Source organism: Mya arenaria, chromosome 11 (genome assembly GCF_026914265.1).
Source record: "Mya arenaria isolate MELC-2E11 chromosome 11, ASM2691426v1".
In the NCBI taxonomy this organism is placed as follows: Eukaryota; Metazoa; Mollusca; class Bivalvia; order Myida; family Myidae; genus Mya; species Mya arenaria.
The window spans coordinates 34,996,039-35,127,542 of NC_069132.1; the positions used below are offsets into that span (position 1 = coordinate 34,996,039).

At 35.2% G+C, this 131,504-nt stretch overlaps 9 protein-coding genes across 11 annotated transcripts in view; 4 read left to right on the forward strand and 5 right to left on the reverse strand.

Annotated features, from left to right (window-relative positions):
• Positions 1-770: 770 nt before the first annotated feature.
• Positions 771-22,556, reverse strand: LOC128207148 (tetratricopeptide repeat protein 27-like). Its single transcript, XM_052909922.1, has 23 exons — positions 22,419-22,556; positions 19,340-19,514; positions 18,651-18,768; positions 18,130-18,276; positions 16,486-16,588; positions 15,359-15,398; positions 14,633-14,757; positions 12,349-12,485; positions 11,566-11,678; positions 10,863-10,932; positions 9,861-9,974; positions 9,142-9,237; positions 8,488-8,610; positions 7,763-7,936; positions 7,149-7,202; positions 6,539-6,637; positions 5,940-5,992; positions 5,523-5,601; positions 4,689-4,889; positions 3,904-3,966; positions 2,664-2,775; positions 1,988-2,088; positions 771-1,379 (listed from the first exon to the last, which is right to left on the reverse strand). Exons 1-23 carry the CDS (start codon positions 22,492-22,494, stop codon positions 1,254-1,256), a joined length of 2,499 nt encoding a protein of 832 aa, XP_052765882.1. The 5' UTR covers positions 22,495-22,556; the 3' UTR covers positions 771-1,253.
• Positions 22,557-22,581: 25 nt separating this feature from the next.
• On the forward strand, positions 22,582-36,840 carry LOC128207149 (thiosulfate sulfurtransferase-like). Of its 2 annotated transcripts, none has more exons than XM_052909923.1 (8): positions 22,582-22,601; positions 27,428-27,580; positions 28,310-28,505; positions 29,454-29,549; positions 30,346-30,475; positions 32,694-32,792; positions 35,107-35,231; positions 36,065-36,840. In XM_052909923.1, exons 2-8 carry the CDS (start codon positions 27,429-27,431, stop codon positions 36,128-36,130), a joined length of 864 nt encoding a protein of 287 aa, XP_052765883.1. In that variant the 5' UTR covers positions 22,582-22,601; position 27,428; the 3' UTR covers positions 36,131-36,840. The 2 variants fall into 2 exon arrangements, with proteins under 2 accessions (XP_052765883.1, XP_052765884.1); XM_052909924.1 differs by lacking the exon at positions 22,582-22,601 and adding an exon at positions 22,638-22,647.
• A 933-nt stretch (positions 36,841-37,773) lies between these two features.
• On the reverse strand, positions 37,774-47,840 carry LOC128207609 (monocarboxylate transporter 4-like). 2 transcript variants are annotated; one of them, XM_052910648.1, is made up of 7 exons: positions 47,722-47,840; positions 45,574-45,829; positions 44,431-44,547; positions 43,594-43,806; positions 42,625-42,820; positions 41,245-41,972; positions 37,774-40,864 (listed from the first exon to the last, which is right to left on the reverse strand). In XM_052910648.1, exons 2-7 carry the CDS (start codon positions 45,806-45,808, stop codon positions 40,707-40,709), a joined length of 1,647 nt encoding a protein of 548 aa, XP_052766608.1. In that variant the 5' UTR covers positions 45,809-45,829; positions 47,722-47,840; the 3' UTR covers positions 37,774-40,706. The 2 variants fall into 2 exon arrangements, with proteins under 2 accessions (XP_052766608.1, XP_052766607.1); XM_052910647.1 differs by having other exon boundaries at positions 47,678-47,816.
• A 58-nt stretch (positions 47,841-47,898) lies between these two features.
• Positions 47,899-54,049, forward strand: LOC128209010 (uncharacterized). Its single transcript, XM_052912807.1, has 5 exons — positions 47,899-47,973; positions 48,106-48,174; positions 49,492-49,589; positions 50,212-50,342; positions 50,980-54,049. Exons 2-5 carry the CDS (start codon positions 48,138-48,140, stop codon positions 51,125-51,127), a joined length of 414 nt encoding a protein of 137 aa, XP_052768767.1. The 5' UTR covers positions 47,899-47,973; positions 48,106-48,137; the 3' UTR covers positions 51,128-54,049.
• A 9,811-nt stretch (positions 54,050-63,860) lies between these two features.
• LOC128209854 (dehydrogenase/reductase SDR family member 1-like) lies at positions 63,861-65,077 on the forward strand. Its single transcript, XM_052914103.1, has one exon. The coding sequence runs from the start codon at positions 63,861-63,863 to the stop codon at positions 64,848-64,850; it is 990 nt and encodes a 329-aa protein (XP_052770063.1). The 3' UTR covers positions 64,851-65,077.
• Positions 65,078-65,707: 630 nt separating this feature from the next.
• LOC128209299 (dehydrogenase/reductase SDR family member 1-like) lies at positions 65,708-67,064 on the forward strand. The gene has a single exon (XM_052913279.1). The coding sequence runs from the start codon at positions 65,872-65,874 to the stop codon at positions 66,844-66,846; it is 975 nt and encodes a 324-aa protein (XP_052769239.1). The 5' UTR covers positions 65,708-65,871; the 3' UTR covers positions 66,847-67,064.
• Positions 67,065-70,063: 2,999 nt separating this feature from the next.
• Positions 70,064-75,152, reverse strand: LOC128208492 (monocarboxylate transporter 12-like). Its single transcript, XM_052912054.1, has 8 exons — positions 74,918-75,152; positions 74,392-74,508; positions 73,259-73,471; positions 72,564-72,759; positions 72,211-72,239; positions 71,467-71,958; positions 70,384-70,504; positions 70,064-70,070 (listed from the first exon to the last, which is right to left on the reverse strand). The coding sequence occupies exons 1-8, from the start codon at positions 75,150-75,152 to the stop codon at positions 70,064-70,066; spliced, it is 1,410 nt and encodes a 469-aa protein (XP_052768014.1).
• Positions 75,153-82,004: 6,852 nt separating this feature from the next.
• Positions 82,005-83,041, reverse strand: LOC128207150 (dehydrogenase/reductase SDR family member 1-like). Its single transcript, XM_052909926.1, has one exon. The coding sequence runs from the start codon at positions 83,039-83,041 to the stop codon at positions 82,052-82,054; it is 990 nt and encodes a 329-aa protein (XP_052765886.1). The 3' UTR covers positions 82,005-82,051.
• Positions 83,042-129,387: 46,346 nt separating this feature from the next.
• Positions 129,388-131,504, reverse strand: part of LOC128209605 (dehydrogenase/reductase SDR family member 1-like) — a 2,223-nt gene continuing 106 nt past the window's right edge. The window contains exon 1 of the mRNA XM_052913703.1: positions 129,388-131,504. This exon is cut by the window's right edge and continues 106 nt beyond it. Within this exon, the coding sequence (XP_052769663.1) occupies positions 130,503-131,492 (990 nt within the window). The 5' untranslated portion in view covers positions 131,493-131,504 and the 3' untranslated portion in view covers positions 129,388-130,502.

Below are 131,504 nucleotides of genomic sequence, written 5' to 3' on the forward strand. Positions count from 1 at the left end.
ACTGTCAAAAGGCGACATTCAACTGTCAGTCGGAAGATTGCAATAACAGGACTGTTACAAGACGACACTCAACTGTCAGTCGGAAGATAGCAATAACAGGACTGTTACAAGACGACACTCAACTGTCAGTCGGAGGATGGCAACAACAGGACTGTTACAAGACGACATTCAACTGTCAGTCGGGGAATCGCAAACACTGGATTGTCACAAGATGACATTCAACAGTCAGTCGGGGAATCGCAAACACTGGATTGTCACAAGACGACATTCAACTGTCAGTCGGAGAATCGCAAACACAGGACTGTCACAAGACGACATTCAACTGTCAGTCGAGAGATGGCAATAACAGGACTGTAACAAGACGAGAATCAACTGTCAGTCGGGGAATCGCAAACACAGGACTGTCACAAGACGACAATCAACTGTCAGTCGGAGGATGGCAACAACAGGACTGTCACAAGACGACATTCAACTGTCAGTCGGAGGATGGCAACAACAGGACTGTCACAAGACGACATTCAACTGTCAGGTAGGAATATCATGACCCATCTACATGAAAGTCTTGCGCTGACCGATTCAGTGAATCCGTAACAACTAGTTTGCTTAACCCTTTCAAGAAGGTGATCTTCTTTTTTTAAATATACAACTCTTCATTTGACCTTGATTTTAAACATTCTGGTATCACGTAGTAATGGTAACGTCTTAAATGTTGACAGTGGTAACAATAGAAATGTTAATGATGGGTGAGGGAAAACGACAAAACACTTTGGGCTCCAAATGAATGTCCATGAATTTCATTTTCAGTCCATTTTTGCATGACAAAGGCATTTTAAAGCCAACTGTTCTACCGTATGTTAGTAATGAATTTTAAAGAACCTGTGAGTAGGATTTCCCAGGTGGAACACAATCATTGACACCATACCGTTGGTTCGTCATCATTGCCAGGAATTTTGTTTTAGTTTTTGTCTCAGAATCAGTTGATTTTGACATCAATGCCTTCAATTAAGTAATGTAAGATAACATACAAAAGAAAAGATCTCAGGTGTTTGGAAAACTGCAATAAAATTCATTTTTTGAAAGCATTAGTAATGCTTTAACCCATAAACTATCAGTTTTGAAACGTAAATATGAAAAATTGCAATCAGATCTTTTGTCAGCAACCTTGTAAAACTGGTTTCCAGACATTTACGCAAAAATTGGATCATTTTAAGAAAAAAGTTTATTTCATTTCCAATGCATTTGAACATTATAATTCAGGAGCCCTGTTTGAGGGTGTCTAGCCTCTCTACAACGACCGCCATCTTGTCCTCGAGCTGTGAGCAGACGACACGTATGTCTTCTGATGGGATCTCTTTAGTTACAGGGTCAGTATGATGTTGCTGTAAAATATATATAGGAAAATGGATTATTTAGAAGCAATGATGTTTTCTATGGTTGTTGTTTGCTTATAAAAATTTGAAAATGCAAAAATAAATAAATAAGAAAGCCACAGAGCAAAATCCAACTTTCGCCAGTTGTTTTTCAGCCAAAAAAGGGCTTTCGAACCAATTATTTAAGCCAGAGTTATGGGCCTTGCAGTTACATGTGTTTTGTCTCTGGCAACATGTGTACCAAGCTCCATTTCAATATACTGAATGGTTTTGGCCAAGGTTAAAGTTTCGCCCATTGACAACGACGCAAAGGCAATAACAATACCTTTATTTATTTTTCGATAAACAGATGAGCTAAAAACACGTTTATCGCTATTGACATCAATGATTAACTTAATTTAAGTTATTGCAATCTAATTTTTTAACATCAAGCATGAGCAGAGATAAATCAAGAAGCTTAATAGGCCCCAACAAAAGATTTTTTTTTGTGTATAGAATTTCAAAGCAGTCTAAAATATAAATGACCTTGATCAGCATTGGTATGTTTACAAAATATCATATTTGTTGCTTTTTATGTAAACATCCTATGTAGAAAATAAATGAGAAAAAAAGTTTACCTTGATCTTTGTGAAAACTCCTCGTAACATGAGTTTAGCAGACGACAACATTTGAATAGCTTGTGTAGAATTCTGGGTACTCTGGCTTACTTCATAGTAGGCTGTAAAATTTATTGTTATAATTTCATTATTTACTTGCAAAGATTATACGTTCATATTTCAAGCATAAAAAGGATTTTTCAAACAGCCACTTTTAAAGCTGCATTCTCACAGATTGACTGTTTCGACAACTTATTGATTTTTTGTCTTGGAATGAACCAACTTTTGTGCAGATAATTTTTATAAGATGTCTGGAAACCAGTGATATAAGACTGCTGAAAAAGGATCAGATTGCAGGTTTTTATATTCATGTTTGAAAATTTATGTTGTATGACTGAAAGCATTGCTAACCCTTTAAGAAAAATGAAATATTCGGCAGTATTCAAAATAAATTGACATCTGTTATATTGTGATTAATTGTGGTCTATATAACTGAATTGAAGGCATTGATGCCAAAATCAGAGGATTTAAAAAATGTCAAAATGGTTAATCTGTAAGAGTGCAGCTTTAATAGTGTTTAATAATGTTATTGAATATTGAACATCAATAAATATATAAATGTCTCACTAAAATGTTGCTTTCAGTTACTCAATTTCAATTCAGGTTCCGAACAATCAAGTCCTCAGCATAAACTCACCGTCTGCTAGCTGGAGAGACTGCTTTGCAGTTTCTTTACATTTGTCCTCTACCTTCTCCCAACCAGACGTCTGCAGCACACACCGGTGACTCTTCTGGAGAAACTGCAACATCTGTCGCAGCAACCATTTAAATCGTTTATGATCTAAGTCACAACTAAACTCACAGACATCGCATGAGGATGCAAATGCTTGTCTGTTTTTCTTTCATGTATCAAGGGATATAACTTATTATATAGCAGTGAGCTACTGGTCATGGCCAATGTGCTTAAAAAATGAGCAGATTCTACAAGTCATTATCAGTTATTAATAAGGAAAAGATTACAACACCCTTGACCTTTGAATTAATGCCACCAAAATCAATACGGGATATCTACTCGGCATGATGCATGGAAAGTTTGACGACTCCTCAATTATTATATGTAATTCACAAATTGTAAATCAGAAACCCATTCTCTAATAAAGGTCACCACAACCTAGACCTATGACATACTGACCCCAAAATCAAAAGGATCTACTTCTGACCACGACCAATGTACATACAAAGTTTAAGCACTCTAAAGCAAGACTTTCAAAACAATGATCAACAAGAGGCCCATGAGGGCCTATGCTCTACTGACATGGCTCTTGTGGTCATTTTCAATCCAGAACATGTACGTTTGAGTAATAGGCAACATATATATAGTTCACTTTTAGTGTTTGGGTTTGCAGTAATGACCCCAGGGACATAATTTGAACAAACCTTCACAAGCAATTGTGACTTTACATGTAAACTTGGCTAAAAATAGACTTTGCTCATGTAGACTTGGCTAAAAATAGGCTTAGCTAAAAATAGCATTTTTTTTATACTTTCAAGGCCCATAATCTAGGCATGCATGGGCGGATCTGGCTGGTATTCAAAAGAAACCGAGCTCTGATGGATATCTAAATACTGTACAAGTTTCATCGAGATACAATCAAAACTGAAGACTGTATCGTGTTCACAAGCAATTTGTTCACAGTCAGACGCACAGACACACATACGACGTACACATTACCATCGCATAAGCTCTTCTGGCCAAAGGCCAATAGAGCTAAAAACGAAAATATGACTTGAACAAAGTTATCGATATGTCTACCATGCTTGGCAGGCGACACAAAAGGGAGAGAAAGAATTAGCACACAGTAACTTCTACAACATAGAACAAATAAGCATCAATAAAACCCAAACGAAGAGAAAGATATCAATGATAGCCTACAAACCTTTTCTGTGTCATTTATACACAACTCTGCGTACAATCTCCAAATTTCTGCATTATCGGTCACCTGCAAATCAAAACATGACTCTCCAGATGTAGTCCACTAATAGAAATTTCTACATATATGCTAATGAATTATATACAAGTTGTTAGAGGAAGTCATTCATTCATACTCCCTTATTAAATAAGTACCATAAAACATGTATCATGTATCATTTCAATCTTATAAACCTAACACTACTGAAATGAAGTTCTTGTTAAGATAAGACAAATTTAACACTAGTTCAAACTACAGTTTGAAACGGAACAAAGCAGTTCAAGTTTTGAAGCATTCAATTTGGCCTTATGTCTACCCTTATCTATCAAGAGATGTTCGAAAAAAGTGTAACACCTAAAGCCTTACCATCGACTTCCCACATCAAAGAAACTGACTACAGTTATTAACTGGCATATACTTTCATGTAACACATTGAACTTAATACTTATGAGGCAGGCTCACCCCACCACAAATCATGGAAACATGTACATTATGCATTACTTCACTTAAACGTACCAATTCAATATCATAGCTTTAAGTTTATGATTCGGTGACAAACAAAACTCTTTGAACTCTCTGTTCAAACAGTACAAACTGACCATCTTTTTGGTGCAAAATGAATCATGCCATTTTCAAATAATTGCGGAGTATATTCTGCCAAATTAGTTTGAAGGCAGCAGTTACATGTAAAATTATCTGGGCTCCATGGATCTTTTAAGAGAAGTAGAACAATAGACTGTTTTCAGTCTCACCTTTGAGGTGATTCTTCCGAACAGCTCTCTGAGACTTTGTTCCACCTGGCTCAGTCGAACTCCGCTGGCATCGGCAATATTTTCACGCACGCCACGCACGAGAACCCCAAGCACCTGCTCGTCCACCCAGCGATCTCGCAGGTCCATAAGGCGGTGGTATGCCCGGATAACAGCACTAAACTCACCACAGTCTGTGCCAACCTAGCAAATGTAGGTACACAATTTTTTTTATTTTTTATTTTATGTTGGAATTATTTTGAAAAAAGGTATCAGTTTATGAAGTAAGCTATGTGGTAAACTTAACAACAATACTTGTCATACAGCCGAATTATGACATCATTCAAGCTTGAATGAAAAAGGCATTTAATATATATTAAAGCATGTCCTTCTTGTAGTGTAACAATCTTATAAAGATAGGATTTCTTAACAAACTTAAAGAACATCGCAAATGTTTGATTATTCTTTTAAGCAATCATTATACAATACAATTTGTTTCTTGTTTTTCATCGGTTTTACTAAAATTACTCCGTCTCTCATTTAAGCCTGTTTCACTGTAAAAAAAACACATTGTAAATGCACACATTGCTGGTAAGAAAAAAATGACATTATTTGGCTAAATTTTTTCAATGAAATAAAGATAAAAACTATGTGTTTCAATGTAAAATTGCAATATATTTCACCTTGAATTAACACCAGAATAAAATATTTCACAGGTGTTAAGGCCATTTGTTAAAAATAACTAATAGTGCTTTCTCGATGAAATATATTGCTATCTTACACTGAAACAGAAAAATATTCTCAATGTAAGAAAGATTCAAAAGTCAGGTTACATACCACCAAGTAGTTTTCCCAGATTCTCCAGTTTTCGTAGTTGCATTTCAGGGCATCATTCAGCGTCTTAAAGGCTTTCTTTCTGTGAGTAAGAAACAAAATAATGGTGTACAACAGGCTAATTCATTTGTTCAGAAGTATTAATTACAAAGAAAGTATAAAAAAGGCACCATGGAGCGAGTATTTTTCTTCTTACAGTTGAAAAATGGGCATCACTCAACTTTATTCAAGCCAGAGTTCTGGGCCTTGATACCACTGGGTGTTGCCACTGTTAACATGTGCTTCGAATTTCAGGTTTATATATTTGTACAGTTTAGGCTTATGTTCAAGTTTTAGTACGCCTCTAACGCCATCAAGACCCAACTTTCTGGTTTGAAAGAAACAAAACTGACAAGCAAAAAATACACAAAAATAACTTACTTTTCTTTTAACTTGACATAGGCTGTTGCTAGATTGCTCCAAGCTTCAAAGTTCTGTAAAGTGACAAGTGCATGTTCAGCAATCATGCACGTATACAAACATTCTGTGGTTTTATTTAAGGTAAAACATGTTTGTTACATCTAAATACCAGTAATGTGCTACAATATGCCTTCATTTTAACATAATACTTGCAGTCTGTTGTACAATCAAAAATTTAGAAATCCTGACGTTCAGAGATATTAATCAGTATGGCATGCATGGTCTACCAGTATTAAACCAGAAAAATCAATACTGACTTGTCATTAATAGTCCTAGGCTATAAGATTACCAAACTGCATCTAGGAATAGTCCTAGGCTATAAGATTACCAAACTGCATCTAGGAATCAATTTAATAGGAGTGCATAAGGGCATTAAATTTGGGTTTAACATAACTATTCTGTGAAACCATTACTCATTGATGCTGTCTGATTTTTGCCAGTTACTGTTTACGCTTAATTATGTGGACAAAGGTGATGCCCTCTAACAAAATGTATATTCATGTGAAAATGGAGAAAGTTTTTGAGAGCAATTAAAAGAATAGTGTAACTATTACGCTTACATCATAGTCGATGGTGACACATCTCTTGAAGGCCCTCGTAGCCAGTTGGAAATCCTTGGCAGCCATTGCAGCACAGCCGTAGGTGAACCACACAGGCACCTGACAAATGTAGGGAATTATGTCAGTTATGTTATACTTATTTTTTTTAGCTCCATCGTGACGAAAGCTGAATTACACATGAGTCTGTTTTCTGGGTATAAACCAGTACTGGTGTCCAATATAAGAGGCTATGATGGGGATCAAATTAAAACCTCTTGGATGACCACTCTACCCCCTTTAGTATATACTAATTTATTTTAGCTCGATTTTGACTATAGCTGATAGCTGATAGAATCACTATCAAGTCTGTTTCCTGGGCACAAACCAGTACTACGTCCTTTTTGAGAGGTAATGAGAATGTATCCCTAGTGTGGATCGAACCCACAACCTCTTGGGTGAGAGGTGGACACCTATACCACTAGACTACTCTCACCCCTTTCTCATAGCAAATCAACAGTTAAAACAACGGGTAAAAATGTTCAAACTTAAAGCTAAAAGGTATGTATAATTGTTCTATTGACTTAATAAAGCAGTCTTAAAAGAGCTTTTTCTAAAAAAAATTACACAATACCTGTAAAGCGTTCACTCCAAGAGACTTCTCAAAACACTCCACGCATTTGTCATACTGAAATAGTAAATGAATCTAGGCTATAGCTTATGTATCTCAAATTAAACAAATTTATTCGCTGTAATAAGTGAACTTTAACGGGCTTACAATTTATCGAATGATGATAACTGAAACTCTGGAAAGTTGAATCATTAAATATAACGTTACCGCACAATAAACATATCAACTCTGTCACATATGACAATAGCTAAAATAAAGGGCAAGAAATACTTAGCTGTGATTGGTTTATTTGAAACTGATTAACTATAACGTATAATAGATGGTTATTTAGACTAACATTGCTGAGGCTGCCTCTTTCAAACTTTCATTTGTTTGATAATTAGCAAAACTATATTAAGTGAGGTACATAAATTTATTACCAGCAAATAAAATATTGTTATATTCTGTACAATCAATTTAGGCATTCTTAATAAACATCTTCAAGTTAAAACATGAAATTGTATCTATACAAGGTTTCTTCCTGTATAGTCCACACAGTAAGGAAATACGGTATTTAAATCCTGTTTTATGTGTTCCATGTCATCCTAAAACCCTGACATTCCTTAGCCTCTCCCTACCTCTTCCTTAGCAAAGTAGAGGTACCCCATACACCTCTGGGCGCGGGCTGAGCGGTGCTTGGAGAGGACCCATGCCTTTTCATAGTGTTCTATATTGCGCGTGATGTCGCCAAGGAAACACCAAAGGTTCGGGGTCTCGTGCACAGCAAGCTGCTCCCGTATCACAGTCTCTGCCTGGTACAAAATGCATAACTCTTTATATAATGGGGTAAATTTTTAATTAATGATATGTAACACAAAACGTAAATAGCTCCAGGAGATATTTTTCCATACTGGTTAGGGACCTCTTTTTGCCCAGAAAAGATGGTATATGTTGAAGAAGTAATGAATATTTTCGAATCAAATTTCACAGTGAAAAAGTTCAGATCTAAATATCAGTGTAATAAGATTTATAATATATGCTGAATTTAAAAACGAATTCATGTGCCAAACAAACTAACTAAAATCCACTGATAGACAGTGTAATGTACCAATAATTTGAACCGAGTATTTTGGAATGAATTATTTTCCATTTTGTTCAGCATTAAAAAATCGCTGGAAGTTATATGATGAAATCAGGTGCAATTTCGATATTGATGATAAATTGCTTATTTTAGAGAAAAACATGTTGAAAACATTACTCAAGGGTACTCCATGTTTGAATGTATTTTGAACATACATGTAGATATGAGTACAAAATTCTTTCAAACCATAAAATAAAAGCCTGTAATACAGACACTACCAACCTTCTCTGTCTTGCCGAGGCGCTGGTAGCAGGCAATGGCATCCTCCCACAACTCCAGCTGCTCATAAATCTCAAGTGCTGACCCCACAGCTCCCAGGGACAGTAACAGCTCTGCCAGTTGCCTCTGCATCCAAAGGGAAAAGTAAAGTTCATTGCACTTAATTCACCAATCAAATACATAAACACAGAACTCATCAAAAAGAATTGCTAACCTAACAACTTTACTGCAGAACTGGTAATAAATAAATCCGTAAATATATAGCATAGACTTTGCTTCTGAAGTTGATCACATATTTTAACAGTAAAGCAAATTCAATATTCACAATGCTTGAAATTGTTCTCCATTCACTTATTTAGTTTGATTTACAGTTAAATGATGTATGCATTTGAACAAAGAAGCTGCCAGGTTATAATTATCCCCAAACTGGGGCCTACCCAGAAGTCAGTCAATAGTAATTGTCTTTCAAGTCATGTACACCATATACATGTATTAATGGCGTAAGGCTTGCCAACTTGTATGTTTGCTGTTTAGAACAGCCAAAAAATACATGTACTGGTGTAGAATATCTTCCAATTTGTATTTCCCAGGGTGAGGTGGATATTTGCTGCATAGAACAGATGTGACATAATATACACATTCTGGTATTTTGCCAACCTGTATTTCCCATACAGGGGGGATTTTTGCTGCATAGAACAGCCGTGACCTCTGACCTGCAGATGGTTCCTCCCTCATTGTTTGGTTAAACAGCTCCTGCACAAGAAAAATACATTTAAATACTTCATAATTCATTTACACAACAAGTGGGGGGGAGTGATGATGTAAGAGGTTTGTCTTGAAAGTGACACAGTGTCTTTATGTACCGAACATATGGCTGTGTTCTTCTGTTCTTAAGTATTTTTAAAATCCCTCTATACACAACAAAGTTACAACCTGGACACAGTAAACTTAAAGGACAGGTGGAATCAATGACGGATGTATTGTGGGTGTGATTTTAATTAAACACCTTTAGGGGACATACAAAATCTGCAATATCAAAGGCCTTTAGGCACAAAGTTGATTTTTTGGCAATATTTCATTATAATACTGATTTCTTTTGAATGGATCAGCTATTATTTTTTTTCAATATCAATGCTTCTGGCCATAGGACCATAACATGTGATGTAACATGTTCTTGCGCCTTTTCCCTCAATAAAAACCTATCATCAATATCCGCGCAATTTGCCAGGCCATGACTGAATGGAATCCCTACAGGGGAATAAAACTAAGGCTGCCTATAACATTTTGTATTTATCTGAACATCTATAATAATCTAAAGAAAACAAAAACCTTAATTCAAAGTAAAATACTGAAAAACTCTGTCTTTATTCACAAACCTCAAGTTGCCTCATGGATCTCTCGACACGTCGTCTGCTGCCCTTCTCAAGCTTCGAACGTAACAACAAGGCTGCTATGGCAACTGACCAGTTCTCCATCTTGTTCAATACAAACTGGAGAAAAAAGATTACATTGATACTGTTCACGTATCCAATGAAGGACATGTGTGTCTCGTACTGTTGAACATTGTCATATCGTTAAATGTCTGGATTATTTCATGATTTTAACAATTTTCAAAACAAATAATAGTTGATCTTTAGGAAGTTTAGTTTTGAGGCATACAATGTATTTTAATGAGTATTCCAAAGGACAAAAATCTATAACTCCTGAGCTATGATTTTGTTGCAGATGTTTTTTGATTTTGTTGCAGATGTTTTTCATCAAAAGAGACAATCTAAAAATAAAGGAAAAATAACTTTTGGCACTAAATGACAAGACACTAGAATCAGATTGAATCTGACTCCGTAATTATTGAAATAGTTTAGCAAAGGAATCTAATGAAGCCAAGTCCACATGTCATTTTGTTTGTCCCGGTATGACACCGTTTACACTCTGTTCATTGGTACAAAAAAACATTAATATTAAGACTACGACCAATCCCTGTCATGTCAATTGACCGCAAGTCATCCATATGTTTAAAATCCCTAGAATACTAAGTCTAAATTCTTCAAACAAAATAAATTCTTCAACATTAACATTGTGTTTTTATGTTTTCATGGGTTCTTCAGGTCATGGATTTTGCATTTTTATATAAAAAGGTTTAAATTTGGCAGAACTTTAGTGAGGGCTATTCCAGTAAAACATATATCCCACGGGGGGAAGGCAATTATTTGAATAGAATATGGGTGGGTGTCTTTTTTCGCTAATTTGGACCCCAAAAGGGTGAATTTGCTTCTGTAGGGGGGTTGCATAATTTAAAAGTGCCTTCCCCCTGGAGGTTATATGTTTAAATGGAATAGCCCTGAGTACTATAGGAAGCAAAACTCAGCCTTTACACGTACAGTTATGTAAGTGAGAATCTCCTCCTCTGTGAGCGTATCTCCGCTAGCCCGGCTTCGTCTGTAGTCCTCCCTGAAACACACACACACACACACACACATGATATTATTGGCAAGGGGGAATGCAAAGAAGAACCCATTATTCCTGAATATATCCATCATGGGAATGCACTGTTTTGTGTAATATGTGCATAGAGTAATGCTTTGGACTTTCAGAGTTTTGCTCAAGACCCAGGGCTGTGAAATAGGAGAGTCCTGAAAGCATTCAAACAGGTTTAAAAAGGAATCATTATATTATTATTACTGAAATTATTACTGAAAACACTGATTTGGGGTAACTTAAAATTTTAGGGAATAAATGTTTTAATACTTGTGTTTCTAAATTAAATTTAATCTAAAGCCAATTTTAAGGCTATTTGATAGCAGTTTTATGTTACTGCTGCTCAAACGTTTCTTTTACAATTTCAGATATTGATTGCATAGGAGGAGGTTTTGACAAGAGACGGTGAGACGGTGATTTTTTTAGTTTTCACATATGCATAAATTATAAGTTACGGGTAAGTAGCCGATATGGGATATATGGGGCAAAAGAATCCATATGGTTTCCTAAGCCTGTATATCCCATATCAGGTCACCTACTTACATGTACCCTTAAAGATATATATATAAATTTCTTAAAAAAGGAAAAGTTTAGCATTTGCCTTACATTAGCCCAAGAATAAGAGCCTGTTCATAATCAGCCAACCGCACCACCTCCTGGCCGTCTGGATCTGTGAAGTTTATGGCTTCCAGAACAGTGTCATCATCCAGATTCAAAGCCTGTCAAAGTCATGGAAATTAAATGATTAAAGATTAGCCATTAAAATTGCTTAAGAGTACTGACAACTGAATCTAAGAAATGCTCAAATAAACATAACCTAAGTTTATAGTCTGCTTCTCAGCTTTTAGTTCAAGAAAAGATATAAATTTTATTTCATATCACATTGATGATCATTTTTAATAAATAGAGAATAATTGTTTGTTTCAGTGTAAGATCGCAAAATATTTCAACAAGTGAGCACCAAAAGCTACACCACTTGTGAAATATTTACTTTTGGTGTTCACTGGTGTTTTCTGTTTATTATAAGCCTAATGAAGAATATAAAATGACAGTTAATAAAAGCATGTCAATTTGTATGCAGATATTACGTCAGTTAAAAAATTATGTTGAAATTGTGTTTCAGCTCTATGCTAGATAAGGTATGATTTACGAGTGATATCAGGCTTAAATTTCATAACAGTGACAAATATCAAATTGTGATTCACTTGGAACAGTGCAATATCATTTTTATTTCACCAATAAATCTCTTTAAATCAAAGGAAAAAATAATTATAATAAAATTTGTTCTGTTTTAAATACTCTCGGTATCTTTGTGTTAAACTAAACAAAGGTCTAAGCCAATAGCTCCTTAGCATTAAATAGACTATAAAAGTAAACAAAAACACCAACCTTTGGCATGAGATTGTTACCCGAAGCAACAAGTTGTTTGTCCTGGCAACCATCTCCCTCTACCGGTAATCTTGTAACCTGAAGAAGCAGCTGAGCATTGTCTGTCTGCTGGAAGCGTGTTCGCTTACCCAATGCACCTGGAATAAAGATAAATATTGCTGTAAGTTATTTGAACCTAAAAGGACATCTTTGAGATTTAACACTAAAGATACCACCTTAATTTATACATGTATGTGTAAAGTTGATGCTAATCTCAAAAATTTACCTGTGCTAAATTTACCTGTTTTCAAAAGAAAGTAGACAATTCTTTTCAAATGATTCTATTTTTTAAAGCTTTGTTTGTCAGACTGTAAGCATAGGACTACATGATTTAACAGAATTGTTGAAACCTAAATGAACATTTTATTTCGGAAAACAGCAATCAGAAAATCAGAAAGTCCAAAATCTGTAAATTAACTTACATTTAATTCAAAATTACATTAAAACAAGCAAATTCATTGAATTGATATCCCCCGCCTGATTGGGCTAAGTCAAGGAATGGAAATCAATTGTTGATGAAATATATATATATATATGAGTTTGAGCTTGATTGCAACTATTTGAAATAAAAAACAAGAGCTGTCACAGTATGTGATGAATGCCCCCGAATGTGACATTGACCTACGAACAAGGTCAGTACATGAAAAGTTGATCTTGCCTTTACGTGTCAAATACATACGGCAAGTTATTTTAAATTGCCTCTGAACATAAAAAAATACCACCCATACTTGACAACCTACACTGTTATGTCCTTATATTCAGAATTCCCTTGTGAATAAACACTTAGTGTATCTTTCACCTTAGAGGTAGGGACATGGGTCTTGCACACGACACGTCGTCTTCGTATGTGGAACGTAGGTGGCAAGTCATTTTAAAATCTGTCCATACAAGAGAAAGTTACAGCCCGGACACGACAACCTATACTCAATGTCCTTATATGCAGCACTCCATTGTGAATAAACACTAAGTGTGACCTTGACCTTTGAGGTAGGGACACTGGTTTTGCAGGCGACACGTCGTCTTGGTATGTGGAACATTCTGACCAAGTTTGAACATTTCTGATCAATGCCTACCAAAATATGGTACCGGACGGATGGACGGAATGAAGGACGGACAACGCCAAAACAATATCCCCCTCCCGAAATCTTCGATTTGGCGGGGGATAATAAGGCAATGTTTAAAACACCTAAAAACACCTTCTACTTATGTTATTGTCTTGTATACCATTTCATAACATATCAAGCATAGACAGACATTGAACTTTGTTTAGATTTGAATCTGCACAAACCCCTATTTTCTGTGTATCTCAGTGGGGGGAAAAAAAAATAGGAAACAGAATTTTGCCTCAAATTTTATAAATATTAAATTGATAAAGTGTAAATGAAAAAAAAATGCCAACCATATGAATGTTTTGGTGTAATTTTGTAAGATAAACATACTTTAATTTGATTTCATAATAACATGGACTTGAGGGGTGATTTCAATGTCACTGATAGTACTACATAGTACAAACTGGAGCAAGACACTCTTTTAAAGTGGCTAAGCTAAATTGCAACGAAATCCATAAAATTAATTATAACCTAAAGCACATAAACTATGGCACATCATCCTTGTTTATATGAAAATCATGAAGCCATATTAATTCAGCATGAAACTGTGAGTTGTATATCCAGCTCAGACAATTTCATCAATAATAATTTTCATCGAACTACATTGTTTTAACTTAAAAAACATCATATTTCCATGTAAAGTTTCATTTTTTTTAATAAAAAATTCTGAATATAATTATTATATTTATTTTGGCCGAAATAGCAGGTAATCACGTGCTGCTAGGGACTCCGTGATCGCTAAGCAGTTCTCTATGCTTTGGTTGTTTCAAGTCACGCGCCAATCTCATGCATGCGCACCACGATCTCGTGATGTCTCCCGAAAGCAATAGGCCACAAGTTTTTGAAAATATCTCAATAAATGCTATGAATGTACAATTGTTCTTATTTAATTGTGTCATTCAATATGTCAGGCCAATCTTAAAAAATATACATGACAATGACATATGATAAAAGTTGTTAAAACAAACATGCATTTATTGTTATAGCAAGTAGTTATTCAATTTGTTCTGATTTAATGATCGATTAAAGTTGTCTTTTTTGATTCCATAATCACTTTTAAACTTTGTACAATTATACAACACTAGTAGTTACAGGTTCGCAAGAGATTCATGAAGCCATATTTAGTAGGTACACACCTGTGAGCTGTATATCGAGCCCGGACAGTTTCAGAGCTGTGTTAATCAACTCATGTGCTTCTTTGTAGCAGTAAAATGAGTGGGATAGCAGGCCAGCCTCTATATAAAACTCCAGCTGTACACTCCTGAAGTGGATGACAACATTTGATTACAGGTACTTTGTATACACTCGATTTTGCAGCGATTGAATCAGAGGTCAAATTTATCATTATCAAAACTCAGTTGAAAGTACACATGTAAATGTCTTTTTGCTGTACACCAATTAACGATCAGTGTCATTTAACGCTGATTGGCTGAAAAGAAAACCTGACAAGGGAGAAGCACTGCCCACTCCTGTGTATACATCGCTAATCACCTGGCGAATTAAGACACACTTTGGGGCAAATTATGATTACTGGAACATGTGACATGTGCCTATTGTGTTAATTTACTAATCATCACAGGCAGCTCTATCAAAGAAAATGGCACAGTGGGGTGTACTAAAAGGCAGCAGGGCGCCGTAAAAGGGCAGGAAGGCGCCCTGCCATGCTACATGTATTTATGCTTAGCTGGAGCACTGACATGCTATAGCTTACATACAAGTAGATTATTCAAACACATTTCAGTTCATATTCATCAAAGTCATAGCTTAATCATAAAAGTTATTTGCTAAGTAGATCTTCACAAAACAGTAAATTCTTAACTCTAAATCAAATAATTTATTGAAGCACTGATTGAAATGTGTACCTGTATTTGTCATCTGTCATCAATGGCTCAATTTTTGAAACTGAAATGAAAATAAAACCTCAACTTTTAACTTTAAAGCATTTTGCTGTAACACATGATATAACACTTAAGTTTACAATAACTTGCCATGAATTGCTCATAAAAACCTATTAACCTATTAAAAGAAGTGCCTATCCTCATACCCTTGTATGAAATACACTCATCTATTTGAAAAAATTGTATCCACTGTACAATGATGTCAATTTCGGATGCCCATTTATTATTTTCATATCATTTGAAAGGGTTTTATGTTTTGAACGAATATGTGTACATTAAACCAAGAAGTTAAGAGTCACACACATGCTTTTTTAACCTTGAAATATTGCTAAATAAGTCATTTCCCAACACATTTCAGATCAATTACAAACAAACATAATATACAGATTGCAATAACTTAATCTATACTGATACCTTATTTCAGGCATTTATTTCACATATTACAGGGCTCTCGCGAGAGGGCGACTTTGGCGAAGTGGTCCCCTAAAATTCCCTGATTTCGCTCATTTTTATCATCAAAGCGAAATTTACTTTGCAGACAATTTTAGCACATTGAAATCTGTCAATGAACAAATATTTGGCCACTGTCCCATCAGTTAAAACATCGCAATAATTATTTATCATTCATAATTGGTAATCTCCTAATCCGATAATTGGGTTGTATATCATCAAATTACCGAAACATCACCAGTAGGTGGAGCTATTGAAAGTCAACCAATCAGAATGTGCATTGAGAAGACCCTGATCAAATGATATAAGTTCATTAAAATTCGATAGAAAAATTAGTACTGGTACAGTAAGCAAAACCCTTTCTATTGATACCCAAGTTTTATTGGGTCATCAGGCATCAAAAGTTAACATAGGCCCCAATGTCAAGACACAACTCCTATTTCTATAGTTTGTACTCGAAATGGTGACCTAGGGCTGTATTCGATATCATTCTTATTCTTGGACACCTCTCAGTCATTCCATTCAGTCCATTAGCCAGTTTATTTTACAGTCCAATCAAAACATTTGGATTCTTATCTTAAAATGAAGTGAAATGGAAAGTGGTTATTTAGAACAACGGTGGTTGATTTTCCCATCCTTACCATTGTCAATGAGTGTTGTGACAAGTTCTCTGAGTGTGTTACACTTGTCATCCAGGACCTGTTGGAGTATACTGGTGCACCGTAGCAGCCACCAGTCAACTGTCTGTGGAATAATAGGCATATTTACAATGTCTTTCTCTCAACAGAACATTTCAAACTTAAATGTAATTTATTTCTGTTTTTCATTGAAAATCAAATAAACATTCTTTAACTTTGTTTTCATAATTTAGTAACTTGATGAATTCTCCCCCAGAGTCAGACCTTCCTGATATATAAAACATTTGTTTGATTATGTTAAAAATCTTTGAACTAAATAAGAACAAGAGCCGTTGTAAGACAGCACGCTCGACTTCGCCGCTTTGACTTAGAAGTGAATACAATAACAATGTAATATTACCAAGTTTGGTCTATTTATGTCAAACCTAACTAAAATTATTCAATACATAAGGTGACTTTGATGCTGCCCTCCCACCACCCGAAAAATGACGCAAGTCATTCAAATAACTTGATTTCCCATTATAAAAATGTGGTAAAGAATAAACAAATATGCCTTTCAAAAGAAAAATCAAAAAAAAAAAATCAAAAAAAAAATCAATGACCATATAGTATAGCCCATCTTGTTTTCCCTTGGTAAAAAACTGGTTAAGAATGTAAAAATGTGCCTGTCAAAAGAAATAAAAAAAATAAAAATAAAAAATTTCAAGGGACATAATTTGTATTTAGGGTTAAAATGGAGTTTATTGTTGTAAGATGGTCGTAAATAATTTTGTTTTTTATTAAGTGCATTGAGGTATAGAAGTTTTTTTTATTAAAATCCCAACTTGCCCTTAACTTTTACTTGCCTTAACCTAAGTCAATCAGGGGCCATAACTTGTATTAAGGATATGGAGTTATGTAACCTCATTGGGTGATGGTCCTGAACAACTGTGTGAAGTATTAAGTCAATTGAATGAAGGGTATAGAAGTTATTTATAAATATCCCAACCTGCCCTAAAACTTTAACCTAAGTCCAATAGTCAATCATGGGCCATAATTTGTATAAAAGATAATATGGAGTTATCTAACCTCATTATGTGATGGCTCTGAACAAATGTGTGAAGTATTAAGTCAATTGAATGAATGGTATTAGAGTTTTAAGTGAAAATCCCAACTTGCCCTAAAACTTTAACCTGCCCTAAAACTTTAACCTAAGACAATCAGGGGTCATAACTTGTATTAAGGATAATACGGAGTTATGTAACCTCATTGTGTGATGGTCCTAAACAACTGTGTGAAGTATTAAGTCAATTGAACAAAGGGTATAGAAGTTACTTATAAATATCCCAACCTGCCTTAAAACTTTAACCCGAGTTTCAAAGTCTATCAGGGGCCATAATCTGTGTAAAGAATAATATGGAGTTATCTAACCTCATCATGTGATGGCCCTGAACAACTGTGTGAAGTATTAACTCAATTGAATGAAAGGTATTGGACTAGTGAAAATCCCAACTTGCCCTAAAACTTTAACCGAATAGTCGAGCTAAAATGCCTCAATATTCATGTTATCTAGAACATGTATCATATAATGTATATGAATGTGTTTATTAAATAAGGTTTATAAACATGTAGTTTTTATGCCTAAACAGAGAATAATAAAGTATATACCCTGAGATGGGAGCATTTCTGCTGACAGTGTGTGAGAATTGCGCGTGCAAGGTAAAGAAACTGTGGAAAGGTGGCGAGTCCATACACTGGTTCCCCGTCTACGCTCAGCTGGTTCTCAAGCCACATTCGCAGGTCATCCTCCTCCACCTAGTTGGTGGATAAGCATTGAGAATAAAAATATCACAAATGGGCAAACAAATTATTACCTAAAGGTACTAAGATATCATTGTACTTCTGATTTAGCCTACATCTGATGATTTATCCTTTTATTCTTGAATATAAAAAAAGAACAGTGTGGGGAGATGCCAGTCCTTCGACCATTTTCACCTCGATTGGCAAAGGAACATAACTCAATAATGATTCTAATAAGAGTGATGGGCCTTACTAAACACAGCATATTGCCATTGCTAACATGAGCTAAATTTCTTTTCAACTGAAACTATTTTGGAGTCATGGAAAATATTTTTTCATGATAATACTGCATGAGAAGCTGCAATTCACTTTTTTTTATCACACAATACCTGTATGTTTTCTGGGAGGAGATGTTTTGGTGTGAACTGAGAGGGTCTTGGTCCTAGCCAGTTGTTCTGAACAAACAGCTGCAGGCATGACACACCCACTAACAATAACTCCAACTCCCTAAAATAAACCAATGCCAATGCATGTTATGTTGAATGAGTTGCAAGATATATAACTTGAGTGATAAGTATGACGCTGACGTAACTTCCTGTTGATATTGTTTATCATATGTACTGATGAAGGCATTATGCAAAAATGTTTACAAGAAATAAACTTTAAATGTTAGAGCAATTTCATTATTTTTATTAAGATATATAACTGGCATTTATTAGATCAAATGCCTAAACTTAAATTCAACAACTACATGTACCCTAAAGTGGTTTAAACCACCTTTTCTCGCTAGAAAACAAACTTGGCATCAATATAAGATTGTGGATGGAAATTTCAGATTTCAGGTGAAGTGATAGTGTTTAAAGTACTGGAAAGCTACAGTATACAATTTAAAGTAATTATTTACTAGCAACAGTATACAATTTAAAGTAATTATTTACTAGCAACAGTATACAATTTAAAGTAATTATTTACTAGCAACAGTATACAATTTAAAGTAATTATTTACTAGCAACAGTATACAATTTAAAGTAATTATTTACTAGCAACAGTATACAATTTAAAGTAATTATTTACTAACCTCTGGGGAAGCTCTTCCTGGTTTTTATCGTTTAAGTAGTCACTGACAGAAGACTGTACCATGGTTTCAAGATCCACTTGGCTGTCTTTAGTGAACAAACTGCAGACAAAAGGCTCCTGTAGAACAGCTCCATAGTTCCCGGCACAGAAACTTTCAACTGCAGATTTGACACCACCTGCAAAAATACAAATACTACTGGATATTCAAGGCTAGCAGAGTACAAACCAATTGTACAAGGGCTAAAATCCCAGCTTGGCCTTAATCAGAAACAATGAATTAAACATGGTCCAGATTCCCAAACATGAAACTATAAATTTTCTTTCTGTGACGCCCTTGTATATTTAGGGTTGATTGTATTGAGAGGGTGGGGGGTGGGGGTGGGGGTGGGGGTGGGAATAATGAGTTTGGCTGATTACTTCAATAAGTTTGCAATGTGTTGATACTAACCAATAAATAGAAAAATGGTATTTTTTTAGTCATTTGAAATCTGACCATCTTTCTGTGGCGATATTTGAGTGAAAAATTAACAGTAAATAAGTTTATTTAACTTTAAGTTATTTAACTACAAAAATCAAAATGAATGCATTTCAGTGTTCGACACTAACAGGGTCCCGTGATCCCGAGGAGACCAATTTTTCGGGAGGGATACCTGAACCTTTAAGTCCGGTATTCCGTCGGGACACTTACATTTCTAACTAATTAAAGCTAAGTATCAGTAAATAAATAGCGTTTCATTAATCTATTATCTAAATTTGGGTCGCCCTAAGTTTCTTGACAGTGCATGTAAAAATGATATTATTATTAATACTTCTCACACACCAGTCACCAAAGCGAAAGTATGGCTGGCTTTTTTACTATTGTTACGTCATGAATCTATGAATAAACAGGTCATTTCACAGTGCACATGCAGGTTAATACTTCTGTTTTGTTGTTTACATTTTCAATAAGGCCAGAGACATAAGACAAGACCCTAAGTCTAAGAATAGTAACAACATCGAGTTTTTTCTTACATTGTATCCATCTTTGTTTTTGACTGAAAACAAGAGACTTAGACATTCTACCGCTTTTGAACTAAATCAACCAACTTGGAGACCCAAATCTTCCTCTCTGCCATTGCCAGAGGTTCACATGTCTGACATTGTGCTACTTACTTCTCATTACGTGCTGTTGCCAAAAACATGTATAATATGGTGTATACTTGAATTACAAATTAAAAAGTAAAAGACACAGTATTTATGAAAGGTGCTCTTCACATTGCCTGGATACAGTATGACATTTTTTTTTTTTTTTTTTTTTTTTTTATATTTGAATTATTATTCATTTTTGTCAAAATAGTGAATGTATGTCATGTAAAAAATTATTCAACAATTTTTCATGAAAGAAAATTAGTATAATATATAAATAAATATAAGGTGAACATAAAAAAAACTAATTTTCTTTCATGAAAAATTGTGGAATAATTTATTAAATGACATGTATTCACTATCTTGACCGAAATAAATAAATAATAAAAATAAAAAAAAATATTAAAAATAAAACAATATGAAAAAAAAATGTATCATTGTATCCAGTCAATGTGACGAGCACCTGTGGTATTTATATGTTGAATCAAATATTAAACAGGCTCAAAAATGTAAAAAGTGGAAGGGACACCTAATTTCATGAAGGGACACCTGATTTCAAATGTTGGTGTCCTTCTAGCCACAATAATGCGCGTTAAGGGAACTTTTTTGACATTTGGATATTCATTTTGTTCCCTAAACACCACAAGTCAACTAAGCAGTACCATATTTATATTCTTCAACTATTACCCCACAACACTTCACTGTTAAATTAAAACACAAAAGTTACACTTTTTTTATTTTAGCCCATACCTTTTACTTATTACACTTAAGTGTTTTATGAAACACAAGTCAATAAATCATCGCCATTTTGAAACCATCTAGCAGGTGCCCGATATCTTTCCGCTCAATATATACTTAGCGCTGGGATCTGTCATTCTTGACTAGGAAAACAACAAGTGGGTTATGGACGCGTAGAGTCGCCAAATAAAAAATTGGCGAAGACTCTGAAGCGGCTGTTTATATGGACTAGTGTCCTTCGGGATCCCTTGGAAAAATGGTTAGTGTCTACACTAGTCCAAATACTTGTACGTTGACGGATTTTTTTTAGATTTTTGATATGGCAAATCCTTCACGTACAAATTGTTTAGTATCAAAAGTGGGTAGTTGTTCCAATCAGGATTCCGGGTTAAAGCATATAGCGTCTATAAAATATCATAAAAACAAGAAATATTACCAGATAATGTTATTTGATATTAGTTCCGTACACAATTTTTTTTTATCCAACTTATAATTATGAATTTGACGGCTTTTCTTCATTTCATTCTGTCAAAACATAACGATATATACATGAAGGGCACCGCCAAGGCTTCAGGGCACAGTTTTAACATCGCTCGGAACATTTCGGCCATGGCCTGAGTTGTTACGACTGTATAACGAGGTCTATCTCGAAGTTTTGTCGGAAGAGGCCGAGTTATTACAATTGTATCGAGTTGTTCCCCTTCGCATAATTGTTATCTGTGTCAGTCAACTTTTGTTTTATTGGAAAGGTAAACAACTTGTTTTAATGCATTAAATGCTTGTTTAGTGCAAAATAACATTTCACTTACATTGCAAAATATGAATATAACTCTTTATGATCAATTTCAACCATAATATACAAAACAATTTCAATATTTTTAAAACACCCCCGTTTTTTGCACATTCCCGTTTAGACGTTAGGGATTGGAAGAATCCCGTATAACACGTCTATTATTTTAGACTAGTGTCTACACCTGCATTTTCTTACGAGAGACGTGACATACCTTTTTAAGTTGAAATTGATTGGTTTTGAACTGAATTAATAAGGCAGTGCATGATTGTCATATACGTTAAACGCTAGAAATGACATTTTTTCCAATTTGAAGTTTTGCCTGTTTACATAGAAATGTATAAATTAGTGGTGTGTAATCTTCATAGTATTGACAATCAATTAATGTATTTGTAACGAAATTTTAAGTACAAATCTATGTCCTTACATTCAATATCATGAGAAAATGATATTTTCTGAGTCACCAATGCTATTTCCAGAGGGAAAATATCTCTCTGATCCATTATGAGGAATGATTTCTATTTCTCATGTGTCAACATATGGGCGCAGCCATCTTAGATCGGCGTATCAAAATATTATTACATGTAAAATTTAGAATTCGGAATTTAAGGTAAGAAAAAATGTAAATAAACCAAGAATTGGCAAACTGATTCAAAGTAAAGGTTTTCAACGCTATGCCAGCGTTTTGCAAGCTAGATACAGTTAAATCAACGATGATTGCTTTTTTGTGGATACAAATACACTGTTGTCATTTATGCATTCAGTCGTTGATTGAGTTTTTATTCTTAAACTAAGAAAGGCATAAGGGTACATTCCACTATTATATTAATGACATGTTTAACGAATTTCTTATCAGAACTGACTACAATGTATTTTACTGTTTAACCTATTTATAAGAGTCAATTATAGAACAAAGATACAATCTGTATCATAACCAGACCTTGGTCCTTACTGTATATCATGCTAAATCTTCTGTTCTGGTGTCTTTTCACTTTAGCAAAAAATCGTATAAATTAACAATCCATAGATCATTGTTTACATTATTAATGCTTATTTCTTCTTTTTACTTGTTAGAGCCAGTGTTCCAATATCAGTAGCTGTATAAAGTTAATATTAATATATTCACATTACCCTAGTCCTTGTAAAGGTAAAACTTGATATTCATATGGTATGAAATGCAAGGAGTTATGATGTCATTGTTTATTTCCATATTGTGCTCCTATTGGATAAGGGCAATGTCAGTTAACCTATGTTATACCAAGTTACAAAAATCAGCTTTTTTTTATACAAACATGTTGACGGTTACATTTCTATAAGAATAAATACTTAATACATAAAAAATGTAAATACAGTTGAACCTAGTTGGCTCGAACTAGCTTGGCTCGAATTCCTCGTTGGCTCAATCTGGATTTAAAGGACCGCATTTCTTTATACTGAAGGTAAGCAATTTCTCTTGGCTCAAATTTTTCGAGGCTCAAAGTATTTACGCCGGTCCCTTGGAGTTTGAGCCAACAAGTTTCGACTGTATAACAATTACTCACATTTTCTACCATTTATGCTGTATTAACGCAAGCGAGCAAATGACCAGTTAGTGCTTGCACCCTTCATGGAAATCACTTTAAAATGTAAAATTGAAACACTTTAGGCAACAAAACGTTTAAAATATAATATCTTAGCACTTTCTAAAATGTTGATTTATATTTTACGGGACCTGCTGACACAATACAAACAATAACAAGATCAATAGTTTTCATGTATATTGTTATGCGATGAATTGCGACCCGAACATATCCGAAGATGTATGCGTTAATCGATTGATGAACGCAATTGCCGAAAGGCAGTTCATTTAAGGAATGGAAGTTGAGGTGTAAATATTCCTGATATGAAACGCTTGATTGACCTTTTGTCTAAATGCCTCAGCCACAAAACCATCAAAAAATTAGAATATAATATTACTATTAGACAAGAAAACAGGTGGACTAGTGCTTGTAAACCCATGTTAAGATTAACTGATAAAATGTTATCAATATAGACATGTTTTAAAATCCAAAAGTTCATGTGTCTTTTTAATTAAAACTGTAATAAAGAATGGGTTAATGAATCATTATCAATATTAAAAAATGATTTATCACTGTGAGGGAGCAAAAAAATCATGTGACCACAAATGTGAATGACCATAGAGAAATTGAGACAACAAAACATATGTTTTTGATGTTTTCTTTATTATCTTGAATCAAATTAAAACAAGACCTAGCCGACAGTATGCCACATAATTTCTGATTTCATGTGGTATACTGTCAGATATTCTTGGTGTGGTAGTTTTTTGAAAACATTCAATAAATTTTTTTGAATCAGCGATGCAGACAACCACACATTTTGCATATATCGCAAAAACAATTATAAAACAGCTAGTTTCACCTGGTTCTTTACAAAAACACATATCAGAGTACCATTGCAAGGCTTATTGATGTTTTTGAAGGCATTATTCAAATTATGCGAACGACGACACTCAAGAATTTAAGGCGAATGACCACACTTTTAAAATTAAATTTGAACCGTGATGTCAATGTTTTTTTTCTATTGATAATTTTAACATCAAATGGAACCTTATGAACGATGGCACCTAAAATTAACTAACTAAATTTGTTTAGTTACATCCAAAATGGGAATCCTAAACATTCAATGTTGACTTTCGATATGATCATATGGAACTTCTAATGCTACTGGGTAGTTCATTTATAGCCGGCGAATGACATGTGTAGTCATTACTCAATTACAAATTTGTTTCTGATTAAATATGTGTTGTGCCATTATTCTGTATCATCACTTATATGGCAATAATTGTTATTATATGGCAATATATTAATGCAATAAAGCTGATAGTTAAAAACTTTCATTGTGTTTATTTTAAAAATACATAAATAAATGTATAAATCACATCAATATAAAACAAAAAATGTCAGCATTTGTTTGTGAAACAAACGCATTTTATAAGATTGATATAGCATGTAATACTGATCAGGCTGTTTACATGCAAAACTTAAACATAAAAATGTTATCACAGAGCAAATCACAAAAAGTGAAATTAATCACCTTACAATAATCTTTTATGCAAACCCATCGACTCAAACTAAACTAAGAATTTACTAATAAAGTTCTAAAAAACAATCACAAAAATGAAATTAATCACAGTACAATGATCTTTTATAACAAGAGCTGTCACAGAGACAGCACGCTCAACTATTTGGTCGCTTTAAAGTTTAGATTGCAAAGTTTTGGTAATACATGCAAATCTACCACAAATGAATTAAGTCTCCAAACAACACATCAAGTAGTTGCGGAGATCGTAACCTATCTGTGCTTCTCTGCAAAACCTAACCAGAATTTTTATGTCCAATGATAAAAGGGCAATAATTTGCATTATATGCAAGATAGAGTTATCTCGCTTGATTAATTAAGTAGGTTGTATAGTTTATAACATATATATAAAGTTTCAATGCAAAACATGTATTTGCTGTGATAATGACTTGCATGCAAAACCTTAACCAAGGTTTGACATCGACGCTAGGATGAGTAGGATAGTTCTCCTTAGTCTTCGAATAGTCAAGTTCAAAACCCATTGCCTCTAACAAAAGCAATAATTTACTAAAACAGTTCTGAAAATGCTTTCCCGGTTATGTACCTAAGGCGTTTACTTTTCAAAAACAAAATATTGTTAGAAAATACAATATGATATTCTAATGACCATGTTACCACAGGAAAAATAGTTTTAAGATTAATTGAACAAAAATCAAACGTAAAATAGAGCATTATTGTAATAATTCATGTTGTTTTTGTGAATTTTCTTATGCCTGGAAAGGCTGCTCCGGTGCCGAAACACTTTTTCACACTCTGGACATTTAAGGCTTGACTCCCCCTTGTGCATATCCAAATGTGCCTTCCGGCTTGACTTTTCTGAGAAAGACAACCCACATTCGTGTGACAGTTACACCCCAGCTTGTTCATGTCAAATATGCTTTTGAAGATCAGCATTGGTTGGAAACGACTTCTCACAATTTATGCAAACAAAGGGCTTCACCTTGCCATGCAAATGACATCTGAAAAGTAAATGCATATCATTTTATAAAAAAAATTATTCGATCATAATTATAATATACTAAATTTAGTCTTTGTCTAGAATATGTCGACAAGAATGGAACATTTGAATTATTAGACCTTTTTACTTTAAACGAAGCAACATTGACCCAATATTGCTTATTAAAGAACAGCAACACAAGAAGATAAGACACCGCTAGATTTTTTTTTCTTTCTAGGAACAAAAACAGCCACGCTATACTTTGGCTTATTTTCACTGGTAACACATATACAATGTTTCGTGTTAAATATGATCAAGTAAAAGACACATTATGACGTTACTACGACGACAAAGCTGACGACGAAAACTTGGTTTCGGCCTTACGTATTTGATAAGATAGACGAGCTAACAGTTTTGTCATACTACTAAACAAAATAAAGGTTTTGCAGATCTGACTTATACCAAACAATTCTTCTTTTAGGTTTCTAATATAAACTATTCTGTATAAACTAACCGGTGTCTATTCAAGCTTGCCCTGCTGTGGAAAATCTTTTCACAGCACATATAACCCTTTCCCATTCTGATATGTGTTGTTTAATGCTAACGCAGTGTGGAAATGTTCGCAAGGACCTTGCCACAATATCTGTAGACCTGAGGTTGTTGACTCTCCATCTAAAAGATATACCATACATATTCACAAATAAAGTATTTAAAGCTTTATTCGCGCTCCTATCAAAATTAGATAAAAAAGTGTAAACTTCTCGAGAGTGGTCGTTCGCATAATTTAATATTGTACGATTTCTTTTAAAACATCATTTTGCCTTGAAAAGGTATGGTAAATGGTATATATTTACTGTTTATATATCTTTTTGTAAAGAACCAGTTGAAGCTAGCGGATTTATCATTGTTTTTGCAAGATTAACAAAATGTGTGGTCGTCTGCATGGTCGATTCCAAATTTGTTTTTGAATGTTCTCAAAAACTACAACATGAAGAATGACAGACAGTATACCACATGAAAGCGGAAATCATGTAGCATACCATAGATTAGGTCTTGTTTTAATTTGATTAAATTTAATAACAAAAATATAAAAAAAAAACATACCTTTTGTTGTGTCAGGATTGCTGTGGTCTTACATACCGTATTTGTGGTGACATAACAATTCTTGCTTCCTCACAGTGATTTATTACTTTTTGTCAATTTAATGTGGGATTAAAGCCTATATTACACTCATTATATTTTATGAGCTACATTTGTAGGTATGTTATTACAGGGAAACATATAAATGTCTAAAGTGATAAAAAAGTTTCCTTAAAGACCTGTTATTAATGCCAGTGGATTATATCCTGTTTTTTTTTCAGTATGGTCTTGTCACGCATTTGGACGGTCGTTTCAACCAACTGGTTACGTGAGCAAATTGGCTCACAGTTAAAGGCTTCAAAAAAATTACGGATCTTGGATACAACTTTTGCATATGATAGAGATGTTGACACGTACAAGGAAGGATACCAGTTGTATGATCTTATTATATGTACTTTCACTGTACAAAGCTTGTTTATCTAAGATGAACGTACCAAATACCACTTTAAAATAGTTTATGAAATGATTTAAAATGATCAAATGTCAGTTATTGTTTATAATCTTGTGTAGAAATATGAAGATTTCCAAAAAATATTTTAAACAATTTTTTAATTTCATTTATTTGAAATCAAGATTTTCCATATAAATTAATTACATTTGAAACCTCAATAAAAATATTTATTACATAATATTGGCCAATTGTACAGACCTTTGTTAAAGTTAACATCGTTGTTAACATAATGGTTGTTAACTTTTATAATTTATTATGTACTCACATATTTAGATAAAACAAGCATAGCTGAATTAGTTATCTCAATATTTGTGCCAATGTCAGCAGATCACATGTGTGTCCATGAAACTTTGAGTGTATTACAGGTTTGAAAGTTAACAATGATCCAGTTAACAATGTTGTTAACTTTAACAATGTTCTGAACAACTCTCCTAATGTCACATATCATTTATAAAATGGTATGTCAATTAACATTATGCGAATGGGAGTTAGTTAATTATTTGAGGTTGTTTATATAAGAGGTGATCAAAGAAATCTGTAGGATTACAGGTATACATCAATAGCCATGTGCTACCAGGTAAAATATATTTTTGAAATGTAATCTATTTACTGTCAAATTGATGGTTGAATGACACCATTGTGTTAATTTCAGAGGACATATTCCACAGTCAGTACATTTCAACATCTTCAAGTGCACACAGAGCACACCAGAGATTCCAGTAAACCTTCCGGAAATCAACTGTTTTACAGATTACGTACAGGGTTTAGGAATCTGGCCAGATACACATGTCATTGCGTATGATCGCAGTCTACCACAGGCTGCATATAGAACATGGTGGATGTTAAGGGTATGTTTGAACACAGAATATTCATGTTTAAGGGAGTTAGGAAAAGAGTTGCATTATATGTGTCCAGGCCTTCCAGCATTCCTACTTTTTCCTACTTTTCCTACTTTTTCCTACTTTTTTTAACAGCTTCCTACTTTTTCCTACTTTTTTCTAAAAAAATCCTACTATTCCTACTTTTTTTAAAATAAAGTGCACAAAAATATTAAAGTTTGATCATTGTGCTTGTTTTATTTGCAGAAAATGAACAAAAGATGTCAAACTGGCTGGTTTCTGTTGTTGAAAGGTGTGGCAACATGTTCCACTTTGACGTGCATCATCTTTTCACCCACACAGTTCAGCAACAGAAACCGACCAAGCATCATTCACTAAAATATTCAATGTAGCATATAGAATGGTATGATTTTGCATTTAAAACATCTCCTCTAGGTAAGTTAATAGCTATTAATAATTACATATTTAAACAAAAATATTCCTACTTTTCCTTATTTTTTGTAAAAAATATTCCTACTATTTCCTTCTTTTCTGTTAGAAAACCTCCTACTTTTTTTGTTAGTGGCTGCTGGAAGGACTGTGTGTCGATTTTTTGCCTTATGATATATGAATGATAATCAGTATTACAATAGGGCGTTTTTTTTCCAGGCTTTAAAAACTATTGAATCATCAAAAATTGTCACAAATATAAACAAAAATATATATAAATGAATATATGCATAATATACAAGTATACTATGTAGTAGACACTCTGACAAAGATGAAATGTTTAAAACATTAAAAATTCAAATGGAGACAAATTGTTTCACATTACCGGTAATGCTGGTCGTCAACAAATTATCAATGTACAGGTATATGGGATCAATAATTTCAAACTCTTGAGTTAAATATAAAATTTGAGTAAGTGCTGGGATTTCTGGCTATTAAATGTCAATTTTCACAATGTTTTGTTATCAGTTATATGGTCACCGTAATGTGTCAGTCCTCGACGGGGGTCTACGCAAGTGGCTGGAGGATGGATATGATGTCACCACAGATGAACCGGAGATAGAGGTAGGACATTTTAGATAAATATCAGGAAACATTTTAATATGGATTCATAAGAAATTTCAATCATAATTCAAACTTTTTTCAGCTTTATATCATGTTTCGAAAGCATTATAATATGTCTTTAAGAGTAACAAAGAATGCTGAAAGTATTCTTTCAAACTGATATTCACAGTACTTTTTGTGCTGTTACTTGTGCTGTTACTTGTGCTACTGTTACTTCTGGTGCTCATTATGTCTTACTTATTTACATGAAATAAACAAAGAAACACAATGGCATATGATTTTGCTTTTTAATATTGCATGGTTTATATTAAGCTTTGCCATTTTTATGATTTAAAAATAAATCATCAAAACAAATACGGTAGCTGCCGATTTTTCAGCTCCGATTTTGACATTCTTCCACTGCATCCTATCTATGGTAGGGTTTTTACCCGTTCTTTTGCTTGCTTCCTATCTATGCTAGCGTCCTATACACAGTATAATACGGTATAAGTTTGTTTTGAAATTTCTTAGCTAACTTTTGTTTTTATTGTTAACTTGAATACCTCAATGTGACTTATTTTCGTTGACGACGTCACATATTTGTACATCTTACACAATTAACTATTAGGGAAATAACATTTTCAGGGGTACCAGAAGCTATAATTAGGAAATGTGATGTATACCCCGTAATATTCTAATTCAGGTAAATGTTGTTTTAGTACATACTATATACATATATGTTTCCATAGCATCTTAAAATAGACAACATAAAAGAATGACAAATGATTATGTTTAGAATTATATTTAACTTTCTCAGAGGTCAGACTTTGTGGCGAAGTTGGACAAGAATTTGCTGCGCTCATACGATGATGTGATAAGAAACTTTGAGACGAGACGGGAACAGATTGTTGATGCCCGGGGAGAACAAAGCAAAAATGTAACGGATGGTAGGTAGTGGATTTGACACTGCATAGACGACCCCTGTCATTGCTAAGCTTGTTCAAAATTATAATTTCACAAACATACATGGCTTGTAACAATTATTAAGCAAAAAACTATACAAAAAAATACAAGCATTTTCATTCAAAAGCCTTACTTTGAGGACCCTCAGTGTTTACATATTCTGAAGATGAACATGTTAATGTTTATCATATTTATTATTCCTCTGCTTCACCAAGTGAAGTTGGAGCTTTATTGGAACCACATGGTCATGTCTGTCCCTTTTTGTGGTCAGATTTTAAATTTATTTGGCAGAAGTGACCACCATAGCATGAAGAAATGTCATGTTTAAGACCTGTTTCCCTACCTTCAAGGTCAAGGTCACAGAAACCTTTTGAACTTGGTATGGACTTTCAGTCCGTCCCATTTTTGTCCAGTCCATATTTTTCTCATTCATGATCAGACCTTAAAATTGGTTGGCAGAAGTGACCACCATAGCATGAGAGGTGTGGTGCTAAAGACCTGTGTCCCTACCTTCAAGGTCAAGGTCACAGCAACCTTTTGAATTTCATATGTTTTCCTATATAAGCCTTACTGATAGATTGTGTCCAGTCCATGTCTTTTTCAAATATGGTCAGATTTTGAAATTATTTTGCAAAAGTGATCACCATAGCATGAGAATGTGTTGCCCTTAAGACCAGTGTCTCTACCTTCAAGGTCAAGGTTGCGTCAACCACCTGAACTAGCTCTAGTTTAAGCTTAATCATGGAAAAAATTATAAGCTTACAGGAATCAAGCACTTGTGTAAGTCTTTTACTTGGTCAAAGAGCAGTTCTAGGCCCAATTTCTTAAAAAGTTTTAGCGTAACAAGCTTATTATCTGATTTCTTGAAGCCAAAATATTTACTTAAAATGCCGCTAACAAGTTAATCCTGTTGACCATAAAAATGATTTCCTTTGAAGTCTTTAAACCTTTCAAAATAAGGATATTTCAAACATTCTTTGAAGAAATAATAATGAGCTTAACTAAATCCTGTTGTAAGGCATGGAACTTGTTTGTGAAATTTGGGCCTGGTGTCCACTTTGAGGTGTCCACTTTGAGGTGTCCACTTTGAGGTGTCCACTTTGAGGTGTCCACTTTGAGATGTCCACTTTGAGGTGTCCACTTTGAGGTGTCCACTTTGAGGTGTCCACTTTGAGGTGTCCACTTTGAGGTGTCCACTTTGAGATGTCCACTTTGAGGTGTCCACTTTGAGATGTCCACTTTGAGGTGTCCTCTTTGAGGTGTCCACTTTGAGGTGTCCACTTTGAGATGTCCACTTTGAGATGTCCACTTTGAGATGTCCACTTTGAGGTGTCCACTTTGAGGTGTCCACTTTGAGGTGTCCACTTTGAGGTGTCCACTTTGAGGTGTCCACTTTGAGGTGTCCACTTTGAGGTGTCCACTTTGAGGTGTCCACTTTGAGGTGTCCACTTTGAGATGTCCACTTTGAGGTGTCCACTTTGAGGTGTCCACTTTGAGGTGTCCACTTTGAGATGTCCACTTTGAGGTGTCCACTTTGAGGTGTCCACTTTGAGGTGTCCACTTTGAGGTGTCCACTTTGAGGTGTCCACTTTGAGATGTCCACTTTGAGGTGTCCACTTTGAGGTGTCCACTTTGAGGTGTCCACTTTGAGGTGTCCACTTTGAGGCAAAATATGAATGATCCCATTTAGCTGTATTCAAATAACACTTATCATTATCAACAGGTCTCAATAATTCTCCTTAGAGTGTTTGTAAATTGATTTTGTAGGCATATAAAAACTGGTTTGTTTCTACGAACGTAAGATCAATCTATTCAATAAATAGGACCCTAGTGTGGCTTGAAAACTGAACTTCTTCAACGAGAGGTAGACTTAGCATCTATCTCATTCTTTTTATTTTTACGCCCACTCGTGATGAGCTTGGCCTAGTTGCCACAATTGCGGTTCGGTGTATGTGCATACGTGCTTGCATGGAATCATGCATCTCTCTTGGCCATGCTTTAAGTGATTTGCATGGGCTAGATATTGTTGGCATTTAGCCGACATGAATCTAGTCAGTAAATCATGACGGTAAAAAAATGTGCTTGAAAATTTTTATATTATTGAATAAATGAAATAGAGATACACTGGTGCTTTGCATGCATATATATTTGAATTTGAAGAAATCCTATTTAAAATGTTTTAAAACTAGCATATTTTTGTAGCTGAAGGTGGTGGAACCTTAAAGGGTGCAAAACATGTGGACTTTCAACAGATGTTTGCTGAGGATGGGACTTTGAAACCAGATGCTGAACTTAAAGCTTGTAAGTTGTATCAGAGTCGTCTTATGCCCCAGAAGGGCAGCGTATAGTAACAGACCTTCTGTCTATCTGTCCATCTGTCTTCCTTCCCCACAGTCTCTGATCAAAAACTATTAAAAGAACACTGGGACCCATGTACCTCAAACTTGATAGGCAGGTTGGCTATGACCAATAGATGAAGCCGATTGATTTTGAGGTCAGTTGTTGAAAGCTAAAGGTTGTTGTGACGTTGAGCTGAAATTTCCAATCAATAACTGAAAAACTCTGGGGCCCAAGGACCTCAAACTTGGTAAGCAGGTTGATCATTACCAGCAAATGAAAGCTAACGATTTTGAGGTCAGTTGGTCAAAGATACAAGTCAATAACTGATTTCAATATGGTAAACAAGAGCTGTCACAGTATGTGACGAATGCCCCCCGAATGTGACAATGACTTATGAACATGGTAGTACATGAAAAGTTGATCTCGCCTTTACGTGTCAAATTCATATGGCAAGTTATTTTAAATTGCCTCTGAACATAAAAAAATACCACCCATACTTGACAACCTACAACCTGTTATGTCCTTATATTCAGCATTCCATTGTGATTAAACACTAAGTGTATCTTTCACCTTAAAGGTAGGGACCTGGGTCTTGTACTCGACACATCGTCTTGGTATGTCTAACACATGTGGCAAGTTATTTTAAAATCTGTCCATACAAGAGAAAGTTACAGCCTGGACACAACAAACTATACTCTGTGTCCTTATATGCAGCATTCCATTGTGAATAAACACTAAGTGTGACCTTGAACTTAGAGGTAGGGACATGGGTCTTGCACGTGACACTTCAGCTTGGTATGTCGAACACATGTGGCAAGTCATTTAAAAATCTGTCCATACAAAAGAAAGTTACAGCCCGGACACGACAACCTATACTCTATGTCCTTATATATGCTGCATTCCATTGTGAAAAAACACCTAAGTGTGACCTTGACCTTAGAGGTAGGGACACGGGTCTTGCAAGTGACACATCGTCTTAGTATGTGGAACACATGTGGCAAGTTATTTTAAAATCTATGCATACAAGGGAAAGTTACAGCCCGGACACGACAACCTATACTCTATGTCCTTATATGCAGCACTCCATTGTGAATAAACACCAAGTGTGACCTTGACCTTAGAGGTAGGGACACGGGTCCTGCACGCGACACGTCGTCTTGGTATGTGGAACACATGTGGCAAGTTATTTTAAAATCTTTCCATATAAGGGAAAGTTACAGCCCGGACACGACAACCTATACTCTATGTCCTTATATGCAGCACTCCATTGTGAATAAACACTAAGTGTGACCTTGACCTTAGAGGTAGGGACACGGGTCTTGCACGCGACACGTCGTCTTGGTATGTGAAACACATGTGGCAAGTCATTTTAAAATCTGTCCATACAAGGGAAAGTTACAGCCCGGACACGACAACCTATACTCTATGTCCTTATATGCAGCACTCCATTGTGAATAAACACTAAGTGTGACCTTGACCTTAGAGGTAGGGACACGGGTCTTGCACGCGACACGTCGTCTTGGTATGTGGAACACATGTGGCAAGTCATTTTAAAATCTGTCCATACAAGGGAAAGTTACAGCCCAGACACGAGTTATTGAGCCGGATACATGGACGGACGGTGCGATTTTAATATGCCCACCTTTGGGGGCATAATAATTATGATAAAGATGAAAATTGCTGGATTTTCTGCTCATAGTCATGATATGATAATACATGTGTATTTCTAAACAGAAAATGAAGAGTATTTGAAAGGTATTATAAGTTAATTTCAAACTGTGATGCCACTATTTTATTGAATTAAGATGTCCAATATTAAAGCTTTTCATCTCATCTGCCCATTGGTTATTATGTGAAATTTTGATGACCTTATATAATTTTGGTTTCATTTTAATGAGTTGCTGATAGCTAATATGTAAAATAAATGACTGCTCTTAAGGGTGAGAGTGGTCTAGTGAAACAGGTGTCCCCCTCTTACCCAAGATGTAGCGGTTTACATCCACTACCAGGGGTACTTTCTCATGGCCTCCCAAAAATGACACCGGTCCGGTACTGATTCCTACCCAGGAAATTAATGCGAGAGTGATTATATGATCTATAAGCTAACAGCTATTTTATAATCCTTTTTCTACTCATTAAACCCATTCAAAAGATACTAAAATAATATCAGGTCACAAGGCATCCTAAATTCATATTATTGTATATTAGATGCCTTAATTAGTCTTACAATACTATATTATTTATAAGATGACCCTAGAAGTGTCCCCTATTGCAGTGTTTGACCGAGGGGGCGTGGACCTGGGTCGACCAATAGTTGCCTCCTGTCAACGGGGGATGACTGCCTGTGCAATTGCAGCCGCTGCTCAGATTCTGGGCAAGGAAAATGTACCTGTCTATTTGGTATGAACTTTTTTTTATGGACACAAGTTTCTTTTAAGTGAACACCAATGCTCGCCTGTTATTTTTAGTCAAACAAGGGGCATAACTCAATAATTATTACAGTCAGAGATTTTGGCCATGTTGTACATGTGGACTGATTTCATTGAAATATCTCAAATGGTTATAGAGTTATTTGCTGAATCACAAGGTGGGCAAGCTTGTTTTATGAGATAATGCTTTAACAGAACAGGTGGGCAAGCTTGCACTCACAAACTCATGCAAAAAAATAGCCAATCCTAAAGTTAAAACAAGAGCCACTCGAAACGTATGCCAGTGTTTATTTTTTCATTTAATAAAGGGGCACAACTCAACATTTTTAAAGTCAGTGTTTTTAGCCTTGCTGTATATGTGCATATTGTCTCTGGCAACATGTATACTAAGTTCCATTCAAATACATTGAAACGGCTTTATTGCCAATGTTTAAGTGTTTGCACAATGGCAAGACCTCAACTTTTTAATAAAACGAAAACGAACAAGGAGCTAAAGCCCCTGTTCAAACAGATAAATGTTTGCATTTGTTTGTGATGAACTTGTTATCAGACTCCAGTACATGTGGTACATTTTATGATTGTCGGTAAATCAGTTTCTAGTTAAACTTACAGAACTTGAGAATTAAACTTTATATTTAATCCAGTAATACATTGAATTGATTAATATGGAAAAAAAGAAAGGTTAGCAGCCTTGAAATTGTAGCAGTACTTTGTTAAGGCAGCTTAAAATGCATTCTACAAATTATATGGCTTTTGAGATTGTATTAATTATTAATATTATTAATTAATTGATCCTATTTACAGGGATCCTGGTCTGAGTTCAGCTTGAGAGCACCTGAAGAGTTCAAGCACACACCAAAGACAGTGTGAAGTACCGTATATTGTACAGGAAACTGAGATTATTATCAAAAAGTGTGTTGGGGATTGGTGTTTTTACCCATTACGTCATGTATGTGCTATGCTATTGGTTGTGGCTTTTATGGTGCCAATTTTTATTGTAATTGTAAAAATGCCAGTGGCAAAGGTAGTGGTGCATGATAATAAACCTGTTTAATATGGAATATTTTTTTATTTCGGGGTGAGATTCCAATATATTTTACTGCGTGCCGACGAAAAGCTATATATTTATGAAAATCATGACTAGTTTTTTTTTTCTTCTTAGTACAAATCTGAACTCAAGAGTGAGACAGGAGAATGTATGTAAACATGGGCCCTGGATTTCTTCAGAGAACGGATAGGTCTTTCCATGAACAATTACTTTTTCCACTGGTATATATTAACTTACCCAAGGCAACAGATTATAAGATACCTAAATGTACCCGTCTTCTTTTTGCATAATCTTTATGTCTGACTACTCCAGTGTTTATGTATATTCAGAATATATGTTAAATTGTTACCCGTATGCTCAACCGATAAGTACATGTATTTGACTAAAATGTGCATGTTAGTGCATTCAAATAACATTTTAAAAAAGTGTTTTTTATACAAAAAGAACCTCTATTTTCTTGTGTTAAACATATATTCTGTGGTGCAACATGTATCTATGCAAATTTTATTTATGAATTAAAATTTATAACAATTATGATGTTCTGTGTCTGAATACTCATTCACTATTAATGATATTTGACTGGTTTGTTCATCTCTCTCAATAACTCATGTATTTGAATATGGTTCATTTTTAGTCTACTCCGGTCAGTCGCTACATCTAATGAAAACAATCAAATGTCCTACCTAATCTTGAAAAGATTTTGTTTCATTTTAAACCTGTCTAATGCCAAGGTCACTGTCTAATATCGGTCATTTCTTCTTACATGTCTAGGTTTACCTTTATAATGTCAAGGTCAAGTCAGTATATGGGTTATGGCATATTAAAAGCCATGTCACTGGGTTAAATATAACCTTAACCAGGTAAGCATCTTTTGGGGCTTCTTTCCCATTCAAAGAAAGTTATATAATTATGTATTAAGGGATTTCAATAAATATCCCAAGCTTCCCATTAACTTCCATTGCATTCAAGCTAGTAGTTGCATAGAAATAGTCTGAACACTAATAGTAGGACAAACTGGTCCTCTATTCCATTAAAAAGAGACAAAAGGGCCATAACTTTGTAAGAAAATCATTGAACCAGAGTGTGCTAATAATATGTGCAACTTCTCTCGTAAGAAAAGCTGCATATAAAATTTCATTGAATTCAGGTGTAGTTGCTGAGAAATAGCCCTATGACGAATAGTGGGATGAACGAAGCAGAGACTGTGCTCTCCCCAAAAAATTCCGGAGCATAATAATGGGTCTACCATCATGTATTAAGCAAGCCCAATTGATCATGTGTTTTTTTTATTATTGTACCATGATGCCTAATGGTCATATACAGAAATATTTTCTGCTTAAATTTTGTGGTCACATTAGCAATACTTGGATGTATTGGTGGACCTTACAACTAGAAATAAAATATGAGATGGTAAATATAAACTCTCAAAACCAAGCATTAATTTGACTGTCGGAGTAATCTAAAGATTTTCCTTTCCATACATTTTGACATAATAATCTTTAATACAAAATTAACTTATACAAATTTTTTTTAAAAAAATGCAGTGAATATTATCAATCTGTTTATTGAAATATATATATAAAATAATTTAATAATGATTAACAAACACCATAATAACATTGAACTTAATGTCAATGACAATGTTCTTCAAATACAATGTTCGACTTTATAAGAGACAGATGTTTGTGGTGGGACTCGGGCAACACGCCTGCTAGACACATCTGCAGCACCACCGATGCTCAAGAAATTCTTGATTTTAGGACATGTATAATGTTAAATACATGATAATAAGATAGCTTCTAAGTTGATATGTAAAACACATGTATATCAATTTGAAACATTTCTAAAACCAGCATCAATTTATACAGAATATTGAAAAAATGGCTACCAAAGGGTATCAACATAAAACAGTGATGTTTTATATCATTAAAAAATATAATATCATAACTGTTTCACAGAACTAATAAGTAATCTTTTTACATTATCTTTTGCAATTAAAAAAATACGTAATGAGGTGAAAATGGAATGTGCGATAATTGGATAATTGTTATACGGTACATTTAACATATGTAAACGGGTATTGAATATATTATAGGGCGCCAAATGTGATAATATATGCAAATTTGCTTTGTACATCTGGTGGGGATTAAACCAATGACCCCTCGCTCTGCAGGCAGACACTCAACAGCATAAACCCACTATATATTCAATACCCGGTTACCATTATAAGTTCTTGCTCTTCTGCATGATTTAAGTTCAACACAAGATTACACCCTGCACAACATCGTGCCAACGAGATAAACTTAGTATAAGTTATCATAACTTTCTTCACAATTGTTGTAAAATATATAATGTTTAAACTAACACTGGTTTTGTAAAACTTTCAATACACAAATGGCCTAATATCCTTTAAGGACAAATTCAATATATCAAAAGAATAGTCTTGTATGATATAAATACATACAAAAAGAGAGTCATGAAAAATTGAGACAGTCAGTAAATAAATTCAGGTGGATGATACTAAATACTAATTTGCAGTATGTTAATGCATGGTAATTTACAATTTTTGATCATGAATTATCAAACCATACCCTAAATCCAGGTAATTTACATCACTTTGTTTCAATAAAACTGTTATGGGGGCAAGACTTCTGGACCTTACTGGTCGAGGATTCAAACTGCTATTCCAACCAACATCGCGATGAACATCCACCCGCCCGATTTGCTCCGAAGTGGACATGGGATGATATAAACTGTCATAACTTTTTATAGATTTGAAATATATGCATAATTCTTTCTGCATTTTAAAGACAGATTAATTTAGAAACTTTCATACATTGGATTATGTGACATTTGAAAAAAATTATGTGTGCTTTTTTTGCTTTCAATTTATGCATATTTATTTTTTGGTGTTTTTTTTTCATCATCACCTGGTTAACTTGCAAAAAATAATTTATTTAAAATCATTTGCTAATAAAACTTACATAAACATGTGCATATTTTTATTTCCTTTCCAAATATGTAATCTTTATTGGGTCTTGTACCAATAATAAAGAAGTTATTAGTGTTTATACAACACAATGGTCATAAAAAGGCAGATGGCTTATCAGTTATTGGAAAATGCCCAGATATTCAAGGTATCATATCTAACTGGGTCTCAGAATGAAATGGGTTAAACATGTACAATGTAACATGTTTAAAATACATTTCTCAATCAAGCATTTAATGTTTTTTTTCCGTATACCAAACAAAAACCATTACAACTATAAAGGAAGGTCAGTAGATCTAACAAAAAAATATTGAAAAGGAGATAATCAGCTTCTTTGATCAAGAATGTAAAATATTATAAATTGATCAGTTAATAATGATGTTTGTAGACAAGACTGAACACAATACAACACCTGTAAAACACCTGTAAAACACCAGTGCAACACCTGTGCAACACCAGTTCAACAACTGTGCAACACCAGTGCAACACCAGTACAACACCTATACAACACTTTTACAACACCAGTACAACACATTTTGCTGGCTTAGTGCAAAGCGGTAACACAATAAAGAGATATAAGGTGTTACAAGTCAACAGTCATGGACTAAAGATCTTGACTATTAAAGTAGGTTCCAAAGAAACATTTTGCACACAGTCCGTTCATAATATACATTAAAAGTATCACATTAATCCCAACATCACAGTTTCTTTTCTCTAGGTTTTTTCCAAATCTCTCTCTCACCTCTGCACATCTTCTCCCAAGTAAACAACAAATTATTTACTGTCTGATGGACCTTATGCTTAATCTTTCTACAGAATATTTGTCTAATTAACCGTAGGTAATAAAACAAGTTTATTTAACAAAAGTATTCAAATCCATGCACATTAATTAAAAAGTTTTTTTTTTCTAATTTATTTAGGGCTATTCCATTTAAACATATAACCCCGGGGGAAGGCACTTTTAAAATATCCCACCCCCCTACAGAAGCAAATTAACCCTTTCGGGGTCCAAATAGGGCGAAAAAAGACCCAACCATATACTATTTAAATAATTGCCACCCCCCCTGGCGTTATATGTTTTACTGGAATCGCCCTTAGCTCCATTGTGAAAACAGCTGTCAGCTGATATGAATTTCTCTCAAGTCTGTTTCCAGGGTAAATTTAAACCAGTACATGTGTCCTTTCTGAGAAGAAAACAGAACTTTTCACTGGGGGGGAGGGGGGCCTCGAAGACCAACCTCTAGGGCGAGTTGAACAACATTACCACTAGACCATTCTTTTATCAATTCCATGCTCATTTGTACATGTATGCCCACATAATTTACTTTAAATATATTTTCACTAAGTTAACTGTCATGTATCATATGTATAATCACTATATCTATCATGGGTTCTAGTTGTCATGTCTTTCATCTGTCTGTTGTCTGTGTATCGGCTTCTCGTTGCCTGCGTTTCTGGCGATATATCCATACATTTCCCACCCCCATCACTAGGCCTCCAAGAATGATTCCAATTGAGCCAAAATAAAACGCCATGTCATAGCTTCCTAGCATGTCTTTAAATAAACCTGAAATGTACAAGTTTTAAATGTCCATGCAATATATCAGAATAATTTTATTTTAATTTAATATTACAATTATCATAATCAATATATTATATCTCAATTAGAAAAATAAAATAAATCGATCAAAACAAAAAAAGATTAAAGCGCCAGTGTCACTAGAGTGCCAAAAGCCATGAAATGCCTGATTTTAACCTAGTTCAAAACCGGTTATTGTTAGCCTATTAGAAATGATGAAACGTTTACACAGATTTTATGACACACATGAATAATATATGGAAACAACTTTTGATTTGAAAACAACAAACAAATGTGTATTAGGAGAGATGAAAAGCCTGGCTTTTCACACTACAGTTACAAATGTATACCCTGAAAGCAGTATGTACCTCCGACAGTTGGCCCAATAAGAGCACTGAGTCCCTGAAAGAGGAGCAGTAGTCCGAAGGAGCTTGAAAGAGACTCAACCCCCAGGACGTCCACCACCACAACCGATTTCTGTGAAATGTATGTCCCTGACAGAAGGCCAAACAATCCACTCATAACGGCAAAGTGCCAGAATTTGGTCATTGATGGCAGCATTATGGAGACTATGGCATTTCCAAACATGACCCCATTGTAGATAATAAGCCGGTAAGGTTTAACTCTCTTTAGATCAAGCACTGTTGACATTGCTACTCTAGCAATGCCGTCAAAAATGCCCAAGACTGACAATAACCACGCACCATCTAGTTGAGATATGCCCTTTTCTTTGGCTAACGCTGGTAAGAAAACAAACGTCAAATTGAAAGCTAAAGTGTACAAAAATAACTGTAAACACAAAGCGGTAAAACCAAAATTTTTGAAAAGTGAGAGTTCCAAGAGAGGTTTCTTTTCTTTTTCTGTTTTTGGTTTATCCTTCCCTTTTATAGCTGTTTTCACATGTGATAATTTTCTCCTAAATATAGAAGTCTTGGATGCTTCAATTTTGTAGTTTGCAGTTATTTCGATTGAGGATGACATTTTGGCGGCTGACTGCGATGAGAGGAGGTTCTGTTGTCTGGTTACCATGGAAACTGGTAACAAATTTTCAACTGGTTCGCCTTTTGTAGAACATTCTTTCCGCATCTTTTTAATTCTTGCAAAAAAAATAAAATATTTGTGTGTTAATAGGATGAATCAGATTTTATTCAGCTTGCTTTGCTTACACTTAAAATTGCGTTTTTTTTCCCAAAATTAAATATCAGAAAACAGGAGAACAGCAGGCTCCAGGGTCCTGTTTCAACAAAGATCGTTAGACGTAATATCGTATATTTCCAGGATTACCCTCGTTTTTAGTGCATTGATTCTAACAGTAACTTTACAAATGAACCTGAGCACTCAGTGGGGAAGGGGTTTACGGTTTATGACTATCTGATATCTAATTGATACGGAGCTCTGAAGTAAAATACAGTATTAACAGTAAAAATTGAGTTTAAAATAGCTTAACTTCAAAATCAAGAACGAATTAGTACATATTCAAGGAAAAATGTTTTGGAAGTCTGCGTAATTTTAACATAAAAAGAACAAAAACCGTCAAAAGTTTGAAATTTTTTAAATCTATATAATTAGATAGCGTTTGAAAAAATACACCTTGTTTCTACCATCAATGTAAATTGTACTTTATTTCATTTGTAACATTTTTGACAAATTTTGTTCTTTCTAAATGTGAAATTTCTTGAACTGACCGCAAAACCCTTGTATTACTGACTAGCCCCAACCATTCTTAAACAAAAGTTACCTCCCCTCACCTGTCTTGTTTCATAATTTTCTTGTGCAGCTCAAGTGACCTAAACAAGACGCCACAAATAAAGAAGTTGCTGATCACTCCGGTTAAGATGAGGAACGTTCCTTCAAACCCATAGTGGTTGAACATGATCTCTACCACAGGAGGGAACACGAAACATCCGATGCCAACTCCGGAAGTGGCCAAACCAACCGCCAAACCTGTAATTGAACATAATAAATATTGGATTGTTTTCATAAGGTGTTTGTTGCAATAAATGCAGCAAGTCAGAAAAAAAATGTTCAGTTTCTAAAATCTAATTGGCGTGAACTGAACACATTTAACATTCTGTGAATCTGATACATGTATGCCTAAATTCTTCTTGTTAATGTCACCTTATCCTTTGACCTATTGAGCAAATAACTATAAGAGGATATATACTTATAAGTCACAATGGTCATAACAAGTTTGAAAACTCTACACCAAGTTTACCATCAGCATTGATCATAAATGAAAGTTGGACAAAGACACATGAGATTATCAAATTCCACTTGACAATAAGTCCTTTTTCAGCTAAAAACTGTAACTGAATGGTGCATAATAAAACTACATGGATGAGCCCAGTAACCTAAAATTTAATGAAGACCCAGGTCTAACAGACATTGAACTAGAGACACACAATGTACAAAAAACAAAGACAAACCAAAACTTTCTTGTTGATAATAAATTTGATAAATCCGGGAATATGTCTGATCAGCCAGCAAAGGCTTTAAGTTAAGTCAATATTTGTTTATTGTCGGATTTCAGGTAACATTTAAAACATAATAATATTTTACCGTGGCTAATATGCGCATATAAAGGTTTTGTTATTCTACAAATTCACATAACCACTTCTTTTATTTTAGTAAAACCCAACGATGATAAGAATGGGTGGACAGTTAGGACAGATCTGTGTAGGCCCATATCATCAAATACAGCATACTACAAATCTTACCTCTTTTTTTATTAAAGTAGTAGCCCACAATGATGAGACTGGGTGTATATGTGAAGGACCTCCCCACTCCCCCTAGTACCCCGTATGTCAGGTATAAATAGGGCAAGTCGGGCATGAAGGCTGAGATCAGCACACCCAGGGTGCAGATCGCCGAGCCCAGGATCACCACAAACCGGCAGGAAAACTTGTTACATAGGGCACTGGCTACAGGACCTGGAATAATTTCAATACACATGTTTAAGAAAAATATTATACAGGTGTTTCAAAACACAAAACCTGACTATTAGTGTCACCTCATTGCTTCAAAACCTGATGAGGGGAGGGGGGTCACGCAAAATCCCTGCATTTCAGCAATGTTCCAGCAATTTTCGAACAAAATTAAACCGCTGTACTTTTCGCAGTTTATTTTTTTGAGACTAAGCATAGGTCTCTGAATAGAGCTCCAACCTTTAACCTCTCAGTTGAGCTTCAACCTTTAACCTCTCAGGTGATACATCTCTTGATTTCAGGTGAAGATAAGTATAGCTTTACAAATATATACAATACAAAGTATAGACATAGAAAGAAACAAAAACATTATGGACACATATAAAGAAATAAAGCATGAGGTTCTTTACAATATACACAAACAATTAATTGAATCTGACATTTCAACAGGAACAGACGCCTATCGTCTGTTTGTATTATAGTTAGTTTATCATTGTGTTCTGGTTACAATGGCATATATTGTCTATTTATGTTTCCTGCAAAATTTGACACAACAATAAAACACAGTGCACATAAAGTTGTCATTGTTACAATAACCAAACATGTACAAGATGTACGTATTAAACTCACCCATTGCAAGCCTAAGTGTTGAGAATATGGATAGAAGCCAGGCAGTCTCGGTGGCCGAGCGGTTGAACTTCTCCTTAAACTGCAGGTAAAACACGCCATTGGACCTCTCAAACCCTCCTGCATAGAAAAATAAACCAGAATCTGACAACATTAAAGCTGCACTCTCACAGATATACCATTTTAACATTTTTTTTATTTTTTGTCTTGGAAAGAGCAAATTATGCGTTAATGATAACCAATGATAAAGGATTGCTAACAAAAGATCAGATCTCAGATTTTCATAATTCCGTTCGAAAATTAATGTTATATGGCTTAATCTGTTACTAACGATTTAAGAAAAATGCATAAAACATTAGTTTTTGAACAGAAATATAAAAATCTACGATCTATTTTTTGTCAGCAGTTTTATATAACTGGTTTCCATGAATTTTCACAAAAATTGGTTACATGTAGTTCCAAGACACAAAATAAAAAAGTTGTCAGAACGTTTAATCTGTGAGAGTGCAGCTTTAATAATGAATTTATTTGGCCTAACCTAACCGATTCTACAAAATTTAATATACCCGTGACCCAAAAAATGTTGCAAACTTATCCAATATTAAATTTCTTCAATTACGGTATTAAGGGGAAAAGAAAAAAAACAGTCCCCGGACAAATCAATGGTTTGCAATGGTTAAAAAGTTATTTTTAATTGTGGCTTTGTGGTCACAGTATACAAATAAATACACCTCTACAATTTGTTCACATTGAAATATGGGCATTATGCGAGAATATGGTTACTATGGACACAGCAAAGCTTAAACAATTTAAAAAGCTGCACTGAACACTCTCAAATGTTTGCATTACGGTAATTTGAAACTGGTCAAGTACCTCAATCTTATCACTTTTTGAAGTTCTTTATCAATTTTAAAACTATTTCATGACAAGTGTACATGTAATGTGTACCAAGTATCAGATTGATAACTCTAAATCTCCGGAAAAGTTCACTCCATAATTTTTTGCCAATAGACAGATTAGACTGAACGACTAACTAACTGACCAACATAATGGTGACTCCAATAATATAGCCCTCTACAAACTTTGTCTGTGAGGAATTAATGTTGTCAGACACAATGCTATTAGATGGGTGTAAGAAAGACTCACCCATGAGTGCATGAACCAGAAAAGCTCCGAAGACAATCATCCATCCCCATCCTCCATCTGGTACTTTATCTTCGCTCAAATCTATCAATATATTGGTCACCTCCACCTCTTCGCCCGGCCTTTCATCTTCAGAACCTTTCCCTCCATTGGTGGAACATTCGCCACGGGATTCCTTACTTTGCAGTGGTATGTCTTCATCACAAGGATGGTCTATTTTTTCCTCTATTTCCACCATCTCTCTGCCTTACTTCCTTACCTGAAACAATATTAAAATAAAAATTGATTAGACAGTATGTTGTTTATAATAAGATATATATCATATATTCATTTTTGAATTAATTTGTTACATAACTATATCAATATGCATATATATGTGTTCAAAATGGATTGCAAAAGTCATACAAACACCTTACAATACAGATATGTAGATCATTCACGTTATCTAGATTGTTACACCTTGCGAGAAAAAAACAGAACAAAAATGATGGCATGTTTTATAACAGCAGTCACATGTTTTTTCATCATTTTGGAAATGGGGTCAGGGCCTGTATGAATGGGGAAAAAAGTGAAATTTTTCATTTTGCCTACAAAATGAATGAGAATGTTATAAAAAAATAAATAAAAAAAGATAAAAGAAATAGATAAAGTTTGTTTCTTTAAAAATACACCAATTCATACCTGTTTCTTTTGACAATATGAAAGTAAGTAAAATATTTGCACCCTCCTACATTCAATTTCAATTATTTCTACCTGGTCAATTAAAAAATTGCATTCAGGACAGTAACACATTTAAGTTTTGACCTGAAACTATCATTTGAAATAAATATTCATCCAAGATTTTGAAACATTTTAAAACCTGTGGTCTGTGAAGGCTTTGATTAATTACAAAATAAGTCAGATGAATAATTTGACCATAGGAACTAGATAACTGGATTTAACCTTACACTCTGGCAGCCACATTTTTGGGTTGGCTACTAAAAGGTAATCATGCGGTCGTCCATGTAAATAGCCATCATATAGAGTCTTTTAACAAATAAACGTCCAAATGTTAAAAAAAATCCTTAAACATGTATTATTCATGTGGACAACCATCAACTAAAAAAATCAATAACTCTGTACCTTTCACCTTAACAATGCAATTTAAATGGTTACATCATACATATCACAGATAAGACTTCATTTTAAAAATGATTTTATGTATACATGTATTTTTATAAACAGTGTTCTAAATAAGAACTTGCTGCCCGCCAAAATGGACGGTTTAAATGGCAATTAGGCCAGTTCAAATTTGGAAAAGCAGTGAATATTAAGTAGAATAAGTAGGAGCTGGTTGGTAACATTACTAATTGAGAAGGTTCAACTGAAACTTGTTGAGAGCCCGATATATAATTATATTTATATAAATGTGCTACTCATTTAAATTAGAACAGCTGTTACGTCATGAAAAGGTCATTAATCTAGTGATTAAGGTTTTTATACAGAGCCATACAGAGTGGGAGGTTGAGAGTTTGATCCCTTACCATGTCATACGTTAAACATTGGTGCAAATAGCTCCCTTGCCTAGCGCTGGGCAATTAAAGGGTAAGTGCTTGGAAAGTTAGTCGGGTACTCAGTACTGGTTTAACCCAGGAAAGTTGTATACCGTGTATCATTGCTTTACACCGAGCACATACAAGAACCTAGTGGTCTCTTTGAAAAAAGAGCAAGGGCATCGCATCTGGACTTCCTTGCATCCCACCACTGTCTCTTCCACATTCTGTCCCTTCAGCATAAAAACAAAAGGACCCCATTGGAAATAAGTGCTTGCACTTTCACCAGTTATCCTAGACCACAAGGTTTAAAGAAATACATACATAAGGTCAAGGCATGTACTGTATTGATATAAATCTCAGGCTCATGTGCTGTATCAGCATTGTAGACTCAAATGATCATTCTGTCATTCACTAAATGTACTCAAGTTCGTCAGTTCATAATCATCATAATTTATAATGATTATCTGTATAATGATATAGTACAAGAACTTTAATATTATAATATAATAGAATGCTATAATCTATTCAACTAATCAATTTATTATATTTTGTAAATAGGAAATAATGCAAACCTCAGTAATGTATAACAGTTGAACATGAGTGTAAGCAAACTTGCCTTTCTAAATAAAGCCGCCTGTTTTCCATTTATATGTATTAAGTCTCAGATCTTTTATAAATTAGAACATTGACATTGAATTGGTGTTCTGCACGACCGCTGCACGCACTAGTATTGAGAGTTCCTTCCCTTGACAATAAACATAACCTTCCATGTCAGAAGACGCTTGCGTAGAACATGAAGAGTTGCTTCCCTTGTTTACATTTAAGCCATGAATATAAAAAGACTGATCAGTGATGATTTAGAATAAGTGTAAGTTTGATAACATTTTCAATAAGAATGATTAAACGAACATGGTGGTTTGGACAAATTTTCATGTTTTTTTCATGCGGTGAATTTTTTAATATTTTGAAGGAAATCATAACTGTGTTATTTTTCTTCCAGGCAAATGCGCTTGACTGTTATTCAATGACAATATGCAGGCATCAACTGGATTCGAGAAGTTCATTACAGGTAGACAGGTTTTTTGCTAGGTCCAATCTTAGTCCATACTGGTAGTCAATCTAAAATGCCGTCCAGGCTTCTTTTTTTAATGATGTTTAGCTTGGACGTTAGTCCAAATGATTGTACGTTGACGGATTTTTTTTATGATTTTTGATATGGCAAATCCTTCATGTACAAATTGTTTTGTATGAAAAGTGGGTAGTTATTCCGATCAGGATTCCGGGTTAAAGCATATATATAAAATATCATAAAAACAAGAAATATTACCAGATAATGTTATGTTATATTAATTCCGTACACAAAAAATAAATATCCAACAAATAATTATGAGTTTGACGGGTTTTCTTCATTTCATTCTGTCAAAACATAACAATATATACATGAAGGGCATCTGCAAGGCTTCAGGGCACAATTTTAAAACAATCGGAACATTTCGGCCATGGTTGAGTTGTTACGATTGTATTTACGAGGTCTGGCCATGGGCAAGTTGTTATGATTGTATTTACGAGGTCTGTCTCGAAGCTTGTTGGAGGTGGCCGAGTTATAACGAGTGGGTCGAGTTGTTCTGCTTGGCATAATTGTTGTCTGTGTCAGTCAACTTTCGTTTTATTGGAAAGGTAAATAATGTGTTTTAATGCATTAAATGATTGTTTTGTACAAAATAACTTTTCGCTTACATGGTAAAATATGAATATAAACCTTTATGATCAATTTCAACCATAAAATACTTCACTTAATACAATTTTAATATTTTTCAAACACCCTCGGGTTTTGCACAAACTTGCATAAACGTTAGGGATTGGAAGAATTCCATATAACACGTCTATTATTTTAGACTAGCCTGGACGTATGACATACTGGATACTTTGTCCACCTGACTGGCCTTCAACGAGTCCTTGGAAGATTTTATGACTTTAAGAAATGTCAAAATAATAAAAAGAACCTCTGAACACTCAATATTGTAGTTAATTTAAAAACAGACGCCAAAAGTTTTTATAACAGTCGATGGTATCGGCAGATTCATGGGAAACATTAATTACAGTAAATATCCCAGTGATAAATAAATTTCCCTGAAGGCTGAAAGCCAATTCTATAATGTGGCTCCATATAACTTCATATAATTAAGATTTTTTGTGTTTGACTCTTGGCACTTAATTATTAATGTAATTGAACAGATGAATCGTAATATTTAAATTTCACTTGAATATTTTAATAAATTTATATATACCAAGAAGTCTTGAATGTCTATTGGCAATGTACAAGTAAAGTGTCATTACTCCATTTTCTATTATTTTTTTGGTAAACATATAGTTTCTTTAATCACAGGTGGACTTATCAATACTGGCCATGTTAGTGGGGTGTTGTTACTGACCAGACAGGGACAGACCATGTACAGTTTTGGAGATCTACAACATCTTCCACAGGTTAGTGAAATGGTCATAAAAGTTTATAAGACTTATTGAAGTACAATGTATTTTTTTTTAAACACAAGCAAGATGTGGGCTGACAGATTGACCTTAAATCATCATTAAGTACAGTTTCACTGTACATGTACGTTCCTCCTTCTTTTTTAGAAAAGTGTGTATGATCATGCCTAAAAAATACATGTAGCCCTGTTTTTGTTATCTCTTTAAAAAAGTTCCCATTTAAACACTGCAATCAATTGTATAAAACTGGTCAATTGTTTAGTTTGGTCAAAATTAGCCAAAACATTTATTTATTGGCCAATATTTATCTAATTTTACTTTTGTTGATCAAAGGTTAGTTCTGTGGAAAGGGTAATCTTTGTATAAATAATTACTAACTTTTAACCAGAGAATGACAGTAGTCTTTGTGTCCGCCTCTCACCCAAGAGGTTGTGGGTTCACTTAGCACCTGGGAATATGCTCTTGGCATCCCAAAAAGAACACCAGGCTGGTTTCTGCCCAGGAAACGACTCAAAGGTGTTTCATAACTATTGTCTTCGAAATTGAGCTAAAACAAATAGGTATAAATCAATTAAGAAATAACATGTTTTGTTTGAAATGCAACACTGTCTTTCTGCAGGAAGAAGTGAAGCAGTTCCTTAGCTTGTTTGAAAGATATTCATCCGAGGGTCTAGCAAACAAAGACTTCCACATTTCTCCACCCAAGAGAAGGGGATGGATCTTTAAAACATATCAGAGAACATTTTCAAGGTTTGTATTATTTTGTTTTTTGTTGTTGTTGTTTTTATTTCTATTTTCTGGTAAAACAATTTGGGCTAATGTGATAACCTTGGGGTCATCATCAAGAGTGTCATCTGTCAAAAAAGTATGAATAAAACTGGGTACACATTTTGTCTGAGGCAATACACACAGGTAGAGCAAGTTGCACTACTCTGGCTAATATCATTAATAATGATGAGTTATGCACCTTTTTCAACTATCAAAACAAGAACAGACCAATGTTGGGTTTGCTCCATCGGGCGTTTTATTACTATAGTTCTGTCTTCAGTATTAAAACATAACTTAATGTATGTAACATTTTCGCCATGATAAATAAATCAGATTTTTTTCCCCAGATCACTTACATTCTGAATTGTACTACAAACGTTTTTTTATCTATCAATAATCAGTTATTGAATGAAAGGTTTTCTGATTATTTTCAATGATTGATTGTGACTTATTATGAACAACGAACTGTTAATGAAACAATCAGTTAAGGTCTGAGTATAAAAAATATAAATGTTTTCACAAGTTTACTCTTTTTTGTCTTTATGCAAGCTATATTCTTACTAATGTATTATTTATAACTCAAATGTCCCAAATAACTGGTAAGATTTACAATTTTCAGTGTATATGCAACGTGTAGCCGGGATTCAGGAGGACTTACTGTGTGTAATCTCCCGTATGGTATTCTCATATGTGTGTATGGACCTACGACTTTGCCCGGAGAAGCAATAAAAGCCATCGAGAATTTCTGTGATGTCATGAGAAGATAGCAAGAGTTTCTGCCATTTTTCCAGATTCTAATTTTAAAGGCTTTGTTAACACAATAAAACAGTGAAAGATTCTGTGACATGGAAGCATTTCTATAGCTAGCTTATTTTTATTTTCGTAAGCAAGCTCTGGAAACACAGTAAAAGCCTTTGAGAAAAGTTTGGTAAAACAGGCAACTGCTGCTTTAATGGACAAATCAATGACAATTTTGGACATCTAACTTCAGGAAGGGACACTTGATTTCAACTGTTGGTGTTCATTCAGGATGCCTTGGATATAAAGTCATTATTTATGTGATCTAGATTTAGTTTAAACATTATTTTTATGATAATACACATAAAATACATATATATCATTGTAAGGATTGGGGAAATAGCTGAATGGATTTACCTCTCTCCTTACTCCTATCTGAATGTGACCTTACATATAATATACAGCTAGAGTGGAAATGACATTTAAGAAATATTGACATTCAACATGTAAACTCACTTCATAACATGATGTTTAGAAATGTCATACAAATGCACTACAATGATAAACAAAGTATGTTTTATTTCAAAACTGGAAAGCAAATATGAAAAATAGAATGCTTATAGTTTTTTATATTGTTTTGTAATCATTTAACTTAGCTGAATCTCATTTGAAACTGTGGCATTTAGACTTACATGTATGGCATTTAATCATTGATTTTCACCTTGAATAATATTTGTGGAATTTATAGTGGTGCTTCATCTGTTAGTATTGGAAATATAATTTTGTTTTTACATGATTGTTGCAATTCATTTAATACTAGTAATTATGCCCCCCCCCCCCTTCGAAGAAGAGGGGTATATTGCTTTGCACAGGCATGTCGGTATGTCGGTCGGTCGGTCGGTCCGTCGGTCGGTCCGTCGGTAGACCAAAGCTTGTCCGAGTGATAACTCAACAATTCCTGGATGTATGGTCATCAAACTTCACATGAAGGTTGGGCCTGAACAGTAGATGACCCCTATAGATTTTGGGGGTCATCGGGTCAAAGGTCAAGGTCACAGTGACCTTTAATGGTAAAATAATTTTAAAGCTTGTCCGAGTGATAACTCAACAATGCCTGCACCCATGGCCCTCAAACTTGACATAGAGGTTGGGCCTGACCAGTAGATGACCCCTAATGTTTTGGGGGTCATCAGGCCAAAGGTCAAGGTCACAGTGACCTTGAATGGTAAAAGGTTGTCCGAGTGATAATGTGACAATGCCTGCACCCATGGCCATGAAACTTGACTTGGAGGTTGGGCCTGACCAGTAGCTGACCCCTATTGTTTTTTGGGCTCAATGCGTCAAAGGTCAAGGTCACAGTGACCTTGAATGGTAAAAGGTAGTTTGAGTGATAACTCAACAATGCCTGCACCCATGGCTGTCAAACTTGACTTGGAGGTTGGGCCTGACCAGAAGATGACCCCTATTGTTTTTGGGGTCATCAGGCCAAAGGTCAAGGTCACAGTGACCTTGAATGGTAAAAGGTTGTCCGAGTGATAATGTGACAATGCCTGCACCCATGGCCCTCTGACTTGGAGAATTGGCCTGACCAGGAGATGACCCCTATGGTTTTGGGGGGTCATCTGGCCAAAGGTCAAGGTCACAGTGACCTGGAATGGTAAAAGGTTGTCCGAGTGATAAGTTGACAATGCCTGCACCCATGGCCCTCAAACTTGACTTGGAGGTTGGGCCTGGCCAGAAGATGGTCCCTATTGATTTAAGGGGTCATTGGGCCAAAGGTCAAGGTCACAGTGACCTGGAATGGTAAAAGGTTATCCGAGTGATAACTTGACAATGGCTGCACCCATGGCCCTCAAACTTGATTTGAAAGTTGAGCCTGGCCAGAAGATTGTCCCTATTAATTTTAGGGGTCATTGGGCCAAAGGTCAAGGTCACAGTGACCTTGAATGATAAAAGGTTGTCCAAGTGATAACTCAACAATGCCTGCACCCATGGCCCTCAAACTTGACATGGAGGTTGGGCCTGACCAGTAGATGACCCATATTGATTTTAGGGGTCAAATGTCAAGGTCACAGTGACCTTGAAAGCAAACTCGACAATTCTTGGACCTATGGTCATCAAACTTGACATGAAGGTTGGGCCTGCCCAGTAGATGACCCCTATTGACTTTGGGGGTCATCAGGCCAAGGTCAATGTTACAGTAACCTTTAACGCAAAAAAGTTAACAAATCTTCCCCCACTGATATCTCAACAATGCCTGAACCTATGATCATTAAACTTGACATGGATGTTAAGCGTGACCAGTAGATCACCCTTATTGATTTTAGGATTTTAGCCAAAGGTCAAGGTCACAGTGATCTTGAATGGTAAAAGGTTGTCCGAGTGATAACTCAACAATGCCTGAACCCATGGCCTTCAAACTTGACTTGGAGTTGCATCTGACTTGTAGATGACCCCTTATGATTTAAGGGGTCATCGGGTCAAAGGTCAAGGTCACAGTGACCTTGAACGAAAAAAACTTGTCTTGTGATAACTTGACAATGCCTGCACCCATGGCCCTCAAACTTGACATTTAGGTTTCTGGTGACCAGCTGATGACTCTGGATTTTGAGTTCATAGAGTCAAAGGTCATGACGGTCATAACACACTTTATCCTCACACTTTAATGGTCATAATCTTAAAACAGCAACAAATCAGCTGTCATTTCGGTCCATGCATATTTCATTCAATTGTCCATATAATCCTGACAACATGGCGCTCAGGGGGGGCATAATGTTTGACAAACATCTCTTGTTACAAATTGTATTTATATTTAACTGTATAAATCTCAAGTGGTTTTCATCAATTGTTTTTTTTTTAAGGCATTTCTATTGAATCATTGTATCATTATGAAACTGAAAGCATGTAATAAATCCATGTGAAAAGACTGCCGTTATATCATCGTGTTCAACTTCTGTCATTGTCAAGTGTGTATTTTAATGAAATACAGAATGAATTCAATTTTCATGTTTAACATCATATGTTCATGTGTCTTTGTATTAGCATTGCTTTTTTTCAAAAATAGGAGCATATGAATAAAACCTACATTTTTAGCTTGACTATTTGAAGAATAAGGAGGCTAAACTACTCACCCCAGCATCTGTATCTGGTTAAAGTTTTAGGGCAAGTTGGGACTTTTACAAATAACTTCTATATCCTTTATCTAACTGACTTAATACTTAATAATTATTGACGATCAGCTTACAATTGATGTTACATAACTCCGTATTATCCTAAAAAACAAATTATGGCCCCTGATTGTCTTAGGAACTTAAGTTTATGTTTTAGGGCACATTGCGTAGGTTAAACTTTTGGGTCAAGTTGGGATTTTCACTAATAAATAACGTTCTATACCGTTTATTCAATTGAAATATGTCACACAATTTTTTACGGCCATAACAAAATTAGGTCACAAAACTCCATATCCTTAATACAAATTATTGCCCTTGATCAACTTAAAATGTTTGGCAACTTTGAGTTTAACTCAGATCTCAAATACTGTTCATTCAATGGCCTTCATTCTTTAAACAGTAGCCATCACACAATAAGGTAACATAAATTCATATTGACCCTTAATTGGTACGGAGGAGCTGAATTATTTTAGTTAGGTTTGACATATAGTGTCCAAACTTGGTGTATATGAAGAGTTTATGGAGACCTTTTATGGGAATGCGTATGGGCCCTAGGGTAAAGGTCAATGTAACTAAAATAAAAAAATGGTTGGTACTGAATAACTTTGATAAGGATTGACTTATTCTGACCAACCTTGATAATTATATATTTTAAGGATGAATTTATGGAGACCTTTCATGGGATTGTGGTTGGGGTTCTAAGAGTCATGGCCAAGGTCAAGGTCACTGTTACTAAAAACAGAAATATGGTTAGTATTGAATAACTTAGGATTCACATATTGTGACCAAACTTGGTATATAGGAAGAGTTTATGTAGACCTTTAATTAATGGGATTGCATGTTTGAATGAAGAACATATGGGGGCCCTAGGGTCAAGGTCATTGTTAGTAAATATAGATAAGTGTTAAGTACTAAATAATTTAAGTTAGGTTTGACCTAAGTTGGTAGGTAAGAAAGGTATATGCAGGACTTCCATGGGATTGCAATTAGGGCCCAAAGGGTCAAGGTCACTGTTACTAAAAAATTAAAAACAGTTGAATCTCACAACTAAGGCTGAATCAAATTATTTTAGCTTGGTTTGACATATAGTATCCAAACTTGATATATATGAAGAGTTTATGGAGACCTTTCATGGGAATGCGTTTGGGCCCCTAGGGTCAATGATACTAAAATAGAAAAATGGGTGGCTGGGTTGGAGTGTAAAGTGCCTTGCTGGGTTGGAGTGTAAAATGGCTGGCTGGGTAAGGGTGTAAAGTATGTTGCTTGGTTGGAGTGTAAAGTGTCTTGCTGGGTTGGAATGTAAAGTGCCTTGCTGGGTTGGAGTGTCAAGTGCAATGCTTGGGTGGAGTCTTAAGTGCCTTGCTGGGTTGTAGTGTAAAGTGCCTGGCTGGATTGGAGTGTCAAGTGCAATGCTTGGGTGGAGTGTTAAGTGCCTTGCTGGGTTGGGGTGTTAAGTGCCTTGCTGGGTTGGAGTGTAAAGTGTCCTGTTGGGTTGGGGTGTAAAATTGCTGGTTAGGGTAGGTCATAAAGTATGTTGCTGGGTTGGGGTGTAAAGTGCCTTGCTGGGTTGGGGTGTAAAGTGCCTTGCTGGGTTGGAGTGTAAAGTGCCTTGCTAGGGTGGGGTGTAAAATGGATGGCTGGGGTGGGGTGTAAAGTGCCTTGCTGGGTTGGGGTATAAAGTGCCTTGCTGGGTTGGGGTGTAAAGTATATTGCTGGGTTGGGGTGTAAAGTATGTTGCTGGGTTGGGGTGTAAAGTATGTTGCTGTGTTGGGGTGTAAAGTATGTTGCTGGGTTGGGGTGTAAAGTGCCTTGCTTTGGTGGGGTGTAAAATGGCTGGCTGGAGTGGGTTGTAACGTACATTGCTTGGTTGGAGTGTCAAGTGTCTTGCTGGGTTGGAGTGTAAAGTGCCTTGCTGGGTTGGGTTGTTAAGTGCCTTGCTGGTTTGGAGTGTCAAGAGTCTTGCTGGGTTGGGGTGTAAAGTGTCTTGCTGGGTTGGAGTGTAAAGTATGTTGCTGTGTTGGGGTGTAAAGTGCCTTGCTGGGATGGAGTGTCAAGTGCCTTGCTTGGGTGGGGTGTAAAATGGCTGGCTGGAGTGGGTTGTAACGTACGTTGCTTGGTTGGAGTGTCAAGTGTCTTGCTGGGTTGGAGTGTAAAGTGCCTTGCTGGGTTGGGGTGTAAAGTGTCTTGCTGGGTTGGAGTGTAAAGTGCCTTGCTGGGTTGGGGTGTAAAGTGTCTTGCTGGGTTGGAGTGTAAAGTGCCTTGCTGGGTTGGGGTGTAAAGTGTCTTGCTGGGTTGGGGTGAAAAGTGTCTTGCTGGGTTTGAGTGTAAAGTGCCTTGCTTGGTTGGAGTGTAAAGTGCCTTGCTGGGTTGGAGTGTTAAGTGCCTTCCTGGGTTAGAGTGTAAAATGGCTGGCTGGGGTAGGATGTAAAGTACGTTGCTGGGTTGGAGTGTAATGTGCCTTGCTTGGTTGGAGTGTAAAGTGCCTTGCTGGGGTGGGTTGTAAAATGGATGGATGGGGTTGGGTGTAAAGTGCCTTGCTGGGTTGGGGTGCAAAGTATGTTGCTGGGTTGGGGTGTAAAGTGTCATGCTGGGTTGGAGTGTAGAGTGCCTTGCTGGGTTGGAGTGTAATGTGACTTGCTTGGTTGGAGTGTAAAGTGCCTTGCTGGGTTGGAGTGTTAAGTGCCTTGCTGGGTTGCAGTGTAAAGTGCCTTGCTGGGGTGGGGTGTAAAGTACGTTGCTGGAGTGGGGTGTAAAGTATGTTGCTTGGTTGGAGTGCAAAGTGTCTTGCTGGGTTGGAATGTAATGTGCCTTGCTGGGTTGGAGTGTATATGCCTTGCTTGGGTGGGGTGTAAAATGGATGGCTGGGGTGGGGTGTAAAATGCCTTGCTGGGTTAGAGTGTAGAGTGCCTTGCTGGGTTGGAGTGTAATGTGCCTTGCTTGGTTGGAGTGTAAAGTGCCTTGCTGGGTTGGAGTGTTAAATGCCTTGCTGGGTTGCAGTGTAAAGTGCCTTGCTGGGGTGGGGTGTAAAGTACGTTGCTGGGGTGGGGTGTACAGTACGTTGCTTGGTTGGAGTGTAAAGTGTCTTGCTGGGGTGGAATGTAATGTGCCTTACTGGGTTGGAGTGTATATATGCCTTGCTGGGGTGGGGTGTAAAATTGATAGCTGGGGTGGGGTGTAAAGTGCCTTGCTGGGTTGGGGTGTATAGTATGTTGCTGGGTTGGGGTGTAAAGTGTCTTGCTGAGTTGGAGTGTAATGTGCCTTGCTGGGTTGGAGTGTAAATTGCCTTGCTGGGTTGGAGTGTAAAGTGCCTTGCTGGGTTGGGGTGTGAAGTGCCTTACTGGGTTGGAGTGTTAAGTGCCTTGCTTGGGTGGGGTGTAAAATGGCTGGCTGGCTGAGTGTGGTGTAACCTACGTTGCTTGGTTGGAGTGTCAAGTGCCTTGCTTGGCTTGGGGTGTAAAGTGCCTTGCTGGATTGGGGTGTATAAAGTGCCTTGCTGGCTTGGGGTGTAAAGTGCCTTGCTGGGCCGGTTTAGTGGGGTATTAAGTGCTTTGCTTGGGTGGGGTGTAAAGTGCCTTGCTCACAGTGCTTTTTGAATAAATATATAGAGCCTTCACGGCCCTCGCCAGCGAGTGTTTTAGCCCACATTTTCTTATAAATTTAAACATAGAATGTTTTTATTTAAATTAAAATTAACTCTTTTTTTTATTATCATGCTGCAAATTTCTGTTCACTTGGATTAAAACTTAAAGTTCTTTTAAAATTGTATTTCCATTATATTGTTAAAGTATTTTCTTTTTTTAGACTGAATTAATTAATATCATATAAAATGATGACTATGTTTTCAAATAGCATTGCTATCTTGATTAAGGTTTGAAACTATTTAATAGTTTTTCAAAAGCCTGATATGATGTTCTACAGAAGGTGACCTTTTCACCATGTAGACTGACACACGCAGGGTTTTGTTGGAATGCAATTACATTGTAGATCTGCATACATAAATTCAGCTCGAAATATTAATATGGACATACTGACTTTATTTCTAGACTACAAACAAATAAGGTGTACATGATCATGTTCCTCGACTTTAACTGACTTGGAGAATTCAAAATTTCATTCAACTTGTATTTAAAGCTGCACTCTCACAGATTCACCGTTTTGATAACATTGTTTATATTTATTTTTTTGTCATGGAATGATCCAATTTCTGTGTAAATGTTTTGTTTTCCTTGTTGTAGTGTGCGCGTTCAATGTTCACTAATGTGATTTAATAGATAAAAAACACAAGTGTGCTCTAACTATTTATTATGAACTACACTACGCAATGTACACCAACCGACTGACCAGGAATACTCAGCATGCAAAGAGATAAAGATATAAAGTATTGTCTGTTTCAAGAATCTGCAACATCTCTCTTGTTTTGTTAAAAAGAAAAAGTAAATATTATAGTTAATAATATTCCAAACATGTAAATAAAAGAGATCATTGTTACACATTAATTATTAAATGAATCGATGTAATAGTCATATTGAATCTTGCATAATCTATGTAATATCATAGAAAATATTATTCACAGTATATTCATGCATTAATTAATTTATAATTACAACAGCTCATTTAACCCAATCATCGTGATTGTATCTTTGACTTGGTTGCACTATTCTACCAGATCGTGTCTGATAAGGGGCAGGGGAGTTTTGGGGAATCTTTGCAGGGTAATTAGACTGCTGAGAGTTTGCACAGCTGGGTACCTGTGGGTTGATTTCATTATCAGTACTTGACTGATCTCTGGCCAATACATTGGGTGTGAAATCATTTATCTCTGTTAATCGCTCATTACTCTTCAACAGGAATCGGCGATTTCTCCTGTAACTACTCCCATCAGGGGTTAGGATTACATAAGAGTGGTCATTGTGTATCCTGATTACTTTAGCGGGTTTCCAAATCTTTCCAACTTGAAATCGTACTAAGTCATTAACTTGCAACCTTGAAAGTGGTTTTGCGTTTTTGTCGTATAATATGTTTTGCTTTCTTTTGGATGTTTGGATGGCTGACCTTACCATGTTAGAGTTTACAGTTTTAGGTAGCAGTTGAGATATTGTTGTAGGTAAAACAGATCTTGTTCTTCTGCTCATAAGCAATTGCACAGGTGATTGCTTACAATCTGACATGGGTGTATTCCTGTATTCTAGCAATGCTAGATACGGGTCATGACCACTGTCTTTGGCCTTTACTAGCAGTCGTTTTACAGTCTGTACCGTACGTTCTGCAAGTCCGTTAGAACTTGGATGTCGTGGACTTGATGTGACATGTTCAATGTGCCACGAATCGACAAATGTCTTGAATGTCTCAGATGTGTACTGAGGTCCATTGTCACTGAAAATATGTATTGGTATTCCGTGTGTACTGAAACGTGATTTGAGTTTTCTGACAATAGTCGATGATTTTGTGCCAGGCAGCTTGTCTATTTCAAAATATCTGCTATAATAATCAACGACAATTAAATACTCATTTCCATCAAAATGGAACAAATCAGTGGCAACTTCTTGCCATGGCCCTTTTAGGATGTCGTGGGTTGTCATGGGCTCTTTTTGATTTGAGTTCCTGCGTGACAAACAAATTTTACAGTTCAGAACGAAGTCATTTATTTGTTTGCTCATGCCTGGCCAAAACATCACGTCCTTGGCTCTCTGTAGGCTTTTGTCAGTGCCCATATGACCTAAATGTACTTGCTCAATCATGTGCTGTCTGAGTGACTTGGGAATGATCAAGGGTTGACCTCTGAAAATTAGGTCATCGGCAACTGATAATTCGTCCCTGTGATTGAAAAATTCATGCACCAGTTCTGGGCAATCAGATCTAGAATCTGACCATCCTTGAACTATAGTCCGTTTCAATGCCTGCATTTGTAGGTCGGTCTTTGTTTTCTTTCTCACATTTTCAATACTGCGGTCAGTATATGTCATGCTTGAAAGCACGGTATGAACATGAAGGTCAAGACCTTCTATTTCGGAACTATCTGACATAGGTTTCCGTGACAAGAGATCACTGATGGGAACGTTTTTCCCGCTCACATGTCTTACGTCAAGGTCATAATTTTGCAAACTAAGCATCATCCTCTGCAAACACGGTGGTGCTGCATGCAAAGGCATTTTCATGATTGCAGACAAGGGCTTATGGTCAGAGTGTACAATTAGATGTCTACCATATATGTATTGGTGAAAACGCTGACATGGAAACACAACGGCTAGCATTTCACGTTCAATGTTTGCATAATTGCGTTCCGTTTGCGTCAATGTCTTAGATGCATAAGCTATGGGTCGACCATCTTGCATAATGGCTGCACCACCCCATTGATAGAAGCGTCGCATTCAAGATAAACTGGCTTCTTTGGATCAAAATAAGCTACAACTGGGCTTTTTGTGATAACCTGCTTGACCTTTGTGAATGCATCAATTTGAGGTTGGTCCCAGACGAACTCTATGTCCTTCTTAAGTAAATCTCTCATTGGGCTTGTAATTTCGGAGAGATTTGGGGCAAATCTCTGTAGATATGTCACCATACCAAGAAATGTCTCTAGCTCTGCACGATTTTTGGGTGTTTCGATTTTCCCAATTGCCTCTATTTTGGCTGTGTCTGCTTTCAGCCCTGATGATGTAACCATATGACCAAAATAAGGTATCTCTGACAGTCCTACGCGGCATTTGTCTACGTTAAATCGTATGCCTTTGTCGCGGGCACGGTCTAGTACTGCTTTCAGATTTTTGTCGTGCTCTGCTTTTGTCCGACCATATATCAATATGTCGTCAACAATAGCCTTGACACCTGTCATGTCTCCAAAGATTTCGTCTACTTTTTGACAAAATACATCTTGACTACAACGGAGACCATTAGGAAGACGGGTGAATCTGTATCTACCAAACGGGGTGCTAAACGTTGTCAAATATGACGACTCTTCGTCCAGTCTAATGCTCCAGTAAGCATGAGTTATGTCTAAAAGACTAAAGTATTAACAACCAGCTAATTGTACTGTAACATCGTCAAGTGTCGGCATAGGGTAGTGCGGTCTACGTATTGCGTCATTCAATGCTTTTGGATCTAGACATATTCTCAATTGTCCAGTTTTTGGTTTTTCTACTACAACAAGGGAGTTAACCCAATCAGTCGGGGTGTTAACCTTGGAGATTATGCCATCGCTCTCCATTCGATTCAGTTCTTCCTGAAGTCGGTTACGTAATGCTTCAGGTACCCTCCTTGCAGGATTCACAACGGGGATAGCATCCTGCTTCAAATGAAGCTTGCAAGACCCTGGAATTACACCAATTCCCGTGAAAATGTCTTTATAATCAGATAACACCTGTTGTTTGTTTAACACTTGACCAGTACTTTCACAGGACTGCTTATCAATGGTACATGTCAGTTCGATTAAACCTAGATCTATGGAAGATTTCAGGCTCAATAGAGGCACAGCAGGGGTATCTACTACATGAAACCATGTGTTGATTGACCTTTCTTTGTATCTACAATACAACTGAACTTTTCCTAGAACTGGAATACGATTACCTGTATAGGATGTCAATCGTTCAGAGGGGGGCTCTAACGGGGAATTTAAACCTAGCGCTTGAAAATCTTTGCGGGGAAGAATATTTGCTGCGCTTCCTGTGTCAATTTTGAAATTTACAGGACATTGTTTTGGGCCAAGGGACAGACAGACTAGTGCACGATCGGTAGAACAAATTGTGCTTACCGTGTCAATGTTGTATTCTTGAATACCACAGATTATCTCCTCATAATTATCGTCAACACTATTCACATTGTTTTTTCCATGCCGGCAACACTTCGCGAAATGATTGTATTTGTGACAGTTATGACACTGTTTCCCTTTTGCCGGGCACGCTCCGAATGTATGTGAAGTTGCACAGTTCATGCACGAGCGTCCTTGTCTCGGTGGTCCTGGTCCCGGTCTTGAAGATGATGTCACTGGTCTGCGTTGTTGCTGACGGCGCTGTATAATCGGCTTGTGTCCAAACGATTTTGATCGACAGACGTCCACGTCCTTATTCATTGAGCGTAGCTGTTCCTGCGAATACTCGAGGTTTTGGGCAGTTTGTATTGCTCTGTCCAGTGTTAAATCAGATCCGATGTTGATGAGTTTTTCACGCAACTTTGCTGAATTGGTTCCAAACACTATTCTGTCTCTAATCATCTCGTCTGTATTTGTAAAATTACAATCCCTTGCGCACATCCTCAAGCGAGTGATGAATGCGTCAATTGTGTCATTCTCTTGCGTTTGATTAAATAACTTATAACGTGCAAAAATAGGATTTAGTTTTGGTTGTACATACGCTCTGAATCTTTCATAGAATGTACTGAGCTTTTTCGCATCTGTCTCCGAAATGTCTTTCCACGTACAGTGAATATCTCTTCCCCTGTCGCCTATCCACAACAGGAAATACGACACTTGCTCTTCTTCTGTTTTCGCCTTCAATGGTCCAGAGAACATCAGCTTCGCGTGACGCTCAAACTTTTCGAATGCTTCTGGCAGATTTGTCGAGTCCCATTCCATGCGTGGTGCTTGAATTCCACTAAATTCCATATTTACTAATGTAAAACTGCTCAAATCAAAATTTAGTTAATCCACAAATAACTTCTGACACCATGTTTTGTTTTCCTTGTTGTAGTGTGTGTGTTCAATGTTCACTAATGTGATTTAATAAATAAGAAACACAAGTGTGCTCTAACTATTTATTATGAACTACACTACGCAATGTACACCAACGAACTGACCAGGAATACTCAGCATGCAAAGAGATCAAGATATAAAGTATAGTCTGTTTCTAGAATCTGCAACATGTAAATATCTGCAAACCAGTGATATAAGATTGCTGACAAATGATCAGGTCGCAGATTGTCATATTTCCGTTCGCAAATTAATGTTTAATGGCTAAAAGCGTTACTAACGGTTTAAGAAAAATGCATAAAACATCAATTTTTGAGCTTAAACATGCCGAAAATCTGCGATCTGATTGTTTGTCAGCTGTCATATATAACTGGTTTCCATGCATTTTCGCATAAATTGGTTGGTTCCAAGACAAAAAATTAAAAAGTTGTCAAAACGTTCAATCTGTGAGAGTGCAGCTTTAATACATTATAACATTAACCTTGTTTTACATAAACTTGTGTTATAAGGCTTTAAATAACTGGACTTATTTGAATACACGTTGAATTGTGAAAGGTGGAAAACTCTTAAAACCGTTAACAAAATATCCATCGTAAATAGCATCACCATTTCACTCTGGACAACGCTTACGGCATAAAGCTTTGGCAACTTACACAGCAGGTAATCCTTTATCGAATGCTGACCACCTCTAATATACAGGTAGCTTGATCGACCATTGATTATGTGAGGGAAAGGTCAAGATTGCCATTCACTGAACATTTGTTTGCATTTGCGGCGTTCCAGATTATACCTGTTCATTCATTCTTAATTCTGAACTCTGGAGATAACGATTGTGAATTAAAATACAGGACGTACTCATTTCTTTATTTATTATTTAGATAGATCGGGTGTAGTGTCAAGTTTTTCGTTTAAAAAATGGCTCCATTAAATGGAAAAGTTTGCATTGTAACTGGTGCCACGCGAGGAATCGGTAAAGGGATCGCCCTTCAACTTGCGGAAAAGGGGGCAAAGGTCTACATAACCGGAAGGACGCTGGATCCCCCCAAAGATTCGAGTATCGGCGGCTCGTTACGTGACACTGCACGTGAGATTGAGGCTCGTGGCGGCACGTGTATTCCGGTACAGTGTGATCACTCCAACGACAAGGATATCGAGCAGTTGTTTGAGACTGTTAAACGTGAAAACGATGGACGGTTGGACATTCTCGTGAATAACGCGTATTCTGCTGTTAACGCTATATTTTCATCCATGGGGAAACCTTTTTACGAACAGCCAACGTCAATGTGGGATACTGTTAACAACGTCGGCCTGCGGAATCATTATATTTGTTCTGTGCTCGCTTCCCGGCTAATGGTTCCAAGAAAGCAAGGACTGATAGTGAATATCTCTTCCGCTGGCGGTCTACGCTACCTTTTCAACGCCGCTTATGGAATAGGCAAGGAGGCGTGCGATCGTATGGCCGCGGATTGTGGCTTTGAATTACGTAAACAAAACGTCGCGTTTGTTAGTCTATGGCCGGGTGCTGTCGGCACGGAGACCGTTCTTGATAAGTTCGGAGGCGGCGCGGCCGACACCATAGACCCGGAAAACGTTCCACAAAGGTATCAAGATAAAAAGAAAATGTTGGAACTTTTCCAAAAGGGCGAGACTCCGGAGTTTGCTGGACAGTGTATTGCGGCCCTCGCCAGCGACCCCGACGTTATGCCAATGAGCGGAAAAATATTGACGACGTTTGACCTTGGACAGAAGTACGGGCTGCAGGACGCCCCTGGTCATGCCCCGATGGACATGCGTTCAATAAAACTTGGACTACTCCAAGGTGGATACACATGGATTGCGGCGCTGACTCCAGGATTTGTGCGTGTCCCTAAATGGCTGCTCTCTCTTGGTGGGAATAAATTCTGAAGTATTGGACATATGACTGACCTTCTCAAATTTACGCATGAGATGAGTTTGTTTATGTATATATTTGCATATAATTGTGATAAAACGAAGTGCAATCCATATTATGGAACGACTCCGTAGCTTCATTGTGTAAGGCCTGGATGGCTTTGACGAAACTTCTGAAGTGATGTCAGATGGAAATTGACGCGCAACTTTTTTTTCTTTTTTTCTTGAACCACTGTCATTGATCATCTCATACTCTATTTGTAAATAATTTGTATTACAAATGATTATTGAAAAACTAGGTCTTTCTTTTTATTTGCCTGCGGTGGTGGAACTATATTAATTGTCCAAAGAAGACTTTGGTTTGATGTAAATGAAACGGCAGTATAATAACACATTCTATTTAATACTATGGTATATAAGACGCCATTATTCATATAAAAGTTTATTTATGGTGAAAAAGAAGTTTAAAACATCGTGAACAATCTAAATGACAGTGTTGTTGGTGACATCGCAACAGTGCCAACGACGCATTATTTCAACTATTGCCAGGGCGCTTATCGGCTCAATCGAACTCCCCCTCGTCAAATAAAGTTGAGTATTTTTACGAGTAAACACACCTTTCAGCACAATGCTGGTCTCTTATTTTGAATAGGTTGTTCCTAACAACTTACTCAGTGACCTAACAACTAAAAAAATTAGGCCCGAAGACTATTGTCTGAAAAAACTTAACATATCCTAAAAGCTAAGTAACGCGCTCGAAAAGCTATCGATAGTAGTCAGTACATGATTACCTTTATGACATGTGCACGCTTATCTCCCTTGTGACCGTAATTGTTACTTATTTTTTCTTTGTAAGGGTTCTGTCCCTTTGATGCACATCACCAAACAAGAAATAACGAAAATAAAACATAAGATACAGTTTGTTCAATTTAAACGCTCACGTACATACATTATACGTGTTGTATAGTGCTATTTTATGTGAAATAGTTAAAAAGGTGGTAACTCTAACTTCAAAACAACAAATTGACTGTTATTTATGATGTCCAGATTGGCTGGCAAAGTTTGTATCGTCACTGGTGCGACCAGGGGCATTGGAAAGGGGATCGCGCTCCAGCTTGCTGAGAAAGGGGCCAAGGTCTACATAACAGGAAGAACATTAGATCCCGTTAAGGGCTCAAAATTTGGCGGGTCCTTGAAGGACACAGCAAGAGAGATTGAGGCTCGTGGAGGAACGTGTATCCCCATACAGTGCGACCATTCTGAAGACGCCGAGATAGAACGTTTGTTTGACATTGTTAAGAGAGAAAACGACAACAGACTGGACGTGTTGGTGAATAATGCATATTCTGCTGCCAATACTATCTTTAATAGCATGGGTGTGAAATTCTGGGACCTTCCCCCATCGATGTGGGATGAAGTGAACAACGTTGGTCTACGAAACCATTATGTATGTTCTGTCTACGCAGCGAAAATTATGGTTCAGCAAAAGAGTGGACTAATTGTGAATATATCTTCAGGAGGTGGCCTGAAATACGTCTTCAACTGTGCATATGGCATTGGAAAGGAAGCTTGTGATCGTATGGCAGCGGACTGCGGATTCGAGTTGAGAAAATTCAACGTTGCCTTCATAAGTCTTTGGCCAGGTTTTGTTGGCACAGAGACGGTCCTAACAAACCTTAGTGAAGCCCTTGAGAAGGAACCAGATGATAAGAGAGCGTCAACGGCTTTGGAAAACTTCAGCGAGGGCGAAACTCCAGAGTTCGTTGGTCAGTGTGTGTCTGGTCTTGCTGTTGACCCAGATATTATGAAAATGAGCGGCAAGATTGTGTTTACTTGCGACCTTGCGAGAAAGTACGGTCTTCATGACATAGAAGGCCATGTGCCTTCTGACTTTACACAGTTCAAGTTCCTGTTGAATATGTCGGGTTACAAAAGACTGGCGGCTTTCGTTCCCGGGTTTCTGCGCTTTCCCAAGTGGATTCTGTGCATTGTAGGAAACAAATTTTACTAAATATTTGCCCACACATTTCATTGTTTACGAACTCGCGGGTTGTGGATTACTTACTGTATAGTTGAGTTGAAGTATTTAGCCTCTTAAATGTTATCATTATTGTGTTGTTCGCAAGTTCAGAAGCAAAATGTATGAATAAATAAATATACATATATGGGGCGTGTTTACACATGTACTTTACGTTCATAAAATGAATAATTACATTTCGACACGTTAGAGAGCAAGTCATTTGCATGGTTAGTTTCACTGATTTATTGTACATGTATTACATTATTATCTTATAATTTATGAACGTTAAATGATTGCATCAAGAATCACCCGCAATTTAATTTAATGGTTAGATTAAATTGCGGGTGATTCTTGATGGTATTAGCCATGTAATACAACTCGGGAAACATCGGGTAACATCGACATATATCGCCACTCGCCGTGACAGATCGCGACGAACATCGGGCGTATTCGGCCTGTACCGGATGTTGCTATTTTTAGAAACAGAAGGTATTTCCCGGCTATTCATAGGTCAATAATGGAATTTCTACATCGTAGGATTTGGAAACATTGTGATGTTTTTCTCATGAATATACGTTAAAAATAAATAAACACTAAAAGTACACGCTGGCAGTTGATTACGATACATCTAACAATTTGAGTCATTACAGTTAAACATGGATTATAAGTGAAATATACGCGTAAGAGAAGATTTTCTCTCGGAAAAACGAACTGTCAACAATCGGCATGGAACTGGGATACTGTATTCTTATCAAAGGGCTCTGAATGTAAGTATCCTTGAGCAGTTTTGTACGTAGATGTGTTCAAAAACGTTTGTTTTTTAATTTATCTTTGGAATTCTTAAATCATTTTTATTAGCTAAATGTTTAGACAGCATGTTCATATTTTACATGTACTTATGTACATGTTACATATTTTTATATGTACTTATGTACACAACTTATGTTTAAGATATGATATGAGTATGTAATCTTTAAATTGATTGTTTTATCTTAGAAAAATATTAGACTTAAATTTTTGTTTAAAAATGATGTGTTTTGGTACGTGACCTATTTCTAACATACCACAATACATGTACATACCCGTTATTTGTTTACAAAATGCATATTTTCAAAATTAACCTGTGAAAAAAAGTTGTATGTGGTTTGGGGCTTGAAGCCGCATCTGCTAGGACACTATCGACATTCATTGGCTTGGTGTAGTTCTCGTTAAAACCCCATACTGTTGTGAATCATTATCAACCATATGCACAACAACTACACATTTTTGCCTACCAACCCTTACTCTTGGCTAAAACAGATATTAGTGCAGAATGTATAATACTTGTGCATTTGTATTTTACGGTGGTAGTTTCTGCTGGTTGATAATCAGAAGTCTAATTTCTTCCAGGCAGGAAAATGACTGAATATTACTTAGTCAACAACACTGGGTTATGAAGAATTCCAGCCTGCATTAAATACTATGTTGGATCCTTGAGAGCGGATTTGACAGCCATGTCCATCCACAAGGCAGTCGCATCTGATCGAGATGATGAGAGTATTTCATATAAAACATATTTGACTTGGTTTTTATAAACCTACTGTATTCAATAATCAAGTGGTGGTGATGGTGGTGATGGTGGTCAAGTGGTGGTGGTGGTGGTGGTGGTGGTGGTGATGATGATGATGATGATGATGATGATGATGATGATGAATTTTATTGATAAATTTAATAATTTTCTTTATATATATATATATATATATACATATATGTATCAGCCTGTTGTTGTTTTTTTCAAAATAATGTCGAGAAATATTAAACTGTTTATATCTATTTTGTATATGTATGGCAGTATAATTATCTATACTAATTAGTTAGAAAGGCTTTAAAGTACAACTTTTTTTCCTTTACAGCACTAAACATTCTTGATGGGTAAAGTGCCTGAAGGTGCATGAAAACCAAATCAGCATTGACTCAGCATTGAGTAGTTATCATCTGTGCACACACTACAAGTACAAACGCATGGGAACAGACCAAACTTCAAATGTTGAAGAGTGAAGAATTATTGTGAAAAAAAATAATTGTTAGAATACCAATGACAAAATAAAACAGATATACATCAAATTACCCACAGAGATTGTTTACATGTTATGATATTAAAAAAAACATTAGTTGAGAACTTTCACTCTGATATTTTTGGAGGGGCGAGCCCACTTAGTGTTCTTGTTTCTTCACATATTTTAGTTTAAAAGTACACTCATTTGTTTTAAACTCTGTATTCTGAGTTAGTATCATAAGTAAAATTCATTTATTTGAAAGAGTACATTTTATGAATAAGTCCAATTAAGCTTTATACTTTTTTTACAAGAAAAAGGTTGATTTTTAAGCATTTTATTAGCTATAAAAATGTATGGTAACATGACATTATGTATATTTTCTTCAAAACTGGACGGTAAAATATCATAAATTGTCTTTTAAATTGTTCAATAGACATCATAGATAATATCTAAAATGATTTCAGCAGCTTGCCTTATAGTTAACTATTTTTTATGAATTTTATAAAACTGCTATATATTTTCAAACAGCGAAAAACTGATCTTTTCCGAAGAATCATAAGATCAATCAAAATGATTTTTTTCCATGTTTATCAATAATGTGTTCGTTTGAACTTTAGTTTTCTGTTAACTGAAGTTTATTTTACCAGAAACTGTTGTGTTTATTTCATAATATCTGATAATGCGAAAAAAAATCAAATATAGACAAAATATTTACTTGTCGCTCTTTGTAGCCCTTGGAGTTTGGGGGTGGGTGTAATGAAACATAAATAACTTTTTTAATTCACGGTAAAAAATCTTCAAAATTTGGATAAAAGTCCCATAGTGTACCGTGATTATAACTATGTTGTCGGTTAAAGCTTTTAAAAAAGTGTGTATTACGCGGCTAATACCTCAAACGTTATTCAACAGTGTCTATCCAATGGTTATTATTTAGTATTGCTAGAGTTACAGTAAAACATTTTGGAAATTAAACATACACACATGTACGAACTGCATGCAGTTCAATACGGTTATACCTAGTTGTATTCCATTCATGTAGTTCAGTACCAACTGCATGACCGGAAACACATGAATGATTTTTTTGTTGATATATAAATTGAAAGACAGAACTCAATCAAAATGAAGGCTACATTCTAAGTCAGTAAGAATATGTTACATAAAATTTTATTGATTCACTTTCTGTTCACAATAATACATTCACAGTATAAACTGAGTGTCTATTCTTAAGTCTAAACACCAACAATCTGCTCATCCTCTAATTAGTCGTTCAAACAAACAACAAATAAATAGCATTTTCACTTCAGTTGACAAGATAAAATAATATACAGGTTTGTTCAAGAAATTAAAAAAGTAATATATGGAATGTAAGTCCATATGCATTCGTATATTCAAACATTTTACATATTTCCATTTATTCTGAATATTAAGTATCAGGTGGTATTCGTGTCTTGTAAGTTCTGTGTCCGTTGTCTGTTTATCGGCTTCTCGTTGCCTGCGTTTCTGGCGATATATCCACACATTTCCCACAGCCATCGTTAGACCTCCGAGAATGATACCGATCGATCCAAAATAGAACGCCATGTCGTAGCTTCCGAGCATATCCTTGATCAAACCTGAAAGTAATGAGTTCAAAAGGCCATAATTCATGCGATCAATCACAAAACTGAATTTTGTTCATAATAAAGGCAGTGCAAACGTATGATTGTTCACCTTAACAAGATACGTTTGTCAAACATAATGCCTGGGCGCCGCTTTTTCAAAACATGTGGGAGCTTTGCTTATGGTATTTTAATCAGAACTACATCTTTAACTAATGGTTACAGAACATTTTTAAGGAATGTTATGACATACGTTTAGACAGTTAACCAAAGTTTTCATAAGACTCTTAACCGATACCTAGACATCTGACCTACTTTTCAGTGGCAACCTATCACTGAAATGTCGTGGTGTTAGGTCAAACAGTTGTCGTGTTAATGTGTAGACACAGTAATCATAAGACTGTTGACCTTGAACTTTAAACAAGTGACCTCAATAACAATAGGGGCCATCTACTAAAGAATCATGCTCCTAGTCAAACTATTGTGCGGACAAAGTTATCACAAGACCGATGATAGTGGCATTAACCTTCGACCCACTAAAATGAAAAAAAACGGAATCAATATGGGTATCTGCTTTTCAATGAAAACCTACCAAGTTTCAATGTCAAGGGTAAAACAGTTGTCGTGTTATGGTGCGGACAAACTTATCATGATACTCTTGACCCTGACATTTAACCTATTGACCTAAAAACAACAGGGTCATATACAGGTCAAGCGCAACCTACCATTGAAGTTTCATGATCCTAGATTAACCCTTGACATACCCTTAGACTAGCCATCATTAACAAACGTGTGTGTCCCCCTTTTCAAACAAGTAAGTTATGTATCTCAGCTAAAATCAAGCAAGCTGCTAATTTAATTTGTTTAGTTTATCATTTAGGTTTGTATATATGCTTAATTTAGGATCTTGGTAAAGCTAATTTTGTCAACAGGTAGATTTGTTCAAAAACAACAACAACCGAAGCACATGTACATACCTCCAACAGTTGGTCCAATAAAAGCACTTAAGCCCTGAAAGAGGAGCAGTAGTCCAAAGGAACTTGATAAAGATTTGACCCCAAGAACGTCCACCACCACGACCGACTTCTGTGAGATGTAAGTTCCTGACAAAAAGCCGAACAATCCACTCATCATCGCAAAGTGCCAGAATTGGGTCATTGATGGAATCAGAATGGCGACTGCGGCGTTTCCAAACATGACAGCATTGTAGATTATAAGCCGGTAAGGTTTAACTCTCTTTAGATCAAGCACTGTTGACATTACTACTCTAGCAATGGCGTCAAAAATGCCCAAGATTGACACCAACATTGCACCATCAAGTTGAGGTATACCTTTGTCTTTTGCTAACGCTGGCAAGAATACAAACGTCAAATTGAAAGCTAAAATGTATAAAAACAACTGTATACACAAACATGTGAAACCAAAGTTTTTGAAAAGTGAGAGCTCCAAGAGAGGTTTCTTTTCTTTGTCTTCTTACCCCCAGCTGACTGGGATGGCTGAGAATTCTGTTTTAGTGTTACCATGGCAACTGGTAACAAGTGTCTTTTTGTTGGATTTTCCGCCAGCATCTTTTTGATTCTGGTAAAAAAAAAAATCTTTGTAAATGTGTTAGTACGATAAATCATTTTTTTCCGGTTCGATTCGCATACAATATTGCCGTGTGGTTAGGGAAGGCGAACAATTAAAACGTTTCAAAAGTTCATGTTTAATTTTTGAAGAACAGTATGGTTTAAGAGCGTGAAATAATTTGCTGTAATAAGGAGTTGAACAAATATTCCGTAAAAATAAAAAAAAATATCAGATTTTATCAAAACGAGAATGCTTTTTAGCCAAAATGTGATACAATATTTTTTTATAACCTCCAATATTACAAAAAAAAAACTACAAAAAAAAACAACATTACTTATATGTCATAGTGACAGGTTATCAAACTTAAAAGAGACGTCTATAAAACATTAAAATAACAAAAAAAGTATCCCTTTCGCGATTCATTTTTCTCACTTATACAAATCACATCACTTCCGTCTAATTGAAGTCATTCTAAAACAAACAAAAAACTGTCACCCATCATCACCTGTCTGTTTTGATAATTTGCTTCTGCATCTCCAGAGACCTAAACAAAGCGCCGCAAACAAAAAAGTTACTCATGACTCCGGCCAGTATGAGGAACGTTCCTTGAAAGCCGTAATGGTTGAACATGATCTCTACCACTGGAGGAAACACGAAACAGCCGACCCCTATTCCGGAGGTGGCCAAACCAACCGCTACACCTGAAGTTTACATATATTTGTGATAATTGTTTCTTAGGTAAATTAAATAAGTTAACTAGAAAAAATCATTGATCGATTAACACTTTTTTTGCATTCAACAGTTGAAAGGATTAAACCAGAAACTTATAAATACCATCAAACACCTGTTCATTTGATTTTAATACACACACATTTTTTTAATCGCAATTTAATGACAACAACAGTTTTGCTCTGATATATTAAGTGCTGTTATTAAAAACTTAAAATACTCTGATAAAAAGTCTCTCAAGTTAGGTATCATGTTTTTAATCTTAAAATTCGCAGACTTCTTTGATTGAGTAAAACTTATAAATAAAATTATCATTCTCATTCATCACAGGTTTGATAATGATAAATCTAAACACATAGCATCATCACTCTGGTGTACGAAAATGATAATGATAAGAATGGATGCTTATATAGAGTAGGTTGGATATGTTGTGCAAATCAATACACCCATGCATACTGTCAGTTGTTTTACCTCTTCGTTTGTTGAAGTAGTAGCCAACCATGATGAGACTGGGGGCATACACGAAGGCCCTGCCCACTCCCCCTAGTACCCCGTACGTCAGGTATAGATAAGGCAGGTCGGGCATGAAGGCCGATATCAGCACACCCAGGGTACAGATCACCGAGCCCAGGATCACCACAAACCGGCAGGAAAACTTATTCAATATGGCACTGGCTACAGGAGCTGAATAATAATTTAGATTTACATTAGGATATCATCTAACGATTTAAGGAAGGATACTCCACCCTGTCCCTTTTCAGCCCTTATAAATGGAGACCAGTATAGGCAATCATTTGCTTTGTTTAATAAAAAGCTTAAGACTAAATGATGTTTTATTAATAAATACTTTTCATAGTTGTCTATTGAAACCTACTTTGACTTTAATTCAGCACAATTCCTAAAATACTCGGTTATATTCATAATGTTTAGATTATTCACTTCAAGTTACAATATGCACTTTTTGTCCATGTGAAGTTATGTGTCCCTTTTCGGCAGCACCATGGCCTTTTTAAAACATAGCTTAAACCTTATTTATAAGAACATGTGGTTACTTTGAAAATATACACACAGACAAACCCGTAGTGAGTGGCCACCTTTGGGAAAAGGTCAAAGTGGGTGCTTTAGACAGGTGACCACTTAAACCAGGTTGGGAATTTCCTCCACTAAAGCTTTGTTTAAATAGGGGTCTATTATATATATTTTTTAAATGAGAAATATGCGGCTTTCATTACATAGTATAATGTTTCATTACTATCTATTGCTGTTATGTTCAACCTTGGCATTCAAAGACGTCCAGAAACAATTGTAGTTAACATATTATTATTTCAAAATTATGAATAGAATACAATTGATATATGTTTAAACATGTACATACATTTATGCACTTTTTTCAAAATCAAAGTATTGCAATTATTTGTTCATGATAAAGCATCTTTTGTGGAGCTCAAACCTTCAATCTCTCAATTGAAATACAACCATACCTACTCAACACAGACATTTTAACAAGTGCACAAAAGGTTACTTGTAATTATTACAATACAATGCATACCAAATACCAATTTAATCTATGATGAATGTGCTATATGATTACCAGAACATCTCACCCATGGCATGCCTTAGTGTTGAGAACAGTGAGAGTGCCCAGGCAGTTTCGGTGGCCGAGCGGTTGAACTTCTCTTTAAACTGCAGGTAAAACACGCCACTGGACCGATCGAATCCTCCTGCGTGTAAAGCAAGCCAGAATTGTAGTTATTGCACAGAAACTGCAAAACACATTTTTTTAAAGAAAAAAATATAAAATGTTCATAATTAGAATAAGGCATAACGGAATATGTATATTAAACAAAGATGTCACTATGCATACGGACAAGTTTAAATAATTGAAAAAAACGCAATTAAGCAAGCATGATGCTGAAGTGTTTGCATTAATTCTATATTTAGTTTACACCCCAAGACTTTACAACACATGATTTTTTTTAAATTAGACTTTTAAATTTTTTACCAGGTTTAGGTCATTACTACATAGTTTAAATGTTGAGCAAAGCCCAAAAACACATTATACCAGTGCATTACTTGCGTGTTTGGGCGTCTTTTGACCTCACCCACTAATTCAAATATTGGCAGACTCACCCATGATCACATGAACCATGAACGCTCCGAAGACAATCATCCACCCCCATCCTCCATCCTGCACCTTATCTTCGTCCATCTCTAAAACACAATTAGTCTCCTCCACATCTTCACCTGATCTTTCATCTTCAGGACCTTTCCCTCCATTGGTGGTAAATTCGCCATTGGATTCTTTACTTTGCAGTGGTATGTCTTCATCACACGGTTTGTCTATTGTTTTGTCCATTTTCACCATCTCTTTGCCTTGCTTTCACCTGAGAGTATATTAAAACAATCATTATTGATATACAAAAATCATTATTGACTTACGATAATGTTTACGCGTACTTGTTCTAAATCGTAACAACATGTGAGCAGAAAGTCGGAAAGAGTTTTGGCATGTTTCATAACAGTTTTAAAATGTTCGTGCATTCATCAAACTTCATAACAGAACATTCATGTCTCCTCAGCCCCCACCACTCATTGTTTTGATCAAAAACTGAAAGTGATCAGGATCAATGATTGCCTCCATTGGCCATGATGTAGATCTTACAGATGATGCTAAGAAACAACTTAAGTCATACTTTGAAATATGACTTTAAATATATATGGAATGTTTTAAGACCACTTCCAGATATCTCTAAATCAACTGACTTGAAGAGCTCTTTAATTGACTAAAATGTGAAACTAGTATTAAATGGCCCGAATTTAATAGTTCATTTAATTTAGTTTAAATATTATGTTTTTAAAAACTATTCCAACTGACAAGGTATTGGTAGGTATGCACCGTTAAGACTTTATGTATGGAAAATATATGGAATGCTTTAAGAACATTTAAAGCTATTTCAAATCGATTAACTTAAAGAGCTCTTTAATTGAAAACATATATCTCCAAATTAATTAGACACCTCTCTCATTCAATTGGAGATATCTACTATAATATTGTCAGCTAATATATATATATATATATATATATATATATATATATATATATATATATATATATATATATATATATATATATAAATTATATGAAGTAGTATATTGTTACAAATTACAAACAGTTACAAAGCATCAACACAAGTCTTACCTAAAGTTATAAATTTAGCCAACAAAGAGCACGGTAAGACAATTTATTTCGAAGGTATTATTTAGTTAAGGAATAAATGGTAAGTAACTTAATTGTTTGAAATGCGGAGATATTTGAAAGCTGTGCGTTAATACCAATCAACAGCCAATCACCATCGATTCCCTGATCAATTACAAAACATATGATGACGTGATTGATCACTATTGCCCTTTTGGGTCACATGACCCGCGTGGAAGCAACACCTCTTGTTGTGTGAAATAGATACAAGGCTTCAATTAGGCCAAAGGGTATTCTTTGATAAAAGTATTTGCAGCCATTTAATTACGCAATAAGTCAACTGGAGTGTTGTTGTATGACATTAATGGACAACATGAAACCTATTTCATATGATAAACTATATTTTTGAAAGCCAAAAGTCCTTAATTAAAAACAATACTACAATGCAAAATGTAAATCATGGGAACTTAAAATAAAACTAATGAATAAAATATATATATATATATATATATATATATATATATATATATATATATATATATATATATATATATATATATATATATATATATATATATATATATTAATAAAATACTAGACATAAAATATCCCTACATGAATGAATTAACTTTATTGGAAATAGTGGTCAGATGTAGAAATTAATATTATTGTGCTGATTAACTGGCTTTATTCAGTGTAAAATTTGGTGACTATTCGTCAAAAAGTTAAGGAGAATTACGTCCCACCAGAGTTCCGAGACGTCCGACTTTTCTAAGAAGCCGATTATATGACGATATTTACTCTCGAGCCCGCCCCGCCCCCCTCCTCCGGGCAAATTTACTCAAAGGGCAAATATGTGCATATACACGTGCCGCAAATCCCGTTGTGTACACATTTGCACCGTTTATGAAGGTGGGCTTAATTTACCCCCGTGAGTATTTCATGTCAATAAATGCAAAATTTTACACCCCCATCCCATCCTTGGGGGATATTTCAATTTTTCTTGATTATAAAAAACAACAACAAAAAACAACAACAAAGGAAGGCAATTGTTACAGGGACAACTTTTTTCGTCAATCATACTTTTAAGAAATTATTCGTCATATATTATAAGTTATGTATACAAAATACAATTAATTAATATAATTATTTTAAATTTAACGAACTTCTTCTAATGATGTACTGGCATACATCCGACATTGTTTTTGATGGAAATTGGCCGTGCAGTTCCGAATGGTAACATTCAAGTGTCTCAAAGACCATCGTACAGTATTTCGAGTCCCGGCCTTGGGATATGTGAGTTTGGTTGGTGGTCACCAAGCCGGACAAGTGGGGTTTCTCCTGGCACTCGGGTGTACCCAAAACGCAAGACCACACTGTCGCGCAACTTCTTGCCAACGAGAGTGACTTAGCATAAGTTAATATAACTTTATTCACACTCGTTGTAATCAATATAAGAAGCAGGCAAATAGAATGGTACTTCAGTATACACATATCAGTCATTGGTATACATGCATTTAATAAATTCATAAATTCAACAAATCAATATGCAACACACGGTAAACTCGTTGAAGTACAATCTCATTAAAATCATATCGTGACGTTCACTTCATTTCATTACGTTAGAGTAACGTCGTGAAGCGTGTATTGGGGATCAGATTTTAATGAGATTGGTTGAAGTAAATAGTAGAATGACATTATTTACATACTTTGATAATCCTTCTCTCAAAGTAGTATATTCAAGAGTAACACCAAAGAAAAATTATGCCATTCTTATGACTCCATGAATAATAGTTTTATGGAAAATTGAGAATATAGATTACAGCCGTGTAAGGGTTAAATATGGACTTGTTTACGCCACAATAACCACTGTTATCAGTGTTATCATGCTGACCACTGACCAATCTTACATACCGAATAAATTATCAGTAGTCTGACACAGGAAATATACAGAATTAAAATAAAACAGGGGCAAATCCATGAGTTGGCATTAGAGGGGGCGTAACCTTTCTGCCATGCGCCCCTCCGGCCAAACCGAGATTTATTTAGTTTAAAAAGATTTGTTGGTACTCCCCCAAGACAATTTTAACAATTTCTAGTCCGAAAGAGTGCATTTTGGACATACTGATTACTTTTCTTCTCCTATGTAAAAACAAAAAGTAAACTTTGACGATTTATGGGGGCGGGGGGGGGGGGAGACGCCCCCTGGATCTTCTAGTGTAAAGTCGTCTGTGTTACATGGCTAAGGTAGTTCGCGCAGAGTTTTGTTTTCGCAAGAAGTATGCATAACCAGCATAACAATGAATGATAAACATATATAGCAACTTTTGTATTCATTCCAAAAGCGTTAACTTTTTATATTACTTCAAGCGCAAAACATACTCGATAGCGCCACCACTAGGGCAACAGCGCCACCACTTTTATAAATATGTACATTTTTCCTTTTTAAGAAGTGCTTATCAGTTTTGTTGTGTTCCGGCATAGGTACTATACATAATAGTTATGATTGCATGCGTGAGAATGTTCTTACGGGGTGTGTAAGCACCGAAATGTACTTGCTATGCAATCAGATCTCAAAATATGCACAAGTCCGATTCGGGAGAAAACCTGCTGACACCACAGTTTTTACAATATTGAAACGAAATAGTAACCTGCCTGCAGTAGAAGTGTTCTTACACGGTACCACATTCTCCGATTTTCGAAATATGTCCGTTAAATGAAATTATCAAATAAAATATAAATCATACTCACGTTTTTTCATGTAAACATAGGGCACAGCTCCACCACGGAAGTGTCGACAGCTCTTTTTCTTTGCACAACCGTAAATTGGTGGAGCTGGCGTTTAGAGGCCGTGTATAAGCATACGATGGTTTCAATAAGAATCCCTTGCAATTCAAATATTAATTGTTATTCAACACAGTGTCTACTGAATGGTTATTATTAACTCTTTGCTAGAGCTACAGAGAAACATTTTGGAAATCAAACAAAAGCTTGATACCATCTCACGTAGTTCAAAACCTGCTGCATGTAGAACCTGCTGCAGGTAGTTCAAAACCAGCTGCATGTAGTTCAATTCCAGCTGCATGTAGCTCAATACCAGCTGCATGTAGTTCAAAACCAGCTGCATGTAGATCAATACCAGCTGCATGTGGGTCAATACCAGCTGTATGTAGTTCAATACCAGCTGCGTGCAGTTCAATACCAGCTGCATGTAGTTTAATACCTACTGCATTGAATTGAAAACCTACTGAATGAAGTTCAATTTATACTGCAGGTAGTTCAATACCAGCTCACGTAGTTCAATAATGCTACACGTAGTTCAATACCTACCGAATGTAGTTCAATATCAGATGCAAGTTATTCAATACCTGCTACATCGAGTTCAATACATAATGCATGTATTTCTATACCGACACACGTAGTTCAGAAATGCTACATGTAGTTCAATACCTACTTCAACACATGGTGCATGTAGTTCAATACCTACTTCAACACCTGGTGCATGTAGTTCAGTACCTACTTCAACACCTGGTGCATGTAGTTCAATACCTACTTCAACACCTGGTGCATGTAGTTCAATACCTACTTCAACACCTGGTGCATGTAGTTCAATACCTACTTCAACACCTGGTGCATGTAGTTCAATACCTACTTCAACACCTGGTGCATGTAGTTCAATACCTACTTCAACACCTGGTGCATGTAGTTCAATACCTACTTCAACACCTGGTGCATGTAGTTCAATACCTACTTCAACACCTGGTGCATGTAGTTCAATACCTACTTCAACACCTGGTGCATGTAGTTCAATACCTACTTCAACACATGGTGCATTTAGTTCAGTACCTACTTCAACACCTGGTGAATGTAGTTCAATACCTACTTCAACACCTGGTGCATGTAGTTCAATACCTGGTGCATGTAGTTCAAAACCTGCTGCATGTAGGTTAATACTAACGGCACGGAGTTCAATACCTGATGCAAGAAATTCAAAACCGACTCACGTAGTGCAATACCTGCTTTATTTAGTTCAATACATAATGCATCTTGTTCAATACCCGCTCACGTAGATTGTTGCCTGCTACATGAAGTTTAATACATGATGCATGCCTGCTACATGAAGTTCAATACGTAGTTCATTACCTGCTACATATACTAGTAGTTCAAATCCTCTTCCGATACCTACTGCATGTAGTTAATTACCTACTGCACGTATAGCAATACCGACTCACGTAGTTCATTACCTGTTACAAGTAGTTCAATACCGACTAACGTAGTTCAATACCTGCTACATATAGTAATAAACCTCCTCCGACACCTACTGCATGTATTTAATTACCTACTGCACGTATAGCAATACCGACTTACGTAGTTCAGTAACTACTGCACGTATAAAAATACCGACTCACGTAGTTCATTACCTGTTACATATAGTTAAAATCCTCTTCCGATACCTACTGCATGTAGTTAATTACCTACTGCACGTATAGCAATACCGACTCACGTAGTTCATTACCTGCTACAAGTAGTTCAATACCGACTAACGTAGTTCATTACCTGCTACATATAGTTAAAATCCTCCTCCGATACCTACTGCATGTAGTTAAAATCCTCCTCCGATACCTACTGCATGTAGTTAAAATCCTCCTCCGATACCTACTGCATGTAATTAATTACGTACTGCACGTAGTTCAATAACTACTCCTTTTAGTTCAGTATGTAATGCACGTAGTTTAATACCTGCTAAATGTAGTTCAATACCTACTCCAATACCTGCTCTATATAGATCAATACACACTGCACAAAGTTTATGACTTGCTACATGGAAATCAATACATTTTAAATACCAACTGCATGTAGTTCAATACCTACTGCAATACCTATTACATGTAGTACAATACCTACTGCAAATTGTTCAATACCAACTGCATGTAGTTCAATACGTACTACAATACCTACTTCATGTAGTACAATACCAGCTGCAAATAGTTCAATATCAGCTACATGTAGTTCAATACCAAGGACACAATAACTACTGCACGTAGTTCAACACCTACTGTAATTTGGTCAATACTGACTCACGTAGTTCAAAACCTCCTGCAACTATTTAAAAAGGCCAATTTTGGCCAGACATGCAATCGCAGTATCCCCTAAGAGAAATGTCCGGTAATTAAATTGCCCACCAGCAGGGGCAGTGGCAACTGCATCAGCACCAGCATCAGCATCATCAGCATCATCATCAGCAGTGGGAGCGGCAGCGGTTGCGGTTGTGGTGGTGGTGGTGGTGGTGGTGGTGGTGGTGGTGGTCGTAGTAGTAGTAGTAGTAGTAGTAGTAGTAGTAGTAGTAGTAGTAGTAGTAGTAGTAGCCGTATTGATGGATTGATGGTTGAAGTGGCTGCGGCAGCAGCGGTGGCTACATAGATTGCAATTGATGCAGCAATAGTACAAACTACAAACTGTATCCGTGTAGAGGGTGGTAGCATTTTAAAGCATTTTTATTATTATTAGAACTTAAACTCGGAATGCACGTTAAAACGGTACAGTCAAAATTTGTTTTGATTCATTAAATTGATTTATGGACCAATTTATAAACAGAGACTTTTTTTAATCGGTTTGATATTATTTTTATTCTATTCTATTTTTTTTTAAATTACTTTGAATAGTAAGCATACTGCAACAGACAAACGCTCATTTAAAAGGTAATTTTCTGTGTAATTTTGATCGGCAAAATGGAGCTTTTCCTGCCTGAGCAGTTGGCCTTCATTCATCAATGCTATCTTGCCATTATTAAAAGTACGTTGTATTACATCTTCAATGTGAAATATGAACATGAAGACGTATACAATTGAAATAAACATGACTATGCATAAATACGGACATACATATATGTACAATATTAACATGTAGCGATTGAAAGAACGTATCAATAGCCATAAGATCTCATTTTTCATTAACACATCATCTCAAAATGGTAAAACTCGATACCATATAATGATATGTAAATAACGGTTATTAACGATAACATCTATTCGGATATGATGAGTATTTCTGTCATTTGTCCTTGAACTTCAGAATTTACTCCCACCAAGAGAGAGCAGCCATTTTGGGACGCGCACAAATCCTGGAGTCAGCGCCGAAATCAAGGTGTGTCCGCCCTGTAGTAGCCCCCGTTTCATCGAGCGAATGTCCGTCGGAGAATGGCCGGGGGTGTCCTGAAGCCCGTATCTCTGTTTAAGGTCAAACGTCATCAGTATTTTTCCTGTCATCGCCATTAAGTCAGGGTCAATGGCGAGGGCTGCAATACATTGTCCAGCAAACTCCGGAGTCTCGCCCTTTTGGAATATGTCTAACCATTTCTTTCTATCTTGGATCCCTGCAGGAACCTTGTTAGAGTCTATTTTTTCAGCCTCGTTGTCTCCATATTTTTTAAGAACGTACTCCGTGCCGACGGCACCAGGCCATAAACTAACAAACGCGACGTTTTGTTTACGCAGTTCAAAGCCGCAGTCAGCCGCCATGCGATCGCACGCCTCCTTGCCTATTCCATAAGCGGCATTGAAAAGGTATCGTAGGCCGCCAGCGGAAGAGATATTTACTATCAGTCCTTGTTTTCTTGGAACCATTAGCCGGGAAGCGAGCACGGAACAAATATAATGATTCCGTAGGCCTACGTTGTTAACAGTATCCCACATTGACGTTGGCTGTTCGTAAAAAGGTTTACCCATGGATGAAAATATAGCGTTAACAGCAGAATACGCGTTATTCACGAGAATGTCCAACCGTCCATCGTTTTCACGTTTAACAGTCTCAAACAACTGCTCGATATCCTTGTCATTAGAGTGATCACACTGAACTGGAATGCACGTGCCGCCACGAGCCTCAATTTCACGTGCAGTGTCACGTAACGAGCCGCCGATGCTCGAGTCTTTCGGGGAATCCAGCGTCCTTCCGGTAATGTAGACCTTTGCCCCCTTTTCCGCAAGTTGAAGGGCGATCCCTTTACCGATTCCACGAGTAGCACCAGTAACAATGCATACCTTGTCGCTAAGTAAAGCCATGGTGTTGAAATTCTCAGTTTTTTTCTTTCACGAGAAACTAGACACTGACCACGTCTTATACCAGTGTATATAATATTAAAGATAAAGGAAGGAGTATGCCCTGAATGTAACTATCGTTATCTCTGACTGCATGCACAGGTCTAATCTAGAACAACAAGAATGTAAATAAAGTGTGTATATTAACTGACAATATTGGCGTCTTTTAATACAGCAATAGGCTGTCAAGTTACAGTATTATTTTATTAGCATGTGATAAAACAGGAGGTTAGTAGGACGCACGTACAATATAGGACAGAAGTCGCCCGCAGCCGACAGCAGTGCCAAACTAGAGGCTCGTCTAAACGATTAAATTTCACCAAACACGGCCCATTTTCGATCTGGACCTACATGTAGACCTACAAAGAAGAAGATAAAACCCATTCTTCAAAACTGACCTCTATATTATAGGGACAAACAATTTGCGTGTATATTTTTTGCGTACAAGATACAAGATACAATAATCTTTATTTAAAGTCGGGTGTGTGTAAACAAGAGAGGGGGGTTGGGGGTGGGGGGGGGGGTGGGATGGGGCTGGATCTTCTAGTGTTAAGCCGTCTGTGTTCCATGTATACTATTTTTATCATATATTAAGGTCAAAGGTTGTCTTAATGTGGGCATGTCTACCGTCTATGTCTATAGCGGAACTAAATGATGTATAAAAAGGAATTTTGTGTCAATGATACTAGTAGTCTAGTAGACATTAAGTGTATCCATTATTCATAAAAATACAACATTCTTTATAAAAAGAAGTTGAAAAACATCGTGAGAAATGTAAATGACAGTGATGTTGTCATCACTTAACAAGCACCGCAGCTGCTGCTGCCATGCTGCTAGTTATTTAAAAGGACACAATCTAGGTTGATGTAATTTTATTTTCATTTGTTAATGCATTACATTGTTAAACGTATTTCCCGTCAATGATAAAAACAAACAACAACGTACGATTTGAGTACAGAACAAAAAATATTAACCTTTATTAATTATTTAGTGTTTTTATTTATAGCTACGTCACAGACCACATATTCCTCAGTTAAAAGGCGCCATGATATCGCTTGTGTTTTTTTATCTTCACACAAATCCTATGCATTTTAAATTTTGCTTCGATCATTGGATTGTTTGCAAATCATCTTGACCAAATGTTTCATATATCGCATTTGCAGAGTTAGTTTCAATATTTGGTTGATTATACATGTATCAATATTTTATCATTTATAAGCATACGATTGTTGCAATAAGAATCACTTCCAATTCAAATATTAATTGTTATTCAACAAAGTGTCTACTGAATGGTTATTATTTACTATTTGCTAGAGCTACAGTAAAACATTTTGGAAATCAAACAAAAGCTTGATACCAACAGACGTAGTTCAAGACCTGCTGCATGTAGAACCTGTCGCATGTAGAACCAGCTGCATGTAGTTCAATACCAGCTGCATGTAATTCAATACCAGCTGCATGTAGATCAATACCAGCTGCATGTGGTTCAATACCAGCTGCAAGTAGTTCAATACCAGCTGCATGTAGATCAATACCAGCTGCGTGTAGTTCTATACCAGCTGCATGCAGTTTAATACCTACTGCATTGAATTGAAAACCTACTGACTGAAGTTTATACCTACTCACATAGTTCAATAATGCAACACTTAGTTCAATACCTACACAATGTAGTTCAATACCAGATGCAAGTAATTCAATACCTGTTTCATCGAGTTCAATACATAATGCATGTATTCCTATACCGACACACGTAGTTCAGAAATGCTACATGTAGTTCAATACCTACTTCAATACCTGGTTCATGTAGTTTAGTACCTACTTCAACACCTGGTGCATGTAATTCAATACCTACTTCAACGCCTGGTGCATGAAGTTCAATACCTACTTCAACACCTGGTGCATGTAATTCAATACCTACTTCAACACCTGGTGCATGTAATTCAATACCTACTTCAACACCTGGTGCATGTAGTTCAGTACCTACTTCAACACCTGGTGCATGTAGTTCAATACTTTTCCTCAACACCTGGTGCATGTAGTTCAATACCTACTTCAACACCTTGTGCATGTAGTACAATACCTCCTTCAATACCTGGTGCATGTAGTTCAATGCCGACTTCAACACCTGGTGCATGTTGTTCAATACATACTTCAACACCTGGTGCATGTACTTCAATACCTTTTTTCAACACCTGTTGCATGTAGTTCAGTACCAACTTCAACACCTGGTGCATGTAGTTCAATACCTACTTCAACAGCTTGTGCATGTTGTACAATACCTCCTTCAATACCTGGTGCATGTAGTTAAATACCTACTTCAACACCTGGTGCATGTAGTTCAATGCCGACTTCAACACCTGGTGCATGTTGTTCAATACATACTTCAACACCTGGTGCATGTACTTCAATACCTTTTTTCAACACCTGTTGCATGTAGTTCAGTACCAACTTCAACACCTGGTGCATGTAGTTCAGTACCGACTTCAACACCTGGTGCATGTAGTTCAGTACCTACTTCAACACCTGGTGAATGTAGCTCAGTACCTACTTCATCACCTGGTGAATGTAGTTCAGTACCTACTTCATCACCTGGTGCATGTAGTTCAATACCTACTTTAACACCTGGTGCATGTAGTTCAATCCTTTTTTTAACACCTGGTGCATGTAGTTCAACACCTACTTTAACACCTGATGCATGTAGTTCAATACCGACTTCAACACCTGGTGCATGTAGTTCAGTACCTACTATAACACCTGATGCACGTAGTTCAAAACCTACTTCAACACTTGGTGCATGTAGTTCAGTACCTACTCCAACACCTGGTGCATGTAGTTCAATACCTACTTCAACACCTGGTGCATGTAGTTCAATACCTTTTTTCAACACCTTGTGCATGTAGTTCAATACCTACTTCAATACCTGGTGCATGTAGTTCAATACCTACTTCAATACCTCGTGCATGTAGTTCAATGCCTACTTCAACACCTGGTGCATGAAGTTCAATTCCGACTTCAACACCTGGTGAATGTAGTGCAATACCGACAAGAACACCTGGTGCATGTAGTTCAATACCTTTTTTCAACACCTGGTGCATGTAGTTCAATACCTACTTCAACACCTGGTGCATGTTGTTCAATACCTACTTCAACACCTGGTGCATGTAGTTCAAAACCTTTTTTTCAACACCAGGTGCATGTAGTTCAATACCTACTTCAACACCTGGTGCATGTAGTTCAGTACCTACATCAACACCTGGTGCATGTAGTTCAGTACCTACTTCAACACCTGGTGCATGTAGTTCATTACCTACTTCAATACCTGGTGTATGTAGTTCAATACCGACTTCAGCACCTGGTGAATGTAGTGCAATACCGACCTTAACCCCTGGTGCATGTAGTTCAATACTTTTTTTCAACACCTGGTGCATGTAGTTCAATACCTACTTCAACACCTGGTGAATGTAGTGCATTACCGACATTAACACCTGGTGCATGTAGTTCAATACCTTTTTTCAACACCTGGTGCATGTAGTTCAATACCTACTTCAACACCTGGTGCATGTTGTTCAATACCTACTTCAACACCTGGTGCATGTAGTTCAAAACCTTTTTTTCAACACCAGGTGCATGTAGTTCAATACCTACTTCAACACCTGGTGCATGTAGTTCAGTACCTGCATCAACACCTGGTGCATGTAGTTCAGTACCTACTTCAACACCTGGTGCATGTAGTTCATTACCTACTTCAATACCTGGTGTATGTAGTTCAATACCGACTTCAGCACCTGGTGAATGTAGTGCAATACCGACCTTAACACCTGGTGCATGTAGTTCAATACTTTTTTTCAACACCTGGTGCATGTAGTTCCAGACCTACTTCAACACCTGGTGCATGTTGTTCAAAACCTACTTCAACACCTGGTGCATGTAGTTCAATACTATTTTTCAAAACCTGGTGCATGTAGTTCAATACCTACTTCAACACCAGGTGCATGTAGTTCAGTACCTACTTTAACACCTGGTGCATGTAGTTCAGTACCTACTTCAACACCTGGTGCATGTAGTTTAATACCTTTTTTCAACACCTGGTGCATGTAGTTCAATACCTACTTCAACACCTGGTGCATGTAGTTCAATACATGTTGCTTTTTGTTTAAAACCTGATGCATGTAGTTCAATACCTTCTTCAACACCTGGTGCATGTAGTGCAATACCTTCTTCAACACCTTGTGGATGTAGTTCAATACCGACTTCAACACCTGCTCCATGTAGTTCAGTACCGACTTCAACATCTGGTGCATGTAGTTCAGTACCTACTTCAACACCTGGTGTATGTAGTTCAATACCTACTTCAACATCTGGTGCATGTAGTTCAATACCTACTTCAACACCTTGTGCATGTAGTTCAATACCCGTTGCATGTTGTTTAAAAACAGGTGCATGTAGTTTTATACCTACTTCAACACCTGGTGCATGTAGTTCAATACCTTCTTCAACACCTGGTGCATGTAGTTCAATACCTACTTCAACACCTGGTACATGAAGTTCAGTAGTTCAATACCGACTTCAACACCTGGTGCATATATTTCAGTACCGACTTCAACACCTGGTGCATGTAGCTCAATACTTACTTCAACACCTGGTGCGTATAGTTCAATACCTACTTCAACACCTGGTGCATGTAGTTCAATACCTACTTCAACACCTGGTGCATGTAGTTCAATACCTACTTCAACACCTGGTGCATGTAGTTCAATACCTTTTTTCAACACCTGGTGCATGTAGTTCAATACCTTTTTTCAACACCTTGTGCATGTTGTTCAATACCTACTTCAATAGCTGGTGCATGTAGTTCAATACTTTTTATCAACACCTGGTGCATGAAGTTCAATACCGACTTCAACACCTGGTGAATGTAGTGCAATACCGATCTTAACACCTGGTGCATGTAGTTCAATACCTACTTCAACACCTGGTGCATGTAGTTCAATACCTACTTCAACACCTGGTGCATGTAGTTCAATACCTTTTTTCAACACCAGGTGCATGTAGTTCAATACCTACTTCAACACCTGGTACATGTAGTTCAGTACCTACTTCAACACCTGGTGCATGTAGTTCAGTACCGACTTCAACACCTGGTGTATGTAGTTCAATACCTACTTCAACACCTGTTGCATGTAGTTCAATACCGACTTCAACACCTGGTGAATGTAGTGCAATACCGACCTTAACACCTGGTGCATGTAGTTCAATACTTTTTTTCAACACCTGGTGCATGTAGTTCAATACCTACTTCAACACCTGGTGCATGTAGTTCAGTACCTACTTCAACACCTGGTGCATGTAGTTCAGTACCTACTTCAACACCTGGTGCATGTAGTTCAATACCTACTTCAACACCTGGTGAATGTAGTTCAATACCTACTTCAACACCTGGTGCATGTAGTTCAATACCCGTTGCATGTTGTTTAAAACCTGATGCATGTAGTTTAATACTTACAGCACGGAGTTCAATACCTGATGCAAGAAATTCAAAACCGACTCACGTAGTGTAATACCTGCTTTATTTAGTTCAATACAATGCATCTTGCTCAATACCCGCTCACGTAGATCATTGCCTGCTACATGAAGTTCAATACATAATGCATGCAGTTCAATAAATAATGCATGTAGTTCAACACCGACTCATGTAGTTTAATACATGCTACATGTAGTTTGATGCCTATTTCAATATATACTGTATGTCGTGTATTCGTACTGCACGAAATTCAACACATATGGCATGTAATTCATAACCTGCTTCAATTGTTCATTGCCGACTCACGTAGTTCCATACCTGCTGCATGTAGTTCAGTAATTACTGCACGATGTAGCAATACCGACTCACGTAGTTCATTGCCTGCAACAAGTAGTTCAATACCGACTAACGTAGTTCAATACCTATTACATATAGTTAAAATCCTCCTCCGATACCTGCTGCATGAAGTTCAGTAACTACTGCACGTATAGCAATACCGACTCACGTAGTTCAATACCTGCTACAAGTAGTTCAATACCGACTTAGGTAGTTCAATACCTGCTATATATAGTTAAAATCCTCCTCCGATACCTACTGCATGTAGTTAAAATCCTCCTCCGATACCTACTGCATTTAGTTAATTACCTACTGCACGTAGTTCAATAACTAATCCTTGTAGTTCAGTATGTAATGCACGTAGTTTAATACTTGCTACATGTAGTTCAATACCTACTTCAATACCTGCTCTATATAGATCAATACACACTACACAAAGTTTGTAACTTGTAGTATATGAAATTCAATACATTTTTCAATACCTACTGCAAATTGTTCAATACCAGATGCATGTAGTTCAATACCTACTTCAATACCTACTACTTGTAATACAATACCAGCTGCATATAGTTCAATATCAGATATATGTAGTTCAATACCAAGGGCACGTAGTTCAATACCTACTTCACGTAGTTCAACACCTACTGCACGTAGTTCAACACATACTGTAATTTGGTCAATACTGACTCACGTAGTTCAAAACCCCCTGCAACTATTTACAAATTATCAGTTTGGCCAGTCATGCAATCTCAGTATCCTCTAAGAGAAATGTCTGGTAATTAAATTGGTGGTGGTGGTAGTAGTAGTGGTGGTGGTGGTGGTGGTGGTGGTGGTAGTGGTAGTGGTAGTGGTAGTGGTAGTGGTAGTAGTAGTAGTAGTAGTAGTAGTAGTAGTAGTAGTAGTAGTAGTAGTAGTAGTAGTAGTAGTAGTAGTAGTAGTAGCAGCAGCAGTAGCAGTAGCAGTAGCAGTAGCAGTAGCAGTAGCAGTAGTAGTAGTGCTTCCGGTACGAATAAAAAAACGTACGCAGCGTGCCCGAGGGTCGGATTTTACGATCCGGACCGGAAACACATGGTTGATATTTTTTTTTGCTTACCGAAAATTATGAATTTGTGGAAAAATTCATGCAGAAAACGCACTTTTGTACATTACACCAAAAGACGCGTGCGACGTTGTGTACTGACGTCATAAAGCGCAGTTATTTTAAATCACTATCGACGTCAAATAGTTCCTTTAAAAATCGCGCTTTAACCATCTCTGTGCCAAGGGCCTATTTTGGGCCTATTTTTTATACTACGTTGAGTGCCACAGGCCTATTTTGGGCCTATTTTGGTTGGGTCATTAAAGTTGCAAATATCATATAGTCGGCAACAATTACCAAAGAAACCGTCACTGTATACAAGTTGTTTATCGTCTGTTTCGGCATATCCGCCCGTGCCGAACCGCTCCAAAACGCACGCGACGTCATTTCGTTTCCCGCGTTTTTTGTCATAACTATTTTTGGTCTTGCTTTTAAGTACCTTTAAACAGATTATATCAACTATCAATATAAATATATACTGTACGACGTCAATTCAGGCACTAATAAAGCACTCATACGCACATGGCAATGTCTTCGTAATAATAATAATAATAATAATAATATTGATAATAATAAAATTGAGCAGGTAAACCTAAACAAAACCAGGGCAATGTTAACAATAAGTTAATCTTATAAATACAACTAAATGATGAGACATCCAGTCAATACAGATGCTTTATTTAGTATTTGTGTTGATTGAGATGTTATGAGTGCCGATGTTGTCATTGCAAATGCTGCTGTTGTTGATGTTCATGATGATTTGAACTTCAGGTACTAAGTAACTCGTGCGCACGCTGACTTAGTTTGTCGCGCGCACATCACATGTCACCCATGTGCCACCGTATCTGAGAGCCAATTGATAATACACAAAATGTCTTCCCAAAGTTTGCTTTGGCAGGTCTTTTTTGTATTACTAGGCCATTTTGAGCTATTGAAAAAAATTCTTCTTACAGTTGTAAGCGAACCGTGCTCGAGAATTTCGAGTACTCCCACGAGCCAATATATTGTATGTAGAAAAGCCCTGCTAATAATCTTAGGTTTATCTTTCGGAAAAATATTTCTATTTATCTATTTATAAATACGTATTTATTTATTTTATTTATTAATGCATTTATTTGCTCACTAATATATGCAGTACACTTATCGTTGTGTAAGTCAGATATATTTACTCTTCAAAAGTGTCCTCTTACATACGTAAGAAACCGTTTCGCTAGGACGAACACCAATTTTATATTTTGTATCTATTACATAACTCATACTAAAACTGTACACATTTACGTGAATATATATAATGAGTTCACTAATATATCCAAAGAAGTAAACCAAATGACTCCACACTGATTATACAGTGCTCTATATGATCGTTCGTGCATATATCACGGATATTGGAAATACTTCAAGTAAATTCGATAAAAATCATATCTATAACTTATAATTTCAAGAATGGCGTAGTGAGAATTCTTTAAATGATGTTGTCTGCGTCATATGATTATTATATTTCCAAATCCCACCTGTCAGGATACATGCGCTGTCTTAAGTCCCCTAAATGTCCACGCTTCTCACATTGGGTTGAACGTTGATAAGTGTAATCTCTTGAATATTTTTTATTCTATGCTTTGGTAGACACAATTACTTCAAAGATGCACTCTTACTCCCAAAAAAGATTTACCACAATTAATACAATTGTTTTAATATACCAAAAACGATGAATAAATGTCGTAAAGAATGGTTCTTATGATAGATACCGAGTTTAATTGGAAAGAAAGGCGCAGAAAACACGGTCTTTCTACCTTATGAGACAATGGATCACAATAAATCTTTTAGCTCTTACCAATCATTTTTTTTTTGGCGTTTTCACCTATTAAATGCACAGTTACAATCAGTTATTGGTAGTTTCCATAAATGCATCATTTAGTTAGTAATTAAAGGTTTATAAGTCAAAATTTACGATGGTTATACATGTATTCATCGATTTTGATTCGAGTGCCACTACAAGGTCCATGTCAGGCTTCTTAAAATGAGGTAACTTTCCTTGCTAGATAGTGGTTGCACGCAAACATCTCTCCTGTAGGGTAACCAATTCACATTTGGACCTTACTCCATACCTTTACTGGGTATTCCCCAAAACTGTAATATTAGTTCATCAAAGAATTAAACATAACGAAAAAATAATTTTAATATTTATTAAGCTCAAACAAGATCAATATAGTTTGATACAATACAATACTGTAAAAGATAGTCCTAACGTCACACCACAAAAAAAAAAAAAACATGTTTGCATGGGGCAAGACTTCGATATTTATTTTGGCACATGTTGGAGCAGTGTGGCACACACAAACGCAAACAAACAATTTCCCTTTAAAGCAAATTCTCTACATAAATACTTTAACAACACTGAAAAGCTCGAACATACTGTTCCATTCTGTCTAAATATTGCCGGCCCCTCCGGCATATGCCCTGATCAAACCTGTATACTACCAGTCGTCCAAAAAATAATTACAAAGTTTCAAAGAGTCTTAATTGTGTCTCTTAATGCTTACTAACGGTGATACAGATTTGATCATATATCCTTCATAGGAATGACAGCCGCCCACGAAAAACACCCGGTGGATGAAACGTGTTACCGTAGCGATGCACGTAGGGCTTAAAGGCCTAGTTTAATCCTTCTATAAATGCCCCCTCCCCACCAAATAAATAAATAAATAAATAAATAAATAAATAAATAAATAAATAAATAAATAAAAATAAAATAAAAAATAAATCCTTATCTCCAATCTAAGTACCCTGCAGTGCAGTTTTAGATGTATCATTATATAAATGGACCCTAAATGGCCCTGAGCCAGTAAATGATTACACAGGAAATTGGCCCCTACTGTGACACCACTGCAATTCGCAGGAGATACACAGCAGGGGATTATCATGCAAAACATTCCTTTAACTATGCCTTTAACTAAAACATATAACCCTTAATTCATTCCTCAGAATATAGGAACTACGGTATCTATCCGGACACACATGCATGTATAAACACATATCAAACATATATACACAAACATCATTTTTTTCGCATTTGAATGAAATCGATGTTCGCTGTTAGATGTCAAGACAAGAACTGATTTGCCCACCATTATATATATATAATTTATATAATAATATATATAAACATTATAGATATAAACAATGTACAATATCAAAAATAAGGGTGTATACAGCATGAGCTTTAATGACAACATACTAATTTACACCTATATCTTAAAGAACTCGCGCAATGACTTATTGTTAAACTGCCTTTGGAAGAATGTCACATCACAAATAGAAGGTTACATTAATGTAATGATACATCAACAATAGAACGTCACATCGATATAAAAAAGTCTCATCAATCAACATATATGAAACATATAGTAACTTCAGTATAAGAATGTAACATAACCATGATAGTGTCACATCAATATAAGATTTTCACATAAATGTAAAAGTCTTATTGATCAACACAAGTCCCAAAAATAGAGCGTCAATGTATTGAATATTTTATTTTCCATTGTGTTTCCCGTGAAAAGGCCTGATCCAGTTTAGCAATGAAGCCATTGTGTCATCAGTGAGGTGTTACCCTTTGTGTCATCACTATGTTGTCACACAGGGCCAAAAGTGCTTAATTGAAGACAGGTTTGTGCGGCCTTCGGGCTGAAATTGTATAAAAACAACAAAATATCAATCATGTTTAGGTATCTTGATGACAAAATCATTATCCTTTAACATAATAAGATCAACATCATCCCAAACACCACCACAATCATCGTTTTAAGCATTTTCGTTATAATTTTAATCATTAACTTTAATATCAATTAAAGTTTATATCTTTGTTGTACGAATGCCATTCGAACTAGTGATATTTCCATTAAATATTATATTAATTTAAGTTCTAAAACTCAATCAGGCAATGTTTTGTACCATTGCAAATGCCACTGATGGATCATCGTTCAGGTTGCAAAAGGTATCACTTCGAAGTGCAAGGTGGGACACTTTCGGTTCCCTGGACACTGAAATATTGAACCACATATGCGTCTAGTGAAGGTTAAAACTCATCATCATGATTGAAAATAAAGTCGATCAAGGGTAATAATTTGTATTTAGGATAATATGGAATTATGTTATCTTATTGTTAGATGGCCGTGTACAACTGTTAAGAATGAAATCCATTTAATGAACGTTATTTCATATCTTAGTAAAAACCAAAAAAATGTAAGTCGATAATATTGAGGTTTGTAACGTTATTGTTTGATGGCCGTAAACAGTTGTATCAAGTCAACTAATGAAGAGTATAAAAGTTATTTGTGAAAATCCGAACTTCTCTTAAAATTAAAGAAAACAATTTACCCAAAACATAATCCCAAGGTTAATCTATAGTCTATCAGGGGTCATACGTTGTATTTAGTATGATATGGAGGTATGTAATCTAATTTAGTGATGGTTCTAAACAACGCTGTAAAGTATGAACACTGACAACAATGCTTATACGATAAGTATAGCCCTCCTAACTATTCGAAAGGTCAAGCTAGAAACTATACAATCATTTTGCAAGACCGAATTGATAATCAATAAGACTACTCTCCCCTGTACAGTGACTGTAATCATTTTTCATCAATATCACAACTGACCTTGTATAACCGAATAATTTATTTCAAACTCAAGTTTTATACACAATGCTCACCTGCTCCGGTTCAAGTACATACGTGATATGTCATCCAAAGCTTAATGTATGGAGCATCGATTCCAATCCGGATGGTGGAACACACGCTGAAACATTGAACGAACACAGTCACTTATATAAAAAAAACACAACGTTAAATATTTAATTAAATCAAGTTTATCATCAAATAAACAAATGTTAACAATATGAATTAAAGAGCTGATAAATAAATATCAAACTAAGCCCCTCCAAAGTGCAAAATAAAATTCATAGTTATGAACATTGAACACGAGAATGTGAAATAAGCATTTTTTGTTACTCGAGTTAAGTTAAAGAAATCTTGGGAAAGGATGCTGGCACCTTTTAGCATTTTCACTGTAAGATTTCTAAAACAAACAGAAAATGCCTTTTCAATTTTCGTTCATTTCGAAAAAAACAATAATTCGTTCAAAGAATCATTGATATGTTTAATAAAAGAATAGATTTAATAAGAACCTTTCAAAGAATTGCCAATATATTTTAATTCATTCATCATAAGGCTATGAAATATAAAGTGACCTATTTAGTGAAAACATTGTTTAAAGATGAATTGTTTTAAAAAAAACAAACAAAAAAACACAAGAAGGCTGAGCAAAACATTGCAGACAAAAACTGATACAAAATAGTGAGCAAAATAAATAATACATATATTTGTTGATGAAGTTGTCCACTTAACCTTACGCAAACCTGACTGGAACTGTAGCCGCATTACGCCTCTTCGCCAACTCCACTGCAAAGGGCATCTCTTCCGGTTGGATGGTTGGTCACTTCAGGTACCATAGACGCTATAACATTGATATTTATATGAAAAACCGAGGCAGTAACTTATTTCAAGAAGTAGATTATATATAAAATAAGCCTGTATCATAATTAATTAAACAATTGTTAAAGTAGTTATAAACAAATATCATTCGAAATCAATTGAATTTTATTCATTAAACAAAAATATTCATATGAATTAAATCAGTTTTATATTGTTTTGCACTCTCATTTCATGAGCCTTTCCAGCCAGTTTATAATAAACCACCTTTAGACTTATACAAATAAAGCCCCTCCAATGTGAAACTTTTTATTTAAAGATGTTAAATTTTGACATACACAAAAATGAAATACACATTTCTGCTACTTGGGTTCGGTTAAAGAAATCTTGGGAAAGGATGCTGGCACCTTTTAGCATTTTCACTGTAAGATTTCTAAAACCAATAGAAAATGTCTTTTTCAATTTCCGTGTATTTGGAAAAAGAGAATCATTCATTCAAAGAATCATTGATATGTTTAACAAAGTAATAGATTGAATAAGAACCTTCACAAAATGCCAATGTAGTTTCATTAATTCACCATAAGGTTAGGAAATATAAAGTAACCTACTTAGTGACAACACTCCTTGTTGATTAATTGTTTACAAAAACAAACAATGCTGAGCCAAATAGTAGGAACATAAACTTATACAAAAAGTGAGCAAAATAATACATATCTTTGTTGGTGAAGTTGTCCACTTAACCTTAGGCAAACCTGACTGCAACTGCAGCCGCATAACGCCTTTTCGCCAACTCCACTGCAAAGGGCATCTCTTCCGGTTGGATGGTTGGCAATTCAGGTACCATGGACGCTGTAACATTGATATTTATATGAAAAACCGATGCAGTAACTTATTTCAAGAAGCAGTTTATATGTAAATTAAGCCAGTATCATAATTAATTAAACCAAAAATATTCATATGAATTAAATCAGTTTTATATTGTTTTTGCACTCTCATGAGTCTTTCCTGCCAGTGTATAATAAACCATGTTTAGACTAATACAAATGAAGCCCCTCCAATGAAAAACATTTTACTTAAAGATGTTATATTTTGACAGACATACACGAAAATGAAATAAACATTTTCTGCTACCTGGGTTCGGTTTAAGAAATCTTGGGAAAAGATGCTGGCACCTTTAAGCATTTTCACTGTAAGATTTTTAAAACCAACAGAAAATGCCTTTTGAATTTTCGTGTATTTGGAAAAAAAGAATCATTCATTCGAAGAATCATAGATATGCATTATCAAGTAATAGATTGAATAAGAACCTTCAAAAAATGCCAATGTAGTTTGATTCATTCATCATAAGGCTAGGAAATATGAAGTGACCTACTTACTGAAAACATTCTATGAAGATGAATTGTTAAAAAAAAACAATGCTGAGCTAAATAGTTGAAACACAAACTTATACAAAAAGTGAGCAAAATAATACATATCTTTGTTGATGATGTTGTCCACATAACCTTACGCAAACCTGACTGCAACTGAAGGTGCATTACGCCTCTTCGCCAACTCCACTGCAAAGGGCATCTCTTCCGGTCGGATGGTTGGCCACTTGAGGTAACGTGGACGCTATAACATTGATATTTATATGAAAAACCGATGCAATAACTTATTTCAATCAGTAGTTTATATATCAAATAAACAAGTGTCATAATTGAATTAACAATTTGTTAACATGTCATTTAAAGTAGGTAGATATAAACAAATATCATTCGAACTCAATTAAATTCTGTTCTTAAAACAAAAATATTCATATGAATTAAATCAGTTTTACATTGTTTTGCACTCTCATTTCATGAGCCTTCCCTATTAGTTTAATTATGAACCATGTTTAGACTTATACAAATGATGCCCCTCCAATGTGAAACATTTCATTTGAAGATATTATATTTTGACATACACGAAAATGAAATAAACATTTTCTGCTACTTGGGTTCGGTTAAAGAAATCTTGGGAAAAGATGCTGACACCTTTTAGCATTTTCACTGTAAGATTTCTAAAACCAACAAAAATGCCTTTTCAATTTACGTGCATTTGGAAAATATAATCATTAATTCGAAGAATCATTGATATTTTGAATAAATAAGATTTTATAAAAGGACCTTTAAAATGTTGTTCATAGATTTAAATTAATTCATCATAAGGCTATGGTATATAAAGTGACCTACTTAGTGAAAACATTCTTTCAAGATGAATTATTTAAAAATAAAAAAACCCAATGCTGAGCCAAACAGTGCAAACAAAAACTTAAACGAATAAATGAGCAAAATAATACATATCTTTGTTGGTGAAGTTGTCCACTTAACCTTACTCAAACCTGACGGCAACTGAAGCCGCATTTCGCCTCTTCGCCAACTCCACTGCAAAGGGCATCTCTTCCGGTTGGATGGTTGGCCTCTTCAGATACCATTGACGCTGTAACATTGATATTTATATGAAAAACCGATGCAGTAACTTCTTTAAAGAAGTTGTTTATATGTTAATTAAGCCAGTATCATAATTAAACATGTGAATTAAAGACGTTATAAACAAATATCATTTGAAAACAATTAATATATTTTATTTAAGAAGTATATTCATATGAATTATATCAGTTTTATATTGTTTTTGCACTCTCATTTCATGAGTCTTTCCTGCCAGAGTATAATAAACCATGTTTAGACTAATACAAATTCAGCCCCTCCAATGAAAAACATTTTACTTAAAGATGTTATATTTTGACATACAGGAAAATGAAATAAACATTTTCTGCTACCTGGGTTCGGTTAAAGAAATCTTGGGAAAAGATGCTGGCACCTTTAAGCATTTTCACTGTAAGATTTTTAAAACCAACAGAAAATGCCTTTTGAATTTTCGTGTATTTGGAAAAAAGAATCATTCATTCGAAGAATCATAGATATGCATTATCAAGTAATAGATTGAATAAGAACCTTCAAAAAATGCCAATGTAGTTTGATTCATTCATCATAAGGCTAGGAAATATGAAGTGACCTACTTACTGAAAACATTCTATGAAGATGAATTGTTAAAAAAAAAACAATGCTGAGCTAAATAGTTGAAACAAACTTATACAAAAAGTGAGCAAAATAATACATATCTTTGTTGATGATGTTGTCCGCATAACCTTACGCAAACCTGACTGCAAGTGTAGCCGAATTACGCCTCTTCGCCAACTCCGCTGCAAAGGGCATCTCTTCCGGTCGGATGGTTGGCCACTTGAGGTAACGTGGACGCTATAACATTGATATTTATATGAAAAACCGATGCAATAACTTATTTCAATCAGTAGTTTATATATCAAATAAACAAGTGTCATAATTGAATTAACAATTTGTTAACATGTCATTTAAAGTAGATATAAACAAATATCATTCGAACTCAATTAAATTCTGTTCTTTAAACAAAAATATTCATATGAATTAAATCAGTTTTACATTGTTTTGCACTCTCATTTCATGAGCCTTCCCTATTAGTTTAATTATGAACCATGTTTAGACTGATACAAATGAAGCCCCTCCAATGTGAAACATTTCATTTGAAGATATTATATTTTGACATACACGAAAATAAAATAAACATTTTCTGCTACTTGGGTTCGATTAAAGAAATCTTGGGAAAAGATGCTGGCACCTTTTAGCATTTTCACTGTAAGATTTCTAAAACCAACAGAAAATGCCTTTTCAATTTTCGTGCATTTGGAAAATATAATCATTAATTCGAAGAATCACTGATATTTTGAATAAAAAAGATTTTATAAAAGGACCTTTAAAATGTTGTTCATAAATTTAAATTAATTCATCATAAGGCTATGGTATATAAAGTGACCTACTTAGTGAAAACATTCTTTCAAGATGAATTATTTAAAAATAAAAAAAAACAATGCTGAGCCAAACAGTGCAAACAAAAACTTAAACGAATAAATGAGCAAAATAATACATATTTTTGTTGGTGAAGTTGTCCACTTAACCTTACGCAAACCTGACTGCAACTGAAGCCGCAGTTCGCCTCTTCGCCAACTCCACTGCAAAGGGCATCTCTTCCGGTTGGATGGTTGGCCTCTTCAGATACCATTGACGCTGTAACATTGATATTTATATGAAAACCCGATGCAGTAACTTCTTTCAAGAAGTAGTTTATATGTTAATTAAGCCAGTATCATAATTAAACATGTGAATTAAAGATGTTATAGACAAATATCATTTGAAAACAATTAAATTATTTTATTTAAGAAGTATATTCATATGAATTAAATCAGTTTTATATTGTTTTTGCACTCTCATTTCATGAGTCTTTCCTGCCAGTGTATAATAAACCATGTTTAGACTAATACAAATGAAGCCCCTCCAATGAAAAACATTTTACTTAAAGATGTTATATTTTGACATACACGAAAATGAAATAAACATTTTCTGCTACCTGGGTTCGGTTAAAGAAATCTTGGGAAAAGATGCTGGCACCTTTAAGCATTTTCACTGTAAGATTTTTAAAACCAACAGAAAATGCCTTTTGAATTTTCGTGTATTTGGAAAAAAGAACCATTCATTCGAAGAAAGATAGATATGCATTATCAAGTAATAGATTGAATAAGAACCTTTAAAAATACCAGTGTAGTTTGATTCATTGATCATAAGGCTAGGAAATATGAAGTGACCTACTTACTGAAAACATTCTATGAAGATGAATTGTTAAAAAAACAATGCTGAGCTAAATAGTTGAAACACAAACTTATACAAAAAGTGAGCAAAATAATACATATCTTTGTTGATGATGTTGCCGCATAACCTTACGCAAACCTGACTGCAAGTGTAGCCGAATTACGCCTCTTCGCCATCTTCGCTGCAAAGGGCATCTCTTCCGGTCGGATGGTTGGCCACTTCAGGTAACGTGGACGCTATAACATTGATATTTATATGAAAAACCGATGCAATAACTTATTTCAATCAGTAGTTTATATATCAAATAAACAAGTGTCATAATTGAATTAACAATTTGTTAACATGTCATTTAAAGTAGATATAAACAAATATCATTCGAACTCAATTAAATTCTGTTCTTTAATCAAAAATATTCATATGAATTAAATCAGTTTTACATTGTTTTGCACTCTCATTTCATGAGCCTTCCCTATTAGTTTAATTATGAACCATGTTTAGACTTATACAAATGACGCCTTTCAAATGTGAATCATTTCATTTGAAGATATTATATTTTGACATACACGAAAATGAAATAAACATTTTCTGCTACTTGGGTTCGGTTAAAGAAATCTTGGGAAATGATGCTGGCACCTTTAAGCATTTTGACTGTAAGATTTCTAAAACCAACAGAAAATGCCTTTTCAATTTACGTGCATTTGGGAAAAATAATCATTAATTCGAAGAATCATTGATATTTTGAATAAAAAAAGATTTAATAAAAGAACCTTTAAAATGTTGTTCATAGATTTAAATTAATTCATCATAAGGCTATGGTATATAAAGTGACATACTTAGTGAAAACATTCTTTCAAGATGAATTATTTAAAAACCAACCAAAAAAACAATGCTGAGCCAAACAGTGCAAACAAAAACTTAAACGAATAAATGAGCAAAATAATACATATCTTTGTTGGTGAAGTTGTCCACTTAACCTTACGCAAACCTGACTGCAATTGTAGCCGCATTACGACTTTTCGCCAACTCCACTGCAAAGGGCATCTCTTCCGGTGGGATGGTTGGCAATTCAGGTACCATGGACGCTGTAACATAGATATGTATATGAAAAACCGATGCAGTAACTTATTTCAAGAAGTAGTTTATATGTAAATTAAGCCAGTATCATGATTAATTAAACAATTGTTAAACATGTGAATTAAAGACGTTATAAACAAATATCATTCGAAAACAATTAAATTATGGTATTTAAGAAGTATATTCATATGAATTAAATCAGTTTTATATTGTTTTTGCATTCTCATTTCATGAGTCTTTCCTGTCAGTTTATAATAAACCATGTTTAGACTAATACAAATGAAGCCCCTCCAATGAAAAACATTTTACTTAAAGATGTTATATTTTGACATACACGAAAATGAAATAAACATTTTCTGCTACCTGGGTTCGGTTAAAGAAATATTGGGAAAAGATGCTGGCACCTTTAAGCATTTTCACTGTAAGATTTTTAAAACCAACAGAAAATGCCTTTTGAATTTGCGTGTATTTGGAAAAAAAGAATCATTCATTCGAAGAATCATAGATATGTATTATCAAGTAATAGATTGAATAAGAACCTTTAAAAATGCCAATGTAGTTTGATTCATTCATCATAAGGCTAGGAAATATGAAGTGACCTACTTACTGAAAACATTCTATGAAGATGAATTGTTAAAAAAACCCAATGCTGAGCCAAATAGTTGAAACACAAACTTATACAAAAAGTGAGCAAAATAATACATATCTTTGTTGATGATGTTGCCGCATAACCTTACGCAAACCTGACTGCAAGTGTAGCCGAATTACGCCTCTTCGCCAACTTCGCTGCAAAGGGCATCTCTTCCGGTCGGATGGTTGGCCACTTCAGGTAACGTGGACGCTATAACATTGATATTTATATGAAAAACCGATGCAATAACTTATTTCAATCAGTAGTTTATATATCAAATAAACAAGTGTCATAATTGAATTAACAATTTGTTAACATGTCATTTAAAGTAGATATAAACAAATATCATTCGAACTCAATTAAATTCTGTTCTTTAATCAAAAATATTCATATGAATTAAATCAGTTTTACATTGTTTTGCACTCTCATTTCATGAGCCTTCCCTATTAGTTTAATTATGAACCATGTTTATACTTATACTAATGACGCCTTTCAAATGTGAATCATTTCATTTGAAGATATTATATTTTGACATACACGAAAATGAAATAAACATTTTCTGCTACTTGGGTTCGGTTAAAGAAATCTTGGGAAAGGATGCTGGCACCTTTAAGCATTTTGACTGTAAGATTTCTAAAACCGACAGAAAATGCCTTTTCAATTTACGTGCATTTAGGAAAAATAATCATTAATTCGAAGAATCATTGATATTTTGAATAAAAAAAGATTTAATAAAAGAACCTTTAAAATGTTGTTCATAGATTTAAATTAATTCATCATAAGGCTATGGTATATAAAGTGACATACTTAGTGAAAACGTTCTTTCAAGATGAATTATTTAAAAACCAACCAAAAAAACAATGCTGAGCCAAACAGTGCAAACAAAAACTTAAACGAATAAATGAGCAAAATAATACATATCTTTGTTGGTGAAGTTGTCCACTTAACCTTACGCAAACCTGACTGCAATTGTAGCCGCATTACGCCTTTTCGCCAACTCCACTGCAAAGGGCATCTCTTCCGGTGGGATGGTTGGCAATTCATGTACCGTGGGCGCTGTAACATTGATATTTATATGAAAAACCGAGGCAGTCAATAAGTAGATTATATATAAATTAAGCCAGTATTATAATTAATTAAACAATTATTAAACATGTGAATTAAAGACGTTATAAACAAATATCATTCGAAAACAATTAAATTATGGTATTTAAGAAGTATATTCATATGAATTAAATCAGTTTTATATTGTTTTTGCATTCTCATTTCATGAGTCTTTCCTGTCAGTTTATAATAAACCATGTTTAGACTAATACAAATGAAGCCCCTCCAATGAAAAACATTTTACTTAAAGATGTTATATTTTGACATACACGAAAATGAAATAAACATTTTCTGCTACCTGGGTTCGGTTAAAGAAATCTTGGGAAAAGATGCTGGCACCTTTAAGCATTTTCACTGTAAGATTTATAAAACCAACAGAAAATGCCTTTTGAATTTGCGTGTATTTGGAAAAAAAGAATCATTCATTCGAAGAATCAAAGATATGTATTATCAAGTAATAGATTGAATAAGAACCTTTAAAAATGCCAATGTAGTTTGATTCATTCATCATAAGGCTAGGAAATATGAAGTGACCTACTTACTGAAAACATTCTATGAAGATGAATTGTTAAAAAAAACCCAATGCTGAGCCAAATAGTTGAAACACAAACTTATACAAAAAGTTAGCAAAATAATACATATCTTTGTTGATGAAGTTGTCCACATAACCTTACGCAAACCTGACTGCAACTGTAGCCGCATTACGCCTCTTCGCCAACTCCACTGCAAAGGGCATCTCTTCCGGTCGGATGGTTGGCCACTTCAGGTAACGTGGACGCTATAACATTGATATTTATATGAAAAACCGATGCAATAACTTATTTCAATCAGTAGTTTATATATCAAATAAACAAGTGTCATAATTGAATTAACAATTTGTTAACATGTCATTTAAAGTAGATATAAACAAATATCATTCAAACTAAATTAAATTCTGTTGTTTAAACAAAAATATTCATATGAATTAAATCAGTTTTACATTGTTTTGCACTCTCATTTCATGAGCCTTCCCTATAAGTTTAATTATGAATCATGTTTAGACTTATACAAATGAAGACCCTCCAATTTGAATCATTTCATTTGAAGGTGTTATATTTTGGCATACACGAAAATGAAATAAACATTTTCTGCTACTTGGATTCGGTTAAAGAAATCTTGGGAAAGGATGCTGGCACCTTTTAGCATTTTCACTGTAAGATTTCTAAAACCAACAGAAAATGTCATTTTCAATTTTCGTGTATTTGGAAAAAGAGAATTATTCATTCAAAGAATCATTGATATATTTAACAAAGTAATAGATTGAATAAGAACCTTCAAAAATGCCAATGTAGTTTGATTAATTCACCATAAGGTTAGGAAATATAAAGTGACCTACTTACTGACAACACTCTTTGTTGATTAATTGTTTACAAAAACAAACAATGCTGAGCCAAATAGTGGAAGCATAAACTTATACAAAAAGTGAGCAAAATAATACATATCTTTGTTGGTGGAGTTGTCCACTTAACTTTACGCAAACCTGACTGTAACTGTAGCCGCATTACGCCTTTTCGCCAACTCCACTGCAAAGGGCATCTCTTCCGGTGGGATGGTTGGCAATTCAGGTACCATTGACGCTGTAACATTGATATTTATATGAAAACCCGATGCAGTAACTTCTTTCAAGAAGTAGTTTATATGTTAATTAAGCCAGTATCATAATTAAACATGTGAATTAAAGATGTTATAGACAAATATCATTTGAAAACAATTAAATTATTTTATTTAAGAAGTATATTCATATGAATTAAATCAGTTTTATATTGTTTTTTGCACTCTCATTTCATGAGTCTTTCCTGCCAGTGTATAATAAACCATGTTTAGACTAATACAAATGAAGCCCCTCCAATGAAAAACATTTTACTTAAAGATGTTATATTTTGACATACACGAAAATGAAATAAACATTTTCTGCTACCTGGGTTCGGTTAAAGAAATCTTGGGAAAAGATGCTGGCACCTTTAAGCATTTTCACTGTAAGATTTTTAAAACCAACAGAAAATGCCTTTTGAATTTTCGTGTATTTGGAAAAAAGAACCATTCATTCGAAGAAAGATAGATATGCATTATCAAGAAATAGATTGAATAAGAACCTTTAAAAATACCAGTGTAGTTTGATTCATTGATCATAAGGCTAGGAAATATGAAGTGACCTACTTACTGAAAACATTCTATGAAGATGAATTGTTAAAAAAACCCAATGCTGAGCTAAATAGTTGAAACACAAACTTATACAAAAAGTGAGCAAAATAATACATATCTTTGTTGATGATGTTGCCGCATAACCTTACGCAAACCTGACTGCAAGTGTAGCCGAATTACGCCTCTTCGCCATCTTCGCTGCAAAGGGCATCTCTTCCGGTCGGATGGTTGGCCACTTCAGGTAACGTGGACGCTATAACATTGATATTTATATGAAAAACCGATGCAATAACTTATTTCAATCAGTAGTTTATATATCAAATAAACAAGTGTCATAATTGAATTAACAATTTGTTAACATGTCATTTAAAGTAGATATAAACAAATATCATTCGAACTCAATTAAATTCTGTTCTTTAATCAAAAATATTCATATGAATTAAATCAGTTTTACATTATTTTGCACTCTCATTTCATGAGCCTTCCCTATTAGTTTAATTATGAACCATGTTTAGACTTATACAAATGACGCCTTTCAAATGTGAATCATTTCATTTGAAGATATTATATTTTGACATACACGAAAATGAAATAAACATTTTCTGCTACTTGGGTTCGGTTAAAGAAATCTTGGGAAATGATGCTGGCACCTTTAAGCATTTTGACTGTAAGATTTCTAAAACCAACAGAAAATGCCTTTTCAATTTACGTGCATTTGGGAAAAATAATCATTAATTCGAAGAATCATTGATATTTTGAATAAAAAAAGATTTAATAAAAGAACCTTTAAAATGTTGTTCATAGATTTAAATTAATTCATCATAAGGCTATGGTATATAAAGTGACATACTTAGTGAAAACATTCTTTCAAGATGAATTATTTAAAAACCAACCAAAAAAACAATGCTGAGCCAAACAGTGCAAACAAAAACTTAAACGAATAAATGAGCAAAATAATACATATCTTTGTTGGTGAAGTTGTCCACTTAACCTTACGCAAACCTGACTGCAATTGTAGCCGCATTACGACTTTTCGCCAACTCCACTGCAAAGGGCATCTCTTCCGGTGGGATGGTTGGCAATTCAGGTACCATGGACGCTGTAACATAGATATGTATATGAAAAACCGATGCAGTAACTTATTTCAAGAAGTAGTTTATATGTAAATTAAGCCAGTATCATGATTAATTAAACAATTGTTAAACATGTGAATTAAAGACGTTATAAACAAATATCATTCGAAAACAATTAAATTATGGTATTTAAGAAGTATATTCATATGAATTAAATCAGTTTTATATTGTTTTTGCATTCTCATTTCATGAGTCTTTCCTGTCAGTTTATAATAAACCATGTTTAGACTAATACAAATGAAGCCCCTCCAATGAAAAACATTTTACTTAAAGATGTTATATTTTGACATACACGAAAATGAAATAAACATTTTCTGCTACCTGGGTTCGGTTAAAGAAATCTTGGGAAAAGATGCTGGCACCTTTAAGCATTTTCACTGTAAGATTTTTAAAACCAACAGAAAATGCCTTTTGAATTTGCGTGTATTTGGAAAAAAAGAATCATTCATTCGAAGAATCATAGATATGTATTATCAAGTAATAGATTGAATAAGAACCTTTAAAAATGCCAATGTAGTTTGATTCATTCATCATAAGGCTAGGAAATATGAAGTGACCTACTTACTGAAAACATTCTATGAAGATGAATTGTTAAAAAAACCCAATGCTGAGCCAAATAGTTGAAACACAAACTTATACAAAAAGTGAGCAAAATAATACATATCTTTGTTGATGATGTTGCCGCATAACCTTACGCAAACCTGACTGCAAGTGTAGCCGAATTACGCCTCTTCGCCAACTTCGCTGCAAAGGGCATCTCTTCCGGTCGGATGGTTGGCCACTTCAGGTAACGTGGACGCTATAACATTGATATTTATATGAAAAACCGATGCAATAACTTATTTCAATCAGTAGTTTTTATATCAAATAAACAAGTGTCATAATTGAATTAACAATTTGTTAACATGTCATTTAAAGTAGATATAAACAAATATCATTCGAACTCAATTAAATTCTGTTCTTTAATCAAAAATATTCATATGAATTAAATCAGTTTTACATTGTTTTGCACTCTCATTTCATGAGCCTTCCCTATTAGTTTAATTATGAACCATGTTTATACTTATACTAATGACGCCTTTCAAATGTGAATCATTTCATTTGAAGATATTATATTTTGACATACACGAAAATGAAATAAACATTTTCTGCTACTTGGGTTCGGTTAAAGAAATCTTGGGAAAGGATGCTGGCACCTTTAAGCATTTTGACTGTAAGATTTCTAAAACCGACAGAAAATGCCTTTTCAATTTACGTGCATTTAGGAAAAATAATCATTAATTCGAAGAATCATTGATATTTTGAATAAAAAAAGATTTAATAAAAGAACCTTTAAAATGTTGTTCATAGATTTAAATTAATTCATCATAAGGCTATGGTATATAAAGTGACATACTTAGTGAAAACATTCTTTCAAGATGAATTATTTAAAAACCAACCAAAATAACAATGCTGAGCCAAACAGTGCAAACAAAAACTTAAACGAATAAATGAGCAAAATAATACATATCTTTGTTGGTGAAGTTGTCCACTTAACCTTACGCAAACCTGACTGCAATTGTAGCCGCATTACGCCTTTTCGCCAACTCCACTGCAAAGGGCATCTCTTCCGGTGGGATGGTTGGCAATTCAGGTACCATGGACGCTGTAACATTGATATGTATATGAAAAACCGATGCAGTAACTTATTTCAAGAAGTAGTTTATATGTAAATTAAGCCAGTATCATGATTAATTAAACAATTGTTAAACATGTGAATTAAAGACGTTATAAACAAATATCATTCGAAAACAATTAAATTATGGTATTTAAGAAGTATATTCATATGAATTAAATCAGTTTTATATTGTTTTTGCATTCTCATTTCATGAGTCTTTCCTGTCAGTTTATAATAAACCATGTTTAGACTAATACAAATGAAGCCCCTCCAATGAAAAACATTTTACTTAAAGATGTTATATTTTGACATACACGAAAATGAAATAAACATTTTCTGCTACCTGGGTTCGGTTAAAGAAATCTTGGGAAAAGATGCTGGCACCTTTAAGCATTTTCACTGTAAGATTTTTAAAACCAACAGAAAATGCCTTTTGAATTTTCGTGTATTTGGAAAAAAAGAATCATTCATTCGAAGAATCAAAGATATGTATTATCAAGTAATAGATTGAATAAGAACCTTTAAAAATGCCAATGTAGTTTGATTCATTCATCATAAGGCTAGGAAATATGAAGTGACCTACTTACTGAAAACATTCTATGAAGATGAATTGTTAAAAAAACCCCAATGCTGAGCCAAATAGTTGAAACACAAACTTATACAAAAAGTTAGCAAAATAATACATATCTTTGTTGATGAAGTTGTCCACATAACCTTACGCAAACCTGACTGCAACTGTAGCCGCATTACGCCTCTTCGCCAACTCCACTGCAAAGGGCATCTCTTCCGGTCGGATGGTTGGCCACTTCAGGTAACGTGGACGCTATAACATTGATATTTATATGAAAAACCGATGCAATAACTTATTTCAATCAGTAGTTTATATATCAAATAAACAAGTGTCATAATTGAATTAACAATTTGTTAACATGTCATTTAAAGTAGATATAAACAAATATCATTCAAACTAAATTAAATTCTGTTGTTTAAACAAAAATATTCATATGAATTAAATCAGTTTTACATTGTTTTGCACTCTCATTTCATGAGCCTTCCCTATAAGTTTAATTATGAATCATGTTTAGACTTATACAAATGAAGACCCTCCAATTTGAATCATTTCATTTGAAGGTGTTATATTTTGGCATACACGAAAATGAAATAAACATTTTCTGCTACTTGGATTCGGTTAAAGAAATCTTGGGAAAGGATGCTGGTACCTTTTAGCATTTTCACTGTAAGATTTCTAAAACCAACAGAAAATGTCATTTTCAATTTTCGTGTATTTGGAAAAAGAGAATTATTCATTCAAAGAATCATTGATATATTTAACAAAGTAATAGATTGAATAAGAACCTTCAAAAATGCCAATGTAGTTTGATTAATTCACCATAAGGTTAGGAAATATAAAGTGACCTACTTACTGACAACACTCTTTGTTGATTAATTGTTTACAAAAACAAACAATGCTGAGCCAAATAGTGGAAGCATAAACTTATACAAAAAGTGAGCAAAATAATACATATCTTTGTTGGTGGAGTTGTCCACTTAACCTTACGCAAACCTGACTGTAACTGTAGCCGCATTACGCCTTTTCGCCAACTCCACTGCAAAGGGCATCTCTTCCGGTGGGATGGTTGGCAATTCAGGTACCATTGACGCTGTAACATTGATATTTATATGAAAACCCGATGCAGTAACTTCTTTCAAGAAGTAGTTTATATGTTAATTAAGCCAGTATCATAATTAAACATGTGAATTAAAGATGTTATAGACAAATATCATTTGAAAACAATTAAATTATTTTATTTAAGAAGTATATTCATATGAATTAAATCAGTTTTATATTGTTTTTGCACTCTCATTTCATGAGTCTTTCCTGCCAGTGTATAATAAACCATGTTTAGACTAATACAAATGAAGCCCCTCCAATGAAAAACATTTTACTTAAAGATGTTATATTTTGACATACACGAAAATGAAATAAACATTTTCTGCTACCTGGGTTCGGTTAAAGAAATCTTGGGAAAAGATGCTGGCACCTTTAAGCATTTTCACTGTAAGATTTTTAAAACCAACAGAAAATGCCTTTTGAATTTTCGTGTAGTTGGAAAAAAGAACCATTCATTCGAAGAAAGATAGATATGCATTATCAAGTAATAGATTGAATAAGAACCTTTAAAAATACCAGTGTAGTTTGATTCATTGATCATAAGGCTAGGAAATATGAAGTGACCTACTTACTGAAAACATTCTATGAAGATGAATTGTTAAAAAAACAATGCTGAGCTAAATAGTTGAAACACAAACTTATACAAAAAGTGAGCAAAATAATACATATCTTTGTTGATGATGTTGCCGCATAACCTTACGCAAACCTGACTGCAAGTGTAGCCGAATTACGCCTCTTCGCCATCTTCGCTGCAAAGGGCATCTCTTCCGGTCGGATGGTTGGCCACTTCAGGTAACGTGGACGCTATAACATTGATATTTATATGAAAAACCGATGCAATAACTTATTTCAATCAGTAGTTTATATATCAAATAAACAAGTGTCATAATTGAATTAACAATTTGTTAACATGTCATTTAAAGTAGATATAAACAAATATCATTCGAACTCAATTAAATTCTGTTCTTTAATCAAAAATATTCATATGAATTAAATCAGTTTTACATTATTTTGCACTCTCATTTCATGAGCCTTCCCTATTAGTTTAATTATGAACCATGTTTAGACTTATACAAATGACGCCTTTCAAATGTGAATCATTTCATTTGAAGATATTATATTTTGACATACACGAAAATGAAATAAACATTTTCTGCTACTTGGGTTCGGTTAAAGAAATCTTGGGAAATGATGCTGGCACCTTTAAGCATTTTGACTGTAAGATTTCTAAAACCAACAGAAAATGCCTTTTCAATTTACGTGCATTTGGGAAAAATAATCATTAATTCGAAGAATCATTGATATTTTGAATAAAAAAAGATTTAATAAAAGAACCTTTAAAATGTTGTTCATAGATTTAAATTAATTCATCATAAGGCTATGGTATATAAAGTGACATACTTAGTGAAAACATTCTTTCAAGATGAATTATTTAAAAACCAACCAAAAAAACAATGCTGAGCCAAACAGTGCAAACAAAAACTTAAACGAATAAATGAGCAAAATAATACATATCTTTGTTGGTGAAGTTGTCCACTTAACCTTACGCAAACCTGACTGCAATTGTAGCCGCATTACGCCTTTTCGCCAACTCCACTGCAAAGGGCATCTCTTCCGGTGGGATGGTTGGCAATTCAGGTACCATGGACGCTGTAACATAGATATGTATATGAAAAACCGATGCAGTAACTTATTTCAAGAAGTAGTTTATATGTAAATTAAGCCAGTATCATGATTAATTAAACAATTGTTAAACATGTGAATTAAAGACGTTATAAACAAATATCATTCGAAAACAATTAAATTATGGTATTTAAGAAGTATATTCATATGAATTAAATCAGTTTTATATTGTTTTTGCATTCTCATTTCATGAGTCTTTCCTGTCAGTTTATAATAAACCATGTTTAGACTAATACAAATGAAGCCCCTCCAATGAAAAACATTTTACTTAAAGATGTTATATTTTGACATACACGAAAATGAAATAAACATTTTCTGCTACCTGGGTTCGGTTAAAGAAATCTTGGGAAAAGATGCTGGCACCTTTAAGCATTTTCACTGTAAGATTTTTAAAACCAACAGAAAATGCCTTTTGAATTTGCGTGTATTTGGAAAAAAAGAATCATTCATTCGAAGAATCATAGATATGTATTATCAAGTAATAGATTGAATAAGAACCTTTAAAAATGCCAATGTAGTTTGATTCATTCATCATAAGGCTAGGAAATATGAAGTGACCTACATACTGAAAACATTCTTTGAAGATGAATTGTTTAAAGAATTAAATGCTGAGCCAAATAGTGCAAACAAAAACTTAAACAAAAAGTGAGCAAAATAATACATATCTTTGTTGATGATGTTGCCGCATAACCTTACGCAAACCTGACTGCAAGTGTAGCCGAATTACGCCTCTTCGCCAACTTCGCTGCAAAGGGCATCTCTTCCGGTCGGATGGTTGGCCACTTCAGGTAACGTGGACGCTATAACATTGATATTTATATGAAAAACCGATGCAATAACTTATTTCAATCAGTAGTTTATATATCAAATAAACAAGTGTCATAATTGAATTAACAATTTGTTAACATGTCATTTAAAGTAGATATAAACAAATATCATTCGAACTCAATTAAATTCTGTTCTTTAATCAAAAATATTCATATGAATTAAATCAGTTTTACATTGTTTTGCACTCTCATTTCATGAGCCTTCCCTATTAGTTTAATTATGAACCATGTTTATACTTATACTAATGACGCCTTTCAAATGTGAATCATTTCATTTGAAGATATTATATTTTGACATACACGAAAATGAAATAAACATTTTCTGCTACTTGGGTTCGGTTAAAGAAATCTTGGGAAAGGATGCTGGCACCTTTAAGCATTTTGACTGTAAGATTTCTAAAACCGACAGAAAATGCCTTTTCAATTTACGTGCATTTAGGAAAAATAATCATTAATTCGAAGAATCATTGATATTTTGAATAAAAAAAGATTTAATAAAAGAACCTTTAAAATGTTGTTCATAGATTTAAATTAATTCATCATAAGGCTATGGTATATAAAGTGACATACTTAGTGAAAACATTCTTTCAAGATGAATTATTTAAAAACCAACCAAAAAAACAATGCTGAGCCAAACAGTGCAAACAAAAACTTAAACGAATAAATGAGCAAAATAATACATATCTTTGTTGGTGAAGTTGTCCACTTAACCTTACGCAAACCTGACTGCAATTGTAGCCGCATTACGCCTTTTCGCCAACTCCACTGCAAAGGGCATCTCTTCCGGTGGGATGGTTGGCAATTCAGGTACCATGGACGCTGTAACATTGATATGTATATGAAAAACCGATGCAGTAACTTATTTCAAGATTAGTTTATATGTAAATTAAGCCAGTATCATGATTAATTAAACAATTGTTAAACATGTGAATTAAAGACGTTATAAACAAATATCATTCGAAAACAATTAAATTATGGTATTTAAGAAGTATACTCATATGAATTAAATCAGTTTTATATTGTTTTTGCATTCTCATTTCATGAGTCTTTCCTGTCAGTTTATAATAAACCATGTTTAGACTAATACAAATGAAGCCCCTCCAATGAAAAACATTTTACTTAAAGATGTTATATTTTGACATACACGAAAATGAAATAAACATTTTCTGCTACCTGGGTTCGGTTAAAGAAATCTTGGAAAAAGATGCTGGCACCTTTAAGCATTTTCACTGTAAGATTTTTAAAACCAACAGAAAATGCCTTTTGAATTTGCGTGTATTTGGAAAAAAAGAATCATTCATTCGAAGAATCAAAGATATGTATTATCAAGTAATAGATTGAATAAGAACCTTTAAAAATGCCAATGTAGTTTGATTCATTCATCATAAGGCTAGGAAATATGAAGTGACCTACTTACTGAAAACATTCTATGAAGATGAATTGTTAAAAAAACCCCAATGCTGAGCCAAATAGTTGAAACACAAACTTATACAAAAAGTTAGCAAAATAATACATATCTTTGTTGATGAAGTTGTCCACATAACCTTACGCAAACCTGACTGCAACTGTAGCCGCATTACGCCTCTTCGCCAACTCCACTGCAAAGGGCATCTCTTCCGGTCGGATGGTTGGCCACTTCAGGTAACGTGGACGCTATAACATTGATATTTATATGAAAAACCGATGCAATAACTTATTTTAATCAGTAGTTTATATATCAAATAAACAAGTGTCATAATTGAATTAACAATTTGTTAACATGTCATTTAAAGTAGATATAAACAAATATCATTCAAACTAAATTAAATTCTGTTGTTTAAACAAAAATATTCATATGAATTAAATCAGTTTTACATTGTTTTGCACTCTCATTTCATGAGCCTTCCCTATAAGTTTAATTATGAATCATGTTTAGACTTATACAAATGAAGACCCTCCAATTTGAATCATTTCATTTGAAGGTGTTATATTTTGGCATACACGAAAATGAAATAAACATTTTCTGCTACTTGGATTCGGTTAAAGAAATCTTGGGAAAGGATGCTGGCACCTTTTAGCATTTTCACTGTAAGATTTCTAAAACCAACAGAAAATGTTATTTTCAATTTTCGTGTATTTGGAAAAAGAGAATTATTCATTCAAAGAATCATTGATATATTTAACAAAGTAATAGATTGAATAAGAACCTTCAAAAATGCCAATGTAGTTTGATTAATTCACCATAAGGTTAGGAAATATAAAGTGACCTACTTACTGACAACACTCTTTGTTGATTAATTGTTTACAAAAACAAACAATGCTGAGCCAAATAGTGGAAGCATAAACTTATACAAAAAGTGAGCAAAATAATACATATCTTTGTTGGTGGAGTTGTCCACTTAACCTTGCGCAAACCTGACTGTAACTGTAGCCGCATTACGCCTTTTCGCCAACTCCACTGCAAAGGGCATCTCTTCCGGTGGGATGGTTGGCCACTTCAGGTACCATGGACGCTGTAACATTGAGTTTTATATGAAAAACCGATGCAGTAACATTTTTCAAGAAGTAGTTTATATGTAAATCAAGCCAGTATCATAATTAATTAAACAATTGTTAAACATGTGAATTAAAGACGTTATAAACAAATATCATTCGAAATCAATTAAATTATGTTCATTAAACAAATAAATTCATATGAATTAAATCAGTTTATATTGTTTTGCACTCTCATTTCATGAGTCTTTCCTGCCAGTGCATAAAAAACAAACATGTTTAGACTAATACAAATGAAGCTCCTCCAATGAAAAACATTTACTTAAAGATGTTATATTTTGACATACACGGAAATGAAATAAACATTTTCTGCTACCTGAGTTCGGTTAAAGAAATCTTGGGAAAAGATGCTGGCACCTTTAAGCATTTTCACTGTAAGATTTTTAAAACCAACAGAAAAAGTCTTTTCAATTTTCGTGTATTTGGAAAAAAAGAACCATTCATTCGAAGAATCATTGATATGCATTATCAAGTAATAGATTGAATAAGAACCTTTAAAAAATGCCAATGTAGTTTGATTAATTCATCATAAGGCTAGGAAATATAAAGTGACCTACATACTGAAAACATTATTTGAAGATGAATTGTTTAAAGAAACAAATGCTGAGCCAAATAGTTGAAACAAAAACTTATACAAAAAGTGAGCAAAATAATACATATCTTTGTTGATTAAGTTGTCCACATAACCTTACGCAAACCTGACTGCAACTGTAGCCGCATTACGCCTCTTCGCTAACTCCACCGCAAAGGGCATCTCTTCTGGTTTGATGGTTGGCCACTTCAGGTACCATGGACGCTGTAACATTGATATTTATATGAAAAACCGATGCAGTAACTTATTTTAATAAGTAGTTTGTATATCAAATAAACAAGTGTCATAATTGAATTAACAATTGGTAAAAATGTCATTTAAAGTAGATATAAACAAATATCATTCGAATTCAATTAATTCTGTTCTTGAAACAAAAATATTCATATAAATTAAATCAGTTTTACATTGTTTTGCACTCTATTTCATGAGCCTTCCCTATTAGTTTAATTATGAACCATGTTTAGACTAATACAAATGAAGCCCCTCCAATGTGAAACATTTCATTTGAAGATTTTATATTTTGACATACACGAAAATGAAAAAAAAACAACATTTTCTGCTACTTGGGTTCGGTTAAAGAAATCTTGGGAAAGGATGCTGGCACCTTTTAGCATTTTCACTGTAAGATTTCTAAAACCAACAGAAAATGCTTTTTCAATTAACGTGCAATTGGAAAATATAAACATTAATTTGAAGAATCATTGATATTTTCAATAAAAGAATTGATTTAACAAGAACATTTAAAATGCTGTCCATACATTTAAACTGATTCATCATAAGGCTATGGTATGTAAAGTGACCTACTTAGTGAAAACATTCTTTCAAGATGAATTATTTAAAAACCAACCAAAAAAACAATGCTGAGCCAAATAGTGGAAACAAAAACTTATACGAATAAGTGAGCAAAATAATACATTTCTTTGTTGGTGGAGTTGTCCACATAATCTTACGCAAACCTGACTGCAACTGTAGCCGCATAACGCCTCTTCGCCAACTCCACTGCAAAGGGCATCTCTTCCGGTTGGATGGTTGGCCTCTTCAGGTACCATAGACGCTATAAAATTGATATTTATATGGAAAACCGATGCAGTAACTTATTTCAAGAAGTTGCTTATATGTAAATTAAGCCAGTACCATAATTAATTAAACATTAGTTAAACATATGAATTAAAGATTTTATAAACAAATATCATTCGAAATCAATTAAATTATGTTCATTAAACAAAATTATTCATATGAATCAGTTTTATATTGTTTTTGCACTCTCATTTCATGAGTCTTTCCTGCCAGTGTATAATAAACCATGTTTAGACTAATAGAAATGAAGCCCCTCCAATGTGAAACTTTTTATTTAAAGATGTTATAATTTGACATACACAAAAATGATATACACATTTTCTGCTACCTGAGTTTGGTTAAAGAAATCTTGGGAAAGGATGCTGGCACCTTTAAGCATTTCACTGTAAGATTTTTAAAACCAACAGAAAATTTCTTTTCAATTTTCGTGTATTTGGAAAAAGAGAATCATTCATTCAAAGAATCATTGATATATTTAACAATAGTAATAGATTGTATGAGAACCTTCAAAAAATGCCAATGTAGTTTGATTAATTCATCATAAGGTTAGGAAATATAAAGTAACCTACTTACTGACAACATTCTTTGAAGATTAATTGTTTACAAAAACAAACAATGCTGAGCCAAATAGTGGAAACATAAACTTATACAAAAAGTGAGCAAAATAATACATATCTTTGTTGGTGAAGTTGTCCACATAACCTTACGCAAACCTGACTGCAACAGAAGGTGCATTACGCCTCTTCGCCAACTCCACTGCAAATGGCATCTCTTCCGGTGGGATGGTTGGCCTCTTCAGGTACCATAGACTCTGTAGCATTGATATGTATATGAAAAACCGATGCAGTAACTTATTTCAAGAAGTAGTCTGTATGTAAATTAAGCCAGTATCATGATTAATTAAACAATTGTTAAACATGTGAATTAAAGATTTTATAAACAAATATCATTCGAAATCAATTAAATTATATTATTAAACAAATATATTCATATGAATGAAATCAGTTTTATATTGTTTTTGCGCACTCATTTCATGAGACTTTCCTGCAAGTGTATAATAAACAACGTTTAGACTAATACAAATGAAGCCCCTCCAATGAAAAACATTTTATTTAAAGATGTTATAATTTGACATACACGAAAATGAAATAAACTTTTTCTGGTACCTGGGTTCGGTTAAAGAAATCTTGGGAAAGGATGCTGGCAACTTTTAGCATTTTCACTGTAAGATTTTTAAAACCAACAGAAAATGCCTTTGTAATGTCCGTGCATTTGGAAAAAAATAATCATTAATTCGAAGAATCATTGATATTTTTAGTAAAAAATGATTTAAAAAGAACATTTTAAATGTTGTCCATACATTTAAATTAATTCATCATAAGGCTATGGTATATAAAGTGACATGCTTAGTGAAAACATTCTTTGAAGATGAATTATTTAAAAAGCAAAAAAAAACAACAATGCTGAGCCAAATAGTGCAATCAAAAACTTATACGAATAAGTGAGCAAAATAATACATATCTTTGTTGGTGAAATTGTCCACATAACCTTACGCAAACCTGACTGCAACTGAAGGCGCATTACGCCTCTTCGCCAACTCCACTGCAAAGGGCATCTCTTCCGGTTGGATGGTTGGCCACATCCGGTACCATGGACGCTGTAACATTGATATTTATATAAAAGAAACGATGCTGTAACTTATTTCAATAAGTAGTTTATATATCAAATAAGCATAATTGAATAAACAATTGCTAAAAATGTGATTTAAAATAGTTATAAACAAATATCATTCAAATTCAATTCGAAGAATCATTGATATGTTTAATAAAATAATTGATTTAATAAGACTCCTTAAAAATGTTGTCCATATGTTTTAATTAATTCATCATAAGGCTATGAAATAGTATAAAGTTACCTACTTAGTGCATTTCTTAAAATAACAATGCAAAAATGTACAGACCATAATGAATGGTCAAGATACCAAAAAAAAAGTATAAAACAATTCGCAAATATATTTTAAACGTTAAACCTCATCGATGATGCACTGCTCACCTGGTACAGCCCAGTCATCGTCTGTGAGTTGTCGCCCATAGCCATCTGGTCACCTTACCAACTCCACTGCAAGGGGCATCACTTCCGGTTGGATGATTGGACAATTCCGGTACCATAGGCGCTGAAAGTGAACTGATGCAGTCACTTTTTTTTAAAAAAGTGTACTAAAAAAATAGTATACTGAAAAGAAAAAAATCTTTATGCATCGTTGAAACCAACAAAAGAAGACAGTTTGCAATTCTCGTAGTTCTAGAATTCTATACTTTTATTAATTATTAATACGAAGACTATTTTTTATTTCAATATGAACATAAGAGTACTTTAGAGAAAACAGTTTTAGCTTGACTTTTCATGTGAAATGATCCTAAGAGTGCAGATAGTGCCATAACTTAAATGTAAAAGAGATGTGTTGGGTTTGAACTCATTCTAATAGAAAAAAAAGAACTTGCTTTTTGTTGGTGTTTCCATGGCAGCTGCAAGAGGCAAAGGTAAATACGTCAGCGACTATTTGAACTAAAAAAACAGATTTTAAATACTTCCGAAAAAAGCACTCATATATAAAATCGTTCGACAGAAACATGTAGATAAAGCTCACATTCTTGTAAATATTATGCTATTTAACTGTTTAGCTGGTAACTTTTGAATATTCAAATGTCCTGAACGATTGGTTGTACCACCAGCAAGTGAAAGGAAAACTCAATGGAAACAGTACGCATAGTCCAACACAATATTAAATCGAAGCCCAACTTAAAAGAAATACCTGGAAACAAACAATATTATCCTCATGGCTGCAAAAAAGAATTTATTTTTTGTTTGATTTCCCGTTTGTCTGACCAAAGTATAGCTAACCCAGGTATTGATATGCAAGGTTTGACCAAATATGACTCCGTTCACTCAAACCTAATTGTACACATGTCCAGGGGCTAAAATACATTGTTTGAATACAATATAATCCTTCCACCGTCTATTTTGTTTGGATATTTAAAATTAAGAGTGGTTGCTGTCCTGTCACTGATTAGATGCATTATGTTAATATATCGTTTACTGTCCTGGTGGGGCGAAGTTTAACTATGTATTTATTTTGTTTAAAACAGGTCATAAGTTTTTACTGGCCAAACAGTATTTTGCATGGTCGATTACACAAAATAAATATTGATATGGCCAAGACACAAACGTACATGAACAAAATACTGCATAGCGTCTGATATAAATTATTAAATTTAACTAAGCTATGTGAGTTTAATTTATTTTTCTATGTTTTCTACGAATATCACTCTAAGTGGAACAACATAGAAGAAACTGAAATTCAGACTCAAAAGAATTCTGTGGACATAATTTACATTTACGTTCTGTCCTTATTTTGCTGAAGACTTGTGATCTACCTAGTCTCGAGAGAGGTCTAAGGGCCGAATTCCGAACATTCACTCTCGCTAACACTCCAACCACATTCCCGTTAGGACACTCAAATAAGGGGAGTGACACTCAGGTGATCTGTTCGTATTCACACGCATCGCTAACACTCCACTTCATCAAGTGACCAATACAGTACATATATACATGTATGCTTTCATGATCATATCGGATTATCTGTTTGACTATGGTGGTGTCATACATTGTAAACATGTGTTTATTAGCGGTCTAGCGGGATGAAGTTAGCGGCCTAGCGGGGTGAAGTTAGCGGCCTGGCGGGGTGAAGTTAGCGGCCTGGCGGGGTGAAGTTAGCGGCCTAGCGGGGTGAAGTTAGCGGCCTAGCGAGGTGAAGTTAGCGGCCTAGCGGGGTGAAGTTAGCGGCCTGGCGGGGTGAAGTTAGCGGCCTAGCGGGGTGAAGTTAGCGGCCTGGCGGAGTGAAGTTAGCGGCCTAGCGGAGTGAAGTTTGCGGCCTGGCGGGGTGAAGTTAGCGGCCTGGCGGGTTGAAGTTAGCGGCCTTGCGGGGTAAAGTTAGCGGCGTGAAGTTAGCGGCCTGGCGGAGTGAAATTAGCGGCCTGGCGGGGTGAAGTTAGCGGCCTGGCGGGTTGAAATTGGCGGCCTGGCGGGGTGAAGTTAGCGGCCTAAGGGGTTGATGTTAGCAGCCTGGCGGCCTAGCTGCCAAGCGGCTTGAACTTGTTAATGATATATGCTATATATTTAATTTCTTCTTCTTTCTTTTTCACGTTTTATCCTAAAAATATTCACGTTGATCATATGTTTGTTTGACTCATAATGTCATGTAACGAGAAGCATGTATATTTTTAAGTTACGTTAATAAATATTTTGAATCTTGAATCTTGTTTACTATTACATATTTTTATGTGTGTTCTTTCCTACAACTATGATGCATGTTTTTATTCACAAATCAACATCCTTTAGGGAATATAAGAATTTCACCCTATCTTTTTAGATTGCTGGAGTGAGTTTTGGGGAATTTTAGGCCGCTAACTTCACGCCGCTAAGCTGCTGGACTGCTTGATCGACTTTTGAAAAAATGTTAATGTATAAATAAGAAACAATCATTTGATTTATCATTGTTTTCTTATCAAACGCACGAACAATTACTTTAAAATAGTGAACAAACTTAGGCCGCCAGGCCGCTAACTTAACGGTCTAGCGGCGGCTTAAACTTATTATTTTCCTCGAAGATTTTATGTGCGTTATTTTCAACATCAGAACAGAACAGAACAGAAAATTTATTTTTAACTTAAGCATATACAGCTCATCGTCACATTACACAAATATTAACATAAATATAGAATACACACACACATACACAATCAAAATATATATAGTTCCATGTATAACACGTTTTAAATGATTTTTGCATCATTGACAGATTTTTCAGAAATTACTCAAAAATGGAAAGAACAAAGGAAAAAAGGAAAACATCAACCAAGTTACACACAAATCAGCGTGCATGATGGTTGATATGGAAGTGAGAATGTTAAATATATTCTTTAACACATAAACCTTGAACATTGCGGAAAGAAATAGAATAAGACATGAAAATAGAAGCAGTATTGCCGTTTATAAAGGAACCTAATACCAATAGATTGGAGATACAAAATGTGTGATAAAACAACAAACATGTAAAAAGGAAATACAAAGACATATACAGATCGTCTTGTTTTTGGGGACAATTTATGAATAAAACCATTAGACATTGTTCTTTCTTATTTCAAAGGCTTTTAGACAAAAATTGCTAATTTAACAAGAAGTGATTTATTATCAGTTTGCAGTAGAGAGATAAAATTAGCCATACTAGGATGTTTTGAATAGTATCTGGGTATAAAGTTTCTACGAACATCAGCATACATTGGACATTTTAAGACAAAATGGTACTCGTTTTCCTGATCGTTTAAATTACAAAATGTACACTTTCTTTCATTTCTTACAATGTTATTATGTCTCCCAATTCCAATATTTAATCTATGTGACGATAGTCTTAATTTTGCAAGTACTTGTCTGTACTTAATGATGTCTAATTTATGAATATAGCTTGAGACTTCGAATATGTCTTTTAGTTCTTTATATATAAATAGTGAGGTACAACTTTCCATACCCACTCTCCAGTCTTAAATATAAATATCTCGTAGCCTATTTCTAATCAAAGGTAGAAAGACAGTCATATTTACTGATTCTGGATAAAGCCACACGTCATGAAATCCCGAGTGTTGTAAAACATCTCGAACATTTGAGGCCCAATTTCTAACAGCACGGTTTGCATCTATCTCTCTTAATTCTTTACCGATAGTTATCCTTAAAATACAATTATCAGTTTTGCTAGTGAATAGTTTGATAAAATATTTAATAATACGAATATATCGTTCGATATATAGCGGACACCGACCTAGCTCACTGTATAAAGACAATGTATTTGTAGACCGTTTTACTTTAAGTATCCATTTACAAAAACGTTTTTGCACTCTTTCCAAGCACTCATATTTCCCAAATCCCCAAACCTCCGATCCATAATTAAGTATAGACACAACATATGAGTCAAACAGATTAAACATGATTTTAACTGGAACAGTTGTATCTTTTACAATAGAAAATAAGCCATTCATTGATCGAAGAGCTTTTCCAGCTAAAGTTTTAGCTGCTTGAGCAAAAGAACCACCAGACGTTAGTACTACACCTAGGTAATTAAAAGAGTTCACTATTTCAACATCGGCACCGGCATATTTCCATATGTCAGTTCGCGAAAGTCTACCACCTTTTTGAAGACAACAATTTTAGTTTTCTCAACATTCACTGTGAGTTTCCAACGATTACAATAAGTTTCCAGTTGATCAAGTGATTCCTGTAAGCCTTCTTTTGATTCTGATATTAGAGCGGCATCGTCAGCAAACAACAATACGTAAATATTAAGTTCATCAATGGTGATCCCGGCGTTGGTTCCTTGTTGCAAATGTAACTCAATGTCATTTAAAAATAGGTAAAAACAGACCGGGGAAGTTATCTCCCCTTGAAATAATCCGACATTACTATCAAAGAAATCAGACTATGTGCCTACATGTTTAACACAAATCTTCACTTCTTCGTACATTGAACGTAACAGAGCCAAAAATTTACCATCGATACCTGATTTTATTAATTTATACCACATCCTACTCCTATCAATGCAGTCATATGCTTTTTTAAAGTCAACAAAACAACAGTATAACTTCTGCTTAGAATTTAGCTGTCTTTGAATCAGCGAGTGGATCAACGGTACTGTAATTATTTTTAAAGCCAAATTCAGCATCAGTGAGAACATCATACTACTTAGTCCATTCTTTAAGCCTCCCGTTTAAAATAACTGTAAATAATTTCGCAAAGCAACAGATCAACTTAATGCCCCTATAATTATTGGGATCCGACTGATGAATGTTTTTATTCACAAATCAATATCTGATAGCGAATATCAGCATTTCTCCCATTTTTTAAGGCTGCTGGATTGAGTTTAAGGGAATTTTAGGCTCCAGAGTGATGAATATTGCATACAAACTAATAATTTGAGCATTGTTTGAAAAGAAATCTCATTTAAAATTGCTTTAAAATAGAAAACAATTTAAATCCACTATGTTAATATATGAAAAATAAACATCCATTTGATTAATCATTGCTTTCTAATCAAACGAAAAACAATTACTTTGAAATAGTGAACAAACTTAGGCCGCTAGGCCGCCAACTACCTAGGTCGTTAGGCCACAAGATAGCTAGGCCGCTAAATTCACGCCGTAAGGCCGCTAGGCTGCTTACTTCACGCCGCTAGTCCGCTAACTTCACGTACACTAAGCTGCCTATTCTTTCAGCCAAAGGTGATAAATATTTTGCAAAAAGTCGAACAGTGCCAATCGTACCATTTTAGTGAAGGCGATCCAAATAAAAAAAAGATTGGCATGATAACGATAGCAAAACTTGCCTTTGGCCATTAGAGCTAGAAACTACATTTAGCTATCATTTTATATCCCTAATGTACATATACTAATAAGGAAAAGAATCATCTGTCAGAACAAAATTTCTGTTTTCAGGCTGTAGGCCGCTAGGCCTGCAGACTTTTATAACCGTATCTCGAAAATCGCGTCGGCAAATCGACATAACATTTTTCACTATTGGCGAATTAATGCGCGCACGGGCGTACATTAACATTCACATCGAACATACCTCGTAGGCAATAGCTATGGACTGCGTTCTGGATATTAATTAGCTTGCTATAAATAACGCTGTAATGAGTTATGATCTATGTTATGCGGTTAATATAGTTCGAATAAGCTGCGTTTTGCGTAATATAACGCAATTTAATTGTACAATAAGCAATTATTTTAATATCGGTTAAAGATATTACAGAACGCAATATAAAAAGCAAAATCCTATATACCTGTGTTTCGATTTTGCTTCGGCAGCAGACCGATAATATCTACGTGTACATTGTAGTTTAGAATAGAATGTGGGTCATCGTATTCGGACAGGTGTACTCCCCGGAAATAAACTCTGCGAGGTCGTCAAAACCTGTAAAACATATGGATCATATTATGATGCAATTAAATGCTTATTAAGCGTTTAATATTAATTCATAATCTTTTAAATGAATGCTTCATTTTATCCTACAATCATTTTCTTGGGGGGATTTAGTTATTTCATGAGTACATTTTCTATGTTTTAAATTTCTTAACATTTTTTATTGTGATTGTTAGTTTATACTTGTGTTTGTAAAATGTATGTCGTATAAAACCATTCTCTTGTGTAAGTACATACTAACAACCTTTTAACCATTAATAAATGAATATTATACACTTTTACCACTCAAATTAAATGGCGTAAAATGTTGACAGGCTATCGACCTGCTACAATTTGTGTCATAGCCATGTAATGCCGAACGGAAAGTATGTGAATATTTCTCAGTTTGTCTCAGTAATTTCAGTCCAATATTTTGAGCATGTAGCATGATGCATATGCATATATATTTTTAAATCTGATATAATATGTTAATGTAAATCTGTTCATTTTGTCCACGAGTGATATACGTTGAGGGCATAATTAAGATACATGTATGTACATCAAACATACAGAAAATAAATGGTATGTGGTTGATTCGAGCTAGAGGTGTTTGGCGTTGTAGAAAGAAGGCTCAAACATTAAACTAATTAATATGTCCAATGCCTTTTGTTGGGATGCATTTGATTTAGCTGGCATACTCTGGTAGTAAATTAAAAACGCCCAAATCAAGTTTCAATTGTAGAGTAGATTCTACAAAAAACATCCTTAATGCCTTTTCCGTGGCAGTGCAGAATTACTCAATACCTTATAAGTAACTTTTTGGCGTAGTCCACATTTCAAGTGACTTATACTGCATGATCTCATTGAGAATCAACTTTAAACTCTTAAAGTGTTCGCGAAGGAAATTATGAGCATATGCCATCTTTAAATGTTTATGCTAATAATTATGTTTTACAATTACATGACTACACTCACAAAACGTAGCAGGCCGAAAGCCATTCAACGCTTTAAGCGCTTTGATTTTAATATGTTTTTACGATTCATGTTACGTTTTATGGCACGGTACGGGTTAAGGCTACCTTTATGAATACACTACGATACTGAAGATTGCAGCAAGATGCACCACTCGCATACAATTTAGAAACCAAGAGTGTCCATCCTTGCTTATTTTTTTAGCAAAGTTTCGGACATCGAAAAAATATGCCATTCTGTTCCCATTCTGTTGTTTAAGTCAGTTTCATGTTTTCTGTTGGTAAAAGGTTGCCTTGAATAGAAGCAATTTGTATCAGTTCACATTCGAGTCTAGTAGTAGATTAATAAATAACACTTATAAAACACTTTAATACAGTAATTTCAAAGCGTTGAAATGTATTAAATTTTTAAATGATCGTCGAGTGAACCCTGAACCACGTTAAATACGTCATACACTTTGTCGTGTTTCCATGAACGCGAAGACGCGGTTGAATGGCGTTGGCACTACCACGTTTACTGCGTCTGCTCGAGTGCTAAACGGTTATATTGAAGCGTAAGTCTTCTGGCTGTGGCGGTGCGCGTGGACATAATTGAGGGTTCACTGTGTTGCAAGTTTTGGGTCATTTGCATCCATTTGATCATACGTTGTCATTCCACTAAATTACGAAAGCAATTTCGATGTACATTTTTTTTTGTATTCAAAAATATAAAGAACAAATCGCAACTCTCCTGCCAGCATGTAGCATGCTGACGAATTAGCTAAAAAATAATGATGATTTAGAGAACTTATTCATTCACCATACATGCTATATCCCCCGGCGGGGGGAATGTCCCCCGGAATTTCGAACCATCCCCCGGTTGGGGATGAACATACTCCAGAATTAAATTATGAAAAAGGCGATTATGAAACCCCCCTGGTATGGGACTCAAATCCACGGGAATGCTAAACAAAATCCCCTGGAGAGCCTTTCAAAAAATGGCATGTATGGTTCATGATTAGATTTAATGACAAGTTCTTAATACAAAACCAACCTCCAGTCATCATTGGGAATAAAACTAACTCCCCTAAAACGCTTTTAAATAATAAATGGTACTTGGAGTGTGCACCAAATGGCGACATTTGAACCTTAAAGTCCGCGAAGCAGTTTGGTAGTAGGTCATGCTTTAAAAAGATCAAAAATGATATTAATTCAGTTAATTGTTAATTTTCATGTTATGAAATTGCTGCAGTTTTTTCACAATTCGTTTCCTACTAAATTACTATTCATGAGCACCACAACCAATTCAGTGGCACCACAACGTTCAGAAAATCGAGCATAGTGCAGCAAGTATAACAAATAAAGTTCAAAAATTTGTAACGCGGCAACCTTTTGTAAATAAAAAAGCCACACACATGTAAAGAAAATGCTTAAACCTAAGGTACGAGAACAATTCTCACGAAAATCCAAATTTTTACGTTGTCAACACTAACGTCTAGCAAGTTATGCAAGTTCTAGACGATCAGATATTATATTTTATTCAGAACATGTACATTTAGAACAACTCATGGCCATTCCTATATGGAACTACATTCTCCATCTTTTTATATTTACTCGTATAAACCTTTAAAAATGAAAAATAAGAAACCATACTCACTGTTTACATCCATATTCTACTCATTGGCACTATAACGGAAGACGCGTTGGAGCATTTTCAAAACATAACAAAATGTTATGGCTCCAATGATTACCCGGCATGACGTTCGTTTGTTGCTTTTTCCGTGTGTGTTGTTTTGGTCGATTATCCCATTCATACATTCATTTATGCAATTTTATTCTAATGTGATCGCACTGTGTCCGTCGCCCGTCGTCCGTCGTCATCACCCGTCGTCGTCCGTCGTCAACAATTTGACTGTTAACACTCTAGAGGTCACAATTTGATCACAATCTTAATGAAACTTGGTCAGAATGTTACCCTCAATAAAATCTTGGACGAGTTCGACATTTGGTCATCTTGGGTTAAATACTAGGTCACCAGGTCAAATTGAAGGAAAAGCTTGTTAACAATCTAGAGGTCACATTTATGACTGTATCTTCGTGAAAATTGGTCAGAATGTTTATATTAATAATCTTTAAGTCAAGTTTAAATCTGGGTCATATGCGGTCAAAAACTAGGCCATTAGGTCAAATCATAGGAAAAGCTTGTTAGCACTCTAGAGGTCACATTTATGAGTGTATGTTCATGAAACTTGGTCAGAATGTTTATATTGATTAGCTCTAGCTGTCAAAAACTAGGTCAAATAATAAGAAGAGCATGTTAACACTCTAGAGGCCACATTTATGACCATATGTTCATGGAACTTGATCATAATGTTATTCTTGATTATCTTAAGGTAGAGTTTGAAACTGGGTAATCAGAAGTCAAAAACCAGGCCACTAGGTCAAATCATAGAACAACTTTGTAAACGCTGTAGAGGTTACATTATCTCTTTGATCACCATGAAACTATGTCAGAATGTTTGTGGTTATGAAGTCTGTGTCAAGTTTGAAACTGGGTAACCTGAGTTCAAAAACTAGGTCACGAAGTCAAATCATAGAACACATTGTTAAAGCACTGCTGAGGCCATATTGTCTACCTTATCTATATGAAACCTGGTCAGAATGTACTTATTACAGCAAGGTAAGTTTTATACTGACTTATATTGATGGTACTTCTTGTTGAAATAAAGTTTGTTTACTGTTCATACATTACTTTTTTTCTCATTTCATCCCTACTCGCCTAATTCCCTTTGAATCGTTTTGTGCCATATAATGAAAATTAGATAACCCTCTAATTAAAATTAAGAAATTAAACAATATTACAAAAAATGTACATATTGACACAATGCAGATTTATTGAAAATATACTCTGTAATTTAATAAAAAAAGTCCTTCCATGAAGTAGTCAAAAGTATACATAATAAGTTTTCAAAGTTTCGTGCATTTTCTTGTAGAACAAGTGTTTTAATCACACTCACTGCTAAAATACATTCTGAATTAAATGAAATAGTTTTCATGTTTATACTCCAACCAAAACAAGAACAGAAACAAAATGTACAAACAAAGACAAGTACGCATCCTTTCAAAGGCAACAGACCACCAAACTGACATTTCAAATTCTAAAGAAAACTGGGTATACCCTCAACTATAATATTTAACATTTAGTATTGAAAACTAGTCCTAAATATGTTTTAATTAACTCCTCTCTCGTTGCACTTTCCATCGCCCTAAAACACTTATTCCCTTACCCTGTCACAATTGCCCTCGCCCTGAAAACACTTATTTCACACTTGAATTGGATCATATGAGCGATACAGGGTCTTCAGGGCCCTCTTGTTTTGTATATGCCATTATTAAGTTGTCAAACACGTCACCCTTTTGTTGTGGACACGTAACTAATCAGTGTATATTTTATGGCGTTTCTAGTTGTCTATGTATAGGCCTTGAAGAAGGGTAACATACACATATGAATATTTTGTATTACATAATGTATTCGTATAGCTTATATAAGCAGGGGCGTAGCCAGGCTTAAAAGAATGTTACGTCAAAAGGGGGAGCGTGTGGTAGGGGAATATCCCTGTGGACGTAGAGGGATTCGGATGTGGGGGTGCTCATGCCTAAGTGCGTAACGCTGGCTACGCCCCTGATAAGTTAGGTTCGTATAACCGAATCACTTTTTAGTTATGATTTTTTACGAAGTATACCCTGTAAACGCATCCATTCTGTCAAAAGGATTTGTTTTATACTAAATAAAGTTGCAATCAAGTGGTCAGTGCCTATCTACTAGCCGCGACCTTCTTGGAATGCGCCATATGACGAATCTTTGACAGCTACACATCTCGTTCATTTTTTAATTAAAAGCCCACTGTATCTTCAATCTAATAATTATGATCATAACAAGACGAATAGTAATAATAAGAAAAAAATAATATACCGCAAATGATTTCCTTTATAAGAAATATAATTTAACACATTAGTATAGTTGATATAATAGGATATGATATAATAAAACAGGTAAATAATGACACATGACTAAACCGGTACTACATAAGTTTGTCTTTCATTCAATTAAAAAAGGGCAAACCTCTACCTTTTATTTAAAACCACGATGGTTACAATCGCTTAAGAGAAACGAAAACTATTGATCGATTACTTTAAGCATATGTCATACTGATATGTTTATTTCCTTATTAGCGACGTTCTTGAAATGCGCTAAATTACACCTTTGGCACAGTCGACGTCATTTAGTACTTCCAGCGTTGGCAGTGAAAGGGTTAACGATGATTTATTTTCAATTTTAATTATTAAGTAATGTAAACTTATATTTTTGAATCCGCTTTATTGAAATTGCATAATATACTTGTCATAACCCCTACAATAAAAGAAATAAGTAGTGGCGCGTTGTTGCGCGTGACTCATCTTACATGGGTGGTGTAAGATGAGTTTTTCCAGCACCGGTCACATGACCGCAAACACACGTCCGGTATGCAAGAATAGTAGTAGTAGTATTGATGGATTGATGGTTGAAGAGGAAGCGGCAGCAGCGTCGACTGCATAGATTGCTTTAGGTGCAGCAGTAGTACAAGTACATTATTAGAACTTAAAACTCGAAATGCACGTTAAAACGATACAGTCAAAATTTGTTTTACAGTAACTGCATTATATGAATTTATGCACCAAATAAAAAAGAGACTCTTTATTTTAACCTGTTTGATATTCTTTTGAATCTATTCTAATAAGCAAAATGCAACAGACAAACGCTCATTTAAAAGGGAATATTCGGTATAATTTTGTTCGGCAAAATGGTGCTTTTCCTGCCTGAGCAGTTGGTCTCTATTCATTTACTTCCAATGCTATCTTGCCATTATCAAAAGTACGTTGTATTACATCTTCAATGTGAAATGTGAATGTGAAGACATCTACAAATGAAATAAACATGACTGTGCATAAATACGTATGTACATGTATGTACAATATTAACATGTAGCGATTGTAACAAGGTATTTATAGCCATAAGATCTCATTTTTTCATAAAAACATCATCAAAAACGGTAACATTTGATAACATATAACGATAGTTATATAACGGTTATTAATGGTAACATTTATTCGGCTATGATGAGTATAACTGCCATTTGTCCTTGAACCTCAGAATTTACTCCCACCAAGAGAGAGCAGCCATTTTGGGACGCGCACAAATCCTGGAGTCAGCGCCGAAATCCATGTGTGTCCACCCTGTTGTAGCCCCCACTTCATCGAGCGAACGTCCGTTGGAGCATGGCCGGGGGCGTCCTGAAGCCCGTATCTCTGTTTAAGGTCAAACGTCGTCAGTATTTTTCCTGTCATCGCCATTAAGTCAGGGTCAATGGCGAGGGCTGCAATACATTGTCCAGCAAACTCCGGAGTCTCGCCCTTTTGGAATATGTCTAACCATTTCTTTCTATCTGGGATCACTGCGGGATCTTTGTTAGGGTCTATTTTATCGGCCGCTTCGTCTCCATATTTATTTAGAACGAACTCGGTGCCTACGGCACCCGGCCAAAGACTCACAAACGCGACGTTTTGCCCACGCAGTTCAAAGCCACAGTCAGCCGCCATGCGATCGCACGCCTCCTTGCCTATTCCATAAGCGGTGTTGAAAAGGTATAGTAAGCCGCCGACGGAAGAGATATTCACGATCAGTCCTTGCTTTCTTGGAACCATTAGCCGGGAAGCGAGCACAGAACAAATATAATGATTCCGTAGGCCGACGTTGTTAACAGTATCCCACATCGACGTTGGCTGTTCGTAAAAAGGTTTACCTAACGCATGAAATATCGCGTTGCCAGCAGAAAACGCGTTATTTACAACAATGTCCAAGCGTCCATCGTTTTCACTTTTAACCGTCTCAAACAACTGCTCGACATCCTTGTCGTTAGAATGATCACACTGTACCGGAATGCACGTGCCGCCACGAGCCTCAATCTCACGTGCAGTGTCACGTAACGAGCCGCCGATAGTCGAGTCTTTCGGGGGTTCCAGCGTCCTTCCGGTAATGTAGACCTTTGCCCCCTTTTCCGCAAGTTGAAGGGCGATCCCTTTACCGATTCCACGAGTAGCACCAGTAACAATGCATATCTTGTCGTCAAGTGGAGCCATGTCGGAGTACTC

Bases quoted from the DNA above. Each gene is read 5' to 3' on its own strand.
- LOC128207148 (XM_052909922.1), bottom strand. From the start codon at position 22,494: ATGGATCAGAGAGATATTTTCCCTCTGGAAATAGCATTGGTGACTCAG. The intron at 7,937-8,487 runs GTTGGTAGTGTC...ATTTTGTACCAG, and splicing joins GCCTCGGCAAGACAGAGAAG to GCAGAGACTGTGATACGGGA. The intron at 4,890-5,522 runs GTATGTAACCTG...TACATTTGCTAG, and splicing joins TCTGGGAAAACTACTTGGTG to GTTGGCACAGACTGTGGTGA.
- LOC128207149 (XM_052909923.1), top strand. From the start codon at position 27,429: ATGGTCTTGTCACGCATTTGGACGGTCGTTTCAACCAACTGGTTACGT. The intron at 28,506-29,453 runs GTATGTTTGAAC...TTTTGTTATCAG, and splicing joins GAACATGGTGGATGTTAAGG to TTATATGGTCACCGTAATGT. The intron at 29,550-30,345 runs GTAGGACATTTT...TAACTTTCTCAG, and splicing joins CAGATGAACCGGAGATAGAG to AGGTCAGACTTTGTGGCGAA.
- LOC128207609 (XM_052910648.1), bottom strand. From the start codon at position 45,808: ATGGTGGAAATAGAGGAAAAAATAGACCATCCTTGTGATGAAGACATA. The intron at 41,973-42,624 runs GTGAGGGGAGGT...TTTTTTTGCAAG, and splicing joins AAAATTATGAAACAAGACAG to AATTAAAAAGATGCGGAAAG. The intron at 40,865-41,244 runs GTACATACTGCT...TGTACATTTCAG, and splicing joins TATTGGGCCAACTGTCGGAG to GTTTATTTAAAGACATGCTA.
- LOC128209010 (XM_052912807.1), top strand. From the start codon at position 48,138: ATGCAGGCATCAACTGGATTCGAGAAGTTCATTACAG. The intron at 48,175-49,491 runs GTAGACAGGTTT...CTTTAATCACAG, and splicing joins ATTCGAGAAGTTCATTACAG to GTGGACTTATCAATACTGGC. The intron at 49,590-50,211 runs GTTAGTGAAATG...GTCTTTCTGCAG, and splicing joins ATCTACAACATCTTCCACAG to GAAGAAGTGAAGCAGTTCCT.
- LOC128209854 (XM_052914103.1), top strand. From the start codon at position 63,861: ATGGCTCCATTAAATGGAAAAGTTTGCATTGTAACTGGTGCCACGCGA.
- LOC128209299 (XM_052913279.1), top strand. From the start codon at position 65,872: ATGATGTCCAGATTGGCTGGCAAAGTTTGTATCGTCACTGGTGCGACC.
- LOC128208492 (XM_052912054.1), bottom strand. From the start codon at position 75,152: ATGGTGAAAATGGACAAAACAATAGACAAACCGTGTGATGAAGACATA. The intron at 74,509-74,917 runs GTGAGTCTGCCA...CTTTACACGCAG, and splicing joins CATGGTTCATGTGATCATGG to GAGGATTCGATCGGTCCAGT. The intron at 73,472-74,391 runs GTGAGATGTTCT...ATTATTATTCAG, and splicing joins AACACTAAGGCATGCCATGG to CTCCTGTAGCCAGTGCCATA.
- LOC128207150 (XM_052909926.1), bottom strand. From the start codon at position 83,041: ATGGCTTTACTTAGCGACAAGGTATGCATTGTTACTGGTGCTACTCGT.